Source organism: Symphalangus syndactylus, chromosome 12, assembly GCF_028878055.3.
Source record: "Symphalangus syndactylus isolate Jambi chromosome 12, NHGRI_mSymSyn1-v2.1_pri, whole genome shotgun sequence".
Classification (NCBI taxonomy): Eukaryota; Metazoa; Chordata; class Mammalia; order Primates; family Hylobatidae; genus Symphalangus; species Symphalangus syndactylus.
This window is the reverse complement of record NC_072441.2, coordinates 78550781-78685216: the sequence shown is the minus strand read 5'-3', so window position 1 is coordinate 78685216 and position 134436 is coordinate 78550781. Positions and strand designations below refer to the sequence as shown.

Below are 134436 nucleotides of genomic sequence, written 5' to 3'. Positions count from 1 at the left end.
GCCAGGGTAGTCTCGAACTCTTGGCCTCAAGCAACACCCCGCCCCCCCCGCCCCCCCCCCCGCCCCACCGTCCCCAACCGCGCTCCGGCCTCCCAAAGTTCTGGAATTACAGGCGTGAGCCACCTTGCCTGACCTATTTAATTTCTCTAAGCCTCAATTTTCTCAACTATAAAATGAGAATAGTGTTACTGTTACTCCCAATTGTTGAGTTAAATTTTATGTAAATCGTCTAGTTTGGCCCATGGTTTTTTGGTAATGGGCAAAAGCAACAAGAAGCTATTATGATAAATGAGTGTAACAGTTTTATTTTTTAATTTTGAGACAAGGTCTCACCGTTGCCCAGGCCGGAGTGCAGGGGTACAATCATGGCTCACTGCAGTCTCCACCTCCTGGGCTCAACTGACCACCTCAGCCTCTGGAGTAGCTGGGACTACAGGTAAATATAACCACTTTAAAGCTGGAGCAAAGATGGCCGCGCGCGGTGGCTCACGCTGTAATCCCAGCACTTTGGGAGGCGGAGGCGGGTGGATCACCTGAGGTCAGGAGTTCTAGACCAGCCTGGCCAACATGGTGAAACCCCGTCTCTACTAAGAATACAAAAATTAGCTGGGCGTGGTGGCGGGCGCCTGTAATCCCAGCTACTTGGAAGGCCGAGGCAGGAGAATCGCTTGAACCCAGGAGGCGGAGGTTGCAGTGAGCCGAGATTGAGCCATGCACTCCAGCCTGGGGGACAACAGCGAGACTTCATCTCAAAACAAAACAAAAACAAAAAAGCTGGAACCAAGAATCTGCAGAGGTCAATTTGAGTCTCTTTATACTCATGGTGCTTAATAGGGACTTTATAGACCTTTAATCTTTTTTTTTTTTTTTTTTTTTTTTTTGAGATGGAGTTTCACTCTTGTTGCCCAGGCTGGAGTGCAATGGCGTGATCTCGGCTTACCGCAACCTCTGCCTCCCCAGGTTCAAGCAATTCTCCTGCCTCAGCCTCCCGAGTAGCTGGGATTACAGGCATGTGCCACCCCAGGCCCAGCTAATTTTGTATTTTTAGTAGAGACAGGGTTTCTCCATGTTGGTCAGGCTGGTCTCGAACTCCCAGCATCAGGTGATCCGCCTGCCTCGGCCTCCCAAAGTGCTGGGATTACAGGTGTGAGCCACCACGCCTGGCCGAGACCTTTTAATCTTACAGATGAGGAATTTAAGGTCAAACAGCAAGTGCTGATGGTGATTTCTGAATCCAAGCTTGGTTCTTTTACCACACCATGCTTTCTCTAGTAGAGTTTGCTCCCAGTATACTCCCCCATCACCTCAGAAAGAGGTGCCTGACTAGAATTTTAGCTCTCTGCTCCCTACATAAGCCCTTTGCCTCTAATTCCTATCCCAGCTCTCAACTTCCTTTATCCTTTCTCTTCCCTCTCCCTGATACATCTAGGACACGGGACTAGGTAGATTTCATCAAATTTACTCAGTAAATATGGGAACACGGTCAGATCTGTAGTAAAGTATGAAGGGAAACTGACTTGGGGGTAGCCATCAGGCTGTCAGTAATTCCCATTAGTCCCCTCACCTGGAGGTGGGGATGGTTAGAGTTGGTTCTGAAGTTTCAATGGTGATAGAATCAAGGGTTGTAGAGGAAGAAGTGTCAGAAAAAGCAGTTTAATCAAGGTTTCCAGAGAGACCAGGTTTCCCGGGCAGGACAGTTGATCTGAGTCACAAGCGCCTCCATGGATCTTGGGTCCATCTTCTGGTAGACACCCTGAAATACAAAGAGAAAGAGACAAGAGTGTGGGAGAGGAAGATAACTTGTGTTTGTGTGGTTGGGAGAAGGTAGTTAAGAATTTTAAAATGGCATTCAGAAAGGGTGGCAACAGGCAGAATTCTTCTCATGCCTCTGCACCAAAAGGAGAAAGGTGTATTGCAGGCAACAGAATGGTAGGTGCCCAATAATTATTGAATCAAGTATGTACCAATCATGGTATTGCTTTGATGCTCCAAAGGAAACAGACACTGACATAGTCCCTTTAATCATTCTACCTTGTCCTCTTTTGTTAGGATAGTAAAGGGATGGTAAAATAACTAGGCTACCCTGAGACGGTAACTCCCTATACTTATCCATCATTTACTAACTGCTTACTGTGTGCAATGCAGTGAGCTGGGTGCTGAGGGGATGCCAATCAATCAACTACCACATCATCACCTATGTAACTTGTGTTGCAGTGGAGGAAGGAAGGAATGTTGAGTTATTCCATCCGCCCTCTGTAAGCAGCAAGCAAGCAAGTAAGCAAGCACAAGAGCAAGCTAAGACCAATTCATGAGTTACTGGTTCTTCTACAACTTCGGACTTGTGACTAGCATATGCCTCAGTATTGGGGAATTTTAATCCATTAGTCAGCCTAGGAAACATCTATTCTTTTTTTTTTTTTTTTTTTTTTTTTTTGAGGTGAAGTCTTGCTCTGTTGCCCAGCTGGAGTGCAGTGGCATGATCTCAGCTCACCGCAACCTCCACCTCCCGGGTTCAAGTGATCCTCCTGCCTCAGCTTCCCCAGTAGCTGGGATTACATGTGTATGCCACCATGCCCAGCTAATTTTTTTTTGAGTCAGAGTCTTGCTCTGTCACCGAGGCTGGAGTGCAGTGGCGCTATCTTGGCTCACTGCAACCCCTGCCTCCCGGGTTCAAGAGATTCTCCTGCCTCAGCCTCCTGAGTAGCTGGGATTACAGGTGCGAGCCACCACGCTCGGCTAATTTTTGTATTTTTAGTAGAGACAGGGTTTCACCATGTCAGGCTGGTCTCGAACTCCTGACCTCGTGATCTGACCACCTTGGCCTCCCAAAGTGCTGAGATTACAGGCGTGAGCCACTGTGCCCAGGCTGTTTTTTGAGATGGAGTTTCACTCTTATTGCCCAGGCTGGAGTGCAATGGCACGATCTTGGCTCACTGCAACCTCCGACTCCCAGGTTCAATCGATTCTCCTGCCTTAGCCTCCCGAGTAGCTGGGATTACAGGTGCCCGCCACCACGCCTGGCTAATTTTTTGTATTTTTAGTAGAGATGGGGTTTCGCTGTGTTGGCCAGGCTGGTCTTGAACTCCTGACCTCAGGTGATCCACCTGCCTCGGCCTCCCAAAGTGTGGCTTGAAACATCTATTCTTAAAACTTGGGCTGTTGCCCCTCCATCCTAGAATACTACTGAACATCCAGTGCTATGCCTTCACTATTTCACTTAATTCCTAAAACAACTTTGTCAAGTATACTCCCTTTAAAACAGGAAAATGATTCTCAAAGAAGTAAAGCCCCCAGTCTATCTGAATGCAAAGCCCTTGTTGTTTATGCTCTGCCATACTGCCTCTCAGGGACCAGATTGGTCATAATGTGTCAGGTTATAAGATTCTGATACTTGTGGCCAAATAGGCCTTTGATACAGGGTAAAAGAGGTGGGTCCAATAGAAAGCCAAGAAAAGAGGCGTCTTCCAACTTGTCTCTACCAGATTAAGGTTAAGGAAAAAAGTGTGCAGAAAATAAAGCTAGATTTCCACAGAAGTGCAGGAAAAAGGGAATCCACAGTGAAGGGTGTCCTAGGCCCTTAAAATTTTAGGAAATTCTCAGCTTAACTCCACTTTTGGAATGGAAATTCCAAGGTGACTAGAGTCCTAGTTCAGATGGTATTGTTTTTATAGCTTTAAACTACATGTAACTTTAAACTACATGTAAATATTTTCCACTTGTCCTCAGGATCAGCACATACCTCCAAATCTATCTTACTTCTTAGAAGCACTAAAGATGTAGAAAATATATTTGGCTGCGTGTGGTGGCTCACGCCTGTAATCCCAACACTGGGAGGCTGAGACAGGCGGATTGCTTGAGTCCAGGAGTTCGACAACAGCCTGGACAACATAGTGAGACCCCCGTCTCTACAAAAAATAAAAAATTAGCTGGGCATGGTGGTATGTGCCTTGGGAGGCTAAGGTGGGAAGATTGCTTGGGCCCAGGAGATCCAGTGCGGTGAGCCGTAATTGCACCACTGTACTGCAGCCTGGGCAGCAGAATGATACCCTGTCTCAAAAAAAAAAAAAAAAAAAAAAAAAAAAGAAGGCTGAGGCCAGGCACGGTGGCTCATGCCTGTAATCCCAGCACTTTGGGAGGCCGAGGCGGGCGGATCACGAGGTCAGGAGATCAAGACCATCTTGGCTAACATGGTGAAACCCCGTCTCTACTAAAAATACAAAAAATTAGCCAGGCGTGGTAGCATGCGCCTGTAGTCCCAGCTACTCGGGAGGCTGAGGCAAGAGAATGGCATGAATCCGGGAGGCGGAGCTTGCAGTGAGCTGAGATCGCGCCATTGCACTCCAGCCTGGGCAACAGAGCAAGACTCCGTCTCAAAAAAAAAAAAAAAAAAAAATGCCGGGCGCAGTGGCTCACGTCTGTAATCCCAGCACTTTGGGAGGCCGAGGCGGGTGGATCATGAGGTCAGGAGATCGAGACCATCCTGGCTAACACGGTGAAACCCCGTCTCTACTAAAAGTACAAAAAATTAGCCGGGCACAGTGGCGGGCACCTGTAGTTTCAGCTACTCGGGAGGCTGGGGCAGGAGAATGGCGTGAACCCGGGAGGCGGAGCTTGCAGTGAGCCAAGATCGCGCCACTGCACTCCAGCCTGGGCGACAGAGCGTCACTCCCGTTTCGAAAAAAAAAAAAAAGAGAGAGAAGGCTGGATGCAGTGGCTCACGCCTGTAATCTCAGCATTTGGGAGGCTGAGGCAGGTGGATCTGAGGTCAGGAGTTCGAGATCAGCCTGGCCAACATAGTGAAAGCCCGTCTTTACTAAAAATACAAAAATTAGCCGGGCGCGGTGGCTCACGCCTGTAATCCCAGCACTTTGGAAGGCTGAGGCGGGCAGATCACCTGAGGTTGGGAGTTGAAGACTAGCCTGACCAACACGGAGAAACCCCGTCTCTACCAAAAATACAAAATTAGCCAGGTGTGGTGGCACATGCCTGTAATCCCAGCTACTTGGGAGGCTGAGGCAGGAGAATGGCGTGAACCCGGGAGGCGGAGCTTGCAGTGAGCGGAGATTGCGCCACCACACTCCAGCCTGGGCGACAGAGCGAGACTCTGTCTCAAAAAAAAAAAAAAAAAAAAAAGGCTGGCGTGGTGGCACATGCCTGTAGTCCTAGCTACTTGGGAGGCTGAGGTGGGAGAATCACTTGAACCCCAGAGGCAGAGGTTGCAGTGAGCCGAGATCGTGTCACTGCACTCCAGCCTGGGCAACCAAACAAGAATTCGTCTCAAAGGAAAAAAAAGAAAGATATTAGAGGTTAAAAAAAAAAAGGAATAAGGTAAAATATATAAAGAAAGGATTATGAGGCCGGGTGTGGTGGCTCATACCCGTAATCCCAGCACTTTGGGAGGGCGAGGTGAGCAGATCACTTGAGGTCAGGAGTTCAAGACCAGCCTGGCCAACATGGTGAAACCCATCTCTACTAAAAACACAAAAAATTAGTTGGGCATGGTGGTGCACGCCTGTAGTCCCAGCTACTTGGGAGGCTGAGGCAGGAGAATCGCTTGAACCTGGGAGATGGAGGTTGCAAGGAGTTGAGATCACGCCACTGCACTCCAACCTGGGAGACAGAACAAGACTCCATCTCAAAAAAAAAAAAAGAAAAAGAAAAAAAGAAAAGAAAGGATTATGTCATTGCTAACAAAAACCTTTGGGGCCCAAAGAAGTAGCCAAGTGGCTAAAGGCACAAGTGGTAGGGAAGTTAGTTTTATTTTTTAAAACATAATTCGCTAGTAATGTAAGTGGAAGATCTGGGATGGGGCCAATCTTTAACTTTGCTTTAAAATGCCATCATAGGCTGGGCATGGTGCCCCACACCTATAATCCTAGCACTTTGGGAGGCCAAGGCAGAGGACCATTTGAACCCAGGAATTCAAGACCAGCCTGGATAACACAGTGAGATCCCATCTCTACAAAAATAAAAAAAATTAGCTGGGCATGGTGGTGCATGCCTGTAGTCCCAGCTACTCAGGAGGCTGAGGTGAGAGTTGCTTCAGCCCAGGAGTTGGGTTACAGCGAGCTATGATTATGACATTGCACTCCAGCATGTACAACAGAGTGAGGGCCCCGTCTCTAAAAATAAAAGGGCTGGGCATGGTGGCTCATGCCTTTAATCCCAGCACTTTGGGACGCCGAGGCGGGCGGATCACCTGAGGCCAGAAGTTTGAGGCTAGCCTGGCCAATATGGTGAAACACCGTCTCTACTAAAAATACAAAAATTCGCTGGGCGTGGTGGTGGGCACCTGTAATCCCAGTTACGTGGGAGGCTGAGGCAGAATTGCTTGAACCAGGAGGTAGAGGTTGCAGTGAGCCGAGATCACGCCATTGCACTCCAGCCTGGGTGAAGTTCACAAGAGTGAAACTCCATCTCAAAATAAATAAATAAATAATAAAATAAAATAAAATAAAATCAGGCCGGGTGCAGTGGCTCACGCCTGTAATCCCAGCAGTTTGGGAGGCCAAGGTGGGTGGATCACCTGAGGTCAGGAGTTCTAGACCAGCGTGACCAACATGGTGAAACCCTGTCTCTACTAAATACAAAAAAAATAAAAATAAAAATTAGCCAGGCATGGTGGCACATACTTATAATCCCAGGTACTTGGGAGGCTGAGGCAGGAGAATCATTTGAACCTGGGAGGCAGAGGTTGCAGTGAGCCGAGATTTCGCCATTGCACTCCAGCCTGGGCAAAAAAGAGTGATACTCTTGTCTCAAAAAATAAAATAAAATAAAATAAAAATAAAATCAATAAAATAAAATGCCAAAATGTGGCCAGGAACGGTGCCTCATGTCTGTAATCCCAGCATTTTGGGAGGCCAAGGCAGGAGGACTGCTTGAGCCCAGGAGTTTATGACCAACCTGGGCAACAAAGTGTGACCCTGTCTCTATTAAAAAAAAATAAAAGCCACAATGGGAGAGAATGTTCAGCCACATTTGCTGAATGAGTAAAGAGGTAAAAGCTTTCTGTCAGGGGCATGGATAAATTGAACTTTGACTTTGAAAACAAACCCCTGGGCTCACCTAAAATCTCTACTAAGATTTCCCTTCCCAGAACATCTCTTGGGGCTGTAGAAGAAAAACAAGCAGACATTCCCACCCCAGCTCTTACACAACTGATATGTCAGGTCAGGGCAAAAAGAGGAGATCTGCCAAACACAGGAGCTAGTCTAGGTAGGGATGTGTCCATTTAGGTTCCACGCTAAAGTAAAAAACAAAGGGAAGGACGAAGTACTCTAAAAGAAGGTCCTAGATAACATCTGTAGAAGAAAATACAGGTTGAGTATCCTTATTTGAAATATTTGGGACCGGAAGTGTCTGATTTTGAATCTTTTCAGATTTTGGAATATTTGCATTATACTGCTTGAGCATCCCTAATCTAAAAATCCGAAATCCTCCAATGAGCATTTCCTTTGAGTGTCATTTTCGTGCTCAGATTTTGGACTTTGGATTTGGGATGCTCAACCTGCATACAACTGAAGCCCACTTCTAAATAATCAAGATTTTAAATCATTTCCTAATCACTATTGCCTTTGGCAATGATTGACTATCTTAAGTGTTGTCTCATGTAGGTGCAAAGGACTGTTAGCTAGGGAGGAGGGAGAAACAGAGGAAAGGGATGCTGTCGGTCTCCTTTCTACCCATTCCAACTGAAACACCCCAAGAAAAATGTAGCAAGTTTCAAGTCCTTTTCTCTCCTCTCCCACAAATTATGTGGCAAAGGATATGAGTAATTCTCAAAAATAAGGGGACACAATGGGGATGAGGAAGGAAGATTGCTGGAACATCCAATTTACCATGACCCTGAACATGTCCAGGGTTGACTGGTTTAGCCAACTCAAGTCAAACACAAAAACCTGCAACCTGCATTTGTGTTTTCCTTTTGAGACGGAGTCTCGCTCTGTCGCCCAGGCTGGAGTGCAATGGCACAATCTTGGCTCACTGCAACCTCTGCTTCCCGGGTTCAAGCAATTCTCCTGCCTCAGCCTCCCAAGTAGCTGGGATTACAGATGCATGCCGCCACGCCTGGCTAATTCCCCCCCCTCCCCGAGACAGAGTCTTGCTCTGTCACCCAGGCTGGAATGCAGTGGTGCAATCTTGGCTCACTGCAACCTCTGCCTCCCAGGTTTAGGCGATTCTCCTGCCTCAGCCTCCTGAGTAGCTGGGATTACAGGCACGCCCCACCACGCCCAGCTAATTTTTGTATTTTTAGTAGAGATGGGGTTTCACCATATTGGCCAGGCTGGTCTCAAACTCTTGACCTTGTGATCCACCTGCCTTGGCCTCCCAAAGTGCTGGGATTACAGGCATAAGCCATCGCGCCTGGCCCTAATTTTTGTATTTTTAGTAGTCAGGGCTTTGTCATATTGTCCAGGTTGGTCTTGAACTTCTGATCTCAAGTGATCTGTCCGCCTTAGCCTCCCTAAGTGCTGGGATTACAAGTGTGAGCCACCACGCCCAGCCTGTATTTGTGTTTCCTCAGTTGGCACTGAAGAATTCACTAGCCCCTCCACCCATATCTGTATTCTCAATTTTTGATTCTTCCCTAGGTGTGAACAAAGGATAGAAAAACGTAACATTTAAAAAAGGAAATATACAGTTGGCTCTGTCTGGGGGTTCTGCATCTGTGGATTCAACCAACCACAGAATAAAAGTATTCAGGAAAAGGTAATAAAATAATAATTAAAACGTAACACAAATTTCAAAACATACTGTATACAACTATGTACATAGCACTTACATTGTATTAGGTATTAGTAATCTAGAGATGATTTAAAATTTACTGGATGACGTGTGTAGGTTATATGCAAATACTATGCCATTGTATGTAAGGGACTTGGGAATCTGTGGATTTTGGTATCCATGGGGGTCCTGTAACCTGGTATCCTTCATGGATACCGAGGAAGGTTGACTGTAACTGCAATGATCAACTTTTACATAGATGTTGGCCTTCTTATCCTCTTCCCCTCAAACTTGTAACTAAGCAAAAGCTTCTTTCTTTCCCCAGCAATTAATTAAAAGTAACTGATATTTAGTTTTACATTGCACTTGCTTCTTTGCTTTAGAGTGCTTCTATTTCCTTCTACATGGGGAAGATAGAACAGGATGTTTACTTAAGGGCCAATATCTCTCTTCTTGATGACCCTCTCATAGCCTTGCCTATGCAGCCTCAATGTGTTATTACTCAGCAATTGTGAACAGCAGCTGACCGGACTTGTCCATACAGTTACTCATAAACAAGTATGAGAAACGCCCCAATACCCCAAAACCCATTCTGATGGTGTTTGCATTGCTATGTCTACATACATGAAGGAATAACTCATCCCTGCTATATAAGATTGGCTTACATTAAAAAAAATTAGGCAGAGGAAATTATGAATAACATGCCCAGAAAATCTAATGAGGAAGTCTCAAAGCTGTTGCTTCTTTAGGAGTAGATACAGAAATCAGGTGGGCAAGTCAAGGTCCCAAGAGACAAGGAAAAAAGGGTGAGCCAGATTCCAGTACAGTGATACACCCTACCTGCTGGGTGTGTTCCCAGGCCACTGCTATTTAAGTGTCTGGTGACACATGTACGTACCTTCACGTAAGCAAAGCTGCTGTTTAGAGCCTTCTACCCTGCCAGTGACCCAGGCCTGGCCCAGATGCAGTGACTATCCCTTTTTACCCCTTAAAGCCAGCATTCCAACCCAGCCTCACTGGGTTATGAACAAGGGATGGGGTAAGACAGAAGGGTTCAGTGTGGCTTCTGCACAACAGATTGCCAATATGCAGTAAGGACAGATGTGGGCAAATAATTGGCCAGAAGGATCCCTGCTACCACCCCAAACCCCCAATTCTATGCTTGCTTTAAAAATGCTTCTTAGCTCACAGTTGCACAACCTTTTGAAGACATGCACAACAAATTATTAATACAGTATATCCCACTTCACCAACCACTCCCTCAACATCTAGAACTCACCCGACCCATTATCCCCTTCCAAAATCCAATTACACAAAGGATCAAACAGAAAACCCACAAGGCCATAAAGATCTTAGAGGCTCAGATTGCCTTCAGTGACATTAAGTGCACTAGTCAAAGGGGACATCTGGAAAAGATCAACATGAGGGGAAAAGTCAACCACACAACAAAGGAAACCATACTTTATTAAACTGGAAAACAAAATACTGGGGACAAAGAGATTAAAAAAAAAAAGGATGTCTGGAAGAGAGTAAAGTGCAAGTGGTCACGAAGTGGGTGGTCTGTGGTATGTCTGTGTGTGCCTGAGAAATGTGTGGGCACACACACCACTACTCCCACCCCCATACCCTTGGACCAAAAGCCAATACAACCATATCTTCTGAGATATATACAGGCTTTTCCTTCTGCATTCTCTAGTTGGTTTCACCTTTGGCCCTGGACTTGGGCCTTTGCTGGAGAAAACTTAGGTTTTCCAACCACAGGCCTGCTCCACAAAGCAGCAGTTTCAGCTCCTGAGAAGTTCCCTCCTATTTGCACTCACTAGGAAGCCAGGGGCCCCTGGTCCAAGCCCGTCTCAAAGAAAAATGTCAAACCTTTCAAACTAGTTATTTTATTAAATGATATTAACACACATTTCAAAAGGATTTCATTGTTGTTGCTTCTAAAGTATGTACTTGTTTTGTTTTCCACACCGAACACGTGAGAATATCAATCCAACATATCTATTTTAGATCTTAACAGGCGCCCCCGCCCATTTAAAAAAAATAGTGGGAGAACTGGGGAAAGCAGTAATTTACAGCAGCTTCAAAACAGTAACAGCTGAAGCTCAATTCTGCAGGAACCAGTAACTTCAGGATTGAGAGTGAATATCCTGCCATTAGGAAGTTTATCGTATTCACATTATCTAGATAGGTTTGCTGTACCCATATATATCACAAACATTTTATTCCTGGTATTGGAAAGTATAAAAGGCCTATTCTCTGCTTATTTTCCCCTCCCTGGAATCAAACCAAATTCTATTTACTCTCAACTTTTGAGAGGGTACAGGGGAGCAGGAGAGAGCTCTCATCTAAGCTGACTGAGGAGTAAACTCTTTCAAAATACTTAAGGACCCTATTTCTGATACTGTATCACTGAACTTTTAAGTGGTACTAGTGTATTCACAACCCCTACCAATTCTCTGTCTGTGATTTTACAGTGACTACCAAGGACCTTACAACTTCTCACATTCTGCTTCCATATGAATCATGTCCTTGCTAAGACACGCTATGTTATGCTTTCTTCAAAAAATATCTTGTTTATTCATTTAAACTCAGGTTGAAATACAAAAGTCAGAGCATGGTCACGGAGTTGTAAATCACAGACACAGAAAGAATAAAACCTCTATCATGTTATGAATACCAGAACTGTCTTTTTTGTTTCACTATATCACATATATACACATTGTCATCTTCATTTACTGATGTAAATGTAAATTTTAAGATTTCCTTAAAATTAATAGCCGACAGTCTCATACAAATCCTCACTTCCATCCTAAAACAAATACATTGAGGATTTTGTGGCTTAAAAAACAAAAAAGTACCCCACAAAAACCCAACTCCTTAAAAGCCCATCTTTGAAACTGTACAACAAAGTCTTCCTTTCATGTATTAACCATCATACTTTTGAGGACAATTATCCCGCCCCAACGTTCAGGAAGCCACTTTCCTGACATCCCCACATTTTCTGATAAAAATTAAATGGTCAGAGAGCCTTTTCAAGTAAACACTACTTTTAGCTTAAACAAGAGCAGCAGAGAGAATTCACATTCTTTTATTCTAGAATGAAAAACATCCCATTTAATTTCTGCAAAAAAAAAAAAACTATTTCAATTTTGAAAGTCAAATATAATTTCCCCACCTCCCACCCCATTTTCTCTTATGCTTTTCCCTAACAAATGTCTTAGGACTCAATATAACTATACTTTCTTTTCTTTGCTACACTACATACCCCATCCCACACATAAGGTCATGGTATCATGCATTTTTGTGGGGAGAGCTACAGGGCAGAGGGTGGAGGAAAGAAAGAACAGTTGGCTTAAGACCAGACAGGCATTAAGAAGATGAATGACCTGCAGCATCCTAACCCCAGAACACATGGCAAGCCCAAATAAATAACAGAATAAGTTACGCAAAAACTCCCAAATCATGATGTGCACCTGGTTTATGCTGCTCTTTCTCTGAAAAGTTCATTCTGAGAGAATCATTTTCTGTCACTACATTGCCCACCCTCCTCCATCTTTAATAGTCCACTGGAGGAAAAAGCAACCCCATACTTCCTACAGTTAGTTCTATACTAACTTGGAAGAAAATATGAAACTTGCTAGAATTCTCTGAAAAACTAAACACATACTGTTTTACTCATCTAGCTGGAGATTATCAGTGAGTATGCCTTGGGGTAAGACACTAAATTAAAAAAAAATTGTAGTAAAGCAACATTTACTTTTCAGTGTCCCTAGATATAAAGATATAAACACTCAAAGTACAGTGATTGTCTATTCCCCAAGTACTAGATGTAGGAATACAAACAAGTCTTTCAGTCCAGGGAGAAGGAAAGCACTTATCTCGCATGTAAAACAACTAAGGGCAGAAATGGTCTTTATTTCCTATTGGGAGAGAGAGGTGGGGGTAAGACTTGAGCCTTGAAATGGGATAGACACGTGTGTATAATATAAAGGAAAATGCTACTGAATCTCCTCCTTTAAAATATCAAGAATAGGGGTGAATAACACGACTGAGGCAAGGGGAAAAGGAAGATAAAGACAAATATTTCTTTCTTTAATAGTTAACCTTTGTTGAAAGCCACCAATAAATATCACTTACATTAGGGAGGCACCGTGGTAAAATTAATGTCTACTTCTTATATTTAAAAAGGCAGGGATAATATTTCTGTTGCACCTTTGTATCAATAGTCAACTGTAGTGACTGTCTTTCTGGCCACAGAAGAAAAACTGAGGGAGATAAAGTCAAAAAAGAAAAGCAAGAGGCATGAGCTTGGTGCAAGACATGTGAAACTACCTTGAAAACATTTCCTATTCTCTTGTTTACAAAAAACAGGCAGGTCACATCACACCATTAATGCTTCCTTTCCTTATTTTATATACTGTAGTCACTCCTTATTTTAACCTTGAGGCTGATTTAAAAAAGATTTTAGGAGAAGGGTAAAGAACTAAACTTCAACATGCCTTTAAAAACAAAACAAATAAACCTGACAGGTTCAAGGTCTCCCACATTTCCTCCCTTGCAACATCTCTTGGCTGTTAGCAGGACACAGATACACAGGGAAGGGAGCCGAGCTGGCTACAGCAGTTACTAAGCTGCAGAGGGGACGGGAATCCTTCCATTGACTGCTCGATAAGCCAAGCCCAAAATAACATCCCAACATTGCACATGTGGTTATCTGTACTGATGGAAGTTTTATTTCAAATGTAGTAATACTCTTCAATAGATGGGGTAAAATAAAGATTGTTTTCCTCCCCACTCCCCAACCCCCCCAGCCAAATGAAGTGGCTTTGGTTGTGGTTTTTTTTTTTTTTTTTTTTTTAAATACAAACAACTTGGGGAAGGTAGATAAGTGCAATGGGAGGGAGGATTGAATTGAATAGTAAAACGTAAGCATATGTGATTTCTTACTTTGGAAGAGAGGCCCTTTGTTATAATAAAAAAAAAAATCGAGAAAGAGAAAACAAATAAAAACAACAATAAACCAAACTCCTACTTCCAATGTTCTCTAGACTGTTCAAAATGCCTTTCCCTTGGTTTCCATCAGTACCTGGGAGGGAAGAATGGGCGTTTTGGTGCAAAGAACGGAGGGCCCCTAGCAAAAGGTGGCCTGGGTCTCTTTAAACTGTGAAACGGGTCTCTGCTGAGAAAAGGTTCCCTAGGCCGAAAGTCTGGCCGGGGACTCCGTAAGATCATACCACTCCGGCTGATGGTGTCTCTGTGTGAGGGACCCAAGGGGGGGCCACTGCTGCTGTTGCTGCCTCCCCCACCTCCTCCTCCATGGGGTGGGCCCAGGTGTTCCAGAGAATGGGAGGGTAGGGTCAGGCTCTCTCGTACACGGCTAAGGCCAGGGCCGTTGAGGTCCCGTTGGGTGGGGCCCCCGTGGTCCCTGGGTCCTGGGAGTAACCCAAAATGCTCAGCCAGGGTCCCTTGAAGGAGGGAACTATGGTCCTTGGGAAATACTGCCACAGCCCCTGCCACTCCGTGCTCTGCCAGTGGTGGGGTTGGGAAGGGTACAACTCCAGAGTGGTCAACAGGGGGTGGAGGAGGGGGTGGAGCAGAAAAGGGGACACCACCCCCACCACTGCTGCTATGTTCCCCAGGAGGGGGAGGAGGAGGTGGGGTAGGGAAAGGAATTCCACTGTGCTCTCCAGGAGGAGGGGGTGGGGCAGCATGGGCCAGGGCTGCCTCCTTTGTGAAGGGGTTCGAAAGATCCACAGAGGGTAGATGAGTGGGTGCATCTCGAGAGAAGATACCACCATGATCCTTAGGAGGGACAGGTGGGGCAGATGATGGACCCACTGGCTCTCTCTGGAAGGGTGTCCCATGTTCCAAGGGGGATGGGGGAAGATGATGCTCAAATGTTGAGTTGAAACTGTTGGAACGAAAGCTGCCGACACTCTCCTGAAATTGAGGTGCCCGTTCCTTGTATGGTGCTGTTTTAAAGCCAGTGAGGCCTCCGCTGCCCCCACCCCCAAGGGATGCCAACTCAGAGGCACTTGAAGGGCCATTGTCAAAAGAGCTACCTGATGTGCTCAGATCAAACCAACCCACCCTTGAAGCCTCACGCCCATGTCCTCTATTTCCCTTCCCAGGAACTCGGATGGACTCTACGGTCTGGATCGGCTCCCCTGACATCCTCCTATTGGATGCATTGTGATAACCCAAGGTTTCTATAGGGGCCCCCTTTTCTTCTGTGCTATCAGGCAAGTCTAAGCAGGAGGAGGAGACGCGGGTTTCTATGCGGTAGTGCTCTTCTTGTTGCTGCTGATCAGTGGCGGTCAAGCTGGGTTGGGTGAGGTTTGAGAGACTGACACCATCACTTGGAGTGCCCTTGCTGGGGGCCTGGCCAAAATGCTTATCATCTGAGGGCTTACGTGAGGCGTTTTTAAGCATATTCTTAAATTCAATCGTCGACGTGGTGGAAATGGTGGAGGCCAGGACTTTCTCCACGCCTGATGTGGGTGGATGACCCGTGGGAGCGGCAAGGGTGTTCTGCGGAGAGAAAAGGGAACGATGTGGGACTGGGTGAGGAGAGTCTGGGTACTGCTTCTGTGGCAAACTGAGATGCCCAGTGGTAGATTGAGACAAGCTATTGTGGTTGGAGTCAGGGGTGAAAAATGAATCATTCTTACTCGGTGATGGTGACCGGTCAGACCCAGGTTCATTCCCTCTTACGCTGAAGGCGCCAAATAGCCCAGGGGAAGATGAGAGACGGTCACAGTTCTCACTGGAGTCCAGGAGGGCCCTTACAGATGGAGGGAAGGCAGACTTTACCGCAAATTCTTGGGCTCTGTGGCTATAACTGGACAGAATTGGCTGGTACTCAGTGGTATCAGACAGCTTGCTTGATTTCAGGATAGATTTGGCTGGTTTCTTCTCTAGGTTCATCATGGCAGAGGGTGGAGGCCCTGAATACTCAAAATCTCGGTAATCTTCATCTTCTTGGAAAGAAGTATCTGGGTAGAACTTTTCCTGTGAAGAGTCCATCAGAGAAGATGGTCTCTCCATTCCATCAGAAGGCTGCTTATAGGGAGATTCACTGCCCAGACCAAAGGGTCGATATGTAGATACAGAATTGGAGAGCTCCCGGGGGTAGCTTTCATCTCTCCCCGGGGGTGGTGATCTTGTACTGCTGGGTGTTGAGGAACCAGGGCTAATGATCTTAGAAAGCAGGGACATAGTATCTACACTGCTGGATGTTGGCTTGTCCATCATCTCATCCTGGGTGGGTGTCCCACTCCGTTCATCCCGTACAGGGGTTCCATCAATGTTGTCGATTGAGGTGCTAGTAGGGCCACGCTGGAAGTCTGAGGGATGGCTCTCTGATGGGGCGCTGGACCCCAAACTGCTCAGGATTGGGATGTTTAAGTTTAAGCCACTGAAACCAGGATTACCTTTTAAGAAGTTGTGGATCTTCATTTCCAGGCTTGGGGAGGTGGACTCTGACTCCAGCTTTGGCTTGGAGACCTCTGAAGATTGGCACATGGTAACTTCAGTAGGTGGGGCAGCAGGGCTAGTATTGTGGGTAGCTGTAAATCCCAAAGAGTTGGAAGGTAGTTTAAAAGTAGTGCTTGGGAGCCCTGGGCTTTGCCCAATTGAGGCCTTGCTGGCTGAAGTTGAAGAGACTTCAGAAGTTGATGAGTTAGGAGAATAGCTGAAGCTTTTGGGAATAAAAGGTTGGGCACTGGAGGGCAGATTTCTTCCCTTTATGGTAGAGACTGTGGTGTTGGCAGGGGAGGCTGAAGTGCTCTGTGAGGCAGCTTCACTGGCTGGAACTGGGTTCCCAGTAACACTCTGAAGTAAAGATGACAGGCCTGTAGAAACAAAGATTAGAGGGGTTAAAAAGAACAACTCCCTACCATACAATGCAAACAATGAAGGCTAATCAGATATTCTCATTCATTTTGGTGGGAACCAGATAGACAAAGTGTAAGGCCAAAAGGAATCCAGACCAAACAAGCAATGGCTAAATGTCACAGAAAATACAGGGCCTATTTATCAATAAAGAGCAAATCACTGAAATGTTTCCAGTACAGTCCAGAAATAAGCCCAACATGGCACAATAAAAGGCAACAGGAAGGGGGAGATTTTAATGTCAGAATCATTCATAGTTTAAGTTAGGCAAAGCAGGAAAAGAAAGGAGGCAAAATTATTCTTAAAACAACACTTTAAGCCAGTATTTCTTAATGTTTGATCTGTGGAAATGTTTCTCTAAATGCAAACAGATCTGTTTTACCTTTCCTGTCCAACCTTCAAACCACAATTATCTCTAATAAGTTAATATACATTGTTATTTTCAAGCGGGAGACAGGCAAATGCAAATTTCAGAAATTTATCTGAACAGCAAACACCTTTTTCAAGAAGCATCTCTTGGTAGACTGTTGTTACTTTTTGAAAAACAATGCTTTCAACCATCCGTTTTGGTTGTAAAATGTAGCTATAATAAACATACACCACAAAGACTTACAGACCACCAGGGACACTGGTCCTTTCATAAGAAAACACACAATCCCCATTTTATAGCGTGGAAAACCCAAGGATTATTTAGTCCAGATTGACAATGATGAAATTTAACTGTGTTCACTGACAGTCAAAACTTTCTCAGAAGCACTGAGAAAGAATTCTTTGGGGCAAAGGCTGAAGTTGAACAAAGCAAACTGTTCCTGTAGAAAATTTTTTAGAAAAATATTTGACAAAAAGATAACAGAAGGTTCTATGAATTCAATCATATTTTAAAAAATTTACCCAATTTCTGGTCACAAATGAAAACTTTTGGCTGGGCACAGTGGCTCATGCCTGTAATCCTAGCATTTTGGGCAGCAGAGGCAGGAGAACGGCTTGAGGCCAGGAGTTTGAGACCAGCCTGGGCAACATAGTGAGAATCTGTCTCTAAAAAAATTTAAAAATCAGCTGGGCATGATGGTGCATGCCTGTAGTCCTAGCTACTCAGGAGGCTGAGGCTGGAGGATCACTTGTGCCTAGTTCAAGGTTACAGTAAACTATGACTCTGCCACTGCACTCCAGCCTGGGTGGCAAAGTGAGTCTCTGTATTTAAAAATAAATTAATTAAAAAAATTTTAATATACATTTCACCCAAATTTATAGCTTTTAGTCACTGAATACACTAAAATTGTTCCTTAATAATTATATGATTAAAGAAAATATTTCATGTGATACTTCAATTAATGTTTCTTCAAAATTTCAATTTTAACCCATATTCTAACAGATCTGGCCTAAAGAATTTCAGTCCCCTCCATCCTTGTAACATTTTAAAGCCATTTATTTCTAAATAATGTTGGATGGTCTTTATTGTTATCCAATATTCAATAATATCCAAACAACTGAAATAATGTTGACTTTAGTCATGATCCTCCTGAAGAAAAAAAAAAATCCATGTTTCATTCCAAAAACTTCCCTAGCCACATAATTAATCCCTCCTAATAGTTTCCTTTTTTTTTTTTTTTTCCTTTTTTTAAGAGACAGGCTCTTGCTCTGTCACCCAGGCTAGAGTGCAGTGGTACGATCATAGCTCACTGTAACCTCACCCTCTTGGGCTCAAAAGATTTTCCTGCTTTGGCTTCCTGAGTAGCTGGGATCACAGGTGTATGTCACTATGCCCAGCTAATTTTTTTATTTTTAGTAGAGACAAGGTCTCACTATGTTGTGCAGGCTGGTCTCAAAATCTTGGGCTCAAGTGAGTGTCCCACTTCAGCCTCCCAAAGTGCTGAGATTACAGGCGTGAGCCACTATGCCCAGCCTGATTTAATTCTTAGTAATCATTGTTCTCACAAAACCCAGAAGTCTTCAAACACTAGCATGTGATATATGATAATGTAATATGATTTTTAGAAGACATTTCAGCATATTTTTTCAGATATTTTGGGATAACTTCAAAAGAACATCTTTTTAAGACAGATACACTACTCAGATTTCTGGTAATAGGTAAAGTTGTCTCTCACCACTAAATATTACTGTTCTCCAATCTTTTTTTTTTTAATTATTTTTAAAAATTCTTAAAAACAATAGAGATGGGGGTTTTGCTATATTGACCAGGCTGGTCTCAAAACTCCTGGCCTCAAGTGATCCTCCCATCGTGGCCTCCCAAAGTGTTAGGATTACAGGCATGAGCCACTGCGCCCAGCCAAAAGTTTGCTCTTTAATCATAACAAGTCATACTCTGCTCCTTTGCCCACTGAAGTCTCTTTTTTTGAGATGGAGTTTTGCTCTTGTTGCCCAGGCTGGCTCACTGCAACCTCTGCCTTCTGGGTTCAAGCGATTCTCCTACCTCAGCCTCCCAAGTAGTTGGGGTTACAGGTGTGAGCCACCACGCCCAGCTAATTTTTTTGTATTTTTTTTTGGAAAGACAGGTTTACCCTGTTGGCCAGGCTGGTCTTGAACTCCTGACCTCAGGTGATCCACCCATCCCCAAAGTGCTGGAATTACAGGTGTGAACCACCACACCAGGCCTGAAGTCTCTCTTTTGTGTTATAAACCTATCAATACCTAGGGCTGTGGATGACAATCAGAACAAAGTTCTGGGATTTCGTTAACAGTCTTTGAGGAAATACATCTATTTAAGTTGCTAGATACAATCCTTTTAAAAGTCAAAGAGAATTCCACATTCCACAAGGAACCTAGTTCTGTTCAAATTTTGCCTCATCAGAAATTCCACATAGGCCAGGCACGGTGGTTCACACCTGTAATCCCAGCACTTTGGGAGGCCGAGACAGGCAGATCACCTGATGTCAAGAGTTCAAGACCAGCCTGGCCAACATGGTGAAACCCCATCTCGAATTGCTTGAACCCGGAAGGCGGAGGTTGCAGTGAGCTGAGATTGCACCACTGTACTCTAGCCTGGGTGAGAAAAGCAAGACTCTGTCTCAAAAAAAAAAAAAAAAAAAAAAAAAGAAAAAAAAAAAAATGCCAGGAGAGGTGGCTCACGCCTGTAATCCCAGCACTTTGGGAAGTCGAGGCAGGTGGATCACGTGAGGTCAGGAGTTCGAGACCAGCCTGGCCAACATGGCGATACCCCATGTCTACTAAAAATACAAAAATTAGCCAGGCATGGTGGTGTGAGCCCGTAATCCCAGCTACTTGAGAGGCTGAGGCAGGAGAATCACTTGAACCTGCGAGGCAGAGGCTGCAGTGAGCCGAGATCACGCCACTGCACTCCAGCCTGGGCAACAGAGCAAGTCCCCGTCTCAAAAACAAACAAACAAACAAATAAAAATAAAAAGGGAGAAAGCATAAACATGTCAAACTCTCAAATTGTGCCTGATATTAATAGTACAACATGTGCTGCAGTCATCATCAATTCTTTATTGCTGATGCCAATAGATAGGGGCTGTGGATTATTACTTAACACTATTTAGTTCTGTGTAACAAAATTCTTCTGCACCTCCAGACAAAGCTCACTATAATATGCTTGAATGATCCACTTACATAACAGTTTAGGAAACTGTTTTATATCACTCCTTTCATAGAGAGCAGGGTTTCTCAATCTCAGCACCACTGACACTTTGGGCTAGATAATTCTTTATTGTTGGGGCTGTCTCACACATTGTAGGATATTTAGGAGCATCCTCCTGGCCTCTACTCACTAGAGGCAGTAGCACCCCTACCATTACCCCAGTTGAGACAACTAAAAAGGTCTCCAGATATTGCCAAGTGTCCTCCCTGGAGGCCTTTGGTTGAGACTACTGATATAGAGTAAATCGCTACACTGAATATATTGTCCTGGTATTTGTAATTCATTTCATAATTATACTATGGTACTTAAAAAGGATTTCATTGGTATCTGGAGCATAAGAGAGTAGAGAGTAGGAAAGATTTATGAAAAAAGGTTAGAAACAGGCAGTGTCATGCACAAAACATAATTAGTAAAGTTGAACAGAAAGGGTCAAATGAGAGAGATTATAGGTAGATGAAAACAAAAATACTACATCTAAGACTCTAATAAAATATAAATAATGAAGCCTCTATAAAACATTAGGACACAAAAAAAGATATATTCATGTCTCAAAAAAATTTTTTTTTTTTTTTTTGAGGCAGGGTCTCATTCTCTAAGGCAGGGTCACTTAGGTTGGAGTACAGTGGTGTGACCACAGCTTACTGCAGCCTTGAACTCCTGGGGTCAAGTGATCCTCCTGCCTTAGCCCCCTGAGTAGCTGGAACTATAGGCATGCACCACTATGCCCAGCTAATTTTTTTTTTTTTTTTTTTGAGACAGAGTCTTGCCCTTTTGCCCAGGCTGGAGTGCAGTGGTGCGATCTTGGCTCACTGCAACCTCCGCCTCCTGGGTTCACAACATTCTCCTGCCTCAGCCTCCCGAGTAGCTGAGACTACGGGTGCCCGCCACCACGCCCGGCTAATTTTTTGTATTTTTAGTAGAGTCCGGGTTTCACTGTGTTAGCCAGGATGGTCTCGATCTCCTGACCTCGTGATCTGCCCGCCCCAGCCTCCCAAAGTGCTGGGATTACAGGCGTGAACCACCGCGCCCGGCACTAATTTTTAATCCTGTTGTAGAGACAGAGTTTCACTATGTTCCCGAAGCGTCATAAAATTTTTTTTTTTTTGGACTGAGTCTTGCTCTGTCGTCCATGCTGGAGTGCAGTAGCGTGATTCCGGCTTACTGCGATCTCAGCACACTACAGGTGTGTGTCACCACACCTGGCTAATTTTCATACTTTTAGTAGAGACGGCGTTTCACCATGTTGGCCAGGCTGGTCTTGAACTGCTGACTTTAGGTGATCTGCCCGCCTCAGCCTCCCAAAGTGCTGGGATTACAAGCATGAGCGACTGTGCCTGGCCACATTTTTTGATAATAAATGGACCCTTCCTACTGTCTTTAGCTTTGGTTAACATTAAAATTAATAAAACTCAACATATATAAACCTGTATTAAAAGTTGGGACTAATGCAGCCCCTAGGGTGTCATGGTGTAGGTGAAAGAATACTGAACTCCAGTCAAGAAATCTGGCTTTCAGTCTTGGCTCATACTGAATAGATAGATAGGTATGTGACCATAAGCAGGGCTTTTCGCCTACTGAGCCTTAGTTTCCTTACCTGAAAAGTAAGGGATTAGACTAGATAATACTTACTCTCTTTCAGTTTTGACATTTAATAATTCTTCAGATGTCAGTTCATAGATGATAAATATAAAAAGAATAGGAGGGGCACAGTGGCTCACGCCTGTAATCCTAGCACTTTGGGAGGCTGAGGTGGGTGGACTGCCTGAGGTCAGGAGCTGGAGACCAGCCTGGCCAACATAGCAAAACCCTGTCTCTACTAAAAATACAAAAATTAGCTGGACGTGGTGGTGGGCACCTGTAATCCTGGCTACTTTGGAGGCTGAGGTTGCAGTGAGCCGAGATTGGGCCATTGCACTCCAGCCTGGGCAACAAGAGTGAAATTCTGTCTCAAACAAACAAACAAAAAAGGATAATGACCCCAGGCATGGTGGCTCATGCCTATAATCCCAGCACTTTGGGAGGCCAGGGTGGGTAGATTACCTGAGGTCAGGAGTTTGAGACCAGCCTGGCCAACATGGAGAAACCCCATCTCTACTAAAAATACAAAAATTAGCCAGGCATGGTGGTGCGGGCCTGTAATCCCAGCTGCTAGGGAGGCTGAGGCAGGAGAATCACTTGAACCAGGAGGTGGAGGTTGCAGTGAGCCAAGATCGCTCCACTGCACACCAGCTAGGCAACAGAGTGAGACTCCATCTCAAAAATAAAAAAAATTAAAAAAAATAAATAAAAAGAATAATGAATTAACTGTGTTATACATTTTATGGCTCTGGATTCATCAGAAATGGAATCCAGGATTAATTTAAGCCAGAGACAAACATTCACAATTCAAGTCCCTCTGGCACATGTCAGTTACCTTGCAGTGCAGGGGCTGACTGTGTCTGGGTTTTGGAAAGTGCAGACAGAATGCTCTCTGGGGTGATCTCCACCTTGGAGAGGATATTTGCCAGAGGGTTGTGAGATGTCGTGGCAGGTGCAGGTGTTTTCAGGCCACTGGTGAGGTTGCTGGGGCTGGTGGGAGTTCCTGGAGAAGGTCTTGACGCAGGACTGACCCCTGGTGGCAGAAAGATGAACTCAAGAAAATGCAATTCAAAATGACTTCAATTCCCGATACTTTCCCCTCACTTCAATGAATTTGATATATTTAACAGGAATTCTTCTGTGGTTGATCCACAAATGGTCCATCATAACATGACATGTACAAAAAAAAAAACCCTGAAAAGATGATTTCCTTTTACTTGGAACACCATTAAAACTAACAAATATTGGCTGGGCGAGGTGGCTCACACCTGTAATCCCAGCACTTTGGGAGGCCGAGGCAGGCGGATCACCTGAGGTCAGGAGTTCGAGACCAGCCTGACCAACATGGGGAAACCCCGTCTCTACTAAAAATAAAAAATTAGCCGGGTATGGTGGCAGGCGCCTGTAATCCCAGCTACTTGGGAGGCTGAGGCAGGAGAATCATTTGAACCCAGGAGGTGGAGGTTGCAGTGAGACAAGAGTTGAGACACAGTGAGACTCTGTCTCAAAAAAACAAACAAGTATTAAGTGATTTTCATAGTTTTGAGAGCCCCAATATTTCTTATTTATTTTTAAAAAATAGAGACAGGGTCTTGCTACATTGCCCAGGGTGGTCTTCAACTCTTGACCTCAAGTGATCCTCCCACCTTGGCTTTCCAAAGTGCTGGGAATTACAGGCATGTGCCACCACACCTGGACAATCTTTTCTCCATCAAATGGCACCTACAGTTCAGAGCCCTGTAGGTGCTCAATAAATACTGCTGGCTGACTGGATGCTGAGAGCCACTGCAGTTGTATAACTCAGCCACTGCATAATTTTATGTGACTGGTAAGTTACGTGCTTTTGAAATAGCTTTTAAAATGAGATTATTTAAGAAATTTCCTTTATATTTTTACATTTAAAAACACTGGGTTGATCTTTAACACAGGAAATAAAATATATAAAGAGAAAAACATTTGATATTTTAAAAAAGATAAATATGAACAGATATTTCACAAAGAAGTGACAAGCAAAGGAAAAAAATTTTTAACATCTTTCATAGAAGAAATGGAAATTAAACAACTTTTTAAGGTTGGATTTGTAGACTGCACAAGGCAAGTAACTGGAGAAGGTAAGGAACAACAGAAGCCTTCATATATTAGTCATATAAAATAGCACTTTTTTGGATATCAATTTAGTTGTAATATATTAAAAGACTATTTTTATTTAGTTTTTGAGATATGGTCTCACTGTGTTGCTCAGGCTGGAGTGCAGTGGATATTCACAGGCGTGATCACAGTGAACTACACATCCTGGAATTCCTGGCTTCAAGTGATCCTCCTGCCTTTGCCTCCTGAGTAGCTGGGACTACATGGTATCCCACCTTGCCTGGCAAAATTTATTTTAAAAATTTCGGGCTGGGTGCAGTGGCTCATGATTGTAATCCCAACATTTTAGGAGGCCAAGATGGGAGGAACGCTTGAGCCCAGGAGTTCAAGATCAGCCTGGGCAACATAGTAAGATGCTGTCTCTATCAAAAAACCCACAAAACTTAGCCAGATGTGGTGGCGCACACGTGTGGTCTGAGCCACTCAAAGGCTCAGGTGGGAGGATCACTTGAACCCAGAAGTTTGAGGTTATGGTGAGCCATGACTGCACCCCTGCACTCCAGCCTGGGTGATGGAGTAAGACCTTGTTTCAAAATAAATAAATAAATGGCTGAGTGCGGTGGCTCACGCCTGTAATCCCAGCACTTTGGGAGGCTGAGGCGGGCAGATCACGGGGTCAGCTAGGCGTGGTGGCAGGCGCCTGTAGTCCCAGCTACTCAGGAGGCCGAGGCAGGAGAGTGGCGTGAACCTGGGAGGCGGAGCTTGCAGTGAGCTGAGACAGCGCCACTGCACTCCAGCAGCCTAGGAGACAGAGCGAGACTGTCTCAAAAATAAATAAATAAATAAATAAAATTCCATTAAAATGGTTTTATATACTTAACCCTTTTAAAGGGTTATTCATAAAATTTTTATCATTTACAGTTTGTTTGTTTGTTTGTTTTTTTGAGACAGAGTCTTGCTCTGTCACCCAGGCTGGAGTGCAGTGGCTCGATCCTGGCTCACTGCAACCTCTGCCTTCTGGGTTCAAATGATACTTATGTCTCAGCCTTCTGAGTAGTTGGGATTACAGATACGTGTCACCACAGCTGGCTAATTTTTTCTTTTTTCTGAGACGGAGTCTTGCTCTGTTGCCCAGGCTGAAGTGCAGTGGCGTGATCTCGACTCACTGCAACCCCCGCCTCCCAGGTTCAAGCGATTGTCCTGCCTCAGCCTCCCAAGTAGCTGGGACTACAGACGCATGCCACCATGCCCAGCTAATTTTTGTATTTTTAGTAGACAGGGTTTCACCAAGTTGGCCAGGCTGGTCTTGAACTCCTGACTTCAGGTGATCCGCCTGCCTTGGCCTCACAAAGTGCTGGAAATACAGGAGTGAGCCACCAAGCCGGGCCTCATTTTTGTTTTTTGTTTTTTGTTTTTTTTTTTTGAGACGGAGTCTTGCTCTGTCGCCCAGGCTGTGCAGTGGCACGATCCTGGCTCACTGCAAGCTCCACCTCCTGGGTTCACGCCATTCTCCTGCCTCAGCATCCCAATCAGCTGGGACTACAGGTGCCCGCCACCATGCCCGGCTATTTTTTTGTATTTTTAGTAGAGACGGGATTTCACCACGTTGGCCAGGATGGTCTCAATCTCTTGACCTCGTGATCCACCCGCCTTGGCCTCCCAAAGTGCTGGGATTACAGGCGTGAGCCACCACGCTCGGCCATAATTTTTGTTTTTTTAAGTAGATGAGGTTTCGCCATGTTGTCCAGGTTGGTCTCCAACTCCTGGCCTCAAGTGATCCACCTGCCTCCACCTCCCAAAGTGGTGGGATTGCAGGCGTGAGCCACCACACCTGGCCTATAGTATTCTTCATAACAGTAAAAAACTGGAAACATACTAAGTGCCCAATAATAAAGGATTAGATAAGTTACCAAATGCTATGCAGCTATTAAAAATGAGGTAGAGAAATATTTAATGATTCATAAAAACATTCAAGATAGGTAATCAACTTTTAAATAGCTAGTTTTGAAACAGTATACAGCAATACACTTAAATTACTTTTTAAAGAATTGTTACAAATATTTAATTCTCTAAAACATTCATATACACATATATTTTTAAGGGTAAACACAAGTGGTTTCCTTTGGGGTAACAGGATTATAGATATTTATTAAAATTTTTTTTCATTTCTAATTTTTTATTTAGAGATAGGGTCTCACTATATTGCCAAGGCTGGACTCGAACTCCTGGCCTCAGGCAATCTACCATCTCGGCCTCCCAAAGTGCTGGGATTACAGGCGTGAGCCACCACGCCTGGCCTAGATATTTATTTCATTCTCTTTGCTTGTTTTCTAATTTTTCTATAATGACCCATTGTTGGATTGTTTTATTTTTTAATTTAACAATTACTTTAGCTGGGTGCACTGGCTCACGCCTGTAATCCCAGCACTTTGGGAGGCCAAGGTGGGTGGATCACCTGAGGTCAGGAGTTCAAGACCAGCCTGACCAACATGGTGAAACCCCATCTCTACCAAAAATACAAAATTAGCCAGGCCTGGTGGCACATGCCTGTAGTCCCAGCTATTTGGGAGGTTAAGGTAGAATTGCTTGAACCTGGGAGATGGAGGCTGCAGTGAGCTGTTTGCACCATTGCACTCCAGCCTGGGTAACATGACTGAAACTCCATCTCAGAAAAAAAAAAAATAATAATAATAATAATAAATTTAAAAAATCAACAACAGACTGGGCACGGTGACTCACGCCTGTAATCCCAGCACTTTGGGAGGCCGAGGTGGGTGTATCACCTGAGGTCAGGAGTTCGAGACCAGCCTGGCCAACATGGTGAAACCCCATCTCTACTAAAAATACAAAAATTAGCCGGGCGTGGTAGCAGGTGCCTGTAATCCCAGCTACTTGGGAGGCTGAAGCAGCAGAATCACTTGAACCCGGGAGGCAGAGGTTGTAGTGAGCCAAGATTGCGTCACTGCACTCCTGCCTGGGAGACAGAGTGAGACTCTGTCTAAACAACAACAACAACAACAACAACAACAACAACAACCCCCCCCCAAACAGATTAATGATTCAATTTAAAAAGATGGAAATTAACTTTTTATCCTCCTTACTGGGCTTACTTACCAGTATTTTTCATGACTGACGTTAAACTGCTAAGGATGGAACTGATCTTTGCCAGATCCACATTAGCCAGGTTTGGCAAAGCCAATGCTGGGGAAGGGGAAAGAGAAGTATTCACAGGCTTTGGAAGAGGTGGAGTTGCTGTCATGGTCACAGGCACTGGGGTACACGAAGAGGCCTTTGAGATATTTTCTGTTGGCTTTGTAGGTACAGAAGTGGATACAGCTGACTTCTCTGCAGGTTTTTCCTTCCTGTCCTCGACTGTTTCAACAAAGAAAAGAGATATTACATCCTACTACTTTGCAGACTTTGCTTTCTATATGAAATAACATGTCCTAATATTTCCGGACTTGGGGGAAAAGGCACTACTTTAGAGAAAACAATGACTCACTTCATGCTTTTTTGAAAAAGTCATACTCTTCATAATTTATGATAATTCCCACCTTTAATATCTGCTTAAAAGCAATTTCTAGCTAGGGACAACGCTCATGTGAGGTCAGGTCAGGATTTCGAGACTAGCCTGGTCAACATGGTGAAATCCTGCCTCTACAAAAAAATACAAAAAATTAGCTGGGTGTGGTGGCAGGCATCTATAATCCCAGCTACCACAGAGGCTGAGACATGAGAATTGCTTGAACCCAGGAGGCAGAGGTTGCAATGAGCTGCAATTGTGCCACTGCATTCCAGCCTGGGCAACAAAGCGAGACTCCCGTCTCAAAAAAAAAAAAAAGCAAGCAATTTCCAGAATTTATCTTGTATCTTACTTTTCAATGATTCCTTTGCATTTTCTTAGTATTTGTGTATTAAATTTGTACAATTCAAGAAGCATGTTATTATTTGGTACACATTTGCATTCTGTCTTTTGGAAATGACATTTGTCATAAATTGTCCTGTTTTTTTCTTTTCCATTAGCCTGAGAACTTTCTAAGAACTTCTGTTCTTAGAAACAGAACCTCGGCCGGGCGCGGTGGCTCACGCTTGTAATCCCAGCACTTTGGGAGGCCGAGGCGGGCGGATCACGAGGTCAGGAGATCGAGACCACGGTGAAACCCCGTCTCTACTAAAAATACAAAAAAATATTAGCCGGGCGTAGTGGCGGGCGCCTGTAGTCCCAGCTACTCGGAGAGGCTGAGGCAGGAGAATAGTGTGAACCCAGGAGGCGGAGCTTGCAGCCTGGGCGACAGAGCGAGACTCCGTCTCAAAAAAAAAAAAAAAAAGAAACAGAACCTCTATAGTAGTGTTCATTGTATTTTCCTCTGGATTTCTGAAATTGCCCTATTGGGGGGTGCAATCAGGCACTAACTAATTTGAAACTACAATGTTTTAACTCTTGATCACCTTGAATAATTATTTTTAATGTTTTAAAGCCTGTATCAATAGTGCCTTGAATTCGACAAGAGTCAAACTATCTAATAAGATTTATAAAGGCTGGGGATGTAAGAGAAACAATTCACCAATTCAGGTTATTTCTGAAAGTGTGATTAATAAACTGACTTTGGAATTCTTGATGGTCAAAAGTGAAAGAGAATAAGGAATTCCAGTGTAAGTGACCCCTCATCCCAAAACAGTGCTATTTAACATGAATACAATTTAAGCCACATATGCCACATATGTAAGTTTAAATTTTCTAGCAGCCAAATTAAAAAAAAAAGAATCAGGCCCGGGCATGGTGGCTCAAGCCCACCTCCCAGCACTTTGAGAGGCCGAGGCAGGCGGATCACTTGAGGTCAGGAGTTCGAGACCAGCCTGCCCAACATGGTGAAACTCCGTCTCTAATAAACATACAAAAAATAGCTGGGCGTGGTGGTATGCACCTATAATCAATCCTAGCTACTCAGGAGGCTGAGGCAGGAGAATTGTTTGAACCCAGGAGATGGAGGTTGCAGTGAGCCAAGATTGGGCAACTGCACTCCAGCCTGGGCGACAGAGGGAAACTCTCTTTTTCTCTCAAAAACAAACAAATGAAAAGAAACAGACAGATGTAATTAAAAAAATCTATTTTATTCATCCTAATGGATCCCAAATATTTTCATTTCAGTGTTATAAAAACTATTAATGAGATATTTTAACTCTTTGGGAGAGTATTAAGTTTCTGCCACCATGCTCGGCCTAGTTTCTGGACTCTAATGTGTCTGGTGTTTTTTTTTTTTTGGAGAGAGGGTCTCCCTGTGTCATCTAGGCTGGAGTGCAGTGACATGATCTTTGCTCACTGCAACCTCCGCCTCCCAGGCTCAAGTGATTCTCCTGCCTCAGCCTTTCCAGCAGCTGGGACCACAGACGCATGCCACCATGCTGGCTAATTTTTATATTTTTTGTAGAGACGGGGTTTCACTATGTTGCCCAGGCTGGTCTCAAAGTCCTGGACTCAAGCAATCTGCCCGCTTCAGCCTCACAAAGTGCTGAGATTACAGGCATGATGAGCCAGTGCACCCGGCCTCAATGTGTATTTTATACTTACAGCATATCTCAAGTTGGACAAGCTTCATTTCAAATGCTTAGCCACAGGTAGCTAGCAGCTACTTTCCCCCCACCGTCCCCCCAAGACGGAGTCTCACTCTGTCACCCAGACTGGAGTGCAGTGGCATGATCTCAGCTCACTGCAAACTGTCTCTCAGGTTCAAGCGATTCTCTTGCCTCAGCCTCCCGTGTAGCTGGAATTATAGGTACCTGCCACCATACCCGGATAAGTTTTTTATTTTTAGTAGAGACAGGGTTACACCATGTTGGCTAGGGTGGTCTCGAACTCCTGACCTCAGGTGATCTGCCTGCCTCGGCCTCCCAAAGTGCTGGGATTACAGGCATGAGCCACCGCCCATGGCCTAGTAGCTACCATTTTAACAGTGCAGATACTGAGCAATGATTCTTAACACATTTGGCATTATCAAATCCTCAACGACTGCTCTAGAGATTATAATGCTACCTTGGTGTTCTATCTTTTAAGAAATGAACTATCTTTCAATACCTGCCTGTGATGTATTCATTGCTGAGAAGGCAAAACAGATAAGGAATAAGTTGTCTATTAATCACATAAGGACATACCAATGATTTTTGACCCATCATCTTCCACATCTGAGAGTTCCATGTCTTCCACATCACGATTATCTGTCACAGGTTCAGGTGTGGCAGATTTCTCACTCTCCATGGTTGGTGACTGGGATTCCTCACCTCCCATTCCCTGAAAAGGAGACTCAGAACCAGTCGGGGAGGGAGCATCCATGCTTGGGGAAGGAACTGGTGATTCTTCAGGATCTGGAAGGGTTGACTTCAATTGATCCAACTTCTTCTTTAAATTGTTTACTCGGTTAGCAAAGGTTTTATATGCCTAAAAGAGAAAAAAGGAGTTTACTCCTTGGAAAAAGTCCAGAAAGTTAACATTTTTTCTTTTTGAGGCAGAGTCTCACTTTGTCACCCAGGCTAGAGTGTAGTGGCACGATCTCGGTTCACTGCAACCTCTGCCTCCTGGGTTGAAGTGATACTTCTAGCTCAGCCTTCCAAGTAGCTGGATCCACAGGAACACATCACCATGCCTGGCTAATTTTTGTATTTTTAGTAGAGACGGGGTTTCACCATGTTGGCCAGGCTGGTCTCGAACTCCTGGCCTCAAGTGATCCACACGCCTCAGCCTCCCAAAGTGCTGGGATTATAGGCATGAGCCACCAAACCCAGCCTCTTCTTTTTTTTTTTTGAGATGGAATTTTGCTCTTGTTGCCCAGGCTGCAGTGCAGTGGCATGATCATAGCTCACCGCAACCTCTGCCTCCAAGTGATTCTCCTGCCTCAGCCTCCTGAGTAGCTGGAATTACAGGCGTGCACCACCACACCCGGCTAATTTTTTAATTTTTAGTAGAGACGGGGTTTCACCATGTTGGCCAGGCTGGTCTTGAACTCCTGATGTCAGGTAAACCATGCGCCTTGGCCTCCCCAAGCGCTGAGATTACAGGCTTGAGCCACTGTGCCCGGCCGCTTTTTTTTTTTTTTTTTTTAAATAAAATTTTATTTTCTTAAATGAGAGATGAGGTCCTGCTATGTTATCCAGGCTAGTCTTGAACTCCTTGGCTCAAGTAATCCTCCCACCTCAGCCTCCCAAAATGCTAGGATTGCAGGCATACACCACCATCCCTGGCCACCCATTTTGACTCTGATTAGATTTTCTTATTATTATTAACCACATACATTTCTGGCACAAAACAAGATAATATATCATCTGTCAAGCCTGCAGGAGTTTCTAGTTTCTGCTTTTTATACTCCCTAAGTGAGTATTACCATCCACACAGCTGCCTGAGTTAGAAACCTGGCAATTATCTGTAATTTATATTCCCTTGCTCCTGCTTATCTATCCAACCAACCAATATTTATTGAGAGCCTAAATGTATCTTCTAGGTACTGGAGATACAGCAAGAAATGAGACAGACAAAAAAAAAAAAAAATCAAATCCAAAAATAAAGCAAAGCCTGGGAGGTCAAATGCTATTGTTTTAAAAAACAGGCTGGGCCTGGTGGTTCATGTCTGTAATCTCAGCACTTTGGGCGGCTGAGGCAAGGAGGATCACTTGAAGCCAGGAGTTCAAGACCAGCCTGGGCAACATAGTGAGATACAGTTTCTACAAAAAATTCAAAAAAATTAGCTGGGCATGGTAGCATGCGCCTGTAGTCCCAGCTGCCTGTAGTGCCAGCTACTTAGAGGGCTCAGGTAGGAGGACTGCTTGAGCTCGGGTCAGGGCTGCAGTGAGCGGTGATTACACCACTGCACTCCAGCTTGGGTGACAAAGCGAGACCCTATCTCAAAACAAAAATACAGTTTGTTGCAAAAGAAGTTTTAGGTGTTAGAAAATCATTGCAAAGATAGTTCCCATATGCCCTATATCCAATTTTCCCTATTATTATTATTATTTTTTTTTTTTACTTTTTTTTTTTTTTATTATACTTTAGGGTTTTAGGGTACATGTGCACAATGTGCAGGTTTGTTACATATGTATCCATGTGCCATGTTGATTTCCTGCACCCATTAACTCGTCATTTAGCATCAGGTATATCTCCTAATGCTGTCCCTCCCCCCTCCCCCCACCCCACAACTACAAGGCTACAGTAACCAAAACAGCATGGTACTGGTACCACAACAGAGATATAGATCAATGGAACAGAACAGAGCCCTCAGAAATGATGCCGCATAGCTACAACTATCTGATCTTTGACAAACCTGACAAAAACAAGAAATGGGGAAAGGATTCCCTATTTAATAAGTGGTGCTGGGAAAACTGGCTAGCCATATGTAGAAAGCTGCAACTGGATCCCTTCCTTACACCTTATACAAAAATTAATTCAAGATGGATTAAAGACTTATATGTTAGACCTAAAACCATTAAAATTTTCCCTATTATTAACATCTTATATTAGTATGATACATGTCACATTAATGAACCAATATTCATAATTATTAACACAAGTCCATACTTCATATTTCCTCAGGTTTTTTATTTTTTCTTTTTTACCTAATGTCCTTTTCTAACCTAGGATCCCATCCAAGATACCACAGAACATTTAGTAGTCAGGTCTCCTTTCTCCTTAGACTCCTCCTGTTTGTGACACTTTGCTGGACTTTCTTTTTTTTTTTTTTTTTTTTTGAGATGGAGTCTCGCTCTGTCGCCCAGGCTGGAGCGCAGTGGCGTGGTCTTGGTTCACTGCAACCTCTGCCTCCTGGGTTCAAGTGATTCTCCTGCCTCGGCCTCCCGAGTAGCTGGGATTACAGGCGCGCGCCCCCACACCTGGCTAATTTTTTTATTTTTAGTAGAGATGGGGTTTCTTTTTTTTTTTTTTTTTTTTTTTTTTTTTTTTGAGACGGAGTCTTGCTCTGTCGCCCAGGCTGGAGTGCAGTGGCGCAATCTCGGCTCACTGCAAGCTCCGCCTCCCGGGTTCACGCCATTCTCCTGCCTCAGCCTCTCCAAGTAGCTGGGACTACAGGCGCCCGCCACCACGCCCGGCTAATTTTTTTTGTATTTTTAGTAGAGACGGGGTTATCACCGTGGTCTCGATCTCCTGACCTCGTGATCCGCCCGCCTCGGCCTCCCAAAGTGCTGGGATTACAAGCGTGAGCCACCGCGCCCGGCCGAGATGGGGTTTCACCATGTTGTCCAGGCTGGTCTTAAACTGCTGACCTCATGATCAGCCTGTCTCGGCTTCCCAAAGTGCTGGGATTACAGGCGTGAGCCATCGCGCCCGGCCTGGACTTTCACTGGTTTTGATGATCTTGACAGTTTTCAAGAGTACTGGTCAGGTATTTTGTAGATTGTCAATTGAGATTTGACTGATATTTTTCTCATGGCTAGACTGGGGTAATGAGTTTTTGGGTAGAAGGCCACAGAGGTAAATTGCTACTGTGATCACACCATATCAAGGGCACATATAATCAATACGACTTACCACTGTTCATGTTAATATTGACCACTTGGCTTAAATCCTGCTGATGTCCTGATGGTCTTAATTGCTAAAGAACCTTTATTTTATTTCAGACAAGGTCTCGTTCTATCACCCAGGCTTAAGTGTAATGGCACGATCATAGCTCACTGCAACCTCCGCCTCCCAGGTTCCTCAGCCCTCCAAGTAGCTGGGACTACAGGCACATACCACCACTCCTGGCTAATTTTTGTATTTTTTGTTGAGACAAAATTTCGCCATGTTGGCTAGGTTGATCTCGAACTCCTGACCTCAGGTGATCCACCTGCCCCAACCTCCCAAAGTGCTGAGATTACACATGTGAGCCACTGTGCCCAGCCAAGAAGCATTATTTTTAAAAAGATATGAATACATTAGAATCTAGCTTTTTGCTTTTGATATAACTGAGTAGCTCATAGTAGACTAATGCTCCCATCAAGAACAGGTAGAAAAGCCAGATACACAGACACATTTGTTTGAATGTACTGGAGAGTGCTAAGGCCACCAAAAACTAAGTGGCAAATACTATCAGATGGAAAGCACAGAGAGCTAAACTGACATTATTTTCTCTTAGGATTCTGCTGATTCTGGGGAGCTAGGCAAGAAGCTGAGAATTAAGGCAAAAAGTACAAGAGAGGGCCACTATTAAATAAAGAGAAAAAAGCAGAGCTTTTAACAGTCTTGCTGGTCTTAACAGGCAAAAATTAGAGGCCTGAAAGGCCAAGATTCTGACGAAAGAGGAAAGAGAGAACTGGCTCAACAATTTTTCCTTCAAGATATTTGCTGCATTCTGAAGCAGCCTGAGAGGGAAGAAGCCAAGCAGAAAACCTTCAAAAAAGCAGTGGTCTCACAGTGATGAGGAAACAAGGACTAGACAGTTCAAATCATGCCATGGAGAAGGGGGCTTAGTGATCATTCCAGGCTCTCTGTGGGAAAAATCTACATTCCAGAAGCTGGAGTGAACCAGAGGTAGAACAAGCCTTGCTTAACTGCAATTCAGCCTCAAGTCAGTTAGGTTTCAGATTTAATTAATATGACCAGCCTCAATATCTGCCTAGCAAAACAAGGGTGAACTGTCTCTGAAGGAAGAAAAATCATCCAGAGACTCCATAATCCTTTAATGTTCAGCATTCAATAAAAAATTAGCCGGCATGCTAACAGACAGGTCCAAACGGCTAAAAAGAAAATGCAGACACTACATTAGCACCTACCTCTGGGCACTAAACAAAACAAAAACACCAAACACCACTAACATACCCGTAACAGGTGAAGCCAATATTGGAACTATATGACAAAAACCAAACAGCTATGATTAATATGTTCATGAAAATAGTGAAAAATTTCTTTCCCTTCCTCTGTGAACAGTTCAGTCCAAAACCCATTAGCAGGAGTTGAGGTTAACTCAGTGGCTTAGAGAGAATGGACCCAAAAATGAGTGAGAAAACTGTCTGCATGGGAGGGAGGCATTGTGAAAGATGATGGAGTCTAAGCAGGATAAAAAGAAAACCCATAAAGGTGGAGAGAGATGGAAGTGCTGGGAGACTGGGCACAACTGATTAAGTAAAAATACTGAGGCCAGGCGCGGTGGCTCACGCCTGTAATCCCAGCACTTTGGGAGGCCAAGGAGGGCAGATCATGAGGTCAGGAGTTCAAGACCAGCTTGACCAATATGGTGAAACCTCACCTCTACTAAAAATACAAAAATTAGCTGGGCGTGGTGGTGTGCGCCCGTAGTCCCAGCTACTCAGGAGGCTGAGGCAGAAGAATCGCCTGAACCCGGGAGGTGGAAGTTGCAATGAGCCAAGATTGTGCCACCACACTCCAGCCTGGGCGACAATGCGAGGCTCCATCTCAAAAAAAAAAAAGTAAATATATTGAAGACAAGGGAGCAAGGTTTTACACTGTTAGAAAAGCAATTAGTAGTGTAAAAAAGCAGGGGCAGTGGCTCATGCCTGTAATCTCAGCACTTTGGGAGGCAGAGGCAGGTGGATCACCTGAGGTCTGGAGTTTGAGACCAGCCTGGCCAACATGGTGAAACCCCATCACTGTTAAAAATACAGAATTAGGCCGGGCGCGGTGGCTCACGCTTGTAATCCCAGCACTTTGGGAGGCCGAGGCGGGTGGATCACAAGGTCAGGAGATCGAGACCACGGTGAAACCCTGTCTCTACTAAAACTACAAAAAATTAGCCAGGCGTGGTGGCGGGCGCCTGTAGTCCCAGCTACTCGGAGAGGCTGAGGCAGGAGAATGGCGTGAACCCGGGAGGCGGAGCTTGCAGTGAGCCAAGATCGCGCCATTGCACTCCAGCCTGGGTGCCCGGGTGACACAGCGAGACTCCGTCTCAAAAAAAAAAAAAAAAAAAATACAGAATTAGCCAGGCATGGTGGTGAATGCCTGTAATCCCAGCTACTTGGGAGGCTGAGGTAGGAGAATTGCTTAAACCTGGGAGGCGGAGGTTGCAGTGAGCCGAGATCGTGCCACTGCACTCCAGCCTGAGCAACAAGAGTGGAAAGTTCATCTCAAAAAAAAAAACAAAACAAAACAGGGATATGTCAAAAGAACACAGAAAGGAGCTCACACTGACCAAATCTTTGTCAAACTGGGCATCAAAGTAAATATTAGTAATAATGAATTAAAACAGTGAGTAAATAGGATTCAAGTCCATTCATATAAATAAATGAATACATCGAAAGTCTGGTAAGGAACAAGATATTTACATAGTTTCAAAATACTTCCTCACAAAACACTCATTAATTGGTATATTAGTTTCTTAGGGCAGTGGTTATTAAGTACTACAAAATAAGTGGCTTAAAACAACAGAAATTTATTGTCTCTGAAGGCTAGTGGTCCAAAATTAAGAGGTCAGCAGGCTGTGCTCTCTCTGACACTGGGCAGAATTCTTCCTTGCCATTTCCTGCTTTCTGGTGGTGCCCATCAATCCTTGATGTTTTTGGCTTGTAGCTGCATCACTCCAATATCTGCCTATGTTGTCACATGATGTTCTCCCTGTGCTTCTGTCCAGTTTCTCAGTTTCTCTGTTTCTCTTCTTTTTTTTTTTTTGAGATAGAGTCTTGCTTTCTTGCCCAGGCTGGAGTGCAATGGTGTGATCTCAGCTCACTATAACCTCTGCCTCCTGGGTTCAGGCGATTCTCCTGCCTCAGCCTCCCAAGTAGCTGGGATTACAGGCACCCGCCACCATGCCTGGCTAATTTTTCCTATTTTTAGTATAGACGCGGTTTCACCATATTGGCCAGGCTGGTCTTGAACTCCTGACCTCAGGGGATCTGCCTCCCTCAGCCTCCCAAAGTGCTGGGATTACAGGTGTGAGCCATTGCACCCGGCCAGTTTCCCTCTTCTTATACGGACACCAGTTATATCGGATGATTAAGGCCCACCCCAGTGAACTCATTTTAACTTGATTATATCAGCAAAGACCCTATTTCCAAATAAGGTCACATTCACATGTACTGAAGGTTAGGGCTTCAACACATCTTTTTGGGGTGCATAATTTTTTTTTTTTTTTTGAGACAGAGTCTTGCTCTGTCGCCCAGGCTGGAGTGCAGTGGCACAATCTCGGCTCTCTGCAACCTCCGCCTCCCAGGTTCACGCCATTCTCCTGCCTCAGCCTCCCAAGTAGCTGGGACTACAGGCGCCCGCCACTGCACCTGGCTAACTTTTTGTATTTTTTAGTAGAGATGGGGTTTCACGATGTTAGCCAGGATGGTCTCCATCTCCTGACCTTGTGATCCGCACGCCTCGGCCTCCCACAGTGCTGGGATTACAGGCTTGAGCCACTGCGCCCGGCCTGGGGTGCATAATTTAAACCCATAACAATTACCAAGGGAAAACTTTATAATGGACAAGCCTGGAAGATGCCACATTAATCAGAATATCAAGGGGAACATTACAGGTAGTGAGATAAACCAAACTTGTGTGCCATCTGACAAGACGAAACACGAAGAACACAGAATCACTTCTGTGATATTCCTTCTAAAGATGCATAACCTCAATCTGATCACAAAGAAATATCAAATAAACTCAAACTGGGAAACATTATGCAAAATATTTGACTTGTAATCTTCAAACATATTTAGGTCATGAAAATCAAGGAGAAAGCTAGGAAACTGTTCCAGATCAAAGGAGAATAAAGAGAGATGACAACCGAATGCAACTTGTGATTCTGGATAGGATCTTTTCCTATAAAAACTGGCCAATTTGAATCGGTTCTGAGGATTAGATTATAAGTGTGTCAAAGTATCAATTAATTTCCTGATTATATAACTACACCTGGAGGGGCATGGTGGCTCAAGCCTGTAATCCCAGCACCTTAAGAGGCTGAGGCAGGTGGATCACCTGAGGTCAGGAGTTTGAGACCAGTCTGGCCAATATGGCGAAACCCCAACTCTACTAAAAATACAAAAAGTGGTGGTGGGTGCCTGTAGTTCCACCTACTTGGGAGGCCGAGGCAGAAGAATCGCTTGAACCCAGGAGGCGGGGGTTGCAGTGGGCCGAGATCGCGCCACTGCACTCTAGCCTGGGTGACACAGTGAGACTCGTCTCTAAATAAATAACTTTTTTTTTTTTTTTGAGACAGAGTCTTGCTCCGTCGCCCAGGATGGAGTGCAGTGGCGCAATCTCGGCTCACTGCAAGCTCCGCCTCCTGGGTTCACACCATTCTCCTGCCTCAGCCTCTGGAGTAGCTGGGACTACAGGCGCCTGCCACCACACCCGGCTAATTTTTTGTATTTTTAGTAGAGACGGGGTTTCACCGTGTTAGCCAGGATGGTCTCGATCTCCTGACCTCGTGATCCGCCCACCTCGGCCTCCCAAAGTGCTGGGATTACAGGCGTGAGCCACCGTGCCCGGCTGAATAAATACATACATACACCTGATGGTTATGTAGGAGAGTATGTCCAATAGGAAATACACGCTAAAACATTTTGGATAATGGGGTACAAGCAACTTATTTTCAAATAATTCAGGAAAAAAAGGTCTTCATACTGTACTTAAGATCTTTCATAATGGTGAGATTTAAAAAGATGAATAAATTTTACCAGAAAATTGAACTCTTTCTTTAAAAAAATTCAGTGGCAATTCTTGTACTGAAAAGTAAACCAACTAAGAACAGATGGATTTGGTTTAATCATAGATAAGATTCAACAGAATAAAATATTAATGAATTACAAGACTAGTTAGTAGAATATCTAGAAGGAAGCAGAGAGAGAAATAAAAGATGGAAAATTCAGAAAGGACTATAAAAAAAGGCATTTGGAACACCACAATGAGATCCAATATACATACTAATGTGAGTTCCAAGAGGAGAGGAGGGAGATGAAACAGAAACAATAATTGAGATCAATAGCTGAGAAATTTTGAAAATTTTGAAAATTTAAAAAAACATGAAGCCATTTGTTATGGGTGAATTATTTATCTCTGCACCCCCTGACTCATATGTTGAGGTTCTCCACATATTTCAATACAGGATTTCTACAGAGGTAATCAAGTTAAGTGAGGTCATCAGGATGGGCCCTAATCTAATATGACTGGTATCCTTATAAAAAGGTGAAATCTGGGAGATGGAAGGAGGGAGAAAGAAGGAAGGAGAGAGAGGAAAGGAGGGAGGAAGAGGGAAGGAGAAAGGAAGAGAGGAAGAGACAGTACATGCAAGCAAAAACAGGAGATAAAACAGAATCTAAAAATTATTTGATTAATTAAAAAAAGCAGAAAAGGAGTAAAAAAAGAAAAGGACACACAGGACAAATAGAAAGATGGTAGACTTAAACCCAAGCATATCAATAAGTAGACTAAACACTGCAAAGTCAAAGATTTTCAGACTAGATCAAAAAATAACAATAAAACTAAAACAAGATCCAACTATATGCTGTTTGCAAAAGATATAATTAAATATAAAAACTCATGGGATGCAACTTAGAAGGAAATTTACTGTATTAAATGTATACATTTCCTAAAAGCTGAAAATCAACCTGCTTATCCATTAGCCAATTCGGGGTTGGGCGGGGAGAGAAAATCAATGATCGAAGACATTTTAATGTATTTTTCCTTTTCTTTCTTCTTTTAACGTACAGAAGGGTCTCACAATGTTGCCTAGGCTAATCTCGAACTCCTGGCCTCAAGTGATCCTCCTACCTCAGCCTCCCAAAGTGTTGGAATTACAGGCATGAGCCACTGTGCCCAGCCTAAGATGTTTCTAAATAAAAGGTCAGACAAAATTTCTCTCTCACAAACACTTTCTTTTGGGAAATTACTTGAGAATGCTCCAGTACAACGACAGAAACCAAGAAAAAAACACATGGAATCTGGAAAATAAAGGACTCAACTCAGGACAACAGTTAAGAGCCATTTTAGCCTGAGACTTAGGGAATAACCTAAACTGGGGATAGAAAATGAAAATTCAGGTAGGGAGGTCCCAGGGGGAAAAGGGAATTCAGAATAGCTGGTGTGATGGAGAATTTAAAAAGGCTATGCAAAGGCAAACAATAAGAGAGAAAACAAAACTCTAGGAAAAAACCAAAACTTCTAGTACAACTATAGTTACCACAAAACCTTGCAATGAACAATGTTTACAGAGTTATAATGTAAGCTTTTTGAAAAATTGTTTTTCAACCTTTAGAATAGCAAAGAGTAATTAAGTATGATTATAGAATAGAATGTAAATATTACCAACTTTGACAATAGAGAAGTAAATACAGTTGGCTGGGCATGGTGGCTGAGGCCTATGGTCCCGTCACTTTGAGAGGCTGAGGCGGGTGGATCACTTGAGGCCAGGAGTTTGAGACAAGCCTGTCCAACATGGTGAAACCTTGTCTCTACTAAAAAACCAAAAATTAGCCAGGCATGATGGCATGTAATCCCAGCTACTCGGGAGGCTGAGGCAGGAGAATCACTTGAACCCAGGAGGTGGAGGTTGCAGTGAGGCCAAGAGTGCACCACTGCACTCCAGCCTGGGTGACAGAGCAAGACTCCATCTCAAAACAACAACAACAAAAAAAAGTAAATATAGTTGATTGAAGCTGGAAAATTGAAGGGATAGATGAAAACTAATGGGAGCAAATAGGGACGCTACTTACCAAATTTTACGAAGTAGGGAGTCTAGTGTTAATGGTCAAAAAATAGTAAATACAGTCCTTTAATTTATAGATAACAGATTTAAAACAGTTATACAACAAAATTGAGAGAAGGAGAAAGGCGGGTGAGTATAAGCTAAATCCACATCTGTCATATCAGGAAGTTAACAGCTATTTCTAAAATAGGATAAATCAAGAAAGAACAATATGGGCAAATCATTTACAAATATGGAAGCAAATGCCAGAAAAAAATAGCAAAATGCATTAAAAGGGATTGCTTCTACGAAGTAGGACTTGTGGGGCCTACAGTACCATATGCTTTTATGATCATACACAGTGATTAAAACTTAAAAAAAATTCATTATGGAACAGTTGGTTTCTTTCAGAGGTCATTACACACATGCCCATTTATCACCTCTCTCCCTTTCTTGGGGGAATAAAAAGAAGTTCCCTGGCTGCGTGTGGTGGCTCACACCTGTAATCCCAGCACTTTGGGAGGCCGAGGTGGGTGGATCACCTGAGGTAGGGAGTTTGAGACCAGCCTGACCAACGTGGAGAAACCTTGTCTCTACTAAAAATATGAAATTAGCTAGGTGTGGTGGCACATGCCTGTAATCCCAGCTACTCGGGAGGCTGAGGCAGGAGAATCACTTGAACCCGGGAGGTGGAAGTTGAAGTGAGCCGAGATCATACCACTGCACTCCAGCCGAGGCAATAAGAGCGAAACTCCGTCTCAAAAAAAAAAAAAGTTCCTTAATTCAGTCAATTTACATGAAATGTGGTAACAGGATGTTTCCATCCAGTTTTCTGGTTAAGAAAAAAAGTAAGGCCAGGGACGGTGGCTCACACCTGTAATCCCAGCACTTTGGGAGGTCAAGGTGGGCAGGAGTTCAAGACCAGCCTGACCAATATGGAGAAACTGCATCTCTACTAAAAATACAAAAATTGGGCTTGGCGCGGTGGCTCATGCCTGTAATCCCAGCACTTTGCGGGACCGAGGCAGGCAGATCACCTGAGGTCAGGAGTTTGAGACCAGCCTGACCAACATGGAGAAACCTCGTCTCTACTAAAAATACAACATTAGCTGGGCATGGTGGTGCATGCCTGTAATCCCAGCTACTCAGCGGGGCTAAGGCAGGATAATCACTTGAACCCAGGAGGCGGAGGTTGCTGTGGGCTGAGATCGCACCACTGCACTCTAGCCTGAGCAACAAGAGCGAAACTCCGTTTCAAAAACAAACAAACAAACAAAAGAGCCAGGTCTTATTCTACCACCACCACTTAACCAGCTGTATTACCTTGTACAAGGTTACTAATCCTCATAATTTCTTCTTCTATTTTTTTTTAGATGGGTCTCACTCTTGTTGGCCAGGCTGGGGTGCAGTGGCGTGATCACAGCTCATTGAAACCTGAGATCACACCCAGATAATTTCTGTACTTTTTTGCTAGACACAGGGTTTCGCCATGGTGCCCAGGCTGGTCTCAAAGTCCTGGGCTCAAGCAATCCTCCTGCCTCAGCCTCCCACAGTGCTGGGATTACAGGTGTGCACCACAGCACCTATCCCAAAAGTAATTTCATCCGTGATAAGGAGATAAAAATGCGTATCCTAACAGAGTTAGATAATGCATGTTAACAATCTCTGAAATATAGTAACAAGCATTCAGTATAAGACAGCTTTAATTATTACTTACATTGGCCACCACTTTTACTTCTTTGTATTGTGCTTCATAGAAAATTCCAGCATTTTCCAGTGCTTCTGTTAATGAGGGTCCATTTTTCACCTGCTTATCTAATCCATTCACAAATTCTTCCAGCTTAGAGCTTGCCTCTTCAAATTCTTTGGAGAACTTCTTCCCACCTGTTTTATCTAAAATGACATGGGAAGTATTCATTTCAGGATAAAATAAAAAATTAAAAAATTTAGTCTTTTGACTTTTGAAGAAAACCTCTTTGTGAATATACTCTTTCTGCCTTACTGTGCAATACTCTAATACTCTTAGTTTCATAGTTTTTTTTTTTTTTTTTTTTTTGAGATGGAGTCTCACTGTCGCCCAGGCTAGAGTGCAGTGGCGCGGTCTCGGCTGACTGCAAGCTCCGCCTCCCGGGTTCACGCCATTCTCCTGCCTCAGCCTCCCAAGTGGCTGGGACTACAGGCGCCCGACACCACGCCCGGCTAATTTTTTTTTATTTTTAGCCGAGATGGGGTTTCACTATGTTAGCCAGGATGGTCTCGATCTCTTGACCTCGTGATCCACCCGTCTCAGCCTCCCAAAGTGCTGGGATTACAGGCGTGAGCCACCGCGCCCGGCCTCACAATTTTATCTTAAAGAAGCTTCTCCAAATCACAAAATCACAAAATAGATTATTAAAATTCTTTACAAAACAGACTCATGTGAACCTGCCAGAGTGAAGGCACTTGTAATTAAGGTAAAGAAAAGAAAGTTCAACTAAAAGAGTCTGTTGATTAATTATTTTCTTCACAAATTGGATTCCACATTGCTACGTACTTAGGAACTAACACAATGAAGCCCAACTGTATTCGCTTATACCATAACTTTTGCATTACAGAAGATAGTAAGATGTTATCTCTTAAACGAGAAAAGTAACGTTCAGAAAAGTAAAAATAAAGTGACCTCTGTATGCATCACAAGTTCAGTTCTTCTTTCCTATCTGAAAAAGATTCGTGATAATTCAGTATATCTACTTCTTTCCCAGTGACTGGCAGAATATGGCTTTGGATGTGAGGATAAATTTTGGCTTTGTCTCTTGTCAGTTGTGTAACTTGGGTAAGCTACTAATCTCCTTATAAGACCTCAGATCTCTCATGTGATAAAACAGAGATTTTTAGTATGTTTTCTGTTATGAGGATTTAATTAGGTAATATATGTTAAATTAATTATTTGTTTTAAAAAATTTTTTCTTTAGAGACGGTCTCTTCTGTCACCCAGGCCAGAGTGCAGTGGCATGATCAGAGTTCACTATAGCCTCCTGGGGTCAAACAATCTGCTTGCCTCAGCCTCCTGGGCAGCTAGGACTACAGGTGTGTGCCACCAAGCTCATTAATGTTTTAATTTTTTTGTAGAGACAGGGTCTCACTATGTTGCCCAGGCTAGTCTCAAACTCTTGGTCTCAAGCAATCCTCCTGCCCTGGCTTCCCAAAGTGCTGAGATTATAGGCACTGTGTCTGGTCTGTTAAATTTAAAGTACGGTACAGGAATAAAATTGGTGCCAAAATTAATAGCTAGTAGTCATTTACTTATTATTTCAAAAATATTCATCAAATATCTATTATGTGCCAAGCATTGCTGTAGGTGCCAGGGTATAGCAATGAACAAATCAATATAATTTCTGCCTTCATGAGGCTTACATTATAATAAATTATTAGTATGATTTACAATTTACAATGCAAGGAAACTAGATGGTCTAACTAGATTTTATGAGGCATCAGAGTGACTTCATTAAAGAGCATACCCATACCAATTAACCATACATGTGAAATACAACTGTCTCTATATAACCCAATGCACCAAGAAAGTATTAGAAATGAGAACGATAGAATTTACTTATGAAATTTATATGCATGAAATAACTACCTGGGAAACCAGAGGTGCCACAACTGCTTTCTACCCAAGGATCTCCTTATGAGGTAAACCAGTATGATTACCGGAAAAATGACAGATATGGAAAGAAAATCTGACTTACTCTAAAAGGATGTAAGCATTACCTTTTAAGCATTTGAGAGTTTCTGTGCTGCACACATCCACCCTCATAGTTGACAATTGCTTTTCCTTCAGTTCTATCTGATCTTCTGAGCGCTTGTATAGCAACAGCTCTTCAATTAGGGCCTGAGACTAAACACAGACCAGAGTCATATTTCATTTACAAGATCATTCAATTATTCTCATTCTCTCTCTCCTCATTTTGTAAAACAAAACAAAAAACAAACAAAAACCCTAAAGCTTAACAAAATCCTGGGAGAAAAAAACTTTTCACTTTTTCTCATGGTCACAGATATTAATGATCAATTCTCATGTCAAAACCATGTTTAGTTATAGACTTCATTTATTTATTTATTTATTTTTTGAGATGGAGTCTTGCTCTGTCACCCAGGCTGGAGTGCAGTGGCGCGATCTCGGCTCACTGCAAGCTCCGCCTCCTGGGTTCATGCCATTCTCCTGCCTCAGCCTCCTGAGTAGCTGGGACTACAGGCGCCCGCCACCATGCCCAGCTAATTTTTTTTTTTTTTCTATTTTTAGTAGAGACGGGGTTTCACCGTGTTAGCCAGGATGGTCTCGATCTCCTGACCTTGCGATCAGCCCACCTCGGCCTCCCAAAGTGTAATCTCCCAAAGGGATTACAGGCGTGAGCCGCCGCGCCCAGCCTAGTTACAGACTTTAAAAGATCCTTTTCCTTAATTGCACAAAGCTAATTTATGGATACAGAGTTAAGACTAAAACAGACAAAGGTCCACTTATATAGCCTCTTTAAATTTTAATTACATAAACATAGCCTTCTGTTATTCTAAGCAAATTCTAATTTAGAAAGAGTTTCACAGGAAAATAAACTCTCTTGCTGGCATAAATTGAATAGGGAACTCAGCTGATAATAGATATACTGGAAGAAGGTTATTTCTACCATTAGGGGAACAGATAAAACGCCAAGCAATCTAATCCCAATCTGGGTTCCTTTAGAACAGTTCATGCATGTATAAAACATGACATGTGTAATTGAATACAGATAAATCTTATTGGACTATACAGGAAACTATAATACAAAAGGGGTGAATAATACTTTGCTATATTAAACAAATTCTGTAACTTACTCGAAATTCAGCAACTATCTTAGACTTGAGAGCAGCTTTTGGATTTGTAGATGCTGCTGGAATTAAACAAAAGGTCATTAAGAATACAGACACAAAAAGTTGACTAACAGGAAAAATTTTAGCTCTATAGTTAAAGATATACTCTGAACATATGGCAAACATGCACATTTAAGTCATAATTCCTAAAATAAATAATGGACTAGGAAATTTGAACATTCCTAAATATGGTCAATGTAAAAACATGCTATTTAGACAGACCTAACCTACTTACCTCCAAACAGACCCTTGAGGTCATAAAGTCCTAGAATTATTGATTTGGTGACACCGAGATACATCAAGTACCTTTTTTTCCTAGTCTGGGTGTAAGAGGATCTAAATACCTCAAATTAAGAGTGTTCAGGAACAGGACATCCAATTAATCCTGAGCACTGGCTGAAGAAAATTAGTGACAAATAACTCTATTCCTATATATTTATCCTTTGAATTTCTTTTTCTGCTGACTCAATTCATAGCAAAAATTGGCAAGGAAACTTCTAGGTATATTAATACTGTGGTTGAACTTTGGCTGAAATGACGACTCCTGTTGTTCCTAAGCATGCAACTTATGACCAAAAAGATGTCTGAGGACTCCCTTAATCATGATGGATATCATATGCTCGCTGGAGCAAAACCATCCCAAGTGTCTCGTTTCACCTCCCAATTCTCACTGTCTTTTACTTTGTTCCCTCCACACCTTCAAGTCTCTCTCAATATTCCTCAGTTTGCCCACAGCAGCCTATCACATGCAGTATTCCATTCCCTTGATCTCATGCTGGGTAAATATGATAAATATAACAGGAGCTCCCATTACAGAATGAGCTTCTGGCCAGGATCTGAGGCCCATGTCTAATTTGGTAGAGTACATCCCCCAAATCTGGAGATTTCATGGTTCCCACAGAAATGCTTCTTAATGCCTAGTCTCCTCTTCAGATCTGTTGTTTAATGCCAGCTGCCTCTAACATCATATATCCTTGAACCTGAAAATTATCCTGGATACTATCAAGTATTTTTTTCTTCTTTCAATCCCCCAACTACTCTTGAATCTTCACTCAATTAAACCCTTTTCTGCATTTCCTTTGTTTTAAAGTGTAGTTTTTGTTTGCCTTTTTTTTTTTTTTTTTTAGAAGTATCTCCATGATGGCTTGTTTAGCATAGGTCACTGGGAGCCTCCCAGGCCTGGAAAACAGGCTTGCTCATGGTTTATGCCAGGTACGATGTCAAATGGTCTACATTTTCTTCTGCTCCAAAAAGAGGAGGTAATTTTATATTAGTTGAGATTTTGTTCCTTACTTTGTGATTTCTTCCACTGCTTATTCGGTTGTTTGTTCAGATTTTCTTTCAGCTGCTTCTGAGTTTTGAAAGTGGTACCTGGAAAACATTTCAGTTTTTGCAATCTGGCATTATGGGAAGCTGTTCTGTCTGTCCACTTCAGTGCCAAAGTTGCAGCATGAAAAAAGGCAATCCGAGACTGTGTGTTGTTTCTTTCTTTCCTTTTCTTTCACTTTTATGAAAAAATAGAAATTCCTACCCGATCTAAGAAGCTGTCAAATAAACACGATTTTTATCATCAGCGAAATTACCAATTCTGAAAAGAATAGGGGAGGAGGCTTAAAAATACCAATTAACAAATTAAAATGAAGAATTTAACAGCTTCTTAGAAGATGCCATTTTTAAAGCAAATTTCTAGTAAAATGACGGTCATGGTAGCAGATTATCACAAACTTCTATTCAATAACTTAATTACATACATATAATACATAATTCCTTTTAACAAAACAGTACACGACTTACTCTAAATCAAAAGACAGTCGAAAGACTGCTGATATATGCTTACTACCAAACAGCTTAGTAAGAACTGACACCCTGTGCAAAAATTCTCCAACAGTAAGGGCACAGGGCAGTATTTATTAACACAAACAATGAACCATTTGAAACACTCAACGCAAATGCAGGAAAATAACCAGATGGCTATTACCACTTAATATGCTTGACTTTTGTAGTCACCAAAAAACAAAATCCGACCCATCCCTAAAACCAATTCTACTTACATTTAAATTCAAACAGATCCAGATTTTTCATAAATATTTAATTTTAAACAAATAGGGCTAGATTCAAAACTTAACTTTTCACTATTATACAATATGACCAGATCTATAAAATTACATAATTGTAAAGACTGACTCAAAATTTTCTTTTAGGAGAGAAAAAGACACTTACTCAAAGCTTCTCTCAATGCCACAATCATTTCTTCTGGGTATACATTTCTATCTTCCCAGATTTTAAAGATTCGTTCTACAGACTTAGAGACAGATGGATCCCTGAAAACAAAGAAAAAGTAATACAGGCTATAAAAACCTTGACTCTGCTCCAAACTAGAAATCTGAAAATAAAGTTATCAATAAAATTATTTTCCAAATTTCTTCTGATATTTCAAAACTTTTTTTCTATAATATCCAGGACTAAAGAAATCTTAAACTTTAGGGATTTTAAGAATCTTAAAATAATTACCAATTCAACACTTTTATAAACGACATAGATGAAGCTACAGATGACATACTGAGAGCTTTGATGGATATGAACTTGAGAGGACTGGGAATGTGCGGACACAACTGGCATTTTAAAACACAATTACACTAGTACTGAATAAGAAGACAAGGTTTAGCAATGCTATATTTTTTCATTTTTTAAAGGTTTAGAAAAAAATCATGAACCAATCACATACTGTAACATGTTTTCTAAAAAACTATTACATAATACTATGAGAATACATAGTAAGAATGAGGGAAGTAAAGGGTATTGATTTATTCTGTTTGGTTCACAGATGAGCTTCTGGTTCAAGCTGGCTACCTAACTTTAAAAAATGTTGGCTGGGCACAGTGGCTCACGCCTGTAATCCCAGCACTTTGGGAGGCCGAGGTGGATGGATTGCCTGAGGTCAGGAGTTTGAGAGCAGTCTGGCCAATTTTGGGAGGCCGTGGTGGATGGATTGCCTGAGGTCAGGAGTTCGAGACCAGTCTGGCCAATTTTGGAAGGCCGAGGTGGGAAAATCACTTGAGCTTGGAAGTTTAAGACCAGCCTGGGAAACAGAGAGAGACCTCATCTCTACTAAAAATGAAAAAATTAGCCACATGTGGTGGCACACATTTGTAGTACCCCCTACATGGGAGCCTGAGGCAAGAGGAACTGTACTGTACTGACTGGTGATCACAACACTGCAACCCAGCCTGGGCCACAAAGCAAGACCTTGTCTCAAAAAAAAAAAAAAAAAAAAAGTGTTAAAGTAGAAGTGAATGAGAAGTAATTACCAAGTTAATAATTTAAGTAAAGATTTTAATTATGTCTTATGTGAAATGTAGAAGAAACAAAAACAATGCAGGAAGGGCATAACTATTGTCAGGAAGAGGAATCAAACTGGTGTGATCTCAGGAAGCAAAACAGGACAAAAGTATGAAGCCATAAGGAAAATAAATTTTATTCTAGCAGATCTGCCAAAGAACAGAAACCATTCTAATAATTTAATAGATCTATCAAAAGACAAAACAGGAATTTAACCTCTCCTTAAGTGAATTCACCAAACCATACGGAGATTGAAGACTTAAAAAAAAAAAAGCTATGTCAAACTTAAGGCCTCTTTCAAGGATGAGAGTCTATCAATCCATAACATCAAATGTTCACAAAGAATTTTTTTCTTGCCTAAGAATGTCTTATGTAAGAAACAGAGAAAATTGTATTAAACCTTACAATTTTCTTTTTTTTTGAGACAGGGTCTCACTCAGTTGTCCAGGCTGAACTATGGTGGCGTGATCTTGGCTCACTGCAGCCTCAGCCTCCTGGGCTCAAGCGATCCACCTGCATGTGACATGCTTTATTGCAATATTTGCTTTATTGTGGTGGTTTGGAACTGAAACCTCAATATCTCCAAGGTATGCCTGACTATGTGTGTGCCTGACTATGTGTGTGACTGGTTTCAAATACAATACTAACATTTATAGAAGAAAAAGACTAAGATAGTAATGCTGAAATTATCTTGTAAATCTCCATTTGGTGAAAGTGAGTGGATTTTTCTTTATACTTTTCACAATTTTCTGTGTTCTATAATGTTTAGATACAGCCGGGTGCGATGGCTCATGCCTGTAATCCCAGCACTTTGGGAGGCCGAGGGAGGTGGATCACAAGGTCAAGAGATCGCGACCATCCTGGCCAACATGGTGAAACCTCGTCTCTACTAAAAATACAAAAATTAGCTGGGTGTGGTGGCACATGCCTGTGATCCCAGCTACTCGGGACGCTGAGGCAGAAGAATTGCTTGAACCAAGGAGTCGAAGGTTGCAGTCAGCTGAGATCGCGCCACTGCACTGCAGCCTGGAGACAGAGTGAGACTCCGTTTAAAAAAAAAAATTTTAGATATGTACTTACCATTGTTACAGCTGCCTATAGTATTCAATACAGTGACATGCAGTGCAGGTTTATAGCCGAAGAGCAATAGGCTAAACAACACAGCTTCGGTTTTTAGTAGGCTATGCCATCTACGTTTATGTAAGTACACTCTAGGAAGTTCACAGGAAAAAATTCCCTAATGACGCATTTTTCAGAACATATTCTTTTTTTTTTTTGGAGACAGTCTTGCTCTGTCACCCAGGCTGGAGTGCAATGGTGCGATCTCGGCTCACTGCAACTTCCGCCTCCTGGGTTCAAGCGATTCTCCTGCCTCCGCCTCCGGGGTAGCTGGGATTATAGGCGCCTGCCACCACGCCCAGCTAATTTTGTATTTTTTTTTTGTAGTAGGGATGGGGTTTCACCATGTTGGTTAGGCTGGTCTTGAACTCCCGACCTCAAGTGATCTGCCCGCCTTGGCCTCCCAAAGTGCTGGGATTACAGGCGTGAGCCACCGCACCTGGCCTCAGAACATATTCTTGATGTTAAGCAACGCATGACTTTTTTTTTTCTTTTCTTGAGATGAGTCTTGCTCTGTCGCCCAGGCTGGAGTGCAGTGGCACGATCTCCACTCACTGCAACCTCTGCCTCCCGAGTTCAAGCGATTCTTCTGCCTCGGCTTCCCAAGTGGCTGGGACTACAGGCCAGTGACACCATGCCCAGCTAATTTTTGTATTTTTTTTTTTTTTTTAGTTGAGATGGGGTTTCACCGTATTGGCCAGGCTGGTCTCAAACTCCTGACCTCATGATTTGCCTGCCTTGGCCTCCCAAAGTGCTGGGGTTACAGGCATGAGCCACGATTCCCGGCTTGACTTTTTTTTTTTAATAATGAAAGAAAGAATCTCAGCATAAAAAATATAAGAAGTGACAGTAGAGTCTGTTCTTTCTGGTTAATAAACCTCTAGAAAATTGTAAGGTTTAGGCTGGGCATAGTGGCTCACACCTGCAGTTCTAGCACTTTGGAAGGCTGAAGCTGGTGGATCACTTGAGCCCAGGAGTTTGAGACCAGCCTGGGCAACGTGCCGAAACCCCATCTCTGCAAAAAATACAAAAACTAGCCAGACGTGGTGGGGCACGCCTGTAGTCCCAGCCACTTGGAGGGCTGAGGTGGGAGAATCGCTTGAGACCAGGGATTCGAGTCTGCAGTGAGCCCTGACCACACCACTGCACTCCAGCTTGGGTGACAGAGTAAGACTCTGTCTCTAAAAACAAACCAATAAAGTTTTTTTTTTTTTTTTTTTTTTTTTGAGACGGAGTCTTGCTCTGTCACCCAGGCTGGAGTGCAGTGGCGCGATCTTGGCTCACTGCAAGCTCCGCCTCCCGGGTTCACGCCATTCTCCTGCCTCAGCCTCTCCGAGTAGCTGGGACTACAGGCGCCCGCCACCACGCCCGGCTAATTTTTTGTATTTTTAGTAGAGACGGGGTTTCACCGTGGTCTCGATCTCCTGACCTCATGATCCGCCCGCCTCAGCCTCCCAAAGTGCTGGGATTACAAGCGTGAGCCACCACGCCCGGCCAACCAATAAAGTTTTAAAAAGTTACATTTACACCATACTATAGTCAATTAAGTATGCAATAGCATTATGTATTAAAAACAATATACATGTTAGTTAAAAAAAATTTTATAGTTAAAAAACTCTTAACAATCATCTGAGTCTCCAGCAAATCATATTCTTTTTGCTGGTGGAGGGTCTTGCCTTGATGTTGATGACTGATCATGGTAGCTGGGACTGCAGGCGTGCACCACCACACCCAGCTAATATTTGTATTTTTAGTAGAGATGAGGTTTCACCATGTTGGCCAGGATGGTCTCGATCTCCTGACCTTGTGATCTTCCTGCCTCGGCCTCCAAAGTGTTGGGATTACAGGCATTAAGCCACCATGCCTGGCCTTAATGCTGATATTTTGACCTCTCCCCACGAATCACAAATGTTCTTCATGCCATCTAGAATGGTGAATCCTTTCCAGAAGGTTTTCAATTTCCTTTGCCCAGATCCATAAAAGGAATCATTATTAGTGGCAACTATAGCCTTACAAAAAGTCTTTCTTTCTTTTTTTTAATAATAGAGACTAGGTTTTGCAATGTTGCCCAGGCTGATCTAGAACTCCTGAATTCTAGAGATCTTCCCATCTCGGACTTCAAAGTGCTGGGGTAACAGGCATGTGCCACCGTGCCCAGGCTGTATTTTTTCTTTTTATTTGAGACGGAGTTTTGCTCTTGTTGTTCAGGCTGGAGTGCAATGGCGTGATCTCAGCTCACTGCAACCTCTGCTTCCTGGGTTCAAGCAATTGTCCTGCCTCAGCTTCCTGAGTGGCTGAGATCACAGGCGTGTGCCACCATGCCTGGCTAATTTTTATTTTTTTTATTTTTTGAGACAGAGTCTCGCTCTGTCGCCCAGGCTGGAGTGCAGTGGCGCGATCTCGGCTCACTGCAAGCTCCGCCTCCTGGGTTCACGCCATTCTCCTGCCTCAGCCTCTCCGAGTAGCTGGGACTACAGGCGCCCGCCACCACGCCCGGCTAATTTTTTGTATTTTTAGTAGAGACGGGGTTTCACCATGGTCTCGATCTCCTGACCTCGTGATCCGCCCACCTCGGCTTCCCAAAGTGCTGGGATTACAAGCGTGAGCCACCGCGCCCGGCCGCTAATTTTTATTTTTTAAAAAAACGGAGTTTTACCATGTTGGCCAGCCTGGTCTTGAACTCCTGACCTCAAGTGATCCATCCACTAGCCTTGGCCTCCCAAAGTGCTGAGATTACAGGTGTGAGCCACCATGCCCAGCCCTGTATTTTTTTTTTTTTTAATTGAGACGGAGTCTTGCTCTGTTGCCCAGGCTGGAGTGCAGTGGCGATCTCGGCTCACTGCAAGCTCCGCCTCCTGGGTTCACGCCATTTTCCTGCCTCAGCCTCCTGAGTAGCTGGGACTACAGGCGCCTGCCACCACACCTGGCTAATTTGTTGTATTTTTAGTAGAGACGTGGTTTCACGGTGTTAGCCAGGATGGTCTTGATCTCCCGACCTCGTGATCTGCCTGCCTCAGCCTCCCAAAGTGCTGGGATTACAGGCATGAGCCACCATGCCCGGCCAGTTTGTATTTCTTAAATAGCACGAACTGAAAGGTCAAATTACTCCTTTATCCATGGGCAGAATAAATGTTGTGTTAGCAAGCAAGAAAATAACATTAATCTCCTTATACATCAGAGCTCTTGGGTGACTGCATGCATTGTCAATGAACAGTAATATTTTGTAAAGAATCTGTGTTTTGTTTTGTTTTTTCCTGAACAAGAGCAGGTCTCAACATTGGGCTTAAAATATTCAGCAAACCACATTGTAAACAGATGTGCTGTCACCCGGGCTTTGTTGTTCCATCTACAGAGCACAGACAGAGCAGATTTAGCATAATTTTTAATAGCCCTAGGATTTTCAGAATTGTATATGAACACTGGCTTCAACTTAAAGTTGCCAGCCAGCTGCATTAGCTCCTAACAAGAGTCAGCCTGTGCTTTGAAGCAAGGACTGACTTCTTTCTAGCTATGAAAGTCCTACATGGCATCTTCCAACAGAAGGCTGTTTCATCTACCTCGAAAATCTGCTGTTTACTGGAGCCACCTTCATGAGTGATCCTAGCACTTGCTGCTTCATCTTACACTTTTGTTTTATAGAGATGACTTCTTTCCTTAAACTTCATGAACCTATTTCCACAGCTTCCTCACCTCTCTCAACCTTCATGGAATTGAGGAGAGTTAGGGCCTTGCTCTGGATTAGGCTTTGGCTTTACGTTGTATCTGGCTTGATCTTCTATCCAAGCCGCTAACTTTCTCCATATTAACAATAAAGCTATTTTGCTTTCTTATCATTCATGTGTTCACTACAGTAGCATTTTTAATTTCCCACAAGAACTTTGCATTCACAACCTGGCTAACTGGTGCAAGAGGCCTAGCTTTCAGCCTGTCTTGGCTTTCAACATGCCTTACTCACTAAGCTTAATCTTTTCTAGTTTTTTATTTAAAGTGAAAGACGTGTGACTCTTCCTTTCACTTGAACACTGAGAGGCCACTGTAGGGCTATTAACTGTTCTAATTTCAATATTGTGGTGTCTCAGGGAACAAGGAGGTCCCAGGAGATAGAAAGAGATGGGGGATGGTGGGTTAGTGCAATCAGAAAACACACAACATTTATCAATTAAGTTCACTGCCTTACATGGACGAAGTTAGGAATACGTAAAAACAATTATAATAGTAACATCGTTGATCACAGATCACCATAACAGATACAATAAAAATTTGAAATGTTGCAAATATTACCAAAATGTGACACAGAGACATGAATGAGCACATGTTGGAAAAATAGCACCAATAGGCACAGGGTTGCTACAAACCTTCAATTTCTAAGAACAACCACATTACCTGCAATGCACAATAAAACAAAGTATGCCCTCTCTTCATACAAAAAAAATTCTATTCTATTATTTTCACTTAACAAACATTTCCCCATGTTCCAATCAACTCTTTATAACTATTCCTTTCTTTCTTTTTTCTTTTTGGAGATAGGGTCTCACTCTGTCACCCAGACTGGAGTGCAGTGGCGTGATCTCGGCTCACTGCAACCTCCACCTACCAGGCTCAAGTGATTCTTCAGCCTCAGCCTCCGAGTAGCTAGGATTACAGATGCACACCACTACCACCTGGCTAATTTTTGTATTTTTGGTAGAGACAGGGTTTCACCACATTGGCCAGGCTGGTCTTGAACTCCTGACCTCAAATGATCCACCCGCCTCGGCCTCCCAAAGTGTTGGGAATACAGGCATAAGCCACGGTGCCCAGTCCTAAACATTACTTTTAATGACTACACGATACTCCATTAGTATTTATAAATTTATACTTAACGTTCCTAAACTTTATTCATAAGGGTTTCTCATATTTTCTGTTAAGGCTGTTCTTAAATATCTAAGAACAGCTTTAACTGTTCTTAAAATTCTTAAAAACTGTATATATATATATAGACAGTCTCGCTCTGCCGCCCAGGCTGGAGGGCAGTTGCACGATCTCAACTCATTGCAACCTCCGCCTCCCAGGCTCAAGCAATTTTCTTGCCTCAGCCTCCCCAGCAGCTGGGATTACAAGGCATGCACCACCATGCCCAGCTAATTTTTGTATTTTTTGGTAGAGACAGATTTTGCCATGTTGGCCAGGTTGGTCTTGAACTCCTGGCCTCAAGTGATCTGCTCGCCTCAGCCTCCCAAAGTGCTGGGATTACAGGCATGAGCCACCATGCCTGGCCAGATATTTCATGTATTTTACTGCTAGCAAGACTCACCATCCTTATTGCTAACTTCCCAGAGTAAAACTCACTTATTAAGTCTGCTGATGGTTCAGTGCTTCTTCTTGATTGGTTAAAAAAAAAATTATATGCCTGTGTGTGTGTGTGTGTATACACACTATATATATATACATATATATGTATATATACACATAATATATGACATATTATGTATATATAACATATATAACATATTATGTATATTACATATATTATACATACAATATTATATATATTGCTAACTTCCCAGTGTAAAACTTATTTAGAAGTTTGGCGATCGTTCAGTGCTTCTTCTTGGTTAAAAAAAATTATGGTAATCCCAGCACTCTGGGAGGCCGAGGCAGGCAGATCGCAAGGTCAGGAGATCGAGACCATCCTGGCTAACACTGTGAAACCCCATCTCTACTAAAAATACAAAAAATTACCCAGGTGTTGTGGCGGGCGCCTGTAGTCCCAGCTACTTGGGAGGCTGAGGCAGAATGGCATGAACCCGGGAGGAGCTTGCAGTGAGCTGAGATCGCACCACTGCACTCCAGCCTGGGTGATAGAGCGAGACTCCATCTCAAAAAAAAAAAAAAAAAAAAAAAAAAAAAAAATGTCTGTGTGTGTATATATAGTGTATATATAATTATATTATATTATTATAATTATATATATACAGAGAAAGAGAGAGGGTCTGTTTGTTGATGGTAAATTATCTTTTTTTGTTTCTGTCTTTATGTTTTCCTGGTTCTTGAAAGTAGTTTTGCTTTGTATGCAAATCTACACTGACAGCTACTTTCTATCAATACTATAAAAATATTTTTCACAACTGCCTCTGGCTTCCATTGCCGCTGCTGAGAAGTCTGTCATCAGTTTAATTGTAGTCCTTTTTAAAAAATTAAAAAATTTTTTATGGGTACATAGTAGGTATGTATCTTTTGGGGGTACATGAGATATGTTGATATAGTGTGTAATAATGACATCAGAGTATATAATAGGGTATCCATCCCCTCAAACATTTATCATTTCTTTGTGTTACAATCATTCCAATTATACTTCTCCCCCAATCCCCTCACCTTGAGACAGGGTCTCACTCTGGTCCCCCAGGCAGGGGTACAGTGGTGCAATCTCAGCTCACTGTAGCCTTAATCTCCCAGGCTTAGATGATCCTCCCGCTTCAGCCTCCTGAGTAGCTGGGACTATAAGCACATACCACCACACCTGGCTAAATTTCGTGTTTTTTTAGAGATGGAATCTCACCATGTTGCCCAGGCTGGTCGCAGACTACTTGGCTCAGGCAATCCTCTCACCTCGGCCTCCCAACATGTCAGGATTGCACACGTGTGAGCCACTGTGCCCAGCCCCAATTATTACTCTTTAATTGTAGTCCTTTTATACTGATCTTTTTTTTTTTGGCTGCTTTTTTATCATTTTCTTATTGTGATTAAATATATGTAACATAAAGTGTGCCATTTCAGCCATTAAATGTACAATTCAGTGGCAGTAACTACATTCACAATGTTGTGCTATTCTCACTACTATTTCCAAAATTTTCCACTACCTCCCTTAGACCTCATCACCTCCCAAAGGCTCCACCTCTTAATACTACCACGTTAAGGACTAGGTTTCAACATATGAATTTTGGGGGGACATAAATATTCAGACCACAGTACTCTGTACCAATAACTCCCCCTTACCTCTTTTTCCCAGCTCCTGATAACCTTTAATCTCTATGGACCTAACAATTCTAGGTATTTTGATAAATGTAATCATACAATATTTGTCCTTTTGTGTCTGGCTTATTTCAGCATGTTTTCACAGTTCAACCATTTCGTAGCATTTACCAGACTTTTTTTTTTTTTTTTTTTAAGATTTAGGGTCTTGTTCCATCACCCAGAAGAAAGTGTAATCTCATTCCTTTTTTAAAGAAAATTGTGGTAAAACACAAGCAAAATTTACCATCTTAACCATTTTTTTAGTGTACAGTTCAAAAGTTAAGTACATTCACACTGCTGTGCAACCAAACTTCAAAACTTTATTTTCCCAAACTGTATACTATATCCACTAAACAATAACTCCCAATTCTCCCCTTTCCCCAGCAACCATGATTCTACTTCCTGGCTCTGAATTTGACTGATGTAAGTGGCATCATATAATACTTGTCCTTTTGTGACAGGCGTGTTTCACTTAGTATAATGTCATCAAAGTTCACCCATGCTGCAGCATGTATTAGAATTTCCTTCCTTTTTGGCCGGGCGCAGTGGCTCACGCCTGTAATCCCAGCACTTTGGGAGGCTGACGTGGGTGGGTCACCTAAGGTCAGGAGTTCAAGACCAGCCTGACCAACATGATGAAACCCTGTCTCTACTAAAAAATACAAAAATTAGTTGAGTATGGTGGCGCGCACCTGTAATCCCAGCTACTCAGAAGGCTGAAGCAGGAGAATTGCTTGAACCCGGGAAGCGGAAGTTGCAGTGAGCCAAGACTGTGCCGTTGAACTCCAGCCACGGCAACAAGGACAAAACTCCATCTCGGAAAAAAAAAAAAAAAAAAAAAAATTCCTTCCTTTTTAAGACTGAATAATATTCCATGTTTGTATACATCCCACTGTTTATCCATTCATCCACTGACGAACATGTGGATTGTTCTTCCTTTTGGCTACTGTGAATAATGCTGCTATGAACATGCCTATACAAATTTCTGTTTAAGTCTCTGTTTCCATTTCTTTTGGGGTGTATATCTAGAGGTAGAACTGCTGGATCATGTGGTAATTCTATGTTTAATTTTTGAGGAACCACCAAACTGTTTTCCACAGCAACTGCACCATTTTACATTACTGCAAGAAATGTAAATGGGTTACAATTTTTCCACATCCTCTCTAAGCCTTGTCATTTTCTAGTTGTTTGTTTGTTTTGAATTACAGTTACCCTAGTAGATGTAAACTTTGGATGCTTTTTTCATTACAATAACTAGGTATAAATTTTTATTCATGTTATTTAGTATATGTTATTGCTTCCTGTATCTTAGATTCATATTTTTCATCACTTTTAGGGTGTTCTCAGCCAGTGTTATCTTATTTTTTTTGAGACGGAGTTTTGCTCTCGTTGCCCAGGCTGGAGTGCAATGGCACAATCTCGGCTCACTGCAACCTCCACCTCTCGGTTCAAGCGATTCTCCTGCCTCAGCCTCCCGAGTAGCTGGATTACAGGCATGCGCCACCAGGTCCGGCTAATTTTGTATTTTTAGTACAGACAGGGTTTCTCCATGTTAGTCAGGCTGTCTCGAACTCTCAACCTCAGGTGATCCGCCTGCCCCAGCCTCCCAAAGTGCTGGGATGACAGGCGTGAGCCACCATGCCCAGCCAGACAGTGTTATCTTCCAAAGAACTCAAAAGTTCTGTCCTTTTGTACAGAATCTCTCGGGCTCAAGTGATCCTCCCGCCTCAGCCTCCTGAGTAGCTGGGACTATAAGTACACACCACCACATCTGCCTAATTTGTATTTTTTTATAGAAATGAGGTCCCACTATGTTGCCCAGGCTGGACTTGAACTCCTGGGCTCAAGTGATTCTCCCATCATGGCCTCACATGCTGGGATTGTAGGTGTGAGCCACCACGCCTGGCCTTCATTTTTCATTTTCCCTACTCCTTATTTCTCCTGTCGCATTCTGATTTCTTCAGAACTACATTCTTGCATATTCTCTTTCCTTTCAAGAGTTCCTATAGATTATTTTTTTCCATCTGTCCAAATATCTTACCTGTTGTTCATTTTGTTATTCCATTTAATCTTTCTCTAACATTTCATATACATTGCTTTACATATTCTGTCTGATAATTCCAATCTCTGAAACTCACTTTGGGAGGAACTAAATCGATGGATTCTCAATTGTGGTGGTCTGTTTTCCTGTGTGTTCAGACATCTTTCACTGTGAGCACGTTTGTTTTTAACCTATGGGATTCCTTGTGGCCTAAATAGAAAATGTGTTCATATAGAGAAAATATATCTCAGAAGCCAGGGGGAGCTAATTACCCAAGAGCACATTTGCCCTTCTCCAGAGCCTAGTTTAAATGCCAAGATCACATAGTATTGTTATCGGCATGCTGGTTAATGTTAGCTTTGCCATTCTAATACATCCACTGTTTTCGGTTCTGTTTAAGTTTTGTCAAGGATGTGGTTATTTTATAACAAAATGACTCCTTGGAATAGATGGTTGACTATTCTGCCAGAAGTCAAATCATAATTATATATAAACATCTGTTTCTTCAACTAGACTACAGAACTTCTTCAAAACAGTGATTATAACTTATTCATTGTTGTTTCTTTGCTGTTACTAAATAGTAGCTGAATGAATGACAACAGGATATTATCATTTTCTTTCTTTTTTTTTTTTTTTGTAATGGTCTCGTACTTTGGGAGGTCGAGGTGGGAGGATCACTTGAGGCTAGGAGTTCGAGACCAGCCTGGGCAACATGGTGAAACCTTGCCTTTACAAAAAATACGGAAATTAGCCAGGTATGGTTGCACGCGCCTGTAGTCTCAGCTATCTGGGGAGCTGAGGTAGGAGGACTGCTTGAAACCCAGAGGTCAAGGCTGCAGTAAGCCGTGATCGTGCCACTGTACTCCAGCCTGAGAGGTTAAAAAGCCACTACTGGCTGGGTGTGGTGGCTCACACCTGTAATCTTAACACTTTGGGAGGCTGAGGTGGGTGGATCAACTGAGGTTGGGAGTTTGAGACCAGCCTGACCAACATGGAGAAACCTCGTCTCTACTAAAAATACAAAATTAGCCAGGCGTGGTGGCGCATGCCTGTAATCCCAGCTACCTGGGAGACTGAGGCAGGAGAATCGCCTGAACCCGGGAAGCAAAGGTTGTGGTGAGCTGAGATCGCATCACTGCACTCCAACCTGGGCAACAAGAGCAAAACTCCATTAAAAAAAAAAAAAAAAAAAGCCACTACTGACCACAATGTCAATTTTCACAGAATTTACAATCACCACAAACCATGTAACATGCTTAGTTACATAACCTTTTGATCTTTGATTTTTAAGTTAAAAAAAAATTGGCTGACCTTGTAGAATTGCTAGGATGTTCAACAGCGACGTTATAGAATTGCTAGGATGTTCAACAGATGCTTTCTTTGCTAGTGACACCCCCCTTACTCTTATAACAGGAAGGTACTAGCAAATTACTTCAAAGGATGAAGTTGATAAAGTACAAGAGGAGGTGTCCAGATGTCACAGTTACATAAAACTAAACACCATAATCTTGTACCTCACTCAGAGGGGTCTCTTTCCTTTATCAATACCTCATTACTAGGAAGTCATCAGAATAATGTGCTGTCTCACAGGTCCTTAGTAACATTTGTTAATTGTCTGAATAAAAGACTAAGGAATGGGTTGACTCAGGCCAGGTAGCACACACCTATAGTGCCAGCTACTTGGGAGTCTGACACATGAGAATAGGAAAGGGAAGGAGGAAGGATCACCTCAAGAGAGAGAGGCAGTCAATCAGTCAATACTTAGTCAAAAAACCTTGAAGCTGAAAAACAGTGTATGAGGATAGATTTTTTTTTTTTTTTTTTTTTTGAGACAGAGTCTCACTCTGTCACCCAGGCTGGAGTGCAGTGGCACGCAATCTCGGCTCACTGCAACCTCTGCCTCCCAAGTTCAAGCAATTCTCCTGCCTCAGCCTCCCGAGTAGCTGGGATTACAGGTGCCCACCACCACGCCCAGCTAATTTTTTGTATTTTTAGTAGAGACAGGGTTTCACCATGTTGGTCAGGCTAGCCTCGAACTCCTGACTTCAGGTGATCCACCCACCTCAGCCTCCCAAAGTGCTGGGATTACAAGGCGTGAGCCACCATGCCCGGCAAGGATAGATTTTCATTCTAAAATTCAAAAATTTGCCACTCTGTATCTCCTAACATAATTCCCATTCATATAACTTACTTTGTCTATGACAAATATCTTCCCTAATGTATCACTTTAATTTTGTTATCTTTTGTAATACAGAAGTTTAATTTTTATGTAATCAAACTCAAATATTTTTATTAGTTTTTTGTCTTAAGAGCCTTTATTCCCTATAATCATAAAAATATTTATATTTTCTTCAAATATTTTAAAGTTTTGTTTTACACACCAAAGTAATTCACTTGGAATATATTTCTGTGTACAGTGTAGGAAATCATTTAACTTTATTTTTTCTATACAGAAAGTGTTATACCCCAGAATCCTTTATTAAAGAGTTCATATTTGAGAAGAGTCTCACTATGTCACCCAGGCTGGAGTGCAATAGCGTGATTATGGCTCACTGCAGCCTTGACTTCCTGGGCTCAAGAGATCCTCCCGCTTCAGCCTCCTGAGTAGCTGGAAACATAGGCACACGCCACCATATCCAGCTAATTTTTGTATTTATTGTAGGGATGGGGTCTTGCCATGTTGCTTAGGTTGGTCTCAAACTCCTGGGTTCAAGCAATCCACCCACCTTGGCCTCCCAATGTGTTGGGATTACAAGTGTGAGCCACCACACCACACCCAGATACCTTAACATTTTTTCTTTTTTTTTTTTTTTTTTGAGATAGAGTCTCGCTCCGTCGCCCAGGCTGGAGTGCAGTGGGGCAATCTCGGCTCACTGCAACCTCTACCCCCTGGGTTCAAGCGATTCTCCTGCCTTAGCCTCTCGAGTAGCTAGGACTACAGGCACACACTACCATGCTCAGCTAATTTTTGTATTTTTAGTAGAGATTGGGTTTCACCATGTTGACCAGGATGGTCTCGATCTCCAGACACCAAGTGATCCACCTGCGTTGGTCTCCCAAGGTGCTGGGATTACAGGAGTGAGCCACAGCACCTGGCCTTTTTCTTTTTTAAAACTATTTATTTATTTATTTATTTATTTATTTATTTATTGAGACTCAGTCTCACTGTATCACCCAAGCTGGAGTGCAGTGGCGTGATCTCGGGTCACTGCAACCTCCACTTCCCCGGTTCAAGTGATTCTCCTGCCTCAGCCTCCCAAGAAGTTGGAACTACAGGCACATGTCACCATGCCCGGCTAATTTTTGTATTTTTAGTAGAGACGGGGTTTCACTATGTTGGCCAGGCTGATCTTGAACTCCTGACTGCATGATCCGCTCGCCTTGGCCTCCCAAAGTGCTGGGATTACAGGCATGAGCCATAGCACCCGGCCTATCTTAACCATTTTCAAGTGTACAATTAAATGTCATTAAGTACACTGGTATTGTGCAACCATCACCACCATCCATATCTCCAGAACTCTTTTCATTTTGCAAAACTGAAACTCTATACCTATTGAACAATAACTCCCCATTCCCTGCCCCCTACCCCAGTCCCTGGAAAACACTATTCTATTCTCTCTTACAATGAATTTGACACTGAAAGTACCTCACTGTGTATTTGTTTTTTATTTCATTAGTTTCTGCTCTTATTTTATTATATCCTTCCTTTCTTGGGCTTATTTTGCTCTTCTTTTAAAACTTCTTGAGATGGATACTTAGCTCACTGATTTTTAGAGCATTTTCATGTTCCTTTATAATGCTTTACATATATTAGCCTATTTAATCCTCACAGCATCCCTAAGAGACAAACTGTACTATTATTCTCATTTTACAGATGGGAAAACTGAAGCACAAGAAAGTTAAATAAACTACTCTACCAAGTAAGAGATCCAGGATTTAAACCCAGGCAACCTTGCAAGTTTGACTCCAAACCTTGCATTTTTAACCTCTAAGCTCTGCTGCTTCCCAAGGAGGAAGAGCTACTCCATGAAGAAAAATTCATAAACACTTATATTAAGATATACAGTATTAGCGTTTTGCTAGAGCAATGTCTCATTACTGGGATTCAGGAGAGCTGGTGGTAAGGATGGGAAGATTGAGATTTGACTGTAGAAGGCTTTAAGTGGCATCCCTTTTTTTTTGTTTGTTTGAGACAAGGTCTCACTCTGTTGCTCAAGGCAGAGTGCAGTGACACCACCACAGCTCACTGTATCCTCCACCACTCAGGCTCAAGCGATCCTCCTGCTTCAGCCTTCCAAGTAGCTTGGACCACAGACATATGCCACCACACCCAGTTAATTTAGTAGAGATGAGGTCTCCCTATGTTGCCCAGGGTGGTCTCAAACTCCTGGGCTTAGGTGATACTGCTGCCTTGGCCTCCCAAAGTGCTGGGATTATAGGCGTGAGCCACCACACCCAGCCCTCTCTTATTTTTTAATGTTCAGTTTCCTATCTCCAAGTAGTTTTATATGACTTATTTTATCATCAGCATCCTCATCTGTAAAATGAGGATAATAATCTTTGCCCCTAATTATATCATATATTTGATTTGAGAATCAAAGAAGATAATAAAGATGGAAGGAAATTTCTTTTTTTTTTTTTTTTTTTGAGACGGAGTTTTGTTCTTGTTGCCCAGGCTGGAGTGCAATGATGCGATCTTGGCTCATTGCAACCTCTGCTTCCCAGGTTCAAGCAATTCTCCTGCCTCAGCCTCCCGAGTAGCTGGGATTATAGGTATGTGCTACCACGCCTGGCTAATTTTGTATTTTTAGTAGAAACGGGGTTTCTCCATGTTGGTCAGGCTGGTCTCAAACTCCTGACCTCAGGTGATCCACCCGCCACGGCCTCGCAAAGTGCTAGGATTACAGGCGTGAGCCACCTTACCCGGCCAGAAATTTCTTAAATCATAAAGCAATATAAAAATATATTTTAGGGCCGGGCGCGGTGGCTCAAGCCTGTAATCCCAGCACTTTGGGAGGCCGAGGCGGGCGGATCACGAGGTCAGGAGATCGAGACCATCCTGGCTAACACGGTGAAACCCTGTCTCTACTAAAAATACAAAAAATTAGCCGGGCGTGTTGGCGGGCGCCTGTAGTCCCAGCTCCTCGGGAGGCTGAGGCAGGAGAATGGCCTGAACCCGGGAGGCGGAGCTTGCAGTGAGCCGAGATCGCGCCACTGCACTCCAGCCTGGGTGACACAGCAAGACTCCGTCTCAAAAAAAAAAAAAAAAAAAATATATATTTTAAAGGTTTTCAGAGTATGCCTTGCTAATATTAATTTGTTAATAATAGCAGTAGTAGGCACAGTCATCTTCCTCATCATAGCAGCAGCTAACATTTATTGTTTATTAAATGTCAGTTACTGTTCTAAGCACTTTATATATATTATTAACTCTTTAGTTTCCACACTTTATGAAGTAGGTACTATTACTGGATACATTATACAGATGAGAAACTAATTTTATTTACCTAAAGTTATAGAGTTATGAGGTGGCAGAGCCAGAATTCAAATCTATGCACACTGGTTCCAGAGACTATGGTCTTAAACCATTATATCTCTGGACATCTGTGTGTATGTAGTCTGAAGTGAACGAAAAAGGTAACAGAAACTGGGAAACTAGTTAGCAGGCTATAATATTAATATAAATATATCAAACAGAGCAACAATAACAGAAAATTAAAAGGCAGAGAGAAAAGGAGCAAGAAACTTTAACAGAAGAATCAGTCCCTGGTAAGTGACTAAGAAATAAGAAAGAAAAATTAAAGATTACTAAGGGGCTGTTATAAACTGAAAAACTGTAAGTTAGACTTAGGAGGGCTATTTGGCAGAATAGAAATAATAGAGGACTAAGAGTCAGAAAAATCTGGGTTCTAGTCCCAGGACTTTTACTAAATTGTCACTTTCCTTTGGGTGGTATCTTAACTGCTCTGGACTTCAGTTTTTCTCATTTTGTAGAAAGAAATAATAAAATCTGGGCTGGGCGCGGTAGCTCATGTCTGTAATCCCAGCACTTCGGGAGGTCAAGGCAGGCGGATCATGAGGTCAGGAGTTAAAGACCAGCCCGACCAACATGGTGAAACCCCGTCTCTACTAAAAATACAAAAATTAGCTGGGCATGGTAGCACTCGCCTGTAATCCCAGCTACTCAAGGCTGAGGCAGGAGAATCGCTTGAACCCAGGAAGCAGAGGTTGCAGTGAGCCGAGATCGTGCCGCTGCACTCCAGCCTGGGCGACAGAGTGAGACTCCATCTCAAATAAAAAGAAAAAAAAATAGAAATAATAAAATCCAATCTGCTTATCTGCAAAGTTAGTTACCATTTATACAGCAATTTTCAATTTATATTGAACATATTTTCACATAAATTGAAACTGTAGGAGTAGGACTTTACACAAAGTAAGGCATGTTAGTGTTTCAGGCATTATGAACTGAATATGGACATATAACATTTAAGTAGAAATTCTCAACTGGCCAGGTGCTGTGGCTCACACCTGTAATCCCAGCACTCTGGGAGGCCGAGGCGGGTGGATTACCTGAGGTCAGGAGTTTGAGATCAGCCTGACCGACATGAAGAAACTCCGTCTCTACTGAAAATACAAAATTAGCCAGGTGTGGTGGTGCATGCCTGTAATCCCAGCCTCTCAGGAGGCTGAGGCAGCAGAATTGCTTGAACTCAGGAGGCAGAGGTTGCAGTGAGCTGAGATCGCGCTATTGCACTCCAGCCTGGGCAACAAGAGCAAAACTCTGTCTCAAAAAAAAAAGAAAAAAAACAAAAACAATTTGTTTTCAGATTTTGGAATATTTGCATTATCCTTACTGGCTGAGCATCTCTAATTTGAAATCCAAGATGCTCCAATGAGCATTTTCTGTGTGCATCATGTTGGTGCTCAAAAAGCTCCAGATTCTGGAGCATTTTGGATTTCAAATTTTCAGATTATGAGTATTTAACTGTTACCAAGCTCATTATTTCCTCAAAATCTGTCATGACACCTTTTCCCCAAAAAAGATCATGCATATAATTCTCTATACACCCTTAAGAGTCAATAAAATCACATTAAGCTCTTATATAACAACTAGCATAAATTCATTTTTCAGTTCAATTAAAGATGAAAATGTATAAGCACAAATAATTGCCTTTTACAAAAACCTGGGTTAGGGACAGGATTTTGGAAAGCTCTACCCACATTAAAGATATACCTACTCTCACACCATCCTGACACAATACAAGCAAACCCTCAGTTCTTAAAGGGATTCTTCTATAATCTATATATAACATCAAAATCGTTGCTCGTTGCAGAGTAGTCCACAGTTTCCCAAATGTAACTCAACTCTGACATTCATAGACACTTTTCCTGTGCTTCAAATTAGTGTTTCAACTATTCTGGTCTCATGGTGACGTATATTCAGATAAACTGGCATTTCTGTCCCTTAGCTAGGACCTCTAGGACACAAATGGCAAATAACAGGTTGGTTTAACTATCAGTTTTACCCCTCCCTCTCACGTACATATTTTCTTACAATAATAACTAGTATATCTAAAATACAATCTCCAGGTTTCCAGCCCATGGAATTTCCAACCAGTGATGGAAAAGATAAACTGAAATTTAATAAAAAGAACGGAAATAATTGGATAAGTACTAGAGAAAATAGTTTCCCAACTTATCTGAAAGTCCTACTTTCCCTTATTTGGGCATCTCTTTTAACATGTGGCCGTGAGTCCACCCCATACCAATTTTTAATCAAGTGAAATCAATAAACACTTTAAAGGCATTCAAGGAATAAAATTAATGTCCCTAATAAGTTGCCCATAGTTCAATATGATCATCAAATGTGTTTTGTTTGTCAGCAATATTATTTTTTAAATCTGACAATGTCATACATATAAAAATGGTGTGACTTCATATAAAAATCCAAATTTCTGTCCTGGTTTAAAAGTGAGAAAAGTTTGGCAGCATATGTTAATGTTGGGCTTATATTTCTTCATGGCCATTAGCCTAGGACTAAGTAACTGCTGTCCCTATTAAGTGGATTTTTTCTCACACTCAACCTATTTCACTCATCTATATTACCTGCCAGGAACTTCTAGACATTTGCCCTCCTTGAATTAAAGGAATCAAAATAGCCTTAAGAGAAAAAAATTCAGAAAAGGAATCAGTGTATAGTAGTATTGTGAATAAGAGTTTTATTTATTATTATTTTAATTTTATTTATTATTGTTATTATTATTATTATTATTTTTATTTTTTTATTTTTTTTATTTTTTTTGAGACGGAGTCTCGCTCTGTCGCCCAGGCTGGAGTGCAGTGGCGCAATCTCGGCTCACTGCAAGCTCCACCTCCCGGGTTCATACCATTCTCCTGCCTCAGCCTCTCCGAGTAGCTGGGACTACAGGCGCCCGCCACCACGCCCCGCTAATTTTTTTGTATTTTTAGTAGAGACGGGGTTTCACCGTGGTCTCGATCTCCTGACCTCGTGATCCGCCCGCCTCGGCCTCCCAAAGTGCTGGGATTACAAGCGTGAGCCACCGCGCCCGGCCTATTATTATTATTATTATTATTATTATTATTTTGAGACGGAGTGTCGCTCTGTCGCCCAGGCTGTAGTGGCATGATCTCGGCTCACTGCAAGCTCTGCTCCCCAGGTTCATGCCATTCTCCTGCCTCAGCCTCCCAACTAGCTGGAACTATAGGCGCCCGCCACCACACCTGGCTAATTTTGTGTGTGTGTGTTTTTAGTAGAGACGGGGTTTCACCGTGTTAGCCAGGAAGGATGGTCTCGATCTTCTGACCTTGTGATCCACCCTCCTTGGCCTCCCAAAGTGCTGGGATTACAGGTGTGAGTTTTAAAAGGGGAAGTGGTGGTTAGGATGGGGCTGTTTAAGGAATACTTAAGTTCTTTATTTGTTTATTTTAGAGATAGTGTCTTGCTCTGTCACCCAGACTGGAGTGTGGAGTGCCATGCTATGATTATAATTCACTTCAGTCTTGAACTCCTGGAGTCAAGAGATCCTCATGCCTTGGCCTCCTGGTAGCTAGGACTACAGGCACATGCCACCACACCTGGCTAATTTTTAATTTTTTTTTGTAGAGACAGGGTCTCGCTATATTGCCCAGGCTGGTCTCAAACTCCTGGCCTCAAGTGATCCTCCCACCTCAGCCTCCTAAAAGTGCAAGGATTACAGGTGTGAGAACCATCACACCTGGCATTAAGCTCTTATTTTATTATCTTCTGATTTACCACATACTTTATAATTTATTTATTTATAAGCAAGAGTGTATTCTGTTTCACTAATACAATCTTCTACTCCTGCTTCCATTATTGTTTTAAGATATATTTGATAACTGGTAGGGAATTTTAACCTTACTTTTCTTAAAAAAAAATTACCTTGGATATTTATCCTTCCACAGGAAATCCTATTGAGATTTTGATTTGGATTACAGAGTATAAATAACATATTAGGAAAGAAATGTATTTTTAACAATACCAAATCTTTTCCTTCAAAAAACCCTATATATCTTCATTTATCCAGATCTTCTTTAATATTCTCTAAATTTTTAAAATTTTCTTTATAAAAGCCTTACATACTTCTTTTTTTTTTTTTTTTTTTTTGAGACGGAGTCTCGCTCTGTCACCCAGGCTGGAGTGCAGTGGCGCGATCTCGGCTCACTGCAAGCTCCGCCTCCCAGGTTCACGCCATTCTCCTGCCTCAGCCTCTCCGAGTAGCTGGGACTACAGGCGCCCGCCACCACGCCTGGCTAATTTTTTTGTATTTTTAGTAGAGACGGGGTTTCACCGTGGTCTCGATCTCCTGACCTTGTGATCCGCCCACCTCGGCCTCCCAAAGTGCTGGGATTACAAGCGTGAGCCACCGCGCCCGGCCAAGCCTTACATACTTCTTATATTTATTCTTGGGTGGGGTTTTTCTTTTATTTTTTGTCTTGCAAGATAAATCTTTCTTCCTAATTGCAGTTTAAAATAAGTTGCTGCTGGCATACATAGGAAAGCTACTGATTTTGTATGTTCAACTTGAATCTGGCTATTTAGCTGAGTTCTTATTAGTTGATCATCATGACTTTCTATGTAGGCTAAGGGTTGGCAAATTATGAACCTCAGACAAATCTGGTCTGCTGCCTATTCTTATCGGAACATAGCCATACCCATTTGTTTCTGTACTGTTTGGTGCTTTCATGCTAGAATGGCATTGTTAAGGAGCTGTGACAGAGATACTATGGCTCAAAAAGCCTGAACTACTTAACTATCGACCCTTTACAGAAAAGGGTTGCCCACCTGATGTAGATAATTATATTACCTGCAAGTAATGACAATTCTGTCTCTTCTAAATGCATTTTATTTATTAATTCCTTTTTTCTTTTTCTTGAGACGGGGTCTTGCTCTGTCGCCCAGGCTAGAGGGCAGAGGCACGATCTCAACTCACTGCAACCTCCACCTCCCAGGTTCAAGCGATTCTTGTGCCTCAGCCTTCCGAGTAGCTGGGATTACAGGTGTGCACCACCACACCCGGCTACTTTTTGTACTTTTACTACAGATGGGGTTTCACCATGTTGGCCAGGCTGGTCTTGAACTGCTGACCTCAAGTGATCTGCCTGCCTCGGCCTCCCAAAGTGCTGGGATTATAGGCATGAGCCACTGCACCTGACCTATTTATTCATTCATTCATTTCCAAATAAATGGAACCTCCAGCATAGTGATCAATAGTAATGATAATGAAGGACTTCTGTCTTGGAATGCTTTGTTTCATCATTATGTATGATGTTTACTACGGGTTTCTGAAGATATGTTTCATTGAGTTAAAACATTATTGGGGGCTTAAGGTTTTAAGAACTGTACTTTATTCCGAGATTATGTCCTTCTCACTTTTTTCCATGAAATAATGGTAGTAATACACAAAGTAGTTGTTTTTAAACATATCTTTACATGGTTTAAAAAAAAAAAAGTTGACAACTGTATATTAATCCACGAAATAGGTCATGAAATTCAAGTCTAGGAAACACTAGGCTAAGTTATAGATACTACAGTGATATTTATAGCAGAAACTCTGGTGTATTGTTGTTCTTATTCACAATTATACTAGGTTTTATATATAAAGAGGCAGCATGGATTAGTGGTTAAGTGGCAAACAACATGGGCTTTGGATTTAGATAGCCTGAAGTGGGAATCTGGCTCTCTGCCTCCAGGTAGCTCTGATAGCTTAGGCAATTTACCTAACCTCTCCAAGCCACAGTTTCTTCTTCCTTAAAATTAGGCTAACAAGGCCAGGTGCGTTGGCTCACTCCTGTAATCCCAGCACTTTGGGAGGCGGAGGCCGGCGGATCACCTAAGGTCAGGAGCTCGAGATCAGCCTGACCAACATGGAGAAACCCATCTCTACTAAAAATACAAAATTAGCTGGGCGTGGTGGTGCATGCCTGTAATCCCGGCTACTCGGGAGGCTGAGGCAGGAGAATTGCCTAATTGCTTGAACCCAGGAGGTGGAGGCTGCGGTAAGCCGAAATTGTGCCACTGCACTCCAGCCTGGGCAACAAGAGCGAAACTCCATCTCAAAAAAAGAAAAAATTAAGGTAACAATAGTGCCCACGGTATAAAGTTGTTCTCAAAATTAAATGATAAAGCACTTTGTATAATATTTAGTCAATTATAAATATCCAACAAATGGTAGGTGTTATTATTTTATGCACTTATTTACTTAGTACATTCAAGTAGTACCATATTTTAATCTTTTCTAATAGCAAGGTAGACATTTTAAGTTAACAATCCTAAGGAAGGAAGAGGGATCAGTCAGTTCTTTTATTTCTTATTTTCAATATATTCCATAATTTGACAGGATCAGTTCTGACTGGGTTAATACTAACAAATGGGTCAATGATAATAAATATATAATCTGAGGAAGCATTTAGCTATTATGGTTGTTCCATATAACTGTTTATATATTGTTCTATATATTGTTTATCCTGTAACTGTGTGTGTCTCTTGTAGAAAACAATTTACAAATATGGATGCAACACAAAGAACACACTATTAACACAGGGCAAAAATAAGATCAGATGTAAGTTTGTACTGTATATACACCAGAATTCTCCCCGAATGTGGGGATGTTCAATAGGCATTCAAAAAGAAGGGCCCATGGTCAGAGTTTAGGAAATGCTGTGGTTTTGTTTTGTTTTGAGACGGAGTCTCACTCTGTCACCCAGGCTGGAGTGCAGTGGCGTGATCTCAGCTCACTGCAAGCTCCGCCTCCTGGGTTCAAGACATTCTCCTGCCTCAGCCTCCTGAGTAGCTGGGACTACAGGTGCCTGCCACCACGCCCGGCTAATTTTTTGTATTTTTTAGTAGAGACAGGGTTTCACCATCTCTTGATGGTCTTGATCTCCTGACCTCGTGATCCGCCCGCCTTGGCCTCCCAAAGTGCTGGGATTACAGGCATGAGCCACAGTGCTCAGCCAGGAAATGTTTTGAAATTAGCTTTGTAAAGCTCCAAAAAGAAATCAAATTATTGATATGGTAATGTGAACTTTGAATCTTCAGGAAAGGAAAAGTAGTATGGATCATTTTCTAAACTTATTTGAGCACAGAACCCTTCTTCCTCTGATCAGTTCATAGGAATACACTGTGGGAAGTGCTGGATCCAACTACCGCTAAAAATGAAGTTAAATCAATATGGAGTTGGGAGTATGACGTTGGGAAATAATTTCCGTTTGTCTTTACAGATTTCATGGAGGGAAAAAAATTTCAGTAAGACTCAGAAAGAAGAAATGAAATGTGTTAAAACAAACAAACAAAATAGACACAGTAGTTAGAAGGAAGCACATTCAGACATTATCACCAGGAGACACACATGGTCAAGTAAGGATAAACAGGAGACCAGCTTTTGAAAACAGAAGAAAGAGCTTTTAAAAGAAAAACATGGCCGGGCACGGTGGCTCACGCTTGTAATACCAGCACTTTGGGAGGCTGAAGCAGGTGGATCGTGAGGTCAGGAGATTAAGACCATCCTGGCTAACATGGTGAAACCCCATCTCTACTAAAAATACAAAAAATTAGCCGGGCATGGTAGCACGCACCTGTAGTCCCAGCTATTTGGGAGGCTGAGGCAAGAGAATTGCTTGAACCCGGGAGGCGGAGGTTGCAGCGAGCTGAGATGGCGCCACTGCACTCCAGCCTGGGCAACAGAGCGAGACTCTGTCTCAAAGAAAGAAAGAAAGAAAAAAGAAAAGAAAGAAAGAAGGAAAGAAAGGAAAGGAAACGAGAGGAGAGGAGAGGAGAGGAAAGGAAGAGAGAGAGAGAGAAAGAAAAGAAAGAAAAACGTGTGTTAATAAGAAAGTAATAATCAACCATTTAGGCAAATTATCCTTCAATCTTCAGGCATGTTCAATTATTACAGTTCTTAATGGGTTAAGAAACTAAAATTCTAAGTTGTCTAAGTTTAGATCCCATAGAGCAATAAAGATTTACTTACTTCACTAGAGCAGCTGCTTCAGGAAGTACATCAGCAAATGATTCACGGAATATGATTGCATTTTTCCTTTTACAGTTCTGTATGACATCATTGGCAAGGTAAAAGAGATTCAAACGGTGGGGATATGCAGCTAGAGATGACAAAAGACAATAAATAAAACCAAATGAGTCAATTTACACTTAGTTCAACTTATTCCAAATACAGTGTTCTCAAACTGTAACTGGTATTTCTTTTCTTACATGGATATAAAAAGATGAATGTAATTACATGGATGGAAGGGAGGAAGGATGGATGGATAAACTGACAAATGAACTAATGGATGGAAGGGAGGAAGGATGGATGGATAAACTGACAAATGAACTAACGGATCAGTTTACCAAACATACTAAAAACCTTGACTACTTCAGGTTAAGTTTCTGTTCAAGGTATTCCTCAAGGAGATTTCTCCCTCACTTTGCAGATGTTTGGCACAAAAAAAAGACCCAGTAACTCTGGAGAAGCCAAAATAAAACAAAATTATAGTCTCAAACATCTGGGAAGACAAAAAAAAAAATGAGTTGAACATGCTCAACTTGTTGCGGAAATACCAAGGTTAGCAGAAAGAGCATGGGCTTTGTAATCAAATCAGAATGTGATCTTAAGCAAATTGCTTAACATTTATTATAGATAGACCCTCTCCCCATCAACCAATCCAGATACTACTCAGATACATCTTAGTCTTCCCATCTACTGGAGGGAGGCTCTGCTGCTGCTTTCATCACTAGACGAATATCCTGCAAAATAATACGATCCCTACGTATGCATCTAGGTTAAACTTTTCTTCTTCTTCTTTTCTTTTTTTTGGAGATGGAGTCTCACTCTGTCGCCCAGGCTAGAGTGAAGTGGCGCAATCTCAGCTCACAACAACCTCCGCCTCCTGGGCTCAAGCAATTCTCCTGCCTCAGCCTCCTGGGCTCAAGCAATTCTCCTGCCTCCGCCTCCTGGGCTCAAGCAATTCTCCTGCCTCAGCCTCCCAAGTAGATGGGACTATAGGTGTGCACTACCACGCCCAGCTAATTTTTTTGTATTTTTAGTCGAGATAGGGTTTTACTATGTTGGCCAGGCTGATCTCAAACTCCTGACTTCAGGTAATCTGCCTGCTTTGGCCTCCCCAAAGTGCTGGGATTACAAGGTGTGAGCCACCATGCCCAGTCAGTTAAGTTTTTCAATGGCTCAGGACAAGGCCCAATCAATGTACTATCTGGAACCCTGAGCAAAGTCACCTTAAGTTTCATTATTATGCTGGGTAATTTCAATGTCTATATGGATGATCTACCATGTTTTCTTGTCTCTCAGTTCCTTGATCTCACATTTGGTGACCTCCAAGAACCACTCCTTTGTACATTTTAAAATCTCCTTCTCTGATCACAACCTCCCACTCCGACTATACTTGTTCTTCAATTTCACCAAGATCTCAGCTTTTTATTTTCTCTAACTCTACATTCTCTTCTCAGTACTCAATTCTTCATCAATTCCAGAGTCTTTGTCCATTATTTAAAACAATATTTTATTAAAACCCTCATAATCTTGTCCTTCTCCCTAATTCAGTCTTCTATCTCATGTGCTCAACGAAATCCCAAGTTTGGATCAATCTAACTAACCGCATTTACTGCACCTTTATTTCTACTGCTGGGTTCTGCTGAAGAAAAATCATACAAAAAAAAAATAAATCATACAAATTAAAAGTCTCCTTCTTCACCTGGGCCCTCAATGCTACATACAGTCCCTCCTCATGTGCTTAGTCAGCATCCTCTCTCAAAGAAGTATTTCAAATTTTAACCACTTGTCAGACCTGAATCTTTACCACATCTCTTCTCACTCTCAGGAGATAAGCTTATATGGTGTTTCACGGAGAAGGCAAAAAAATAGATGGAAATTATCTTGTCAAAAAAAATGTATCCACATTTAAACTCACCTAGATCAATTTACCTAGTAAAAAGCATCACTCCTATTAAAGAGTAATCCTTCCACTATGTACTGTTTCCTAGACTCTATTCATACCTTGAGAACCTTATGCTCCATTAACTATGCTTGCTTCTTTTTTTGTGTTTTTTGTTTATTTGGAGACAGGGTCTCACTCCTGTCACGGAGGCTGGGGTGCAGTGGTGCGATCACAGCTCACTGCAGCCTCCTTGAGTTCAGGTGATCCTCCCACCTCAAGCCTCTCGAGTAGCTGGGACTTCAGGCATGCCACCATGCCTGGCTAATTGTTTTTGTATTTTTAGTAGAGACAAGGGTTTGTCATGTTGCCCAGGCTGGTCCTGTACTCCTGGGCTCAAGCAATCTGCCCGCCTCGGCCTCCCAAATTGCTGGGATTACAGGCAGGAACTACTGCGCCTGGCTTATCCTTGCTTCTTGTATTTTAATTTGATTCTTATTTGTATTTATTAATTATTATTATTATTATTATTGAGACAGTTTCACTCTTGTCACCCAGGCTAGAGTGCAATGGCACAATCTCGGCTCACTGCAACCTCCGCCTCGCGGGTTCAAGCTATTCCCCTGCCTTAGCCTCCCGAAGTAGCTGGGATTACAGGCACCTGCCACCAAGCCCAGCTAATTTTTTTGTATTTTTAGTAGAGATGGAGTTTCACTATGTTATGTTAGCAGGCTGGTCTTGAAATCCTGACCTCAGGTGATCCACCCGCCTTGGCCTCCCAACGTGCTGGAATTACAGGCATGAGCCACTGCGCCCGACCTCTTATTTATATTTATATATTTATATTGTATTCCTTTAGGCTGTCTCTCAACATATGTATATGCACGTCTCTCCTATCTTAAAGTTTTCTTGTGACCACCTTAGGCTACCCCTAGCCTTTCCTTCCTTACCTAATGTTAGTTAAGACCTTTTAGGGTGAAGAGTCTGAAAGAGTTTTGTATGCTCACTGTCTACATTTTTAACTCCCATTAACTCCATAATTATAGGAGCCACTCTTTTATTGCACTTAAAAAATATGCAATCTACCATGCTAAGAGCTTTTTATAAATTACATTGTATCATTCATGTTGCCAACAGTTCACTCAAACACCAATTTTCTCTGGGAAGTGAGGAGCGCCTCTGCCCGGCCACCCACCGTCTGGGAAGTGAGGAGCACCTCTGCCCGGCCACCCACCGTCTAGGAAGTGAGGAGCGCCTCTGCCCGGCCGCCCCGTCTGGGAAGTGAGGAGCGCCTCTGCCCGGCCACCCATCGTCTGGGAAGTGAGGAGCGCCTCTGCCTGGCCTCCCATCGTCTGGGAGGTGAGGAGCGCCTCTGCCCGGCCGCCCCGTCCGGGAGGAAGTAAGGAGCGCCTCTGCCCGGCCCCCCCGTTCGGGAAGAAGTGAGGAGCGCCTCTGCCCAGCCGCCCCGTCCGGGAAGAAGTGAGGAGCGCCTCTGCCCGGCCGCCCCGTCCGGGAAGAAGTGAGGAGCGCCTCTGCCTGGCCGCCCCGTCTGGGAAGTGAGGAGCGCCTCTGCCCGGCCGCCCCGTCCGGGAAGAAATGAGGAGCGCCTCTGCCCGGGTGCCCCATCCGGGAAGAAGTGAGGAGCGCCTCTGCCCGGCCGCCCCATCCGGGAAGAAGTGAGGAGCGCCTCTGCCCCGCCACCCACCGTCTGGGAAGTGAGGAGCGCCTCTGCCCGGCCGCCCCGTCCGGGAATAAGTGAGGAGCGCTTCTGCCCGGCCGCCCCGTCCGGGAAGAAGTGAGGAGCGCCTCTGCCCGGCCGCCCCGTCCGGGAAGAAGTGAGGAGCGCCTCTGCCCGGCCGCCCCGTCTGGGAGGTGAGGAGCGCCTCTGCCCGGCCACCCATCGTCTGGGAGGTGAGGAGCGCCTCTGCCCGGCCACCCATCGTCTGGGAGGTGAGGAGCGCCTCTGCCCGGCCACCCATCGTCTGGGAGGTGAGGAGCGCCTCTGCCCGGCCACCCATCGTCTGGAAAGTGAGGAGCGCCTCTGCCCGGCTGCCCCATCTGGGAAGTGAGGAGTGCCTCTGCCCAGCCACCCATCGTCTGGGAGGTGAGGAGCGCCTCTGCCCGGCCACCCATCGTCTGGGAAGTGAGGAGCGCCTCTGCCCGGCCACCTATCGTCTGGGAAGAAGTGAGGAGCGTCTCTGCCTGGCCGCCCCGTCTGGGAAGTGAGGAGCCCCTCTGCCCGGCCGCCCCGTGTCTGGGTAGAAGTGAGGAGCTCCTCTGCCTGGCCGCTCCGTCTGGGAGGTCTACCACGGAGGCCAGAAGCAATGTGGGGGCTGGATGTGGTGGCTCACGCCTGTGGTCCCGGCACTCTGGGGGGCGAGGCGGGTTGATCACTTCGGGCTAGGAGTTCGAGACCAGTCTGGCCAACTTGGCGAAACATGAAGAATACAACAGACAAACCAACCAACCAACTCAATGACAACAAAACAGGTCTACCCTGGAGTCATACTCTAATTTTTTCTATTTTCCTCCCTTTCTGATCCTTTATCCCACTCTCTTTTTCTTCCTCTTCCTTCTCCCTCTTCTTTGTCAAATAGAGGATTGAGTTATTATCACTGATCCATATAAAGTCCCTCTCTCATCTATTTTAACTCCCACCCCCATTTCTATTCCCCGACTTCCCATGTGCAACCTTCCTAATATGTTTGATACGCATCTTTTTGTTTGTATGTATTTTTAGAAAATGTTTATTGTTTTTGTATGCAAAAAAAATTAATAAAAAAAAAGAATATAAAAAAAAAAAACACCAATTTTCAAGGTTACTAATAAATTCCAATTTACTAAACTCAATGGAGATTTTTTTTTTAATGTTATTTCTTTATAGCTTTGGCACGCAGAATAATCTGTCACAGTACTTTCTCCTTTGGCTTCTGTCTTAACCACTCTCCCGGTTTTCATCCTACCTCTCTGGGTCCTCCTCTAGAATCATGTATAGGTAGCCAGTCTGGCCGTGATCATCCTTGTTTAAATGTTGATGTTCTCCAGGATTCTCTCCTGAGCACTCTTCTCTACTCATAGCATAGTGTTTTAAGATTTCAGGCTGTAAGTCAATCTTTTCCATTTCTGGCTCTGTCACTTGTTAGCTTTGGAGTCTTTCACATTACTTAACTCTTCTCTATGTTGCTTTCCTTTGTAAAATGACAACCTCACAGGATTGTTAGAAGAACTAAATAAAACAATGTATGTAAAACAATTAAGATAGGGCTTAATACACAGCAAATGGAATGCTATTAGCATAATCACCTCCTTCTAGTTGCTTTAACTACTTCAACCTATGTATCAATGACTCCCATATCTGTAGATATCAAGCCTGGATTTCCCTTTACCAGTCGATGTATACATCTACTTCAAAGTCTCCGAGGCACCCTGAGCTTGATTTTAATTTTTTTTTTTCTTCTGTCACCCAGGCTGGAACGCAGTCACAATCTTGGCTCACTGAAACCTCTGCCTCCTGGGTTCAAGTGATCATCCCACCTCAGCCTCCCAAGTAGCTGGGACTACAGGCACATGCTACCATGTCTGGCTAATTTTTTTTTTTCTTTTTGAGACGGAGTTTTGCTCGTTGCCCAGGCTGGAGTGCAATGGCACGATCTCGGCTCACCGCAACCTCTGCCTCCCGGGTTCAAGCGATTCTCCTGTCTCAGCCTCCCGAGTAGCTGGGATTACAGGCATGCGTCACCATGCCTGGCTAATTTTGTAGTTTTAGTAGAGACGGGGTTTCTCTATGTTGGTCAGGTTGGTCTTGAACTCCTGTCCTCAAGGAATCCACCAGCCTCGGCCTCCCAAAGTGCTAAGATTATGAACATGAGCCACTGCACCCGACTGATTTTAACATTTTATTTTATTGTCATTTATTTATTTATTGAGACAGAGTTTCACTCTTGTTGCCAGGCTGGAGTGCAATGGCACGATCTCAGCTCACTGCAACCTCTGCCTCCCAGGTTCAAGCGATTCTCCTGCCTCAGCCTCCTGAGTAGCTGGGATTACAGGCATGCGCCACCGCACCCAGCTAATTTTTTTTGTATTTTTAGTAGAGATGGGGTTTCTTCATGTTGGCCAGCTTGGTCTCAAACTCCCGACCTCAGGTGATCCGCCTGCCTCAGCCTCCCAAAGTGCTGGAATTACAGGCGTGAGCCACAGCGCCTGGCCTTATTATTTTATTAATCATCTTCCTCTTTTTCTATCTGTTACTACTCTTTAGTCAGAATTTTAGCAATTCTTTCTGACTCCTTCTCCTCCTTACCCCCCTACACCTATTAATAAATCTCCAAACTCTAGCCAATTTTGTCTCCAATAATATTTCTCAACTTTATCCCTTCTTGTCTTTCCCTTCCTACTATTGCTGTTTTCTGGGTTTCATCACCATTGACCTGGACCACTCCTGCAACAGGCTCCTAGTCATCTGCCCCTAGACTTGCTCCCCTTAAATTTCCTCCCTATATTGTTGCCAAATTTATTTCTTTTCTTTTCTTTTTTTTATCTTCCTTCCTTCCTTTTTTTTAAGAAAAGATCAGATTTATTTATCTTTTTTTTAAGAAAAGATCAGATTATTACAGCCCAAAGGATGCAATTTTATATCTCAAGACATCTCCCAGGTATTAAGTCCACATATTACAAATCATTTTCATAGAAGGTATTTTTGTATAAATTTTACATGCATTCAGGAGTGGGACATAAATCAATCCCCGTTTCTATTTTAACAGGGGAGCAAGGTAGGGAAGTGGGAGCCAAATTTATTTTCAAATATGCAAAATTATCCAATTATTTCTCATATCAAATCTGTCAATGATTTTGCACTGCTCAATGGAAAAAGCTGAAACACTTTAGCTTCCTTTATGATCTGCATCCTGCCTTCTCTTCTAGTCTCATTTCTTCCCCCTCAAATTCAAAGTTCCATCTTTAATGAATTACTCACAATTGCCAAAAACCCTGCTACCTTGTGTTTTCTCTTTTAGTCAGAATTTTCCTTTTCTAGGATAACTCATCCTAAACCGTTTTCAGTGGTTTTCTACTCATCCATAGGAAAACGTCCAAAATTTTAAATTTAACTCATGTCAGTTTCTGACCACCCCCATGTTAAATCTCTACTTCTTCCCGCAAACCACCCCAAACTATTTTATTACTACTCCTCAATGCAAACTCTCCACTCTAGTCAGGGCACTTTGGAAATTCTGGAGGAATGAAAAAAAGTAGTTGAGGTAATCTGGGAATGCTTAAAGGCTGTGGTCTTTAAGCACCCTATACTTTTACCTACTATAGCATTTATCACACTGTGGTGTACTTGTCTGTATCCTCACTGGATTATAAGCACCCAGAAGACTAGAATTTCTCATTTACTGCCTTATTCTTTTTTTTTTTTTGGATACTGAGTCTCACTCTATCGCCCAGGCTAGAATGCGGTGGTGTGATTTCGGCTCACCGCAACCTCTGCCTTACAGGTTCAAGTGATTGTTGTGCCTCAGCCTCCCCAGTAGCTGGGATTACAGGTGCTTGCCACCACACCCGGCTAATTTTTGTATTTTTAGTAGACGGGGTTTTACCATGTTGGCCAGGCTGGTCTCGAACTCCTGACCTCAAGCGATCCACCCACCTTAGCCTCCCAAAGTGCTGGGATTACAGGCGTGAGCCACCGCGCCTAGTCTACTGCCTTATTCTTTGTTTGTTTCTTTTTTTTTTTTTGAGACAGAGTCTCGCTCACTGCAACCTCCGCCTCCCAGGTTCAAGCAATTCTCTTGCTTCAGCCTCCTGAGTAGCTGGGATTACGGGTGCGTATCACCACGCCTGGCTAATTTTTGTATTTTTAGTAGAGATGGGGTTTCATCATGTTGGTCAGGCTGGTCTAAAACTCCTGACCTCAGGTGATCCACCTGCCTTGGGCCTCCCAAAGTGCTGGGATTACAGGCATGAGCCACTGTGCCTGGCCTATAATTTTTAATTTATTTAATACTTTCTATATGCCAGGGACTGTTTTAAAGAGGATACAGATATTAACTTAAATCCTCACCACAACTCTATGAGGTTGGTACCAGCCTGAGCAACACAGTAAGACGCTATCTCTCCAAAAAAAATTTTTAGGTTAGCCAGGCGTAATTGCACAACTGTAGTCCTGTTACTCAGAGGCTGAGGTGGGAGGATCACTTGAGCCTGCGAGGCTGAGGGTGCAATGAGCTGCAATTGCCCCACTGTACTCTAGTCTGTGTGACAGACCAAAGCCAGGAAGGAGCCCTGAGCCCTCACCAGAGACCAAACTGGACCTTGATCTTGAACTCTGCAACCTCTAGAACTGTGAGAAAATCAATTTCTTTGTTTAAGCCACCCAGTCTGTGGTATTTTGTTATGGCAGCCAAGCTGACTAATGCAACTGTATAAGGAATATCCTTGTTTTTAAGAAATGAACACCAAAGTACTAAATAGGGCAGCATGTCTGCAACATATGCTCAAACAGTTCAGAAAAAAAATGTGTGTGTGCCTGTAGAGAGAGCAGTAAGAGAGATAAAGCAAATATGTTAAAATGTTAATAACTGGGGAATCTGAGTGGAAAGTACACAGAAGGTTTTTGTAATACTCTAGCAACTTTTTTAACATTTGAAATTATTCAAAAATAACAAGTTTAAAAAATATATACAGACTCCAACCACTACTTACTACCTCCAGCACTGCCTGTGGTCTAAGTCACTATCATCTTTTGCTTGAATTATTGCAGCAGCCTCCTACCTAGTCTCCCTGCTTCTACCTTTGCCTGGCTTCAGTTTAATCTCAACTCAGAAGAGAGAGTGATCCTTTAAAAATATAAATTGATCATATTATTCTACTTCTTAAATCCCTCCCATAATGGTCCCCTCTTTAATAAGAGTAAAGTTCAAAGTCTTTACAAGGGCCTAGAAATCCTAAACAATCTGGCACTGTGTTATCTTCCTGACCTAATTTCTTCCTCACCACTGATCCCACTGTAGCCACAGTGGCCACCTTGCTGTCTTTACAAGGCCTCCAACACACCTGGCTGAGTCCTTCCTTCACGGTCTGTTAAGCTCACTGTTCTGGAACTTTCTTCCCCCGTATTTCTCATGGCTCGTTCAATCACCACCTTTAAATCTTGCTCAAATGTTCATTTCTCAGTGAATATGTTCCTGACTACCTTACTTAAAACTGCAACATCAGGCCAGGTGCGATAGCTCACGCCTGTAATCCCAGCACTTTGGGAGGCCAAGACAGGTGGATCACCTGAGGTCAGGAGTTCAAGACCAGCTTGACCAACATGGTGAAACCCCATCTCTACTAAAAATACAAACTTTAGCCGGGTGTGGTGGCATGCGTCCGTAATCCCAGCTACTGAGGAGGCTGAGGCTGAGGCTGAATTGCTTGAACCCAGAGGCGGAGGTTACAGTGAGCCAAGATTGTGCCACTGCACTTCAGCCTGGGTGAAAGAGCAAGACTCAGACTCAAAAAAAAAAAAATTGCAACATCAAGCCAACAACACTCTTACCACCCTTCTTTGCTTTATTCTCCCAAATACCACATAATTTTCCAATATACTATACAATTTATTTTTTGCCTATCTCCCCCACAAGAATATAGGCTCATAAGGCAAAGGATTTTTGTCAGTTTTATTTACTGCTGAATTCTCAGCACCTAGAATAGTGCTTAACACTTAGTTGGCGTTCAGTAACTATTTCTTGAATAAATAAATTTTAAAAAAAAAGAGAAGGAAGAAAAGAAAAGGGGAAAAAGAAGAGTAGTCCTCTATTCAGTTTGGCTAACAATCCCATAAGGCTTCTCTGTAAATGCACAGCATAGGTAGAGACTAGGTACAATGAGGTATTCTAGGGGCTGTTGCAGAAGTTAATCTAGATATAGTCAGTGTTCTCACAACATCAATTCCTCAACAATCTACAAGCTAGGCATTCAGTTTTCTTTTAATTATTATGCAGAAGGGGAAAGGAATTAACAACAGGAAACTGGAAGGTTACTGATTGAAGTCTAAGTACCTACAAAATAAAACTGTTAACTTGGTAGGAGACGGGTTAGGTAATTTTTAACTTGAATTATTTATATTTTATGTCTACCTTGCCTTGTTCCAATAATGGGCTAAGACAGCTGATACATAAAGTGTTTTCAATCCATGTAGTCTTTCAATTATAGAAAACAAGCATTATGGTATAATGGAAAGGGCATCAGCACGAGAGTCCAAAGATCTGAGTTGTAACCCTTGAAAAAGATTCATTTTCATTAGCTTAGGTCTGTCTTCATTTGCAAAACAGGCTGTAGAAAGGAAAAACAAAAAGAAGAAAAAGCCACATGGACAAAAATGTTATTTATAGTTGTAGAAAAACTAGAAGCAACTTAAAGAATAGTAACAAGGGAATAGTTAAGTAAAGGTGCATCCATATTATGTGGATATTAAGTATATGTCTATAAATAACATGAAGATGCTTGCAGGAGAGTTAGTGAAAACACAGGAAAGAAAAATGTACATATACCATTATGCAAACTATGTAATACACTATTTAAATGTATATGTAAAGGTACATCCATATTATATGGATGATAAGTACATGTCTGTAAATAACATGAAGATGCTTGCATGTGAGTTAGTGAAAACACCGGAAAGAAAAATGTACATATACCATTATGTAAATTATGTAAATACACTATTTAAATGTATAGATGGGCCGGGCATGGTGGCTCATGCCTATAATCCCAGCACTTTGGGAGGCCGAGGCAGGTAGATCACCTGAGGTCAGGAGTTTGAGCCCAGCATGACCAACATGGTGAAACTAAAAATACAAAAGTTAGCTGGCCGTGGTGGCGGGTACCTGTAATCCCAGATACTCGGGAGGCTGAGGCAGGAGAATCACTTGAACCTGGGAGGCAGGGGTTGCAGTGAACCGAGACTGTGCCATTGCACTCCACCCTGGGTGACAGAGTGAGACTCTGTCTCCAAAAAAAAAAAAAATTCTATGAATATTTTTAAATAAATGTTATTTTCTAAACTTTCTATGTTACAATTATAATACCTTTATATAAAAAATAAAAGCATAGGCCAGGTGTGGTGGCTCACACCCATAATCCCAACACTTTGGGAGGTCAAGATGTAAGGATCAGTTGAGCCCAGGGGGGTCAAGGCTGCAGTGAGCCATAGTTGTGCTACTATACTCCAGGTTGAATGACAGGGCAAGGCCCTGTCTCCACACACACAAAAAAACCCACATAAAATAACTAACTTAGATTAGATCGTCCATAACATACCCTCTGGCTTCAATATCCTATGATTAAATAAATATTTAACTGTAAGGACACTCAGTACAAATAATGGCAGTGTCACTTGAATATTTAAATAGAAGAAAACAACACCTTTTTTCAAAGGATCTACATCTTCTCTTTAAAAAGATAAATCTTCCAACTTCCTTAAAATCACTTAGTTGCTTTTTTGAGGGTTAACAAGAAAAAATTATCTGAAAAAGTATCAAGGTAGCAGAAAGAACACTGAACTACGTAGAAAATCTGAGTGCCATACTCCTCCACCACTATGTGAGGATGATCACATTATCATTCAAACTGTTACATTTTGAGAGTGAATGGGCATCACATCAGGACAGGTGGTCACATACGTTAAGCTGAGCTAAAACGCAACTAGCCTAAATCTATGTAAAATGAATGTACTCAAAAAGTTTCTAAGGCCCCTTTTGGATCTAAATGTTGTAATTTTATTTCTTTTTTAAGAACTGAAAATACTGAACAAATGGTGCTGTATGTATAGAAGTCAGAGATGCTTTGTTTACTAAATAATATATTTTTTAAAGGAGTACCTTAATTTCTTGCTTAGGGATTCAGATTTACAACTAAGTTTATCTGGGGAGATATTAATGAATGAACTTAAAATGTACCTTAAACTCCTCTGATGAGATGTTCTTGTTGGGACTGAGAAACAATGAGAACCCTAGCACTGTATGTGCCATACCCAATAACCAAAAGTATTATGTGAATACCATATGCTCTACAGAATGAAGTACAAAGAATATACTAATACAGAAATTAGAGATATCATTACTAGAGGTGGTCATATCATATTTGCACTTACAAGAATTTACTGGCTGGGCATGGTGGCTCACGCCTGTAATCCCAACACTTTGGGAGGCTGAGGCGGGCGGATCACCTGAGGTCGGGAGTTCGAAACCAGCCTGACCAACATGGAGAAACCCTGTCTCTTACTAAAAATACAAAATTAGCCGGGCGTGGTGGCGCATGCTTGTAATCCCAGCTACTTGGGAAGCTGAGCCAGGAGAATCATCTGAACCCAGGAGACGGAGGTTGCAATGAGCCGAGATCATGCCATTGCACTCCAGTCTGGGCAACAAAAGCAAAACTCTGTCTCAAAAAAAAAAAAAAAATTTACTTGTAAGTACTTGGCCAGGCATGGTGACACATTCCTGTAATACCAGCACTTTTGGAGGCCTAGGTGGGAGGACCATTTGAGGTCAGGAGTTCAAGACTAGTCTCACTAACATGGTGAAACCCCATCTATAGTAAAAATTAGCCAGGCGTGGTGGCAAACGCCTGTAATCTCAGCTACTTGAGAGGCTGAGGCAGGAGAATCACCTGAACCTGGGAGGCAGAGGCTGCAGTGAGCTGAGATTGTGCCACTGCACTCCAGCCTGGGCAACAGAGCGAGACTCTTGTCTCAAAAAATTTTTTTTATCTGTAAGTACTAAGCCAGAGTGTGAGAGAGAAAACAATTAACAAGAACCTTAAACAAATGTTCAGGTGTAACGGTAATTACAGTAATCCCTCCTTAACATGGGGGTATATGTTCTAAGACCCCTAGTGGATTCCTGAAACCAGACAGTACAGAACCTGACTGCTGTCACCTGAAACACATCTGTTCATATCTTCCACCAAAAATTTAATGCCCTTTTCATCTTAACCAAGCAGTTAAGCACAGTGGCCATAACTTTTGCAGTATGAGGTGCAACAGCAAAACTAGCACAAATTTCTTTTTCCTTCTTCATCATTTCACAGATAGGAGATTCATTCTTATCACAGATCTTAGCAACTTCAGGATATTATTCATTTTCTTATTAAGAACTTTAACCTTTTCACTTAAAGGAAGCACTTAACGGCTTTTCTTTGGCATATCCAAATTAAAAGCATCACTATTCTTGTGCTTTGGGACTGTTATTAAGTAAACTAAGGGTTACTTGAACACAAACACTGCAATACCTTGGCAGTCAATATAACAGGGGCACTAATGGGTGGGAAGCGTCAACAGCATGGATACAAAGGACAAAGAGAGGATTCCTGTCCTGGGTAAGATGGCATGAGATTTCATTATACTACTCAGAATGGTGCACAATTTAAAACTTAAGAACTGTTTATTTCTACAATTTTCCACTTAATATTTTAGGCATAGTTAACCAGGAAAATGAAACTGTAAGTATCAGAAAGACATTTGAGGCCATAGAGAAATACTCACTGATGAAGAATCAGAAGAAATATTATCTTCATAAAGATGATGAGACAGAGAGAAACCAGGAAGTTTGACTCTCCCTAAATCGGCTTCATGTTTCAAGCATCAAAACATTCAGCTGATTTACTCTCTTAATATGATTCACCCTACGGAATTATATGCTACCAAATAGAGCACAAATCATGCATATATGTATTTCTGTACAAGGCTGTTTACAAAAAAAAAATCAAAAATTTTGTCATTACTAAAAATTTCCAATATATTTTCAAGCCTAATTTCATTTTATGTACTGACTTTAGAACCCAAGTCCTGAGTAAAATAACTTCAATATACACTGAAAGAGCCATATCTAAATTAAAAATCTCAAAGTAATCTGTTAACATTCATAAGGTATCAATCCACCAGTTACTTAATTTACTACTCATTTTTGTTAAACATTGTTACATACAATTATCTAGAAATCTACTAAATCAAATAGTATATATTTTCACCCAGGATCTGCGAATCACAAAAATCTGTAACAAACCATATCAAATCCTCCAAAGGAAAAGCTCCAAGCATCAATATCTTTTCTTTATCCTGCAAACAACCTCAGCAATACTTGACAAAGTCCGTGAAATATTGGTACAGATTCAACAAATTTTCATGAACTACTCGCTTCATGCAAAGCACATGCTATAACAGGTAAGAATAAGTAAGATATGGTAATCTGAATTCAAAGGACTGACTAACAAGCACTGAAATGACAATATGTAATAATGGAGAGACACGCACTAAAGGTGCAATAAATATTAAAATGAGATCTAAAACCAGACTGAATTCTGGATAGGATCTCTTGAATGTAAGTTATACAGATTTTTAAAAAATATGTGATGAGGCCGGGCACAGTGGCACACACCTATAATCCTAGCTACTCAAGTGGCTGGGGAAAGAGTACTGCTTGGGCCTAGGAGTTCAGAGTTCAAAGTCTGAAGTTTGAGACTAGCCTGGGCAACATAGGGAGACCCCACTTCAAAAAAAAATTTTTTTTATTTGGATGAGATCTGATACAGCCTAACAAAGACATCCACTTTAGCTATAAGAAATAGACTTCTTAGGCCCGGCGTGGTGGCTCACACCTGTAATCCTAGCACTTTGGGAGGCCAAGGCAGGAGGAATGCCTGAGCTCAGAAGTTCGAGACCAGCCTGGGCAACTTGGTGAAACCCTGTCTACCAAAAATACAAAAAATCAGCTGGATGCGGTGGCAAGCACCTGTGGTCCCAGCTACTTGGGAGGCTGAGGTGGGAGGATCACTTGAGCCTGGGAGGCAGAGGTTGCAGTGAGCCAAGACTGTACCACTGCACTCCAACCTGAATGACAGAGTGAGACCCCATCTCAAAAAACAAAAACAAACAGCTTTGTTTAAAATTTTGAGCCTAAAAAATTATTTCAAACTAATATTTAACCACAAAACACGCGTTAATAAAAACAAACACAAAATCACACAAGTGTGGCTGCTAAATCAGCGGGGTCTTAGGTCTTTTTCAAGTTTTCGACTTCTCCTGGAGTCAACAGGGTTAATATTTTTATGGACATTTTCTCCATTTCCTCTAGGCTTTCAAATTATTAACGTAAAGTTGAACATTTATTTGTCTATAATTCTAAAAATTTCTACACCTACAGTAAGCTTTCTTTTAAGAAAACATTGGGTAAAAGAGGCCAGGCGCAGCAGTGGCTCATGCCTGTAATCCCAGCATTTTGGGAGGCCAAGGTGGGTGGAATTCCTGAGTTCAGGAGTTTCAGGCCAGTTTGGGCAACAGGGCGAAATCCCATCTCTACTAAAAAAACAAAAATTAGTAGACCAGTGGTGCCAGCTACTCGGAAGGCTAAGGCATGAGAATTGCTTGAATCTGGGAGGCAGAGGTTACAGTGAGCTGGGATCGTGACACTGCACTGCAGCCTGGGCCAGAGCAAGACTCTGTCTCAAAAAATAATAATAATAATAATTGGGTAAAAGAATGTGGTCGTTGCCCCATCTGGGAGGTCTACCAAAGAGGCCAGAAGCAATGTGGGGGCTGGACGTGGTGGCTCACGCCTGTAGTCCCAGTACTCTGGGAGGCCGAGGCGGGTTGATCACTTGAGGCTAGGAGTTCGAGACCAGCCTGGCCAACATGGCGAAACACATGAAAAATACAACTGACAAACCAACCAACCAACCAAGCAACAACAAAACAGGTCTACCCTGGAGTCATACTCTAATTTTTTCTATTTTCCTCCCTTTCTGATCCTTTATCCCACTTTCTTTTTCTTCCTCTTCCTTCTCCTTCTTCTTTGTCAAATAGAGGGTTGAGTTATTATCATTGATCCATACAAAGTCCCTCTCTCATTTATTTTCTTTAATTCCCACCCCCCATTTCTATTCCCCGTCTTCCCATGTGCAACCTTCCTAATATGTTTGATATGCATCTTTTTGTTTGTATGTATTTTTAGAAAATGTTTATTGTTTTGTGTGCAAAAAAAAATAAAAAAATTATTAAGTGAAAAAAAAAAGAATGTGGTCGCATACAATGGAATATTATCCACCTATAAAAAGGAGAAAATTCTGACATATGCCATAATATGGATGAACCTTGCAAAGTCATTATGTTATGGAAATAACCCAGTCACAAATGAACAGATACTATATGATTCCACTACCATGACGTAACTAGGAGTAGAAAAATTCAGAGACAAAAAGTAGAATGGTGGTTGCCAGGGGCTGGTGAATGGAGAATTATTGTTTAATGGGTATACACTTTCAGTCTGGAAAGTGAGACGAAGTTCTGAGGATGGATGGTGGTGATGGCTGCATAACAGTGTTAATGTTCTTCATGCCACTGTACCTACATTTAAAATTGGTTAAAATGGTCAATTTTATGTTATGTGTACTTTACCACAGTTTAAAAAAACTGATAATATATATGTATGCAAGTATTAAATCACGCTATAAGAATATAGAAGACATTATTCAAAATGGAACTGGGTATGTAAGAAAGAAGGTGAAGGGTAGCTTACTTTTCATTTTATAACATATACTTAGGTTGGTACATTTATTTCACTGCAGTAAAAGATTTCACTATGAATATACCACAGTTTTATCCATTGAACTGCTGATGGACATTCAGGTTGTTTCCACATTTTCTTTGCTTTTCTGAGACGGGCATCTTGATTTGTCATATGGTCGCCTAGGCTGGAGTGTAGTGGTGCAATCACAGCTCACTGCAGCCTCAACCTCTTGGGCTTAAGTGATCCTTCCATCTCAGTCACCTGAGTAGCTGGGACCACAGGCATGTGCCACCACACGTGGCTGTTTTTATTTTTCTGTAGAGACAAGGTCTCACTATGCTGCCCAGGCTGATCTCAAACTCCTGGGGTCTAGCGATTCTCCCATCTTGATGTCCCAAAATGCTGTGATTACGAGCGTGAACCACCACACTTGGCTTGTTCTCTACATTTTTATATGATAAATAAAGCTGATATGAATATTTTTATATCCATATTCTGGGGCACATGTGCAAGAGTAGAACTGCTGAATTGAAGATAGGTATGCAAATGTTTGATTTTACAATTGCCAATGTTTCCATTTAAAACCCCATCAAGACCAGGCATGGTGGCTCATGCCTGTAATCCCAGCACTTTCAGAGGCCGAGGCCAGTGGATCACATGGTCAGGAGTTCAAGACCAGCCTGGCCAAGATGGTGAAACCCCGTCTCTACTAAAAATACAAAAAATTAGCTGGGTGTGGTGGTGGGAGTCTGTAATCAGAGACACTGGGGAGGCCGAGGCAGAGAACTGCTTGAACCCAGGAGGCAGAAGTTGCAGTGAGCTGAGTTCACGTCACTGCACTCCAGCCTGGGTGACAGTGATACTCTGTCTCAAAAAAAAAACAACAAAAAAACACAAAAAAACCCCGCTGGGCGCGGTGGCTCACGCCTGTAATCCCAGCACTTTGGGAGGCCAAGGCGGGCGGATCACGAGGTCAGGAGATCAAGACCTTCCTGGCTAACACGGTGAAACCCCGTCTCTACTAAAAATACAAAAAATTAGCTGGGTGTGGTGGCGGGCGCCTGTAGTCCCAGCTACTCAGGAGGCTGAGGCAGGAGAATGGCATGAAACCAGGAGGTGGAGTTTGCAGTGAGCCGAGATCGCGCCACTGCACTCCAGCCTGGGTGATAGAGTGACATTCCATCTCAATAAAAAAAAAACAAAAACAAAAACAAAAACAAAAAAAACATCAAAAGTACTATCCTAGCATGTTGGGAGGCCCAGGCGGGTGGATTGCTTGAGTCCAGGAGGTCAAGGCTGCAGTGAGCTACGATCATGCCACTACACTCCAACCTGGGCAACAAAGTAAGACTCTGCCTTTCTTTTTTGAGACGGAGTCTAGCTCTGTTGCCCAGGCTGGAGTGCAGTGGTGTGATCTCAGCTCACTGCAACCTCTGTCTCACAGGTTCAACCAATTCTTCTGCCTCGGCGTCCCGAGTAGCTGGAACTACAGGCTTGCACCACCATGCCCAGATAATTTTTGTATGTTTAGGAGAGACAGGGTTTCACCATGTTGGCCAGGCTGGTCTCAAACTCCTGACCTCAGGTGATCCACCTACCTGAGCCTCCCAAAGTGCTGGGATTACAGGCGTGAGTCACCATGCCCAGCCAAGACGTTGTCTCTTTTTTTTATTTTTATGAGACGACGTCTCGCTCTGTCGCCCCGGCTGGAGTGCAGTGGCACGATCTCGGCTCACTGCAAGCTCCACCTTCCCGGGTTCACGCCATTCTCCTGCCTCAGCCTCATGAGTAGCTGGGACTACAGGTGCCCTCCATCACATCCGGCTAATTTTTTGTAGTTTTAGTAGAGATGGGGTTTCACTGCGTTAGCCAGGATGGTCTTGATCTCCTGACCTTGTGATCCACCTGCCTTGGCCTCCCAAAGTGCTGGGATTACAGGCGTGAGCCACTGAGCCCGGCCCTCTTTTAAGAAAAAAAAAAAAAAAAAAGTACTATGAAAGGATCAATAAAATTCAACATTTATGATAAAATGTCTCAGAAAACTAGAAATATAAGGGAACTTTCTCAAACAAAGGACATTTATTAAAAACTTACAGCTAACATCATATATAATGGTGGAAAACTAAAAGCTATCCCCCCAAGAACAGCGGAAAAGGAAGAACGTTCACCCTCACCCTTCCTCTACACAGGGTTTCCCAACCCCAGTGGCCTGTTAGGAACTGGGCCACACGGTAGGAGGTGAGTGGTGGGTGAGCGAACATTAACTCCTGAGCCCCAAATCCTGTCAGATCAGTGGCATCATTAGATTCTCATAGGAGCACAAACTCTGTTGTTAACTGCGCATGCCAGGGATGTAGGCTGTGCACTCCTTATGAGAACAACGCCTGATGATCTGAGGTGGAACAGTTTCATCCCCAAACCAACCCCAACCCAGTCTCTTCCAGCTGGGGACTGCTGCCACCATCATCCTAGAAGTTTCAGCCAATGCAATAAGGCAAGGGAAAGAAAGAAAAGGTATATAGATTAGAAAGGAAGAAACTAAACCATCTCTATGTATAGACATGATTTATCCATATAGAAAAATCAGAGACCCTACAAAATAGGTACTTGAACTAATAAGTTTAGTAAGGTTGCAGGATACCAAAGTCAACTATATTCTTACACAGCAACAAACAGGGGGAAATTAAATTTTTCTTTAAAGAAAGCAGTACCATTTATAAGAGCATGAAAGACTTAGATTATCACCTAGCAAAATATATGCAAGACTGCTATGCTGAAAAACATACAAACACTGATAAAACAAATCAAAGATGACCTAAATAAATGGAGAGATATACTGTATTTATGGAAGACTAAATATATTTAACAATTCTGCCCCCATATTAATGTACACATTCAATTTAGTCCTAATCAAAATCCCAGCAGGATTATTTGTAGAAATCAACAAGCTGATCCTAAAATTTATAAGGAAAAACAAAAGACCTAGAATGGACAACATAGTTTTGAAAATTTTGTTAGAAGATGCACACTACCTGATTTCCATACAAGCTACAATAATCAAGGCAGCATATACATAATTGGGCAATCGATTTTTTTTTCTTTTGAGATGAGGTCTCACTCTGGCACCCAGGCTGGGGTGCAGTGGTGTGATCTCTGCTCACCGCAACCCCCGCCTCCCAGGTTCAAGCAATTCTCCTGCCTCAGCCTCCCAAGTAGCTGGGATTACAGGCGACCACCATCATGCCTGGCTAATTTTTGTATTTTTAGTGGAGACGAGGTCTCACCATGTTGGCCAGGCTGGTCTCGAACTCCTGACCTCAGGTGATCCACCCGCCTCGGCCTCCCAAAATGCTGGGATTACAAGCATGAGCCACTGTGCCCAGCCGGCAATCGATTTTTTACAAAGGTGCAAAGTGCATAGACAATTTAATGATGAAAGGATTGGCTTCTCAATAAATGGTGCTCGAACAATTGGATACCCATTTTAAAAAATTGATCCATACCTCATGCTATCTGAAAAAATTAATTCAAAATGCATTATAGACCTAAGGTAAAACCTAACTATAAAACTTCTATGTCTGTAATCCCAGCACTTTGGGAGGCCAAGGTGGGAGGATTGCTTGAGCCCAGGAGTTTGAGACCAGCCTAGGCAACATAGGAAGACTTTTCTCTACAAAAAAATTAAAAGATAAGCCAGGTGAGGAGGCTTGCGTCTGTGATCCCAGCTACTCCAAAGGATGGAGTGGGAGGATGCCTAGAGCATAGGTGGTTGAGGCTGCAGTGAGCTATATGGCACCACTGCACTCCAGCCTGGGTAACCAAGTGGGACCCTTTCTCAAAAAATACACTAATTAAAATAAATAAAACTTCTGTAATATAGGAGAAATTCTTTATGACTTTGAATTAAAGAAGGATTTCTTATATATAACGAAAATATAATCTGTTAACATTTTAAAAATAAACTGGACTTCATCAAAATTAAGAAATTATTGTTTTTTAAAAAATGCTGTTAAGGCTGGGTGTGGTGTCTCACGCCTGTAACCACAGCACTTTGGGAGGCTGAGGCAGGTCGATTCCTTGAGGTCAGTAGTTTGAGATCAGCCTGGCCAACATGGCAAAACCCTGTCTCTACTAAAAATACAAAAATTAGCCGGGCATGGTGGCTCACGCCTGTAATCCCAGCACTTTGGGAGGCTGAGGAGGGTGGATCCCTTGAGGTCAGGAGTTCGAGACCAGCCTGGCCGACATGGTGAAACCCGGTCGCTACAAAGATACAAAAAGTAGCTAGGCATGGTGATGCACAACTGTAATCCCAGCTACTCCAGAGGCTGAGGGAGGAGAATGGCTTAAACCCAGGAGGCAGAGATTGCAGTGAGCCGAAATCACACCATTGCACTGCAGCCTGGGTGACAGAGTGAGACTCTGTCACAAAAAAGGGGAAGGAAGGAAGGGAGGGAGGGAGGGAGGGAGGGAGGAAGGAAGGAAGGAAGGAAGGAAGGAAGGAAGGAAGGAAGGAAGGAAATAAAATAGGCCAGGCACGGTGGCTCATGCCTGTAATCCCAGCACTTTGGGAGGCCGAGGCGGGCGGATCATGAGGTCAGGAGATCGAGACCATCCTGGCTAACACGGTGAAACCCCATCTCTACTAAAAATACAAAAAATTATCCGGGCATGGTGGTGGGCACCTGTAGTCCCAGCTACTCGGGAGGCTGAGGCAGCAGAATGGCGTGAACCCGGGAAGCAGAGCTTGCGGTGAGCCGAGATTGCGCCACTGCACTCCAGCCTGGGAAACAGCGAGACTCCGTCTCAAAATAAATAAATAAATATATAAAATAAAATAAAATAAATATAAAAACACAAAAATTAGCCAGGCATAGTGGCAGGTGCCTGTAATTCCAGCTACTGCGGGGCGCAGGTGGTGGGGTGCTGAAGCAGAAGAATGGCTTGAACCTGGGAGACAGAGGTTGCAGTGAGCCAAGATCATGCCACTGCACTCCAGCCTGGGCAACAGAGTGAGACCCTGCCTCAAAATAAATAAATAAATAAAATTAAAGATGCTGTTAAGAAATGTTTGTGTGTTGCTCAAGGCCCATCTCTACGAAAAACAGAAACAGATTAGCTGGGCATGGTGGTGGATGCCTGTAATCCGAGCTACTCGGGAGGCTGACTGAGGCAGGAGAATCACTTGAACCCGGGAGGCAGAAGCTGCAGTGAGCGGAGATGGCGCCACTACACTCCAGCCTGGGTGACAGAGCAAGACTCTGTCTCAATAAATAAATAAGAAATGTTTATGGTGGCTTTATTCATAATTACCAAGAACAAAACAACCCAAATGTCCTTCAACAACTGTGAAACATCCTTAAAATGGAATACTATTTAACAGCAAAAAGAAACAAAATTTTGCTATGTATATTTTACAATTGCATCATGCTAAATGAAAGAAGTCAGACTCTGGCCGGGCGCGGTGGCTCACGCTTGTAATCCCAGCACTTTGGGAGGCCGAGGCGGGCGGATCACAAGGTCAGGAGATCGAGACCATGGTGAAACCCCGTCTCTACTAAAAATACAAAAAAATTAGCCGGGCGTGGTGGCAGGCACCTGTAGTCCCAGCTACTCAGAGAGGCTGAGGCAGGAGAATGGCGTGAACCCGGGAGGCGGAGCTTGCAGTGAGCCGAGATTGCGCCACTGCACTCCAGCCTGGGTGACAGAGCGAGACTCCGTCTCAAAAAAAAAAAAAAAAAAAGAAAGAAGTCAGACTCAAAAGGTTACATCACTCCATTTACATGACATTCTGGAAGAGTCAAAACTATAAGGTCAAATACTGGGTCACAGACGAAAGGGGTCCAATAAAAATGGGGAAGAATTTGGGGAGTAACAGAACTTATATAAGTTCTATATCTTAATTGTGGTGGCTACACAATTATAAATTCATCAAAATTTATAGAACTATACATTTAAAGGGTAAACTTTGGTGTATGTAAATCATAACACAATAAACCTGACTCCCCACCACCCAAAAAAAGCAAAACACCAACAGAATCAATAAGACTTGCTGTTTCAGCCAGGTGCAGTGGCTCACGCCTGTAATCCCAGCACTTTGGGAGGCCAAGGCAGGCAGATCACTTGAGGTCAGGAGTTTGAGATCAGCCTAACCAACATGGTGAAACCTCGTCTCTACTACAAATACAAAAATTAACCGAAGGTGGTGGCAGGTGCCTGTGATCCCAGCTACTCGGGAGACTGAGGTAGGAGAATTGTTTGAATCTGGGAGGCAGAAGCTGCAGTGAGCTGAGATCATGCCACTGCACTCCAGCCTGGGTGACAGAGCAAGACTCCATCTCAAAAATAAAAATAGAGAAAATTTTAATTTTAATAATGATGAATTTATATATTTATTATGGTAATCATTATTTTTATTATGGCTAGCACAGTGTGTCTCGTTTGAGAATTCTTTCCCTATACTATTCTGTTCCATTGGTCTATGTGCCTATTTTTATGCCAGTACCATGCTGTTTTGGTGACTATGACCTTAGAGTATAGTTTGAAATCAGGTAATGTGATGCCTCCAGATTTGTTATTTTTGCTTAGCCTTGCATTGGCTATGTGGGGTCTTTTTTGGTTCCATATGAATTTTAGGGTTGTCTTTTCTAATTCTGTAAAGGATGATGGTGGTACCAATTGATCTTTGACAAAGCAAACAAACAGATAAAGTGGGGAAAGGACACCCTATTCAACAAATGATGCTGGGATAATTGGCAAGCCACATGTAGAAGAATGAAACTGGATCCTTATCTCTCAGCTTATACAAAATAAATTAACTCAACATGAATCAAGGACATAAATCTAAGACCTCAAACTATAAAATTCTAGAAGATAACTAACAATGGAAAAACCCTTCTAGACATTGGCTTAGGCAACTATTTCATGACCAAGAACCCAAAGACAAATGTAATAAAAACAAAGATATAAAGCTGAAACTTCATTAAACTAAAGAGCTTTTGAAGAGCGAAAGGAACAGTCAGCAAGAGTAAACAGACAATCCACAGAGTGGGAGAAAATCTTCACAATCTATACATCTAACAAATGATTAATTTCCAGAATCTATAATAAACTCAAACAAATCAGCAAAAGAAACCCCCCCCCCGCACACACACACACAGACGATCCCATCAAAAACTGAGTTAAGGACATGAATACACAATTTTCTTTTTTTTTTTTTTTTTTTTTTTTTGAGACAGAGTCTCGCTCTGTCGCCCGGGCTGGAGTGCAGTGGCGCAATCTCGGCTCACTGCAAGCTCCGCCTCCCGGGTTCACGCCATTCTCCTGCCTCAGCCTCCGAGTAGCTGGGACTACAGGCGCCCGCCACCGCGCTCGGCTAATTTTTTGTATTTTTTAGTAGAGACGGGGTTTCACCGTGGTCTCGATCTCCTGACCTCGTGATCCGCCTGCCTCGGCCTCCCAAAGTGCTGGGATTACAAGCGTGAGCCACCGCGCCCGGCCCACAATTTTCAAAAGAAGGTATACAAATGTCAAGCAAACATGAAAAAATGCTCACCATCCCTAATGATCAGGGAAATGCAAATCAAAACCACAATGCGATACCACCTGACTCCTGCAAGAATGACCATAATCAAAAAATCAAAAATTAATAGATGTTGGCATGGATGCAGTGAAAAGGGAACACTTCTACACTGCTGGTGGGAATGTAAACTAGTACAACCACTATGGAAAAGAGTGTGGAGATTCCTTAAGGAACTAAAAGTAGAACTACCATGTGATCCAGCAATCCCAATACTGGGTATCTACGCAGAGGAAAAGAAGTCATTATATGAAAAAGATACTTGCCGCCGGACGCGGTGGCTCACGCCTGTAATCCCAGCACTTTGGGAGGCCGAGGCAGGCAGATCACGAGGTCAGGAGTTCGAGACCAGCCTGGTCAACATGGTGAAACCCCGTCTCTACTAAAAATACAAAAACTAGCCAGGCATGGCGGCATGTGCCTGTAATCCCAGCTACTTGGGAGGTTGAGCAGGAGAACTGCTTGAACACGGAGGCAGTGGTTGCAATGAGCCAAGATGGTGCCACTGCACTCCAGCTTAGGTGACAGAGCAAGACTCCATCTCAAAAAAAAAAAAAAAAAAAGATATTTGCATACACATGTCTGTAGCAGCACAATTTGCAATTGCAAAAACGTGGAATCAACCCAAATGCCCAACAGTCAACGAGTAAATAAACTGTGGTGCTGTGGTGTATACACACACACACACACACACACAATGGAATATACTCAGCCATGAAAAGGAATGAATTAATTGCATTAGCAGCGACCTGGATGAGAGTGGAGGCTACTATTCTAAGTGAAGTAATTCAGGAATGAAAAACCAAACATCATATGTTCTCACTCATATGTGGGAGCTAAGCTATGAGGATGCAAAGGCATAAGGAAGACACAGTGGACTTTGGGGACTCAGGGGGAAAGAGTGGGAAGTGGGTGAGGGATAAAAGACCACAAATTGGGTTCAGTGTATACTGCTCAGGGGATGAGTGCACCAACATCTCACAAATCACCACTAAAGAACTTACTCATATAACCAAATACCACCTGTTCCCCAATAACTTATGGAAATAAAAAAATTCAATGAAAAAAAAGAATTATTTCCCTATACTATGGTCATAAAGATGTTCTTTATTTTCTGATAAAACCTTTGTTTAGTTAGCCTTTTGTATTTGCCTTTATCCTATGCAGAAGTAATTTTTGTGGCCAGGTGCAGTGGCTCACGCCTGTAATCCCAACACTTTGGGAGGCCGAGGAGGCAGATCGCTTGAGCTCTGGAGTTTGAGACCAGCCTGGGCAACATGATACCTGGTCCCTACAAAAAAATACAAAAATTAGCCAGGCATGGTGGTGTGCACCACCTACTCTGGAGGCTGAGGTAGGAGAACTGCTTGAACCCGGGAGGCTGAGGTTGCAGGGAGCCGAGATTATGCCACTGCACTCCAGCCTGGGCGACAGAGCGAGACTTCGTCTCAAAACAAAAACAAAAACAAAAACAAAACAAAAAAAACTCCACAGAAAGGTTGAAAGTTCAGTAAACATTCCTATATTTTACCTACATTTAGCAATGGTTAATATCTTGCCACATCAGCTCTCTCTATATATACAACACTTAGTTCTCTTTTGCCAAACCATCTTAAAGTAGATTGTAGAGAGCAATATAATTTATCCCTAAATATTTCAAAAAGAACATTCTCTCATACAATCATAGCACCATTATATCTTAAAAAAACTTAATTCAGGCCTGTTGTGGTTGCTCACGCCTGTAAACCCAGCACTTTGGGAGGCTGAGGCAGGCAGACCACCTGAGGTAGGGAGTTCAAGACCAGCCTGACTAACATGAAGAAACTCTGTCTCTACCAAAAATACAAAATTAGCCAGGCGTGGTGGCGCATGCCTGTAATGCCAGCTACTAAGGAGGCTGAGTCAGGAGAATCGCTTGAACCCGCGAGGTGGAGGTTGCAGTGAGCCAAGATCGCGCCATTGCACTCCAGCCTGGGCAACTTTTAAGAGTGAAATTCCGTCTCAAAAGAAAAGAAAAGAAAACAACAAAAAAAATTAATTCAGCAACACCAGCCGATACAAAGCTCATCATCAAATTTTCCCAACAATCGCCAGACTGTTTATAGTTGGGTTTTTTTATATACTGTTATTTTTACGTTTGTTTTTTTCACTCCAAGAACCAAAGTTCTTATGTTTGATTTTCATTATCTCTTTAATATCTCTTAATGTAGGAGAGTCCCTTCACCTCTCCCTATTCTTCATGACTTTGATGATCCAAGCCAGATGTCCTGCAGAACATCCCACATTTCAGGATTCATTCATTTTCTCAAGAGTAGATTCAGGTTAAACATTTTTGGCAAGAATACAACTTTGTTGGCATTGTATACCACCCACTACCTTCCATCAAAAGACATATAATTTTCATGCCATCCCACTACTATTGATGCCAAATTCTCTCTGCATTATAAATGCATGTTTTTCCCTCTATTATAAAGTAATAATCTATAATTATCAATTTGTAACTCATAATCTATGGGGTGATACATTCACACTGTAGGAATACTATACACTGCTCCTCAACAGTCTTTCACCCAATGTTTTTTTATTGTTTTTTTTTTTGTTTGTTTGAGACAGGGTCTCTCTGTCGCCCAGGCTGGAGTGCAGTGGCAGATCACACCTCACTGCAGCCTCAACCTCCTGGGCTCAATCGATCCATCCACCTCAGCCTCCTAAATAGCTGGGACTGCAGGCATGTACCATGCCCAGCTAATGTTTCTGTAGATGAGATTTTGCCATGTTGCCCAGGCTGGTCTTGAACTTCTGGGCTCAAGCGATCTGCCTGCCTTACCCTCCTGAAGTGCTGTGAGTTACATGTGTGAGCCACCGCACCCAGCCCTCTTTAATAATGTTTTGGTTTGGGTCTTAACATCTTTATTCATGCAGCTACTATAGTGGTATGTTTTTTATTGTTTGTGGTTAGTAACTGCCTTTTAACTTTTCTATTTTAGATATGTCTCTCTATATAGCTACATTTAAAAAAAATCTAAACTGATCATCCCTATCTTTTAACTGCTAAGATTATTCTTTTATGTTTAACTGTGATTGATATATTTGAATTTGTTTCTATCATTTTATGTTGTGCTTTTATTTGCCCTGCCTTTTTCTATACTTTATACTTCTTTATTCCCTTCACACCTCTTTGCCTTTTGGGGAAGTTTTCTTTTCTTTTTTTGTTTTTTTTTTTTTTTTTTAGACAGGGTCTTGCTCTACTGCCCAGGCTGGAGTGCATGGCGAAATCACAGCTCACAGAAATCTGCAACTCCTGGGATCAAGCAATCCTCCCTCCTCAGCCTTTCCAGTAACTGGGACGACGGGTACTTGTTACCAGGCCCAGCTATTTTTTATTTAGTAGAGACGACGTCTTGCTATGTATGTTGCCCAGGCTAGTCTTGAACTCCTGGCTTCATGCGCATTGTATACCACTGAACTCCTGTCTCAGCCCTCCAAAGCGCTGAGACTACAGGGATGAGCCACGGCCGAGAAATTTATTTTTTAAATTGTTCTCCCCCTTCTAGTGGCTGAAAGCTATACATTCTATTTTTACCTAATTTTTTTGGAGTCTCACTCTCTCACCTAGGCTGGAGTGCAGTGGCGCGATCTCGGCTCACTGCAGCCTTCGCCTCCTGGGTTCCAGCAATTCTTCTGCCTCAGCCTACCGGATAACTGGGATTACAGGCATGTGCCACCACGCCCAGCTAATTTTTGTATTTTTCGTAGAGATGGGGTTTCACCATGTTGGCCAGACTGGCTGGAACTCCTGATCTCAGGTGATCACCCACCTTGGCCTCCCAAGTGCTAGGATTACAGGCGTGAGCCACTGTACCCACCCCTAAATCACTCTCTTCTTCTTTTTTCTTTTTTTTTTTTTGAGATGGAGTCTTGCTCTGTCGCCCAGGCTGGAGTGTAGTGGTGCAATCCTGGCTCACTGCAACCTCCGCCTCCCGGTTCAAGTGATTCTCCTGCCTCGGCCTCCCGAGTAGCTGGGACTACAGGCGCCCACCACCATGCCTGGCTAAGTTTTTTCAATTTTTAGTAGAGATGGGCCTTGAGCAACACACAAACATTTCTTAACAGCACACCACCATGCCCGGCCCACTCTCTTCTTGAACTACAATACTGAACAGAAATAGTTTTGTCCTTTTTTTTATTTTTATTTTTTGAGATGGAGTCTCATTCTGTTGCCCAGGCTGGAGTGCAGTGGCGCGATCTCGGCTCACTGCAACCTCTGCCTCCCAGGTTCAAGCGATTCTCCTGCCTTGGCCTCCCAAGTAGCTGGGATTACAGGTACCCACCACCAGGCCCGGCTAATTTTTGTATTTTTAGTAGAGACAGTGTTTCGCCATGTTGGCCAGGCTGGTCTCAAACTCCTGACCTTAGGTGATCCACCCGCCTCAGCCTCCCAGAGTGTTGGGATTACAGGTGTCAGCCCCTGAGCCCAGCCTGTCCTGGCTTTTTAAACTATACTAATTAAATATCTCATACAGGAAATGTTCATTCAGATTTACTCTTATGGTTACCAATATACTTGCTTAGCATTGCATTTTATCTCTTAGATTTTTTTCTGGGATTACCTTCCTTTCCCTGAAGTATATGTCCTCTTAAAGGTCATTAACGGGCCAGGTGTGGTGGCTCACACCTATAATTCCAGCACTTTGTGAGGCCAAAGCAGGAGTATCACTTGAGCCCAGGAGTTTGAAATAAGCCGGGCAACACAGTGAGACCTTAGCTCTACAAAAATAAATAAATGAATTAAATAAAATAAAGGTCATTAGGTGAAGATCTGTTGGTTTCTAGCTTTTGTCTTTATGGAAATGTCTTTATTTTGCCCTTGTTCTTAAAAATTAGTTTTGTGAGGTAGACAATTCTAATTTGATGGCTGTTTTCTCTCTGCACTTTGAATATTTTATTCCAATGTCCTCTTGCTTCCATAGTTATCAATCTGTCATTCCTTTGTAAGTAATTAATAATCTATAATTATCAATTTGCATTTCATGATCTGTGCAGTGATAGTTTCATACTGTAAGAATACTGTATACTGAGGATAGAATACCCATCCTCTCCTACTGTTTTTAAGAGCTTCACTTTGACTTTGATATTCTTCAGTTATCTATAAAGTATGTACAGGTAGATTTCTTTTTATTTAACCCCCTTCCTTCATATGCTTTATGGTCCCTATATTTATATATCCATATCTTTCATCAATTATCCCATTTTCTCCATTATTCCTTTAAAATATTGCCTGTTCTTAATTCTCTCCTTCTAAGACTTCAATCACACGTTAGACTCATTATGCTGTTCCTTTTAACTTATTTCTTGACATTACATTCTGGGAAATTACTTCAGATCTTTCAGTCCATGAATTCTCCCTTTGCCAATGGTCTCATCTGTTGTTCAAATCATCCACTAAGTTTTCAATTTCAACAGTTATACTTTTATTTCTAACATTTCTCTTTGGTTCTTTTTCAAATCTGCATAACTGTCTGAGAGTTGTTCCTTGATATATTTTAGATTCTTTTATTAATTTAAATATTTTATACATGGCTCTTTTTATTTTTATTTCTTTTGAGACGGAGTCTCACTCATCGCCCAGGCTGGAGTGTAATGGCGTGATCTTGGCTCACTGCAACTTCTGCTTCCCAGATTCAAGCGATTCTCCTGCCTCTGCCGCCCGAGTAGCTGGGAGACTACAGGCATGCGCCACCACGCCTGGCTAATTTTTTACTATTTTTAGTAGAGATGGAGTTTCACCATGTTGGCCAGGCTGGTCTCGAACTCCTGACCTCAGGTGATCTGCCCGCCTCGGCCTCCCAAAGTGCTGGGATTACAGGCATGAGCCACCGTGCCCGGTCAGTTGTTTTATATTTCATATCTTATTATTTCAATAGTTTAAGTCTTTGGGGTTTGTTTCTATTAAATCTCACCCACAGTTGTTTATTTCTTTGTGTTTGGCAATTCTTTTATTGTAAGCTTATATTTTGTTGAATTTTATCTATGGGAATTCTGAAAGCCTAATCAGAGAAAGCTTTTTCTAAAAACGTATATGCATTTACTCTGGCAGAGAGTCAGGGGCAGTACTGACCTAGGTTCAATTCAGCATCTTTCTCAAGGGGCTTTTCAACTTTTCCGGGGGCCCAAGGCTTAGTCTCCCATTAGTGCTGATGTGAGCGTTTGCCTTCAGGAAAACTTTGCCAGTCTTGTTTGCTCACTAGCTTACTCACTGCTCCTGTTTCAGCTGACTCTTTACTTCTGTGAATGAATAGACCCTTGGAAACCTCCCTTACTTTTTTTTTTAGTACACCCAGTAATGCATTAAAATGTGTGCTTGCTAATGTCTACACAGAATTCCGAAAAATTTACATAGATGCTGCCTCCTCAAGGAGGTAGACGGCATAACTCCCCTAAATTGTGGGCTGTGCAGTGACTTCTTCCCAAAGAGTACAATGTGGTAAGAGGCTTCAAAAAAGAAGAAATCTGAAAAAACTATCTCAACCAGGTGATCAAGGTTAGTATCATTAGCGGTAAAACATGTTGATAGGATGGACACTCTTGATACCATGTGATGAAAATGGAATTTTACCTCTGTGGTCTTCCTCCAAAGAACCAATAACCCCAGCTAATCATTAAAAGAAAAAACAACCACAAAAAAATAGACAAATCCACATTGAGGGACATTCTACAAAATATCTGACCAAATCTAGAGAATCTTAAAAGAAAACTGTGGGCACAGTGGCTCACACCTGTAATCCCAGCACTTTGCGAGGCCGAGGCAGGCAGATCGCTTGAGCTCAGGAGTTTGAGACAAGCCTGGGCAACATGGTGAGACCCTGTTGCTACAGAAATTACAAAAATTAGCCAGGTGTAGTGGTGCACACCTGTGGCGCATACCTATAGCCCCAACTACTCGGGAGTCTGAGGTGGGAGGATTGCTTAAACCCGAGAGGTCGAGGCTGCAGTGAGCTGTGATTGTACCACTGCACACCAGCCTGGGTGACAGAGCAAGACTCTGTCTGCAGGGAAAAACAGAACAAAACAAAACTGTCAAAATCTAGAGGAGCCTAAAGAGATATAATAATTAAATGTGGAGTTACGGAGAAAACAACAGTAGGTAAAAACTAAGGCAATTCATAAAATATGGACTCTTAATAATTACATATTAGGCCGAGTGCAGTGGCTCACGCCTGTATCCCAGCACTTTGAGGGGCTGAGGCAGGCAGATCACGAGGTCAGGGGTTCAAGACCAGCCTGGCCAATATGGTGAAACTCCGTCTCTACTAAAAATACAAAAATTAGCTGGGTGTGGTGGTGTGTGCCTGTAGTCCCAGCTACTCAGGAGGCTGAGGCAGAAGAATTGCTTGAACCCAGGAGGCAGAGGTTGCAAGATCGCGCCACTGCACTCCAGCCTGGGCGACAGAGCAAGACTCCGTCTCAAAAAAAAAAAAAAAAAAAAAAATTACATACCAGTATTGATTCATTGGTTTTAATAAACGTACCATACTAATGTAAGATGTTAACAACAAGGGCAACAGGATGCAGGGTGTATATATGTGTGTGTGTGTGTGTGTGTATAGTGTGTGTGTATATACGTGCAAACATGTATGCATGTGTATATACATGTATATGTGTATATACGTGTATATGTATATATACATGTATATATGTATATGTGTGTATATATACACACACGTATATACACATACATATATACACATACATACAAGAACTCTCCGTACTATCTTCACAACTTTTCTGTAAATCCAAAACTACTGCAAAGCTAAAATTTTATTTAAAAATTATGTCTGGGCCGGGTGCAGTGGCTCATGCCTATAATCCCAGCACTATATGAGGCCAAGGCGGGTGGTTTGCTTGAGCTCAGGAGTTTAAGACCAGCCTAGGCAACATAGTGAGACCCCGTCTCTACAAAAAAATACAAAAATCAGCTGGGCGTGCTGGTGCACCCCTGTAGTCCCAGCTACTTGGGAGGCTGAGGTGGTAGGATGGCTGAAGTCTAGGAGGCAGAGGTTACATTGAGCTGAGAACACACCATTGCACTCCAGCCTGGGTGACAGAGTGAGAGATACTGTCTCAAAAAAAAAAAAAAAGAAAAAAAGAAAAAAAGAAAAAAATGGCCAGGCGCAGTGGCTCACGCCTGTAATCCCAGCACTTTGGGAGGCCGAGGCGGGCAAATCACCTGAGGTCAGGACTTCAAGACCATCCTGGCCAACATGGTGAAATCCTGTCTCTACTAAAAATGCAAAAATTAGCCGGGTGTCATGGCACCTGCCTGCAATCCCAGCTACTGGGGAGGCTGAGGCAGAAGAACCACTTGAACCCAGGAGGCAGAGGTTGCAGCAAGCCGAGATCACGCCACTGCACTCCAGCCTGGGCTACAAGAGTGAAACTCCGTCTCAAAAAAAAGAAAGAAAAAAAAAAAGTCTGTTGCAACTTCTCCAAGATTTAGTTGTATTTCTGGTGGAAGGAACCTGTAAAATATCTAGCCTGTCACATGACTAGGAACAGTACAGTTTCACCTGCAACCCAGTACAATCATGCTCCTTCCCTCTGGCAAACTCTCTCTTCCCTTAGTTTCTGAGAAACCATTTTGTTCTGATCCTCTCTCCTCTCCCTAAGACACCTGTTTTTGCACTAACCTTGAAACTCTGGTGTTCCCAAGGTTCTTTCATTGGCCCTACTCTCTTCTCACTTAACACACTGTGGTCTGAAGTGCTTATCCATTAACTAGTAAACATATGCTTAGACAGATGACCTTTGAACAACACAGGTTTGAACTGCATGCGTCCCACTTATACGTGGATTTTTCAATAAATAGATTTTCAAAATTTTAGATTTACAATTTGAAAAAACTCACAGATGAACCATGTAGTCTAAAAGTATTTAAAAAGTTGAGAAAATTAGGTATGTCATGAACGCATAAAAACTATGTAGACACTAGTCTATTTTCTCATTTACTACCATTAAATATACACAAATCTATTTTAAAAAGTTAACATCTATCAAAACTTATGCACACACTTAAAGACATGTGCAGCCATCCAGTTGAGTAATGTAAACAATCATAAAAATTCAGTATTAAATCATAACTGCATAAAATTCACTACTGTACATACTGTACAATAATAATTTTGTAGCCATCTCCTGTTGCTACTTCAGTGAGCTTAAGCATTGTGAGTATCCACTCAAAACACCCTGTGATGCTAATTATCTCTATGTAAGCAGTTCATCTCTCCAGAAAATTGCATATGTCAGTAAAAAGTGATCTCCTGTGGTTCTCATATTTTTCAGGTTTAGTGCAATATTGTAAACCTTAAGTAAACACCATGGGACCCACACAAAGTGCCACTAGTGATGTTAAAAGTGCTCCAAAAAAGCAAAGAAAAGTCATGACATTATCAAAAAAAAAGTTGGACTGCTCGATATGAACCACAGATTGAGGTGTCCAGCCGCAGGTGCCCACCATTTCAGACGGTTCATTTTGTAAAAAGTAACATAAACTTATGGTATTGATAAATGCAGCACCACCAAGCCCAGCTAATTTTTTTTGTATTTTTGGTAGAGATGGGGCTTTGCCATGTTGCCCAGACTAGTTTCGAACTCCTGGGCTCAAGCAATCCACCTGCCTCGGCCTCCCAAAATGCCGGCATTACAGGCATGAGCTACCACACCTGGCCAACTGTGCTATTTCAAATACCAAAATACAGGCCGGGTGCAGTGGCTCATGCCTGTAATCCCAACAGGTTGGGAGGCCAAGGTGGGAGGATCACTAGAACCCAGGAGTTCGAGACCAGCCTGGGCAACATAGTGAGATCCCCCACCGTCTCAAAAAAAGTAAAATAAATAAATAAATAAAAATAAGAACAAAAATATAGTATTTTTCTTGGCATAATACAAAATCAGCTTTATTTATCTTTCTTACCTTAATGTCTTCTATCTAATCATACACCACACCCCTCTCACTTTCAATACAAACTCTACCCTACTTACCTACGATTTATTACTCAACTCAGGAAACTCCCCTAACTCATTCCCCTCTACCCTTGTCACCACCTACTTAAAAGATTGAGAATATGCACCCAAGGGGGAAAAAAGCCCTCCATAACAAAGGATTTCTCCTTGGGGAAAGAAAGAATTCAGATTTCCATTAGGGCATCTTAGCCAAGCTGGCCAAGAGAAAAATTAAAAGTTCAGCAATTTGGAACCACTCAACAGAGACAGTTCTGAAAGCACTACTCAGGGGAGTTAAACATGGCAAGATGATACTGAAGTCCAACCTAACCAGCTACATCACATATGACAACACTAAGGGTACCTCTAGCAAAAAGACCAAAGTCAAAGGACATGGCAAAGCCAGTAGGAGCTAATGATTTGTATTATGATAACCCATACTTAATATTTACATATTGGCTGGGCGCGGTGGCTCATGCCTGTAATCCCAGCACTTTGGGAGGCCGAGGCGGGCGGATCACGAGGTCAGGAGATCGAGACCACGGTGAAACCCCATCTCTACTAAAAATACAAAAAATTAGCCGGGCGTGGTGGCGGGCGCCTGTAGTCCCAGCTACTCGGAGAGGCTGAGGCAGGAGAATGGCGTGAACCTGGGAGGCGGAGCTTGCAGTGAGCCGAGATCGCGCCACTGCACTCCAGCCTGGGCAACAGAGCGAGACCCCATCTCAAAAAAAAAAAAAAAATTTACATATTTACAGTTTTGTAAATTTATATTTTTATTTGATATTCTAGAATGATAATACTTAAAATATTAAATATATTACCTACTTTTTTTTTATTTAAAGGCAGGATCTTGCTTTGCTGCCGAGGCTAGAGCGCAGTGGCACAATCATGGCTCACTGCAGCCTTGACCTCCTGGGTTCAAGTAATTTTGTCTCAGCCTCCCAAGTACTTGGGGCTACAGGCATATGCCACCACGCCCGACTAAATTTTTTTTTTGGCGGGGGTGGTGGGGGGTTAGATATGGACTCTTACTATGTTGCCCCAGCTGATCTCAAACTCCCAGGCTCATGCAATCCTCCCACCTCAGCCTCCCAAAGTGCTGGGATTACAGGCATGAGCCACCGCACACCCAGCCACTTCACTGATTTAATTTCAATTTTATGAATTTCAAAAGCTTTGAATAAAACCCAAATGTTATATTAATACTAGTATTACAAAAAGTAATCTTGGCTCAGTGTTACAATCACCATTTATTGTAGCTTTTATGTGTACATGTAATTACTTTTTTTTAAGAGATGGAGTCTTGCTATGTTGTCCAGGCTGGAGTGCAGTGGCTATTCATAGCCAGAATCATCATGCCTTATAGCCTTTAACTCCTGGGCTGAGTGATCTTTCTGCCTTAGTCTCCCAACTAGCTGGGACTTCACACGCCACCACCACACTCAGCTAGTTACCTTCTTTTAAATATATTCCCCCACCACAACTCTTTATGTCTTAAAAACCATGCCTTCTGGCTGGGTGCAGTGGCTCACGCCTGTAATCTCAGCACTTTGGGAGGCCGAGGCAGGTGGGTCACCTGAGGTCAGGAGTTCAAGACCAGCCTGGCCAACAGGGTGAAACCTGGTCTCTACTAAAAATACAAAAAAAAAAAATTAGCCAGGCATGGTGGCAGGCGCCTATAATCCCAACTACTTGGAGGCTGAGGCAGGAGAACTGCTTGACCCCAGGAGGCGGAAGTTGCAGTGAGCAGAGATCGTGCCACTGCACTCCAGCCTGGGCAACAAGAGCTCCATCCCAAATAATAATAATAATAATAATAATAATAATAATAATGCCTTTTATTCCTTCTCTTTGTCTTTTCCATTCTCACTTAGCTATGCATGTGTGCCTTCTGGTTATGACTCCTCTCTGATTCTTTCACACTTTTGCTTATATGTCGGATGTCTTCTTTCACCTGTTTCACATAGTTTTTGAAAAAATGTTTCCTCCAGGAAGCCTTTCTTACTGTACACAAATATAAATTGGTACTCCCTGCTCTGCAACTAGGATTTTCCCAGAAACTCTTATATTACCAATGTTTTCCCCAAGCATGTTCCAGGAAACAGTAGTCACATCAGATGGCTAAAAAAGAAAGGGATTCCATGGTCAAATAAGTTTGGAAAATGCTGAATATCCTACCTACCCCCTCCAGAAACTCATAGGTCTTTGTATTAAGGGTACTAAAGTACAGCAGCATGAAAGCAGGTTTAACTTTAATTTGGTAGTTCCTAAACTTTGACAGTGAAACCCTAAACTATCACCACTTTTTGGGAAATTCTGTTGTATAAAGTACAAATTTGTACTGTTATTTTTGTTCACTACTATAGTATGGTATATTTTCTCCGTATCTTATCACATTTGTCAGTTGATGCATATGTGCTACATATGGCAATCTGAGAAGCCTAAGAGGACAGAAGTGAATTCTTATCCTAGTTGATACTAAAAATAGTATGCATGTGTGGGATGTCCTACGAATGAATTTCTTTTTTTTTTTTTTTTTTTTTTTTTTTGAGACGGAGTCTCGCTCTGTTGCCCAGGCTGGAGTGCAGTGGCGCGATCTCGGCTCACTGCAAGCTCCGGCTCCCGGGTTCACGCCATTCTCCTGCCTCAGCCTCCCGAGTAGCTGGGACTACAGGCGCCCGCCACTACGCCCGGCTAATTTTTTGTATTTTTAGTAGAGACGGGGTTTCACCGTGTTAGCCAGGATGGTCTCGATCTCCTGACCTCGTGATCCGCCCGCCTCGGCCTCCCAAAGTGCTGGGATTACAGGCTTGAGCCACCGCGCCCGGCCTCTACGAATGAATTTCAAAAGCTCTTCACTTTTCTATTATCAGGTTTTTTAAGTCTTCATAAAGTGAAATTGTTTTATACCCCTTATTTCTATTATTTATTTTTAAAAATCCAGTGACACCAAGAATACTGATGTCCTTTCAAAATCTCTTCTTTGGCCAGGCACGGTGGCTCACGCCTGTAATCCCAGCAAGCTGGGAGGCAGAGGCAGGTGGATCACCTGAGGTCAGGAGTTCAAGACCAGCCTGGCCAACACGGCAAAACCCCATCTGTACTAAAAATACAAAAATTAGCTGGGCGTGGTGGCGCGCCCATCTGTAATCCCAGCTACTCAGGAGGCTGAGGCAGGATAATCGCTTGAACCCGAGAGGTGGAGGTTGCAGTGAGCCAAGATCGTGCCACTGCACTCCAGCCTAGGCAACAGAGCAAGACTCTTGTCTCCAAAAAAACAACAGCAACAACAACAACAAAATGTCTTCTTTGAGGCCAGGTCTCGTGGCTCACACCTGTAATCCTAGCACTTTGGGAGGTCAAGGCAAGAGGATAGCTTGAGTCCAGGAGTTCGAGACCAGCCTGGGCAACATAGCGAGACATCATCTCTACAAAAAATTTTAATAGTTAGCTGACCATGGTGGCCTGCACCCATAGTCCTAGCAACTCAGGAGAATGAGATGGGAAAGATTACCTGAGTCTGGCATGTCAAGGCTGCAGTGTGCCGTGATTGCACCACTGCACCCCAGTCTGAGTGGGTGAGTGAGACTGTTTCAAAAAAATAAAAATAAAAAATCCCAGCCGGGCACAGTGGCTCACTCCTGTAATCCTGGCATTTTGGGGAGGCTGAGGTGGGCAGATTGCTTGAGCCTAGCAGTTTTGGACCAGCCTGGGCAATGTGGTGAAACCTTGTCTCATCTCTTACTCATTTATTTTTAAAAACTAGAAAGGTGTCTTGCTGTGTTGACCAGGCTGGAGTTCAGTGGCTATTAACAGGCATGATCAGGGTGCACTGTGGCCTCAAACACCTGGCCTTAAGTGATCCTCCCATTTCAGCCTCCCAAGTAGCTGGAACTATAGGCAAGTACCACCGCACCCAACAAGATGCATTTTATATTAGCACAATAGCTATAGGCCAGGTGCAGTGGCTCACGCCTGTAATTCCAGCACTTTGGGTGACTGAGGCAGGCAGATCACCTGAGGTGGGCAGATTGCCTGAGGTCAGGAGTTCAAGACCAACATGGCCAACATGGTGAAACCCTGTCTCTACTAAAAATACAAAAATTAGCCGGGCATGGTGATGGGCACCTGTAATCCCAGCTACTCAAGAGGATCACTTGAATCCGGGAGGCAGAGCCAAGATCGCCACTGCACTCCAGCCTGGGCGACAGAGCCAGACTCTGTCTCAAAACAAACAAACAAACAAACAAAAAAGCTATGAAAACATAAAAAATTCCTAAGTTCCCAATGAATTTCTAGAACTACAAGATGTTGCTATATGAATAGGTCCTTGAAATAATCAAAATAGGAAAACAGTTTCCAAATTATATGTTCTTTTGCTATTTGCTAATAGTAATAAGAAAAGGGCTCAAAAAAATCCATGTCCACCCCTTTAGATTATTAAACTTAACATTTCACATAGAGTATGCAGGATTAATTGGAAGAATTTAAAAAGCTTATGCAGACAGGCCTGCATAAAACATGTTATAATAACTGTATATCATAACTGCATTTTAAATGACAAGTTATCATTTGCTGAATTTTCTAAATGTCAGGTAGTTTGCCAAACACTTCATATGAAGCATCTTATTTTAATTCCACCAACAATCATATAAGGTGAGCTATACAATTATTATCCCTATTTAAAAGCTTTAAGAGGTTAGTAGCAACCATAATGTCTGAGAGCAAAGCCCATGTTCTTTACCAACTAACCACCACACAACAGTACAATACAGTATGTCTCCCTACATACGTAAATCTAACAAAAAAATTGTGTCCTATGGCCGGGCGCAGTGGCTCACGTCTGTAATCACAGCACTTTGGGAGGCTGAGGCGGATGGATCACGAGGTCAGGAGATCGAGACCATCCTGGCTAACACGGTGAAACCCCGTCTCTATTAAAAATACAAAAAATTAGCCAGGCGCGGTGGTGGGCACCTGTAGTCCCAGCTACTCGGGAGGCTGAGGCAGGAGAATGGCGTGAACCCAGGAGGCAGAGTTTGCAATGAGCCGAGATCACGCCACTGCACTCCAGCCTGGGCGACAGAGCAAGACCCCTTCTCAAAAAAAAAAAAAAAAAAAAAAAAAATTGTGTCCTCTTGCAGCAGTTCTCAATGTGTGGTCTGGGGTCACACTTAAGAAAGATTCATTGATTAAGCACTTTTACGTTTTTGGAGCCAGGGTCTTGCTGTTGTCCAGGCTGGAGTGCAGTGGCACAATCACAATTCGGTGTAGACTCAACCTCTTGAGGCTCAAGCAATCCTCCCACCTCGGCTCCTGAGTAGCCAGGGCTGCAGGTATGCGCCACCATGTCTACCTATTTTTTTTTTTTTTTTTTTTTGTAGAGATGGGGTTCTTACTATGTTGTCCAGGCTGGTCTCCAACTCCTGGACTCAAGCAATCTTTCCACCTTGGCCTACCATAGCACTGGGATTACAGGCATAAGCCAGCACACCCTGCCAATCAGAGCACTTTCTATGTTCCATGCCTTCTTCTAGGTGCTGAGGATGCAGTGGTGAACAAAACAAATAATCTGTTGTTAGCAGTTTACATTCTTCTTGGGGGTAAGGGGGGCCATGTGTGTCAATAAATAAGCAAATAAATGAATAAACAAGGCAGTATCTTATAATGAGAAAAGCTATAAAGAAAATAAAGGCCAGGCGTGGTGGTTCACGCCTGTAATCCCAGCACTTTGGGAGGCCGAGGCGGGCAGATCACAAGGTCAAGAGATACAGACCATCCTGGCCAACATGGTGAAACCCCATCTCTACTAAAAATACAAAAAAATTAGCTGGACGTGGTAGCGAGTGCCTGTAATCCCAGCTACTCTGGAGGCTGAGGCAGGAGAATTGCTTGAACCCAGGAGGCGGAGGTTGCAGTGAGCCAAGAGCACGCCACTGCACTCCAGCCTGGCAACAGAGAGACTCCGTCCCAAAAAAAAATAAAATAAAATAAAATAGGGGCTGGGTGTGGTGGCTCACGCCTCAATCCCAGCACTTTGGGAGGCTGAGGCAGGTGGATCACCTGAGGTCAGAAGTTCAAGACCAGCCTGGCTAATAGTGAAACCTCATCTCTACTAGAAAAATACAAAAATTAGCTGGGCATGGTGGTGTATGCCTATAATCCCAGCTACTTCAGAGGCTGAGACAGGAGAACTGCTTGAACCCATGAGACAGGAGAATCGCTTGAACCCAGGAGGAAAAAAACAAAAAAAAACAGGGTAATGTGATAAGAGAATGATGGGCGGGGGAAAGAGGTGGGCTCTTAGACAACCACCATAAGGTCAACCTCCAAGGAGATGACACCTGAGCTGAGATCTGAAAGACAAGGACATCAAAACAAATTTTTCAAATAGCTAAATTTATGTAGTTTGAAGGTTTATACTTTATTCTGAGAAAATGTCCTTCTAACACTTTTGGAATTAAAGTATAACCTCTTTAATAAAGTGATAGTTTATAAAATGGTAGGTAGTGATGCCATAAATGTAGTATATTTTTATGTCCATTTTTGGCAAAATAAAAAGCTAACAAACTTATGATCTCACAAATTAAAAATAAAAATTAACTGGTTGATAAAATAGAGCCTAGAGACCATCGGGCAATATGCAATGTTAAGATGAGAGACAATGGATATCTACATTGCAGAAAACTGACAAAGGTCATTCTGTATTTTGGTTTCAGGAACACTTTATGTTGGTAAAAATTACTGAGGACCTCAAAGAGTTTTGTTTATGTGGGTTATAGCTATGGCTATTTACTATATGAAATTAAACCTGGCTGGGTGCGTTGGCTCACGCCTGTAATCCCAGTACTTAGGGAGGCCAAGGCGGGCGGATCACAAAGTCAAGAGATCGAGGCCATCCTGGCCACACATGGTGAAATCCCATCTCTACTAAAAATACAAAAATTTGCCGGGCGCAGTGGCTCACACCTTAATCCTAGCGCTTAGGGAGGCCAAGGCGGGCAGATCACCTGAGGTTGGGAGTTCGAGATCAGCCTGACCAACAGGGAGAAACCCCGTCTCTACTAGAAATACAAAATTAGCCAGGCATGGTGGCACATGCCTGTAATCCCAGCTACTCAGGAGGCTGAGGCAGGTGAATCGCTTGAACCTGGGAGGCGGAGGTTGCAGTGAGCCGAGATGGCGCCATTGCACTCCAGCCTGGGTAACAAAAGCAAAACTCCATCTCAAAAAAACTACGTAAACAAAAATAAAATAAATAGAAATTAAATCTAAGAATTTAAAAACATCCATTAACTCATTAAAAACAATAAATCCATTACAATTAATAAATTATTTTTCTTTCTTTTTTTTTTTTTTTTGAGACAGAGTCTCGCTCTGTTGCCCAGGCTGGAGTGCAATGGCGTGATCTCGGCTCACTGCAACCTCCGCCTCCCAGGTTCAAGCAATTCTCCTGCCTCAGCCTCCTGAGTAGCTGGGATTACAGGCGCATGCCACCATGACGGTCTAATTTTTGTATTTTTTTTTTTAGTAGACATAGGGTTTCACCATGTTGGCCAGGCTGGTCTTGAACTCCCTCACCTTGTGATCCGCCTGCTCGGGCCTCCCAAAGTACTGGGATTACAGGCGTGAGCCAACTCAGCTGGGCCTTTTTTTTTTTTTTTTAAACAAAGTCTCGCTCTGTTGCCCAGGCTGATGTGCAGTGGCACCATCTCGGCTCACTGCAACTTCCACCTCCGGGTCCAAGTGGATTATCCTGCCTCAGCCTCCCAAGTAGTTGGGATTACAGGCGCATGCCACCATGCCTGGCTAAGTTTTGTATTTTTAGTAAAGATGGGGTTTCTTCATTTTGGCCAGGTTGGTCTTGAACTCCTGACCTCAAGTGATCCACCCACCTTGGCCTCTCAAGTTGCTGGGATTACAGGCAGTGAGCCACCCTGTCTAGCCAATAAATTATTTCTTAATTAAAAATAACTATATTTTGTAAAACAAAAATTTAGTGGGAGTAAACTGTTTTTCATTTTTGCAAATCTGTTTAATGGTCTGGCTTAAAAGGAGAGAAGTGTGTTCTCCTACTTGCTTCTATATGAGAATGGACGGGTACAAGGCTGTTTGGGAACTTTTATCCTGTACATACCACACTGTCCATGGAATACTATAAAATACCAATATACTCTGAAAGAAGCAGGAAGCCGTCTACCATAATGGTAAAGTGTAGGCCTTGGAGTCAAGACTGCTTAAGTTTGCAACCTGGCTCTATTGTTCATTAGTTGTATACCTTGAACAAGTTATTTTAACCTCACTGAGCCCTCAAGTACTTAATTTATTATCATTTATAGGGTTTATTATTTTACCTGTCACCAGTATAATTTACATATACACCACTAATAGATTTACTCAGTAATAATATATTAACTAATGAATTGTTCGGCCGGGCGCGGTGGCTCAAGCCTGTAATCCCAGCACTTTGGGAGGCTGAGGCGGGCGGATCACGAGGTCAGGAGATCGAGACCATCCAGGCTAACACGGTGAAACCCCGTCTCTACTAAAAATACAAAAAATTAGCCGGGCGTGTTGGTGGGCGCCTGTAGTCCCAGCTACTTGGGAGGCTGAGGCAGGAGAATGGCGTGAACCCGGGAGGTGGAGCTTGCAGTGAGCCGAGATCGCGCCACTGCACTCCACCCTGGGGGACAGAGCAAGACTCCGTCTCAAAAAAAAAAAAACAAAAACAAAAAAACTAATGAATTGTTATATTAAATGAAATCACATAAGAACTCAGTAAATGTTATTTTCTTACTAAACTATTAGTGTTATGTTTGTAAAATTAACTACATTAATGACTGGAAATTTAAGAATATTATTAAGTAACAACAACATACTTGTAAGCAACTTGGGCTTTGAATCCACCATATTTCTTTTCTTTCTCCCACTTACCTTCACCTTCTGTTTATATAACACAAAAAGAAAATTAAGCTTATGCTTAGCCACCCTGAAACCAGGCATGGTTTCCTTTTCCTACACTATAAATGTTCTGACAATTTCCCCAAAATAATCAATTTAATTCTCTGAGACTCAATTTATAAATTTTTAATAAATTTATAAATTCATCTGTTACACATTTATATTTTATAAATTTATATTTTTTATAAATTTACAAATTCATTTTTGCAGAGCTGACATCAAGATTATAGGTAATACACGTATGATAGCTAGTAAGGATCCTCAGTAAACAATAAGGATCTGGCAATCCAACCAAAGTGATACCTATTCTAAACTGTTAGAGCATATAGAACTCATATTATTATACTTCCCAGAACCAGTTATATTTGTTCATTTCCTATCTTACTTACTAAATGTTGTTTTTGTTTTTTTTTTCAGACGGAGTTTTGCTGTGTCACCCAGGCTAGAGTGCAGTGGTACGATCTCGGCTCACTGACAGCTCTGTCTCCCAGGTTCACACCATCCTCCTGCCTCAGCCTCCCAAGTAGCTGGGACTATAGGCGCCCGCCACCACGCCCAGCTAATTTTTTGTATTTTTAGTAGAGATGGGGTTTCACCGTTAGCCAGGATGGTCTCGATCTCCTGACCTCGTGATCCGTCCGCCTCGGCCTCCCAAAGTACTGGGATTACAGGCGTGAGCCACTGCGCCCGGACATTTACTAAATGTTAAGTTCCTTATAATTCCATCTCTTTCAGCACCCAGTACAGGGGGTTACATAGAGAAAGTACTCAATATTTCCTTTTTTTTTTTTTCCTTTTTTTTTCTGGAGATAAAGTCTCGCTCTGTCACCAGGCTGGAGTGTAGTGGCGCGATCTCGGCTCACTGCAACTGCCGCCTCCTGGGTTCAAGTGATTCTCCTGCCTCAGCTCCCATGTAACTGGAACTACAGGCACATACCACCACGCTCAGCTAATTTTTGTATTTTTAGTAGAGACAAGGTTTCACCATGTTGGCCAGGCTGGTCTCAAACTCCTGACCTCAGGTGATCTGCCCACCTTGGCCTCCCAAAGTGCTGGGATTACAGGCGTGAGCCACCGCGCCCGGCCAGCACTCAACATTTCTAAGTTCATTTTCTCATTCTGTAACTTTAGGCATAACATATTATAAGAGAATTTTAATCTTTCAAGTAATACTGCCTCCTAGACACAAAGATCATCATTTTAAAAGACTGTATCGGCCGGGTGCAGTGGCTCACACCTGTAATCGCAGCACTTTGGGAGGCCGAGCCAGGCGGATCACGAGGTCAGGAGATCGAGACCATCCTGGCTAACAAGGTGAAACCCCGTCTCTACTAAAAATACAAAAAAAATTAGCCGGGCGTGGTGGCAGGCGCCTGTAGTCCCAGCTACTCAGGAGGCTGAGGCGAGAGAATGGTGTGAACCCAGGAGGCAGAGCTTGCAGTGAGCCGAGATCGTGCCACTGCACTCCAGCCTGGGCAACAAACAGAGAAAGACTCCATCTCAAAAAAAAAAAAAAAAAAAAAAAAAAAAAAGACTGTATCATGCTACACTCTAAAACTATGATGATGGCAAAGGAACACAAAAACAGCTCAGGATCCATTCTAGGTTTTTTAAAACAAAAAATGTTAAGTTATAATCCCAAATATTTAAAGATCTTTTTTTCCTTTCACAGTGCAACTTTTACTAAACGGTAATAAAGAATCACTCTATCTCTCTGCTAATGGATTCCAGAGAACTAGAAAGTGCAAGTAAATGAAATTAATTATAAGAGAAGGAAGTGAAGGAAGAGAGATGAGGGAGAGATCAACACCTCATCAAACACTAGTAAAATTTAAGCCCAGCAAACCAAACATTTTCATTTCTTTCATCAAAGAGCCTCTATTTCAATATTTCTCTAAAAACAAGAGAATAAGAATGAAGCATTTTTAAAAACTATCTTTATCTTAGCCAGAAAAGCTTCAATATTTCTTTTTTTTTTTTTTTTTTTTTTTGAGACGGAGTCTCGCTCTTTCACCCAGGCTGGAGTGCAGTGGCGCGATCTCGGCTCACTGCAAGCTCCACCTCCCGGGTTCACGCCATTCTCCTGCCTCAGCCTCTCCGAGTAGCTGGGACTACAGGCGTCCGCCACCACGCCCGGCTAATTTTTTGTATTTTTAGTAGAGACGGGGTTTCACCTTGGTCTCGATCTCCTGACCTCGTGATCCGCCCGCCTCCGCCTCCCAAAGTGCTGGGATTACAAGCGTGAGCCACCGCGCCCAGCTAAAAGCTTCAATATTTCAAAGCGCAGATGGAATTGTTGCCTTTTCTCAAAAGGAATAACTAGGTTCTACTACTTTCTCCCTAAGATGTACATTCCTCCAGTGTTCTATAATTAATATCTGTGGGGGCAGTGGAATTTGAAATCACTACGAAACACTACTTTTTGTTTCCTTGACAAATAGATGAGAAAGTCAGTCAAGCTGGCTTGTAAATTGTTCTGTTCTTGGGTAATTGTTATTAGGGTCTCTGAGTTCCTTCAACAAATTAAACCTCATATATCCTTAATTCTCAGTTGAAATTTTAAAACAACTCATCAAAATCTCCCCTTTTGACTTTTAAAAGTACTGCTGTAAAACAATAAACACCTGGAAAAAGTGGGAGGAAAAAAGAGAACATAATGACAAAAGCCTAGGAGGAAGAAAGAATTTTGATGCAATTATTATTTATTAGTTTATGAAAGGCAGGAAGCCAAATCATTGAGTAAAATCAATCCACCCAAGGAAGTTGGTAACAACAAAAAAGAATAAAATCAGTGAGCCTCTACTCCCTAAAAAATTACGCACATACATACACTCATCCCTCCTCTACAGACAAAACTAACATTAAAGTAATTCTGGGGTGGCCTGTGTGAGCAAATTTTAATATTAGTGTTTTCCATTGCCATTGTAATTTTCCTTTCAAGATATCTCCATGCCACAGAACCATGTGAAGTTTGTCAGTAGTGTTTCACACTTTTAGTTATGGGAATGTTTATTTGCTACAAAATTTACCCTTTAGCTTACTATGGAATTTGGTATAGCAAAATTATGTTTTACATATTGCTTCAAACCCATCTAAGGCCATGGATGAAATCACCCTTCTGCCGTAAGAGAGAAAGCAGCTAAAAGGAAGAACGTACCAACTGCTTGTAAAGTCTCACAATACAGACAAAAAGGCTTAATATATACCATTACAATAATTATAGTTTATAATTAAGACAGTTCCGGCCGGGCGCGGTGGCTCACGCTTGTAATCCCAGCACTTTGGGAGGCCGAGGCGGGCGGATCACAAGGTCAGGAGATCGAGACCACGGTGAAACCCCGTCTCTATTAAAAATACAAAAAATTAGCTGGGCGTGGTGGCGGGCGCCTGTAATCCCAGCTACTCGGACAGGCTGAGGCAGGAGAATGGCGTGAACCCGGGAGGCGGAGCTTGCAGTGAGCCGAGATTGGGCCACTGCACTCCAACCTGGGCGACAGAGCGAGACTCCATCTCAAAAAATTAAAAAAAAAAAAAAAAAAAAAAAAGACAGTTCCATGTTTTGAAACATTGCCAGAAACCTGGAAAAATGCCACCTATAACTCTATGAACCTAGAGCAATGGAATGAAGAAAAAAAAAAAAAGGTGACTTACGCATCTAAAGGGGAGGGAGAGGATGGGTAATAATGCAATTATAACAGAGCTCCTGCTCAATGAATACAGAAATGCCACTAAGCGTAAACCAAGAGTAAAAATATGCAAGAGATTTATTACTTCTTTGGGGGGCTGAGACAAAGCTTACCTTGAACCTCAAAAAGAACCTAAGCCAATAACACACTAGACTAAGTAGAAAGAGTCATCTAAAAGACTAGAATGCCCCAACAGGCTTCTGGGAATAGAGGAATAAACAAACTTAAAAGTGCTTTTCCCATATTCTCATTCAACAATCAACAAAGACTTCTTTGACCAAATGTATGAGAGTTTTCCTCACACACACCAAGCAAGTAATTCTGCAATGAACACCAGCTAGGTGCCCTCCAATTCAATTCTGACACTGGAAGAGAGCATCAGATCCCACAGACTGAGTGCTCAGTCTCACAAGACTGCCTCCCACTTCCCATGCCAATCACAAATCTCAGGTTAACATTTGCTCTGCCCAACCACCATAAATCGGGGCTCACACAACCCCCTTCCTGGGTTCCATTAATTTGCCTGAGCAGCTCACAGAACTCAGGGAAACACGTTTACTGGTTGATCATAAAGGACATAACAAAGGACACCAATGAACACCAGATGAAGAGATGGAGGGGGCAAGGTAGGGCTAAGAGTGCAGAGCTTCCAGGTTCTCTCTGGGCATGCCAACCTCCAGGAACCTCCATATGTTCGGCTGTCTAGAAGCTTCCTGAAACCAGTCCTTTTGGATTTTTATGGAAGTTTCGTTATGAAGGCATAATTAATTAAACCACTGGCCACTGGTGTTCAATTTACCCCTTCAGCTCTTCTCCCTTCCCCAGAGGTTAGATGGTAGCACGGAAAGTCACAACCCCTAGTCCTGCCTTATTCTTTCCAGTGACCAGCCCCCAACCTTAGGCTACCCAGGGGATACCAACCATCAGTCAACTCATTAGCATACAAAATGACACATCACTTTGAAGACCCAAGGATTTTTGAAGTAGTATGCCAGGAAATGGGATAGAGACCAAATAGAGATTTCATAATACCATAGCCTCTCTGGACCTCTTCTCTATCTGTACTTGCTGCTCTATCTTACTAGACTTACTTCCCTATCTACACTCTCTCTCTAGTTGATCTCTTCCAGCTTCCTGGCTCTAAAAACAATCCATATACTAGACACCCTATGGTGATTGCTGAACAACTCTATGAATATACTAAAACAATTGAATTGTACACTTTAAATGAGTATCTTTTTTGTGAATTATATCTTTTAAAAGATTTCTTAAAATAGACATCCCAAACCTAACACATCTAAAACTAAATTTCTCATCTTCTTCCCAAAATCTGCTCCACTCACAGCCTTCTCCATATCAATAAATGTCAACTCTTATCTTTCTAGTTGCTCAAGCCAAAAAAAAAAAAAAAAGTCATTCTTGATTATTCTCCTCCTCTCACCCCACATTTAATCCATCTAGAAATCTAGATATTTATTTCAAAATAAATCTAGAATTAAATTACTTATCACTTCCACTGGCCATAACCTGGTCCAAGCCATCAATATTTTACACTGGATTACAATAGCCATTTAATTGGTATCCCCGTTCCAGCAGAAACCAGAATAACCTTTTAAAAACAAATGAGTGCCAGGCGTGGTGGCTCACGCCTGTAATCCCAGCACTTTGGGAGGCTGAGGCAGGCGGATCACCTGAGGTCAGGAGTTCAAGACCAGCATGACCAATATGATGAAACCCTGTCTCTATTAAAAATACAAAAATTAACTGGGCATGGTGGCATGTAATCCCAGCTACTCGGGAGGCTGAGACAGGAGAATCGCTTGAACCTGGGAGGCGGAGGTTGCAGTGAGCCGAGATGGCGCCATTGCACTCCAGCCTGGGCAACAAGAGCAAAACTCCGTCTCAAAAAAAAAAAAAAAAAAAAAAGAGTTCATCTCCTTCTGCTTAAATGGCTCACCATCTCACTCTGAATAAAAACCAAAGTCCTTACAATGCCTATAAAACCCTTGGTGAATCCCATTTCGCCCCTCCCCAACACCACCCACCACAATCTCTTTGAACTCATCCACTAATCTTCATTTTAACAACTCCTTTCCAGTCACAGAAGCTTTCTTGCTGCTCCCTAAACTCACCAGGCACACTCTAACCTCAGGACTTTTGTTTTTTCTGTTCACTTAGTCTTGAACATGCCCACCTCATACCCTCATGTCTATATTGCTTAATATTATACCTCCCTACTCAAATGTCTCCTTCTCAGTGAGGCCTTCCCTTACTATTTAATGTAAGACTGCAAACCCCTGTTTCCCCCTTCCCTGCTTTCTATTTCTCTAGAGCATTTATCGCCTTCTATTAAATATTTTACTTATCTGTTTGCTGTCTGTCTCCCCTTACTAGAGTATATGCTGTCTTTGTGTGTGTGTTTGTGTGTGTGTGTGTTTCTTTTTTCAGATGGAGTCTCACTCTGTTGCCCAGGCTGGCATGATCATGGCTCACTGCAACCTCTGCCTCCTAGGTTGAAGCAATTCTCCTCCCTCAGCCTCCTGAGTAGCTGGGACCACAGGTGTGCACCACCAAGCCCGGCTAAGTTTTAAGCTCTGTGAAGGCAAAAATTTTTGTTCATTTTGTTCTCCCGCTGTATCCCCTGTGCCTAAACAGTGTCTGGCACAGTAGGTGTTCGATAAATATTGAAAAAACTGAATGTAAACTAGGGATTTATAAACAAATTTCATCTTAGAACTCAAAGTTAGGGTCTGTATCTACCCACCTGTATTACTAATTTGTTTATGTATGATATGTGATTAAAAAGCTGTATGCCTATGGCAATACTGTTACACTCTACATGTCATCAGTCTAAATGAACCTCACATTTAGAAAGGTTTTTACCTAGATGATAGCTTCAATAATTATGTTCCATTTTTTTCCTTTTTTAATTAATCAAAAACATAAATAAATGCCCGTCTTAGTGATTTGAATCACTAAGAGATAGTTTTGCCACAGAGGGGAAAAAAACAAAAAAACACAAGAATTTAAAATCTTGATAGTCTAGTTAATCTATATAGTCTAAATCTTGAATAAATAAGCAAGCTATCAAAATTTTCTTGCACTGTAGAAAATATTTTATGAATAGGAAAGGCTGTGTAGGATGGTGGGTAAGAGTGTATACTGTAGATCAAGAATGCCTGGGTATGAATTCTGTCTCCATCTCCACCATCTATTAGCCCTGTAACCATGGGCAAGTTACTTAACCTCTTGGCATGGCCGGGCGCGGTGGCTCATGCCTGTAATCCCAGCACTTTGGGAGGCCAAGACGGGCGGATCACGAGGTCAGGAGATCAAGACCATCCTTGCTAACACGGTGAAACCCCGTCTCTACTAAAAATGCAAAAAATTAGCCAGCCTGTTGGTGGGCGCCTGTAATCTCGGCTACTCGGAAGTCTTAGGCAGGAGAATGGCGTGAACATGGGAGGCGGAGCTTGCAGTGAGCTGCGATCGCGCCACTGCACTCTAGCCTGGGCGACAGAGCGAGACTCCGTCTCAAAAAAAAAAAAACAAAAACAAAAACAAAAAAACCTCTTTGTGCCTCTGTTTTCTAATCTGTAAAATGGAGATCATAATAATACCTAATTAAAAGAGTTGTGAGAACTGAATGAATTAATATGCGTAAAACGCTTAGAACAGTGCCTGGCATATAGTAAGCACTTAACAAAAGTTAGCTATAAAATTAATACCAGCTATAAAATTATTACGAGATCTAAGGATCTCGATATCCAAACTGAGAAACCATTGGCATACATTAACCATACTTTGTAAATTCTCTGCAAAAACAAATCCTGTATGAAGAGATTTTTTTCTAGTCCATGTTGCATTGAAATTTACTTCAAAGTACTAAGGGAGAGGAGGTAAAGTGAAGGAGATAGGTGAAAAAAGACTGTTACGTGATAACTACTGAAGTGGGGAGATCAGTAGAAAGGTGGTGTGTCATTACGCTTCTATTTTTATACATACTTAAAGTTTCTATGAAAAATAGCTAAGAAGAGTGCGGTAGCTCATGCCTGTAATCCCAGCACTTTGGGAAGCCAAAGAGGGTGGGCTGCTTGAGCTTAGGAGGTTGATACCAGACTGGCAAACATGGCAAAACCCCATCTCTACAAAAAAATTGGCTGGGTGTGGTGTGTGTACCTGTAATCCCAACTACTTGGCAGGCTGAGGCAGGAGAATCACTTGAACCCAGGGGGCAGAGGTTGCAGTGAGTCAAGATCGTGCCACTGCACTCCAGCCTGGGCAACAGAACAAGAATATGTCTCAAAAAAAAAAAAAAAAAGACAAAATGGATGTCATTAACACAATATTTTCCATTTTGTCCTACTAGTTCTTCAAAGCATATGCTAATTTACTACAGAGAGGCTAGTCCAATTCATCTCTCACGAACTGGGAATGTAATTTCCAGCACTGTGCCAAGGTGCCCAAAACAAAATTCTGAGGTAATTATTTTGAATACTCTGGATCTTAAAACTGTCTTTATCTGCATAACTATCATCATCATAAATAATAAATAACTTGAATGTTTTCTATGTGCTAGATGATTAAATACATGCATTATCTTCTTAAATCTAGCCAAAAACCCTGAGAGATCACAGGATTCCTCTACAAGTAGACAGAATTATCTCTACTTGTAGATTGTAGAATTTTCATCTACAGGTACAGAACTACTTATAGATGAAAAACTGAGGTTCACAGTTTAAGTATTTTGCAAAGTGTCATCCAGTATTAAGTGACCGGAGTTAACATGTTAACACAGGCCTAACTCTTTTATACTTTTCCATATTGATTCCCATTTTACATTAAAAATGGGAAAGAAGGTCTGGGCCTGGTGGTTCATGCCTGTAATCCTACCACTTTGGGAGGCCAAGGCAGGCAGATAGCTTGAACCCAAGAGTTCAGCCTGGGAAACATGGCAATACCTCGTCTCTACAAAAAACATAAAAGTTTGGCCGGGTGTGGTGGCTCACGCCTGTAATCCCAGCACTTTGGGAGGCTGAGGTGGGTGAATCACTTGAAGTCAGGAGTTTGAGACCAGCCTGGCCAACATGGAGAAACCCCATCTCTACTAAAAAATACAAAAATTAGTTGGGCGTGGTGGCATGTGCCTGTAATCCCAGCTACTCAGGAAGCTGAGGCATGAAAATCACTTGAGCCTGGGAGATGGAGGTTGCAGTGAGCCGAGATCCCGCCACTGTACTCCAGCCTGGGCGACAGAGTGAGACTCTGCATCAAAAAGAAAAAAAAAACATAAAAATTAGCCAGGTGTGGTGGCATGCACCTGTAGTTCCAGCTACTCAGGAAGCTAAGGTGGCAGGATTGCTTGAGCCCAGGAGGTGGAGGTTGCAGTGAGTGGAGATCATGCCCTGCACTCCAGCCTGGGCAACAGAGCCAGACTCTGTCCCTTCCTCACCTCCCCACAGAAAAGAGAGAAAGAAGAACGAAGTATAGAAATGATAATCTGGGCAAACTGCGCATCAAGTCCACATACCTCCAACTACTGTACCTGTAATTTCTTTCACTAAATTATAAATGCTTCCTTCTGCTAAACAGAAATTAAAGCAATTCTGTTCCTTAAGTTCTTGATTAGCTATTTCACAACATTATGTTGGCAAATATTTACTGATTGCTAACTGTATGCCAGCACTATTCTAGTTGTTTGGGGACAGTGCAGCAAACAAGACAACCTTGTCACCTGGTGGAGGGAAGCCAGACAACAAACGTGTAACAAACAAGGTAATATCATATACTGAAAATAAGATGATATGACAGCAATTGAAGGCACTACTTGAAATAAAGCGAGGCCGGGTGCAGTGGCTCACGCCTGTAATTCCAGCACTTCGGGAGGCTGAGGTGGGTAGATCAACCAGCCTGGCCAACATGGTGAAACCCTGTCTCTACTAAAAATACAAAAATTAGCCAGCTACCGGGTGCGGCAGCTCACACCTGTAATCCCAGCACTTTGGGAGGCTGAGAGGCAGGTGGATCACCTGAGGTCCAGAGTTCAAGACCAACCTGGCCAACATGGTGAAACCCTGCGTCTACTAAAAATACAAACATTAGCCAGGCATGGTGGCGCATGCCTGTAATTCCAGCTACTTGGGAAGCTGAGGCAGGAGAATCACTTGAACCCGGGAGGCGGAGGTTGCAGTGAGCTGAGATCGTGCCACTATACTCCAGCCTGGGTGACAAAAGTGAAACTCTGTCTCAAAAAAAAAAAAAAAAATTACCTGGGCTTAGTGGTACACACCTGTAACCCCAGCTACTCAGGAGGCTGAGGCAAGAGAATCACTTCAACCTGGGAGGAAGAGGTTGCAGTGAGCTGAGATCATGCCACTACACTCCAGACTGCACGACAAAGCAAAGCTCCATCTCAAAAAATTAAATTAAATTAAATTAAATTAAATTAAATTAAAAACAGATACATGTAATTTAAAAAATCTATTAAGACTCCGTATCAAAAAAAAAAACAAGAAATAAGGTGATCAAAGAAGGTCTTTCTGAGGAGATAATATTTGAGTTTGATCTAAACAATGAGAAGGAGGCAGGATGTGAAGAAGCCCGAGGTAGGCAGAGCAGATGGTATAGGACTTACAGATCAATGTAAAAGAAATTCAGATCTTCAAGTTGTTGCAATGGGATATCACTGCAGGGTTTTAAAGCAGAGGAATGACATTTGTTTATGCTACAGAAAGATCACTTTAGAAAATGATGGTCTGAGGTCAGGAGTTCGAGACCACCCTGGCCAACATGGTGAAACCCTGTCTCTACTAAAAATACAAAAATTGCCGGGCGCGGTGGCTCACGCTTGTAATCCCAGCACTTTGGGAGGCCGAGGCGGGCGGATCACGAGGTCAGGAGATCGAGACCACGGTGAAACCCCGTCTCTACTAAAAATACAAAAAATTAGCCGGGCGTGGTGGCGGGCGCCTGTAGTCCCAGCTACTCGGAGAGGCTGAGGCAGGAGAATGGCGTCAACCCGGGAGGCGGAGCTTGCAGTGAGCCGAGATTGCGCCACTGCACTCCAGCGTGGGTAACAGAGCAAGACTCCATCTCAAAAAAAAAAATAAATAAAATAAATAAATAAAAATACAAAAATTAGCTGGATATGGTGGTGTGTGCCTGTAATCCCAGCTACTTGGGAGGCTGAGGCAGGAGAATTGCTTGTACCCTGGAGATGGAGGTTGCAGTGAGCTGAGATCGTGCCACTGCACTCCAGCCTGGGCGACAGAGTGAGACTCCGTCTCAAAAAAAAAAAAGAAAAGGATAAAATAAAAATATCTCTGGAACATATCCTCAGGTAGCCTATTTCTCTAAATTATTTCCTTTTATATGAACAAAAGTCTCATTACACACTATGAAATAAAGGATAAAATAAAAATATCTCTGGAATCTAACAGTTACTTAAATTTATACTGAGGTCTAAATATAAATATAAATTACTAAATAATGGATGTCAGAAGAAAAAAGATAAGCAAAGTGGCATCAGGAAAATGGACAGAAAGGCTGGGAATGCCAAAGATACCTACTTCACAATTTTTCCTAAAGCTGACTTAGAAACCAAACTCAAAGTAAACTAAGTATAACTGTAAAGAAATAAGAACTTAAATGAAAACAAGGCCCATGCATAAACTGTTTTCATTGCGCCCCACACCATTCTGCTGAATATTTCTCTCAAAACGCTTTATTTACAATGAGACCAGTGAAGTTCACTAAATGTAAATACAAAACGACTAAAATTACCCTTAATCATTTTAGAAAGTTAAATTCCATTCCACTAGAAAAACAACATCAATGTATGATGTTGTTTTAGCCAAAAGCACTTAACTATATAAACTATACACAATGCACTTCAACTGACACACTGCCCTCCTGGAGCATTCATTTTTTCACTCCTAAGATATCAATAAAGAAAATAAGCTCAGGCACAATAGCAACAACAGCTGAGGTAAAAAATTCTGGCTTCATTATATCTCATTATTGCTGACTAGAAAAAAAACTGTAATTGTCACTTGTGATCCCACACAGCAGAGATGGGACAGGGACCAACTTATTCTTGCAAATGATGTGACCATACAGTTAAAGCCCCAGAGCCCAAGGTGAGGAAATGTAAAATGCTTGCATAGTTTAGTAAAAATGTTTTAAAATAGGGTGGAGAATAGGTTCTCTCACTCACATTAGAACTGCTTGCAATATATCACTGGTGTACCAAGTACATTAAACATTATTTTACAAAGTTAATGATGAAGTCAAACCCTAACCCCACCATTTTACTGAATAACCTTAAGCAACTTAATTTCCGAGTCTTAGTTTCCTCGTTTGTAAATCAGTGATTAAAAAATCTACTTCTTAGACGATTTTAAGGTACAATGAGATGACTGGGCACATAGCAGATACTTAACATGTGAGTCTTCGATGACGACTGTTAGCATATTTGATGTTTTTGCACGTTATAATTTTACCTCTGGGCAAGAAAATAACTATTTGATCGGTTATTGGTAAACACAGGTAATTCTGTCTTGTATCTACTAATTTCTCTGCATTATTATTCAAAGAACCACAAAACATCCCTCCCAAAACTTTAAACACAAATAGTTTGAAGCATGGGGCCTATAATTTTGCAAGCTTTATCTCTCTGTTCTCGAAAAGGTAAACAAATCAAAACACTACAGGAGCAATGGCAGAAGTGGAATAAGGCAGAATAACTGGATGATGGGTCTCACTGGTGAAATGCCGCAGGCAGGAAGCAAAGAAAAATTCTAATAGATATATATGGAGTAAGAGTTAACCCTCTCTTCTCAGCAGGAAACAGTAACTTCTCCACACTTCCTCCTATAAGATTTGAAACCTTCTGCAAACAATCCATGCTTTAACAGAGCTCATTTCTGCAGTAAAGCAGCAAAATGGAAAAATCTCCAGGATAAAGACAAAAAAAAAAAAAAATAACTGGAGAAAATGGTACTACATATTCAAAAAGCACATTTCCTGTTGTGATTACCCATGAGATCAACTCAATTGTGTAAAAAGGTATTTCAGGTAATTAAAAAGTAAAGGGGCCGGGCATGGGGGGCTCACGCCTGTAATCTCTGCACTTTGGGAGGCCGAGGCAGGTGGATCACCTGAGGTCGGGGGTTCGAGACCAGCCTGGCCAACATGATGAAACCCCGTCTCTACTAAAAATACAAATAATTAGCCGGACATGGTGGCGGGCGCCTGTAATCCCGGCTACTCGCAAGGCTGAGACAGAAGAATCGCTTGAACCCGGGAGGCGGAGGTTGCAGTGAGAGGAGATCGCGCCACTGCACTCCAGCCTGGGCGACAAGAGCAAAACTCCGCCTCAAAAAAAAAAAGTAACTGGACACGCTTTATATTTTAAGGTATTAACGATGATACTGACTACTGTATCGCAGTTGTTTCTGGTCAGGATCCAAGAAACCTGTATTTTATTGCTGCAAACACAGGTACAGGGAAAACCCGGTGGTGCCTCAGATCTATGTAGAGCTCATGCTGCTTCTTAACATTCATCCAGGTAAGACTCTCCTTACTACACATCACAAGTTTTAGATACATTCATCCAGACAAGGCACTCCTTATTAAACATCACTGGATTTACTACTGCTTAAAACCACAGCTTGCCTACCATCAGGAAAGTCAGAAATCATTAACACGTCAAGGCCTGTAAGAAATAAACAGACGCTACAATTTCCGCGAAGGTTCGGAAAAATCAATACACCTTACAAGGCTCTGAAATATTAAAAACAATATACGTAAATCTCTATGGATCTGGGCCCAACGGCCCAAGGTCACAACAATTCAAAGGCTAAAAAACCCAATAAATGAGTCTCCTGCAATTCAGGACAATCCTGGCTAGGAATGGAGTCTGGGTTTGGGACCACTGGCGTCAAATCTTTAACTGTTCTGAACAACCCCAACCAAATGCTGTGGCTCCGTGGGAAAACCCCAAGCGTTTCAGGCCACACTTCCTTCCATTTCCCCAGTCTTCCCTTCCCTAGTCACCCCCAACACTCACATCTCCGGAGCCACTTCATCCAATGGTAGACGATAGTACTGTGGTGTTTTTTGTTCTCTATACACCAAGACGACAAGCCTTGAATGGACTCCATGGTGTTGGTCACCGACTGGAATTTTCGATCCAACGAGGACTCCAGAGCCCCTGCCGAAGAGGCCGACGAGGAGGAGGCCTTACTGCTGCCTCCGCCGCCGCCGGCCGCCATCTTCCCGAGGTTTGCACAAGCGCTGCTGCTCCTCTGGCGGCGGCGGCGGCGGCGGCGGCGGCGGCGGGAGCGGGCAAAACAATCACTGCGAGTGCGTGAAAGCCGTAGGTGGGGAGGGAGGCTGGGGGGGTGGGGATGGTGCACGCGCTGGGCTCTTCTGGAGGTACGGACGGGAACACCAGCTGCTGGGCACGCTGGCAGCTCCTACACGCTGCAAGGAGGGGCTGCGGGTCTCGGAGGTTTTATCAATATTGTTCAAGGGGTCGTGTTTAAACCAGTCAGTAATCACGGAAAAATTACGCAGAAAACAGGACCTGCAAAGCCTTTCAAAACGCCTGACGCCGAAACTAATCGTTTTATACTTTTCGGCTCTCAATGCTAAGGCCCTTCCCCGCCCCTGTTCCCACACTCCTGTGAGCCAGGTCGGGCGTTAATATCTTAAATGTAATACTACCCGACTGCCCCTTCAGTTCCAGAAATCTTTCTTTCCTTTAGTCTCGCTAGCACAGAAAAGGTCCAAGACTACCTAGTCAGAATTTTTTTTTGCAACGCAATAGCAGCAAAGGGGCAGCAACAGTATCGCGCACGCGCCACTTGGCCCCACCCCTGCTTCCTTCTCAACCTTGAAAGCAGAGGGAGGCGTGATGGCGGGGCAACCTAACCAATCAGGAGTGGAGAACCACAAGCGCGCGCAGGAGCTCTGAAGCCCCCAGGGCCCAGGAGGCGCTACGATTATTTTTGCGCCTGCGCAGAAGATCAGCGTGTAGCGTGATGGAAGGAAAAACTATGAGGGATGGGTGAAGGAGCTGGTCTAAGGTTAGCCGGGCGGGGGGGTTCCACCGCCCCGCCCTTTGCTGCTTTTGGTCGCTCTCTTGGGTGTGTTCAGCTCACACAACAGAGACAGAAAATTCCCACCACTGAGACCACTGTTAGTCTTTGGCGGCTGCAGCCATCGCCCCCAACTCCTCGGGGCAGCAACGCGCGACAAAATGGCTGGCAGCCATCTTGCAGCACCACAAAAGATGCGCATGCGCCACATCCAGTGAGCCATTCACTACGCAGACTCCGAGACCAAACCGTATTTCTTGCTTCCCATGGAAGATAACATTCACAGCCGCTTGACCATTCAGGTTACAGGAAAAGGAAATAAATGAGGAAGTGAAAGGAAATTTTCCTCATAAAATTTTAAGAGGCGAAAAAAGAATGGCAAGATGTGACCTCATTTTCGCCAGCTATGATACAATCTTAAAATTGCATAACACGTTATAGTTTGCAAGAGTCTTACATAACTCTTCTATGAACCTTATAGGAACCATTTTATCGCATGTATCTATGTAAATCCTCTGAGCTAATTTAAAGGCTTCTGTGTTCCCACTAAACATATACAATTTTATTTTAATTCTTTTAACGTCTCCTCACTGCGGCCATGCCTCTTGAGGCAGGGAACCTGTTTTGTCAAGTTCATTAATTCAACGAGTTGTTGAACCTCTTGTGCCAAGTACTGTTTTAGATGATGGGGAGCAAAACAGACAAAAATCCCTTCCCTCCGGGATTTAGTGGCAGGACACCACAAACAAGTACATTTCAGACAGTATTAAATCCTGTAAAAAGGTGAAGCAGGGTAAGGGAGAAAGGGGTGTGTGTGTGTGCGCGCGCGTGTGTACGTGTGCACGGCACGCACGCGCCAGTATAAGAATGCTGGTATGGTGAACCAGGAAGTCTTCTAGAAGGAAATAACTCGATCTGAACATTGAGAAAAAAGCAACCAAGTAGATATGCGAGACAGGGAGCGGAACATGCTGGCATTAGCAACAGCAAGTACAAAGGCTCTAAAACACAGTCTCGCTCTGTCCCTGCCAAGTCTAGAGTGCAGTGGCACTATCATAGCGCACAGCAGCCTCAATCCCCCAGACTCAAGTGATTCTCCTGCCTCAGCAGCTCAAGTAGCTGGGACTACAGGCCTGCATCACCACACCTAGCTAAAAAACAAAACAAAACAACAAAAACATTTTTTTGAGAGGGGGAGTCTCCCTATGTTGCCCAGGCTGGTCTCAAACTCCTGGCCTCAAGCAGTCCTCCTGCTTTCAGCCTCCCAAAGTGCTGGGATTATAAGCTTGAGCCACCATGCCTGGTCCTGACCCCACTTTTTTTTCTTTTTTCTGTAACTCTAGCCAAAGACCCACTTTTTTATAGACTATTTTTAGAGCAGTTTTAGATTCACAGCAATTGCGTGGAAAGCACAAGGAATCCCATATACCTCTTGCCCCCACACATGAATACCCTCCCCCATTATCAATGTCACGCACCAGAACGATACATCTGTTACAAATGACAAACCTACACTGACACATTATCACCCAAAGCCCATAGTTTACATTAGGGTTCGCTCTTGGTGTTATACCTTGAGTTTGGACAAATGTATAATGGCATATATCCACCATTACAGTATCATACAGAGCAGTATCACTGCTCTAAAAACCTCTGTATTCCACCTATTCATCCTTCCCGCCCCCTTATTCCCCTGGCGACTACTAATCTCTTTACTGTCTTCATAGTTTTGCCTTTTCCCGAATGTCATATACGTGAAATCATTCAGTATGTAGCCTTTTCAGACTGGCTTTTTTTTTTTTTTTTGAGAAGGAGTCTCGCTCTTTCACCCAGGCTGGAGTGCAGTGGCGCGACCTCGGCTCACTGCAGGCTCCGCCCCCCGGGGTTCACACCATTCTCCTGCCTCAGCCTCCCAAGTAGCTGGGACCACAGGCGCCCGCCACCTCGCCCAGCTAATTTTTTGTATTTTTAGTAGAGACGGGGTTTCACTGTGTTAGCCAGGATGGTCTCGATCTCCTGACCTCGTGATCCGCCCGCCTCGGCCTCCCAAAGTGCTGGGATTACAGGCGTGAGCCACCGTGCCCAGCCAGACTGGCTTTTTTCACTTAATAATATGCATTTCAGGTGGGGCACGGTGGCTCATGCCTGTAATCCCAGTACTTTGGGAGGCCGAGGCAGGCAGATCACGAGGTCAGGAGTTCGAGACCAGCTTGGCCAACATAGTGAAACCCCCGTCTCTATTAAAAATACAAAAATTAGCCGTGCATGGTGGCGCATGTCTGTAGTCCCAGCTACTCCGGAGGGTGAGGAAGGAGAATCACTTGAACCTGGGAGGCGGAGGTTGCAGTGAGCTGTGATCAGGCCACTGCACTCCAGCCTGGGCAACAGAGCGAGATTCCACCTCAAAAAAAAAAAAAATGCATTTCAGTTCCTTCGATGTCTTTTCATGGCTTGATGGCTCATTTCATTTTAGTGCTGAATAATATTTCACTGTCCAGATGTGCCAGTTTTATTTATCCATTCCCCTTTAGGACATCTTGGTTGCTTCCACATTTTTGCAATTATGAATAAAGCTGTTATAAACATCTCTGTACAGCTTTTGGGGTGAATATATTTTCAACTCCTTGGGTAAATACGAAGGAGCACAATTGTTAGATCATATGGTAAGAATATGTTTACTTTTGTAAGAAATCATCAACCTAAGGCCGGGCGCGGTGGCTCATGCCTGTAATCCCAGCACTTTGGGAGGCCGAGGCCGGTGGATCACCCGAGGTCAAGAGTTAGAAACCCGCCAGCCTGGGCCGGGCGCGGTGGCTCACGCTTGTAATCCCAGCACTTTGGGAGGCCGAGGCGGGCAAATCACAAGGTCAGGAGATCGAGACCACGGTGAAACCCCGTCTCTACTAAAAATACAAAAAATTAGCCGGGCGTGGTGGCGGGTGCCTGTAGTCCAAGCTACTCGGGGAGGCTGAGGCAGGAGAATGGCGTGAACCCGGGAGGCGGAGCTTACAGTGAGCCGAGATTGCGCCACTGCACTACTTACGCCTGGGCGGCAGAGCGAGACTCCGTCTCAAAAAAAAAAAAAAAGAAACCCACCAGCCTGACCAATATGGTGAAACCCCATCTCTACTAAAAATACAGGGCCAGCCGCGGTGGCTCACACCTATAATCCCAGCACTTTGGGAGGCCAAGCGGGGTGGATCACAAGGTCAGGAATTCAACACCAGCCTGACCAATATGGTGAAACCCTCTCTCTACTAAGATTACAAAAAATTAGCCGGACACAGTGGCACATTCCTGTAATCCCAGCTACTCAGGAGGCTGAGGCAGGAGAATTGCTTGAACCTGGGCAGCAGAGGTTGCAGTGAGCCGAGGTCGCGCCACTGCACTCCACCCTGGGTGACAGAGTGAGACTTTGTCTCAAAATAAATACATACGTACATAAAATAAAATAAAACGAAATTAGCTGGACATGGTGGCAGGCGCCTGTAATCCCAGCTACTTGGGAGGCTGAGGCAGGAGAATCGCTTGAACCTGGGAGGCAGATGTTGCAGTGAGCCAAGATCACGCCATTGCACTACCGCCTGGGCAACAAGACTGAAACTCCTTCTCAAAAAAAAAAAAAAAGAAAAGAAAAGAAATCGGCCGGGCGCGGTGGCTCATGCCTGTAATCCAGCACTTCGGGAAGCCGAGATGGGCAGATCACCTAAGGTCATGAGTTTGAGGCCAACCTAACCAACATGGAGAAACCCCGTCTCTACTAAAAATACTAAATTAGCTGGGCATGTTAGCACATGCCTGTAACCCCAGCTACTTAAAAAAAAAGAAACATCAACCTGTCTACCAAACTGGATTTACCATTTTGCATTTCCATCAGTTCTACATCCTCACCAGCATTTAATGCTGTTAATCTTTTGGATTTTGGCCACTCTAATAGGTGTGTAGCAGTATCTAATTGTTGTTTTAACTTGCATTTCCCTAATGACATATGATGTGGAGCATTTTCTTATTTTTTTGAGACGGAGTTTTGCTCTTGTTGCCCAGGCTGGAGTGCAATGGAACGATCTTGGCTGACCGCAACCTCTGCCTCCTGGGTTCAAGCGATTCTCCTGCCTCAACCTCCTGAGTAGCTAGGATTACAGGCATGTGCCACCACGCCCAGCTAATTTTGTATTTTTAGCAGAGATGGGGTTTCTCCATGTTGGTCAGGCTGGTCTTGAACTTCCGACCTCGGGTGATCCACCCGCGT

The 134436-nt window shown here is 42.8% G+C and overlaps 1 protein-coding gene across 14 annotated transcripts; it reads right to left on the bottom strand.

Annotated features, from left to right (window-relative positions):
- Positions 1-13555: 13555 nt before the first annotated feature.
- RPRD2 (regulation of nuclear pre-mRNA domain containing 2) lies at positions 13556-131621 on the bottom strand. 14 transcript variants are annotated; one of them, XM_063626010.1, is made up of 12 exons: positions 129155-131621; positions 72391-72520; positions 47608-47708; positions 46681-46758; positions 45352-45404; positions 44254-44380; positions 42221-42396; positions 30056-30338; positions 27020-27277; positions 22653-22850; positions 15402-16583; positions 13556-15261 (listed from the first exon to the last, which is right to left on the bottom strand). In XM_063626010.1, exons 1-12 carry the CDS (start codon positions 129357-129359, stop codon positions 15173-15175), a joined length of 2880 nt encoding a protein of 959 aa, XP_063482080.1. In that variant the 5' UTR covers positions 129360-131621; the 3' UTR covers positions 13556-15172. The 14 variants fall into 14 exon arrangements, with proteins under 14 accessions (XP_063482080.1, XP_063482083.1, XP_063482071.1 ...); XM_063626013.1 differs by having other exon boundaries at positions 16164-16583; XM_063626001.1 differs by having other exon boundaries at positions 13556-16583; positions 45352-45407.
- Positions 131622-134436: the final 2815 nt, after the last annotated feature.

What these genes read in the sequence shown, in the direction of transcription:
- RPRD2 (XM_063626001.1), bottom strand. Translation starts at nt 129,359, where the DNA reads ATGGCGGCCGGCGGCGGCGGAGGCAGCAGTAAGGCCTCCTCCTCGTCG. An exon ending in GCAGTGGAAGAAATCACAAA is followed by an intron (nt 45,408 to 46,680) that starts GTAAGGAACAAA and finishes GTTTAATTCCAG; the next exon opens with CAGCATCTACAAATCCAAAA. An exon ending in AAGTAAAAGTGGTGGCCAAT is followed by an intron (nt 30,339 to 42,220) that starts GTAAGTAATAAT and finishes TTTCTCTTTTAG; the next exon opens with GCATATAAAACCTTTGCTAA.